Source organism: Lissotriton helveticus, chromosome 1_1, assembly GCF_964261635.1.
Source record: "Lissotriton helveticus chromosome 1_1, aLisHel1.1, whole genome shotgun sequence".
NCBI classification, from domain to species: domain Eukaryota; kingdom Metazoa; phylum Chordata; class Amphibia; order Caudata; family Salamandridae; genus Lissotriton; species Lissotriton helveticus.
Window position 1 is genome coordinate 1,512,915,459 of NC_136057.1, and position 144,179 is coordinate 1,513,059,637.

Below are 144,179 nucleotides of genomic sequence, written 5' to 3' on the forward strand. Positions count from 1 at the left end.
GCTCCAATTGGCGCAGCTCAAGGTGTTGTGACTTTAGCGTTGGGTTGAACCATTTATGAGATCTACTGTGGCGTGAGCGGGGGAAGCAAGATAGGGGAGCGAACTTGTCACTAGTGGTGGTAAGCCAATAGGCAAGTTTGGCGTCCAAGGCATTAACGCCTGAATTATTGCTAGGAGGGGGCTGAGTCTCTGCAAGAAAGGAGAGAAAAGCAGAGGAATCAAGTGCGTTCCACTTCCGAGCCATCCCACCCTCCCGCACTGGTGGCTTGACCAGACCCTCTACAGAGATGGACGAGTCGATCAAGAAGTGGTCGGACCAGACGCAAGGGGAGATATTCAGCCCAGTGAGCGATACCCCCTGCGTCCAGATGTGGTCAAGGATGTGGCCACCAGTGTGGGTGGGAGTGTCGACATGCTGGATCAAGTTTAGACTAGAAAGTGCCTGGAACAGTTCAGTAGCGTGGGGACCTGCGCCTTGTTGACAAGGTGTTGTGACTTTAGCGTTGGGTTGAACCATTTATGAGATCTACTGTGGCGTGAGCGGGGGAAGCAAGATAGGGGAGCGAACTTGTCACTAGCGGTGGTAAGCCAATAGGCAAGTTTGGTGTCCAAGGCATTAACGCCTGAATTATTGCTAGGAGGGGGCTGAGTCTCTGCAAGAAAGGAGAGAAAAGCAGAGGAATCAAGTGCGTTCCACTTCCGAGCCATCCCACCCTCCCGCACTGGTGGCTTGACCAGACCCTCTACAGAGATGGACGAGTCGATCAAGAAGTGGTCGGACCAGACGCAAGGGGAGATATTCAGCCCAGTGAGCGATACCCCCTGCGTCCAGATGTGGTCAAGGATGTGGCCACCAGTGTGGGTGGGAGTGTCGACATGCTGGATCAAGTTTAGACTAGAAAGTGCCTCGAACAGTTCAGTAGCGTGGGGACCTGCGTCAACATGGTTAAACCAATAATTAAAATCGCCCAACATGGCGAGACGAGCAGAGGAGGTCATCAGGGCGGCGAGCTGTTCACTGAGGGCAGCAGGGAACAGGGGCATGGAGATAGGAGGACGATATAGGACAATAAGAGTCAGAGCGCCCGCTTCCGTAGCCAAGCTGATGACTAAATTGTCAACCTCAGAAAGACATAGAGAAGAAGACGCGATGAATGTCAAATCCTTCCGTATAATTGCCGCTACCCCCCCTCCACGGCGGGCTGCAGGCCGGTTGGCATTCAGCATATAGTAGTTAGGGGGCAGAGCGGCCAAGATATCAGGAAGGGAAAAATCTGAAAGCCAAGTCTCCGTGAGCAGTAAGACATCAGGATTTTCAGCTGTCAACAGGAGAAAAATATCGGCGTGGTGTTGGGGAAGTGAGCGAGTATTAAGATAGAGTATACGAATAGAGGTTTCAGGCGGAGTAGAGGCCACCAAGGGTTTATAGATAAGTCTGGGGGAAGGTATATCCGCCGAGATACCCAGAGTAACAAGGCGGTCCCAGATTGTAGACTGGAGGGCGCAAGGGGGTGCTGCAGGCCCCGAAGTGTGATGGAAGAGTAAGTAATAGGAAGGGCAGCGCCTCGGGGCCCTGGGCCCGTCTGGCCGCGGACGGGCGCAGACGGGCTGGACTTTGGCGCGACTTCGGCACGCTGACGGCGTGCCCGCTGCGCCCGTCCGCTGCGCTCCCTGTAAGGGGGCGCCATTTTATAGGGCAGATGGTGTGAGGCTCCGAGCGCTAGACCGCTCGCCTAGTGAGCCTCCTCACCCAAGATGGCGGCCAACTGTGAGCCCCGGCAGGACTTTAATCTCCTGCAGGGCCGAGTGGTGAAGAAGGGGAGTGAGTGCAGCGCAGAAAACGCCCAGCGCACAACCCCAGAGGTACCTGCACAACAAAAAGTAATATTAGCAGCATAAACAGTAAAATTTCATTAAAATGCGCGAAGTGCGCAAATTGCCTCTAGCAGAGAGCGTAATTCCCATAGACACGCTCTGGTCAATTTCGAGCGTCCTAACAGTTGGAGGACCGAGATATTATGGCTTTTATAGGGCAGATGGTGTGAGGCTCCGAGCGCTAGACCGCTCGCCTAGTGAGCCTCCTCACCCAAGATGGCGGCCAACTGTGAGCCCCGGCAGGACTTTAATCTCCTGCAGGGCCGAGTGGTGAAGAAGGGGAGTGAGTGCAGCGCAGAAAACGCCCAGCGCGCAACCCCAGAGGTACCTGCACAACAAAAAGTAATATTAGCAGCATAAACAGTAAAATTTCATTAAAATGCGCGAAGTGCGCGAATTGCCTCTAGCAGATAGCGTAATTCCCATAGACACGCTCTGGTCAATTTCGAGCGTCCTAACAGTGAACAGATGTTACATGAACTTGCTGATGTCTGGGCACCTACCATCATGTGCTGATACTATGTGCTCGTTAAGAGTGCACTGTGTAGTGCACGTGCCATAATAGTGTTGGGTTCAGTGTAATTATGAGTGTCATGGGAGAGGACCCCACCCAAGTGCTGTGCAAATGTCGGAGTGGACTCCATTTGACCAGGCAGATTTTTGGCAACGTATGGATATGGCCACACCCACAGAAAACCAAGGGTATACAATTGTACAGTACTACATACCTTATTGAACATTGTAGGTCTTGGGGATGGATCCAGCAAAGATGTCTGTAGTCCTCCAGTGATTAGGGGGGTTTCTGTACTTTGGAAAGGTTTTATAGAATTTGGTGGAAAAGTTTGTGATAAAAGTTTAACGTCTTTGACTTGCACACTTGGGTCTTGTTAGGATTATGGAAGTGGTTATTGAAAAAATGGTGGGCCACTGTAAGGGTGGTGCACTTTGGTGGCTCGATTGCCGACCTGTTGGATAAGAGCCGTTGTTTGTTGGTTAAGTTCAGAAAACATTTTCATCCTTCAGTATCATCATAAATCATTCTTAAGGACTCCTGTGCCTTTCTTTGTTAGGAGTGTGTTTTTACATTCATACATCTTATTTTCAGTGGGGCACTGGAAGGTGGCCCCCAATAGGGGTGTCTACTTTTTTTAAGCAATGGGTGTTCATTTATTGGTCGCCTTTATTGTTACGGGTCATCCGTTCTCTCCCCTTGCCATTAAAGAAACAGATATATTTTGCTAAGGGGTGGTTTTCATGAACCTGTGGACAGTCTTTGGTTTTTAATTAACATTATGTGGGAATTGGTAGACTTCTAATATCCTACCTTCCCTAGCCCCTTCGATGCTCATGCGGGAATGGTTCCATCATGAGCATTGGTTCCCCTGTGCTCATGACGGAACCATTCGGTCATAAGGACAGGGGCAGGAAATCCATCTGCTGCAGACAGCAGAGGGATTTCATTTCCTTCTCTATCCCAAAGCCTCGGGAGCTGGGGAAGAGCTACCCCAGCTCCCCAGGCCCCCTCCCTGGTTTCTCTGCCATGACGATCAGCGCACACGTCGCGCTGTCGTCATTGCACAGAAATCAAAACTTAAATGATCCTTGGGGGCAGATGGGGCAGTAGCCCCCAATCTGCCCCCCGGGGGCAAAATACCCACTAAACGCTAGGGATTTTTTTGGGCAAATTTTAATTAAGTTGGGGGCATTGGCATGCCCATTTTGGGAAGCCCCCACCCTAATTAAAATTTGAACAAAATACTCCCTGCGTCTAGTGGACTTTCTTCCCCCCTGGGGGGCAGATGGGAACATTAGACCCCAATCTGCCCTGCCCGGGGTTGGGGCAAAAACCCCACTAGTCACCCGGGACTTTTTTTGGGCAAATCTGAATTAGGATGGGGGCTGCCCAAAATGGGCATGCCATGCCCCCACCCCCTCCCTGCAAAAATTACAGCCTTTCTGCCCTCCCCGGGGGGCAGACGGGGCAGTAGCCCCCAATCTGCCCCCCTGGGTGGGGGGGGCAAAAAGCCCACTAGATGGCAGGGATTTTTTGGGGTACATTTTAATTAGGGTGGGGCATTGCCATGCCCATTTTGGGTAGCCCCCACCCTAATTAAAATGTGCCCAAAAAACTCCCTGGCATCTAGTGGACTTTCTACCCTGGGCATCAGCCCCCAATCTGCCCTGCTGGGGGACCAAAAAGCCCACTAGATGCCAGGGATTTATATTGGGCAAATTTGAATTAGGGTGGGGGCTGCCCAAAATGGGTGTGCCCATGCCTCACCCCCTCCCTGCAAAAGTTACAGCCTTTGTTCCCCCCTGGGGGGCAGATGTGGCAATAGCCGCCAATCTTCTCCCCCTGGCAGGGGCTGCCCAGAATGGTTATACCAATGTCCCCACCCCCAGGACTGCAGAAATCCGACTAGACACAGAGTTGTTTTAAGCAATATGCCTACCTGTGGATTGTGGGCGCTAGCACAGCCGGCACATATGGAAACCTAGCGAACCTGTACATTTTTGAAAAGTAGACACCCAGGGGTATACGGGATGGGGTGACTTTACTGGCTCTCACCAGGTTCTGTTACCTAGATTCCCTTGCAAACCTAAAAATGTGTCCAAAAAAACATGTTTTCCTCACATGTCTGTGGTGGAAAGTTCTGGGATCTGCGTAGCTCCACAAAATTCCACCCACCCTGTGTTCCCCAAAGTCTTCAGAGAAAAATGGTACCTCACTTGCGTGGGTAGGCCTAGTGCCCGTGATAGGCAAGGGCCCAAAACCTATTGAGGTGGCATCAAAATTACCTATCACAACTCAACCTGGTTTCGCAAGGGGGGTACCATGAGTTTTTGGCCCCGGGATTGACGGCCATCTAGGGAAACCTACCAAACCCACACATGTCTTAAAACTAGACACCCGGGGGAGTCCAGAGAGGTATGGCTTGCATGGGTCCCCCAAAGTTTTCCTACCCACAATCCCTTGCAAACCTAAAATTTAGCTGAAAATGTAACTTTTTTTCTCAAAGTTCTGTGTGGGAAAGTTCTGGAATCTAAGAGGATCCACGAATTTTCTCACATCCAGCATTCCCCCCGGTCTCTCTATAAAAATTATACCTCACCCGTGTGGGTGGGTCAAGTACCTACGGCAGGCAAGGGTCGAAAACCTATTGAGGCGACATCAAAATGACCTATCACAAAACAACTTCATTTTGCAAGGGGGGTCCCATAAGTTTTTGTCCCCGGGCTCGGCTGCCAGCTTAGGAAACCTACCAAACCCACACTTTTATGAAAACTAGACACTTGGGGGAGTCCAGCAAGGTATGACTTGTGAGGGTCCCCCAACATTTTCCTACCCAGAATCAATTGCAAACCTCAAATGTAACTGAAAAAAACCCCTTTTTCTCAAATGTATGTGTGGGAAAGTTCTGGTATCTGCGTGGATCCAAAAATTTCCTCCCACGCAGCATTCTCCCAGGTCTCCCGATAAAAATGGTACCTCACTTGTGTAGGTAGGCAAAGTGGATGAAACAGGAAATGGCCCAAATCGTATTGTGGAGACTTCAAAATTACCTATAACAAAACTACCAGGTTTTGGGGGGGCACCAAGTTTATTGGCCCCGGGCTTGACACCATCTAGGGAAAACTACCAAACCCACATGTTTTTTTTTAAACTAGACACCCTGGGGAGTCCAAAGAGGTATGGCTTGCATGGAGCCCCTAAATTTTCCCTACCGAGAATCCCCTGTAAACCTCAAATTTAGCTGAAAAAAACATATACTCCACATATTTTTGTGTGGAATCACTGTGCTGGCACAAATGACCTACCACCCAGCGTTCCCCTTGTTCTCCAGAGTAAAATGATACTTCACTTGTGTGGGTGTCCAAAGTAGAACTGGCTAAAAACATATTTTTTAGAGGTCTTCAAACTTTTGGAAGGCGAGACCCCTGTCAACATTTTCTGGAGTAAGTACCCCCTCCTGGCTACTGGCATTACGAGGACTTAATTATGCATCAGGTTTGACTAAATTGTGTGGTAAGAAAATGTAAATATTGCTTTGTGATGCCGCATATTTTGGAATAGTATTGCTTCATTATTTTGACTTTTTTTTTTGGGGGGGGGCGTGGCTAAGGCGCCGATGGCGGAGGTCGCCTGAGCGCTCGGCTCCGCGATCGAGCCGCATTAATCCTGCTTCAACGGCTCCAGGGGCTCCCCGACCCTACATCGGGGGTCAGAGCAGGGGCGCTACGCGGAGAACCGCGACCGGAGAGCTGCGGTGACGCGAGAGGTGCAGGATCGGAGCCTGACCGAGCGGTCGCGGAGCGAGCGGCGCCGATTCCATCATGGCGCCCGCTCTGGCCCGAAGGTCTTAGAGTGCCCGGCAGCCCTCGTGGGTCGCGGATCCGGAGGATTCCTGCTCTCCGCCCCCTGTTCCTGGTGGGGCACAACGGGAGCCGGCCGCCTGAATTTCCGGTGGCCCCGAGCGCACTGAGGACATTACCGACTGCGGTGGCCGACCGGCGGGTCCCCCCGGGGCACTGCGGGACGGTGGAGCTGGGAAAACCTTCCTGCGCCTCCGCCGGGCCTGAGATGGCTCCGATTCCGCTGCCTGTTACTCCGTGCCCGTTGAAGACCTAAAGACCGGGCCTGGCCTGAAGAGTGGTGAGAGAGAGCGTGGTGGGCTCGAGCTGGTCACCAGGAGTGCGTGCACCGGCAGGGCTGGGAAAGGAGGCCTGCGCTCTAAGATGGTGGCGGAGGCGGCTTAAGGCGGAGGTGGAAACTAGCGGCGAAGGGAGTCCAGTGCGGAGCCCGTCTCCCCTCCACGTCTGCATATTACCTCGACGAGGGAGAGGTCCTGACCCTTGCAAGGCTGGAACTGGCGGAGATATTTATACATACGGACACAGAGAGCCCTGAACCACGTGACCATAGAGGAGGCTTCCTTCTTGGCGTTACTTGAGGTCGATTGCTGATGAGCCCCTTGCCCTGACTGATGGGACCCGACCAGGATGCCCACTGATTGCTTGACCTGAGCCAGGGAACGGCTGTGTTGCTCCTGGCCGCGCGTAGGGCGCTAGCTGGGGATTCGCGCCGGGGCTGATCCAGGGTCGTGAACCGGCAGGGAGCCATCGGCGTGCTGGGCGACGCCACTTCTTGAGATACCAGTCTGTCTCGAGGCTGGTGCTTGGGACCGTCATGGGTAAACCGAGGGGCGCTAAGGGGAATGCGCAGGCCACCTCAGACACGGAACTACCGGACAAGGGTGACCAGCTGGACCCGGAGATGCCAATTGACCCGAGTCTTCAGCGGCAATTGAACAAGATCTTGGCAGCCATAACAGACACGAGGTCGGCACTCCAGCAAGACATTGCCCAGGTGGTGACGGGCTTGGGCTTACTCAGGGCTGACCATGGCAAGCTCTCGGACAGGGTCAAGGAAGTAGAGGACTCGGTTAGAACCCTAGAACCGGCGCAAAAGACATTGGCAGTCGTCATGATGGATGCACTGACAAGAATCGATGCTCTGGAGAGGGGGGCGGAGGAGGCAGAGGGGCGCAACAGAAGGAACAACATCCGCGTGGTGGGCCTGCCGGAAAAAGTTGAAGATGGCGACATGGTGTCCTATTTAGAAAACTGGCTCAAGACGGAAGTGGCGCCCGGGGGGCTTTCCTCCTTCTACACTCTGGAGCGGGCGCACAGAGTTCCGTCCAGACCGCCTCAACAGGGACGCCCACCGCGCCCAGTGGTGGCGAGTTTGTTACATTTCCGCGATAGGGACCTGCTCCTCAATAACGCCAGGAAAAATGGGCCGTACCAGGTGGACAACAGCAAGGTGAATATTTTCCCGGACTACACCTATGAGACTCAGTGCCAGTGGACCTCCTTCTTGGCTATTAAACGCGAACTGCGCAACGAGGGTCTTCAGTATTCATTGCTCTTCCCGGCGAGGCTCTGCATCATCCTTGATGGCAAGACCAAATTCTTTGACACCCCTGATGAGGCGTGTAGCTGGCTGGAACTCTATAGGGCTGGCAAGGATGGACCTGGTTCTTCTTTCCAAGCTACTTCAGAGGTTGGACTGCAACGGATATCTAAGAGGGTCCGCAACCGTCGAGGTGGTTTTGGCCGTCCTTCAACTGTGGTAACCACGGCGGAACAGCATGGAGTGCTCGAGATGTTATCCAGCATATCGGGTTCCCAGGGAGAACCACTGACCGTGGAACCGGAGCATGGAGGTGGCGGAGAACGCTCAGACACGGAGGACTCTCAGGCTGATAGTGTGACCCTCCCTGAGGTCACCCCAAATACAGCGGAAGAACTGCTCGATGGCCGAGGGTGAGCCTGGGTGAGTCGTTCCTGGCGGAGCTGGGAGGGCTGTGCTGTATAGAGTTACACAACCCCTGCTGAGACTGTTGAATAACTGGTTGTAACATGGGTTGGGGATAAGCCCAGGACTTGTACCTATATCTTATGGCTCGATCGCCACTAGGTGGCCTGAGTGCGAGAGGGCCCTCCTATCGGTGCTCGGCCCCTCCTTTGCCCCTAAGGCATACCTGCGGTGGCTACCGTCAGGTTAGTTTTCTAGTTTTTGAACACGCTTTGGATGGGAACTGAGGGGCAATCTCTGGGTCCTGTGAGGGGGGGAAGTCATGGTTAGGGGTTCAATTGTTCTGGTTGCAGGGGAGGGACGCCATCGGTGCAGAGCGAATATTGTATCTTATCCTGTTCGAGGGAGTTGGGGGGGGACACACGGGAGCACAATGGGACAATGGCTGAACTATCCAACTTGAAATGCATTACTTGGAATGTACGCGGGCTGCACACTATGTCCAGACGTCACAAAGTGCATGCTTACCTGAAGCGTAGGGGTGTTCAGATTGCGCTGTTACAGGAAACGCACCTCACGAAGGTGGAGGGTTTAGCCCTACAGCGTAGATGGAGGGGACAGATCTATAACACCACATATTCGGCTTATGCTAGGGGGGGCGCTGATTTGGGTGGGAGCCGGGGTTCCCCTGCAGGTGACGAAACACATGATTGACCCTGAGGGGAGGTTTGTCGCTATTGCGGGTAAATTAGGGGGGAGAGAGCTGAACCTTTGTAGTGTCTATGCGCCCAATGTGGAACAACTGGCCTTCTTCACGTCGCTCTCGGGATCGCTGGCCCACTACATGACGGGGCCGCTTCTGATTGGGGGCGACTTCAATTCGGTGGTGGATGTAGATCTCGATAGATCTCATCCTCCCCTGGTGACTTCGCCACATACCGAGTAACTAAGGGTAGGTTGGACTGGCAGACTAAATGGGGACTGACAGACATATGGCGAGCCCAACACCCACACACCCGGGACTACTCTCATTTCTCTGGACTGCACAAGCTACATGTGCGGCTGGATGCTCTGTTGGGGTCGGTAGACTTGGTGTCCGCGGCTGTGAGGTGCGAGTACTTAACTAGGACTATCTCCGACCACAACCCTCTGCTGGCCGACCTTAGGTGGCTCCCGGGCGCCCCATGCGTCCCAACGTGGAGGTTACAGCCCGAGCTGTTAGAGGATCAGGTATTTCGGACTGAACTGGAGGACAGGATTGCTACCTACTTCGAAAATGAGGGTTCGTCGGCGGCCAGGGCCACCGAATGGGATGCCTTCTAGGTGGTTGTAAGAGGCTACTGCATAGCTAAGAAAGTGGGGATACGCCGAGTCCTATTAGAGGACCTAGACAAAGCAGTCCGGACTCTTCGAGAGCTGGAGCTAAGACGCCCCGGCAGGCCGGAACTCCGAGAGCGAGTGGCGGCCGCGAGAGAGGCGGTAGCAGTGGAGGTTGAAAGGCTGCGCAGTTTTGATTACAAGGCCTTCCTCACTAGATCACTAGCGGAGGGTGATAAATCGGGGGCGCTCTTGGCCTGGCTGTCTAACCCTACGAGGCGTACCTCTCCCACGGTGGCCATGCGCGACGCAGCGGGAGTGGAGGTCTACACCCAGCCGGAGATACTGGACTGCCTCACGAACTACTATGAGGTATTGTACCAGAGTAGGGCGGACGGGGATGCTGACCCCATTGGCACCTTCCTGCAAGATTTGCCTATCCCTACCCTGGAGCCTGAACACGCCAAGGCGTTGGGGAGAGAGGTGGAGCTGGGGGAAATCCGCAGCACCATCAAGCGGATGGCACGCAACAAAACCCCGGGTCTCGATGGACTCCCGGTTGAGTTTTATGCCACCTACATGGACCTCCTAGCCCCGCGCTTGCTGCTGATCTACAAAGAGGCAACGCACCTGGGATACCTCCCGGGATCGATGCGGGAAGCCCTAGTGGTACCCCTGCTCAAACCAGGTAGGGAGGCTAGTGATCCGGCGTCCTATAGGCCGCTGTCGATGCTCACGGTGGATTATAAGATACTGAGCAGCATCCTGGCGTCGAGATTGTTGGGGCACATGGGCTCCTTGGTACACAAAGACCAAGCGGGGTTTATCCCCAAGCGTAACACCACCATGAACATCCGCCGTCTGCTTCGCCTGCTTGAGGATAGCCATGAAGAGGCTTCCCAGCCCATGATTCTATCGATAGACCTGGAGAAGGCTTTTGATAGCCTAGAATGGGACTACCTCCATAGAGTGCTTGGTGCGTTTGGATTGGGGGAAGGTTTCTTGCGCTGGACCGCGGTGCTTTATGCCTCGGCGGTGGCGAGAGTGAAATCGGGCCCGTTGATCTCCCGGCAATACTCGGTAGAGCGCGGCACGAGACAGGGTTGTTCACTGTCTCCTCTGTTGTTCGCACTGGCAGTGGAGCCCCCGGCGCTATTGCTTCGCACCGATGCCCACTACAGAGGGCTGCGCACCATGGTGGGGCGGCAGTTCATTTCCCTCTATGCGGATGACCTGCTTTTATTTCTGGAAGATGCTGGGGAGGCACTGGCTGCTGCCGATGCAGTACTCACGTCTTTTGGTGCGTTGTCGGGCCTAAGGGTGAACTGGTCGAAAACTTGCTTGTTCCCGCTTCGTAACGGAGAACCCCGGCCTAACACAGCTAGGGTGATCCGATGGGCGGCCAACTGCTTTAAATACTTGGGAGTCCATATTTACCACTCCCCCGCCGATGTCCTAGAGGGAAACATATCTCGTTGCGTCCGGGCATTGAAGGGCAGCATGTCATTCTGGGCTACTCTGCCGCTGTCGGTAGCGGGGCAAATAGCGCTGCTCAAGATGGTGGCGCTTCCCCGTCTCCTTTATTATTTCAGAACGTTACCGATATGGATTCCACCAGCTGAATTCAGGCACTTGAAATCACTCATGGTTACATTCCTTTGGGGATCGGGCCGCCGCAGGGTGGCGCTTCAGACCCTTATGAGACCAAAAGCGGAGGGAGGCTGGCGGTCCCAGATTTTGAGACGTACTACCTAGCTGCCCAACTACAGATTTACACTCAGGAGGTGGCGAGGGAATTCCGAGGACCGGAGGAGGAGAGAGGCTTGGGTGTTCCCCGGCACGTTCTTTCTTATATCGCGCTACGGCAGAAGATAGCAGTGAGGGACCTCACGCAGGAGGAACGCACTATTAGAATGTGCTGGAATCGTGCTCAGCGCAAGCTGGGAATAGGCCACCCATACGCCCCGAGATCCCACTGAAAATGCTTACTGCGCTCCCCCATGGCGGCGATTGGTCCCAATTGCGTACCTGGGAGGAGGCGGGTATTCGGTCATGGGGGACCTGTATGAGGATGGGGTACTCCTACCCTTCCAGACACTATTGGATCGCTTCGACATCTCCAGAGGGGACTTCCTACTTCACGCGGCGGTCACGAGAGTGCTGCAAACACATTGGCGGACCGGCCTTGAGGAACCACCATTCTCCTTGACATGCCAATACGTGATGATGGCAGCCGTAACGGTTAAAGCCGTAACGTGCTTATACACTAGGATGACCCAGGAGCAGATTACTCCACTGGAGGCGCTTAAGGTCAAATGGGAGACGGACATAGGGAGACACATCCCGGAGACCACATGGGCTCAGCTGATGCGCCGGGCCTGGAAGAGCACGCGCAACGCTAGGTTCCAATTGGTCCACTTTTACATTCTGCACCGTGCCTATCTCACTCCGGAGAAAATACGGAAGTACTTTGCCTCTGACACTGCGGCTTGCCCGCGGTGTCGGACAGTCGGAGCGGACCTGGCCCACATGTTATGGTCTTGCTCTGCCTTGTCCTCTTATTGGACGATGGTTGGGGACACCCTTAAAGAAGTAACGGGGTGAACCCTCCAGTTTGACATTGCGGTGACGCTTCTGCACTGGTTCCCGCATACCCCCAAGACGCGGGTAACCAGCAAGTTTATAGACATGGGACTTATCCTGGCGAAACGGGAAATAACGCGGCGCTGGAAGGCACGAGTTGGTCCGACGGGCACTAAATGGCGCACTGAACTACTCAAATGGGCGGAGGGGGAGAGCACCCTGCGTTACCAACTGGTGAGGCGGCAGCAAAATGAAAAAGCGCTGGACTCTGCGCAGGCATGGGAAACATTGGTACAAGCCCTGCAAGATCACAATTCCCCTAGCGACACGGACAGTGACGCAGCTGAACTTCCTGAGTCCCTGTAATGCGATAGACTTTCAATATATTCCTACATACTCCAGTTAGTTTCCTCCTACACGCTCACAGTTGAACTGCTACTGCACTGATGGCGGGGGGAGGGGGGGGTTGATGTGCGGGCAACACATACTGATTATACCACGAACATTTGATCCTATGTCTATGCTGTCCTGCCTTCGACTTGTTGGGTGGGCTTTGCTACATTAGGGGAGGGGGGCCGTTTTGTTGGGTTGTTACATCTCAGGTTTTCCTTATTTACAACAAAAGTAAAAGCAGGACTGAACCACAGGGCGAAGACTATCCGCATCGGGCTTTTGTTGGGCCAGCATGTATATGTTGTATTTAATTTGCCGACCGACCTCCGGGTTGTGGGCTAAATGGCCGTGTATCAGTTCCGCAATAAAAATACTTTAAAAAAAATATATATATTTTGACATTTTTTACACACAGTAACACTGAGGAAAGATTTCACCTCGTCATTACCAGTTTATAACCAAAATACCGCAATAAACAACAGAAAGATGTCTAGTCAACCTTTGTGAAGGGCCTTCACTCCACAGGAATACATGTTGCCACATTAAAAGCTCACCTGGCCCTAGCCAGGAGCAGCAAGGGTCCTTTAAAACCCTGGCGGTCTTGTGCAGAGTTAAGCAGTTTACCCACGCCTCTTTCCTTCCACCCACTCCCTTCCATTCCTTTCTCCTCTCCCAACCACGGATCCCTTTCTCATTTTGCAGGCCATTTTCTTTCACCCCTGTTTGCAACTTCTGATCTCTCACTAATCAACCTCTCACTTCATGTTTAATCACCATTCTTTCTTTATACTGCCCTCATCTCCAGCAGTCTCTTGCATTTATCTCATGGCCTCTCTGGGCCCGTCACCTCTCTCGCCCCTCAGCACTTCTCATTCACATCAAGTTTCTCCCTTCAAATTTCTGTCCATTTGTATCTTACAGTGCTCCAATCCCCCATTCATCTTTCACATCTCCCCTTTGTTCTTTCACACCTTCTTGAAGCAATGTCCATCTCCCCTGTTACCTCAGCACCCATCCCAGTACTCCCTCTCTTCCCCTATCGCTGCTGTCCCTCACCCATGTCGCATCAAATTCTCTTTTTACGTCACAGATCATCTCTCAGCCATCTTCTCTCACATTTTAACAGTAACCCTCCTCTCTGCCCTCACCTTTCGCTCACACTCACCTCTACTCTTGCGTTTCTGCACATCCTTTGGCACTTCACATTTATCCTCATTCCTGACCTCTTAAATTGAATTCTCTTATTCCCTTGCTGTCCTCTATCATCCTGTCTCCTCTCACCCTCTCATCTCTCCTCACCAAGCATAAGGGTTGGTTTATAATATAAACCAACCTGTATGCTCCTCTCGGCCTGTGCCACTCTTCTTATTGTTCCTTAATTCAGGAAGGCAGGAAGTATCGGTCTCGCTGTTTTGGTGCAGGCCGCACAGTTTTGGAACTTGCATCCTCCTTTGCTTCATTCCACCAACAATCTATTATCCCTTAGGGAGCTATAAAAACCTTTCTCTACACCCTGTAAGTTACCCCATTTGGCTGGTTCTCCTTCCCCTTCTGTGTGTTTCTCATTTGCCATTTTAGGCAGCAGATGGTTATTAGCCCAAGGACACCTTTTGTTAACTGTAGCACACTACAAATAGAAATAATAATAGGCAAAAGTGTGACTGGGAAAGTGCGACCTCCTTTCTATCACTTCACGACCACCCTGGGGGACGCGCCACACAGTTTGAAGACCCCTGGTGTAGAGCCATTACAAAGATGGTCGCCCCTCGATTATTTAAAAAAACACTGGCGAAATTTCTCTTAAAATAGGAATTGTGTAAGTGCCCCACAACCCGTGGGTCACACTGCAGCCAATTTGTGCACCCAATATATAATCCCGATTTGTGCCTCAAGTGTTTTGTACTGGGGACACAATTTTCTTAAAGACATATATAAGTTTTAGAAGAATGTGCTAAAAATGCACTGTGTTGTCCTATTTTTTTCTACACTTCTTGGAAGAGACCCTTTTTTCCCCATTAATCACCTTGAGAATGTCAGGCTTGCTCACTAGGTTGACTTGCAGCAATTTGTAGCTAGTATCAAAACCACCTGGGCTGTTTTGGGTTTCCTGTCCATCACTGAGTACATTAGATCATACTGATGGATTAAGTTACATTTAATAAAGGTAATCGTTTTTAAACATGAACATTTATGAAGCCCATCATGCCTTCATGATTACGTCATTAGTTTAACAAGTAGAAAAGTCAATTTGACGGGCCCACATGACTAAATAAGCAGAATAGTTTTAGTATACGGTTGTAATATTGTCTAATAAATCTGGTTAGTACTCGCCCTCGGCTGAATGACTTAAAAATGCTCTCAAACGTGATGGCAGCCAAGTAAAGTGATTTGCCCAAAATCACACAATCTAATGAAGCAAGGAAGCTGAGATTTTTATCCCAACTTCCCAACTCAAAGATTGCACACATCAGCCATTGTGTGGATATCCCCCTCTTTAATATTAAACACCATAGACAAAGCTATGGGTGTATATTTTTGCGAGTAACTTTGCAGTGTTGTCAGTAAATTGCATGTTCCATCAATATGACGTAAACAAATCTTTCCTAAGAAAAGAACAAAGTTAAGGGTAATGGCAAACAAAAAGAACGATTTGGGAAGTGTCAACACCTCACTGAAAGCAACTATATACATTAGCATAACAAGGATGTTTAAGAGATCCCAGGGAGCTCTGACAAGCATTCACAGGGACAAGCAAAGCACCACCTGGCTGTATAAAAACTACCTCGGTTGCAGACAAACACGAAGTCAAGTCAAGTCAAGTCATAAAATTTGTATAGCGCACTACATACCCAGAGGGTTTCAAGGCGCTTAGGAAGGGGAGGAGGATTATTTGTCAAATATCCACGTTTTAAGCTGCTTTCTGAACGCTAGGTGGTTCTGGGTGAGGCGCAGGTAAGCGGGGAGTGAGTTCCATGTTTTAGCGGCCAGGTATGAAAAGGATCTGCCTCCCATGGTGGTCTTGTTGATGCGAGGTACAGTGGCGAGGGCTTGGCTGGAAGACCGTAGTTGGCGGGGGGGGGTGTAGAAGGACAGTCGAGAGTTGAGGCAATCTGGTCCGATGTCGTAGAGTGATTTGTGTGCGTGGGTAAGCAGTCGGAAAGTGATCCTCTTATTGACGGGTAGCCAGTGGAGGTCTTTAAGGTGGCCAGAAATGTGTTCGTTGCGTGGGATGTCTAATATGAGCCTGGCTGATGCGTTTTGGATTCGTTGGAGTTTCTTCTGGAGTTTTGCGGTGGTGCCCGCGTAGAGGGTGTTTCCGTAGTCCAGTCTGCTCGTGACCAGAGCGTGGGTGACTGTTTTCCTTGTTTCGGAGGGGATCCAGCGAAATGTTTTTCTGAGCATGCGAAGAATGTTGAAGCAGGAAGAGGATACGGCGCTGACTTGTCTGTTCATCGAAAGTGAGGAATCCAGGATGACGCCTAAGTTCCGTGCGTGGTCTGTCGGGATGGGTGCTTTTCCGAGGGCTTCCGGCCACCAGGAGTCGTCCCATGCAGAGGGGGAAGTACCTAAGATGAGGACTTCTGTTTTGTCTGAGTTCAGTTTCAGACGGCTTAGCTTCATCCATTCGGCAACTTCTTTCATTCCTTCGTGTAGGTTAGTTTTGGCGGTGCTGGGGTCATTGGTGAGAGAAAGGATTAGTTGAGTGTCGTCCGCGTAGGAGATGATGTTGAGGTTGTGTTGGCGTGCGATGGTCGCGAGGGGGCTCATGTATACGTTGAAGAGGGTGGGACTGAGTGAGGATCCTTGAGGTACGCCGCAGATGACTTCAGAGGCCTCGGACTTGAATGGAGGAAGGCGGACTCTCTGGGTTCTTCCGGTGAGGAACGAGGTGATCCATTCAAGTGCTTTTCCTTGGATTCCGATGTTATTGAGGCGTTGTAGAAGGGTGCTGTGGCAGACTGTGTCGAATGCTGCAGAGAGGTCGAGGAGGATGAGGGCGACTGTGTCTCCATTGTCCAGTAGAGTTCGAATGTCGTCTGTTGCTGCGATGAGGGCGGTCTCAGTGCTATGTTTTGCTCGGAAGCCAGATTGTGAGGGGTCGAGGGATTTGTTGGCTTCAAGGAAAGCGGCGAGCTGGTTGTTGACGGCTTTCTCGATGACTTTGGCCGGGAATGGAAGAAGCGAGATGGGGCGGTAATTTTTGAGTTCGGTGGGGTCCGCTGTTGGTTTTTTCAGAAGGGCGGTGAGTTCAGCGTGTTTCCAGTCTTCTGGGAAGGTGGCGGAGTTGAAGGAGCAGTTGATGACGTCTCGGAGGTGCGGTGCGATGACGGAGTCTGCTTTGTTGAAGATGTGGTGAGGGCATGGGTCTGTGGGGGATCCTGAGTGGATGGAATTCATCAGGCGGGTGGTGTCCTCAGTGGAGATTGGGTTCCAAGCGTTAAGGGTGTTCACGGGGGGAAGATGGTCAGCAGATGGTAGGGTGGGCTGGTTTCCGGGTTGGTTGTCAAAGCTGTTGTGGATGTCTGCAATCTTGTTGTGGAAAAAAGAGGCTAGGGAGTCGCAGAGGGTTTGAGAGGGTGTGATGTCGTTGGAGTTGGCTGAGGGATTGGAAAATTCCTTGACGATGTTGAAAAGTTCCTTGCTGTTGTGGGCGTTGTTGTCAAGTCGATCCTTGAATGCTGTTTTCTTGGCTTTTCGGATCAGTTGGTGGTGAGAGCGGGTGGCGCTTTTGAAGGCGTCCTTGGTGCTGATGGTTGTGTCTTTTTTCCAGGCCTTTTCAAGGGATCGGCAGAGTTTCTTGGACTTCTTGAGATCATCGTTGAACCATGAGGCTTTCTTGCTGCCAGGTTTGCTTTGACGTTTTTTCAGTGGAGCTAAGGTGTCGGCGGTGTTGGATAACCATAGGGTGAGGTTGGCGGCGGCTTCGTTGGCGTTGGAAGAGGGGGCTGGGGAGTTTCGAAGGAGCGATGCGGAGATTTGGTCCGTGGTGATTTTGTTCCAGTTTCTTTGCAGGGTAGGTTGGGAGTGGTTGATGGGTTTCGGCTTGTTGTAGATGAAGTGAACGCAGCTGTGGTCGGTCCAGAGGAGATCCGTGGTGTGGCTGAAGGAGACATGGTTGCTGGATGTGAAGATGGGGTCGAGTGTGTGACCTGCGATGTGGGTGGGGGAAGTGACTAGTTGTTTAAGTCCGAGGTTGGCGAGGTTGTCCAAGAGGGTGGTGGTGTTGCGGTCGTTGGTCTTTTCAAGGTGAAAGTTGAGGTCTCCCAGAAGGATGTAGTCTTTGGAGGGGAGCGCGTGTGGGGTGATGAAGTCCGTGATGTCTTCACTGAATTTTGCGCGGGGTCCTGGTGGTCTGTAGAGGAGAGTGCCTCTGAGTGTTGTTTTGGGATCGATGTGGATCTGGAAGTGAAGGTGTTCGGAGTTAGCGAGATTGACGTCAGAGCTGGTTGAGATGCGGATAGATTTCTTATGGACGATAGCGATTCCTCCTCCTGTGTGGCTGGTACGGTCTTTGCGGGTGATCTTATAGTCTTCAGGAATGGCAATTGTGATGTCTGGTGCGGAGGAAGCATTCATCCATGTTTCCGTGAGGAAGGCGATGTCCGGAGAAATGGTGTCTAGTAGATTCCATAGGTCAATGGCATGCCTGTGGATCGATCTGGTGTTGAGAAGGATGCATTGAAGTTGGTTGGGGTCGGGAATCTGAGGTGTGGTCGTAGCAGAGATGTTGTCGGTGCCGCTGAATTTGCAGGAGTAGCAGGAGAAAGGGCCATGGGTGTGTCCAGGAGCGGCTTGGACGCAGTTGGGGGCGCGACCGGGGTCGAGGGCTAGGAGGGTGGCGGCATCGTAGGTAATGCGGGAGGGCAGGGCAGCGCGTGGGGCAGGGGGTCTGGCGCTGGGCGCGGTCCAGGCGCGGACGGGCGTAGACGGGCTTACCTTTGGCGCACCTTCGGCGCGGATTGGGCGCGGACGCTGCGCGTAGACGCTGCGCGCGGAAACTCCTATCATATATGGATGGTGGAGGGGGAGGGGCGAGGGCGTCTCAGCTGGGAGGCGGGGCGGGCACACGAGGACAACAACACACAAAATGGAGGGGTCAGCACGGCAGGAGCGCCTGGGGGAAAACTTGAATGCAGCAGTGAGCAAACGCTAGCAATAATGAAAAGCTGATAAGCAGAGCGCTATACCCAAGCAGACAGCAGTCAACAAAAATGAGGTCAGTTTCGGTGAAAAATGCGCTGCAAACGATAACACAGACGGCAACAGAGTAGCGCTGGCAGATAAAAATATGTTAATGAGTGAGAAGACAGATCGGCAAATAAAGCGCACAGCAGTTAAATACAAGCAGTTTTCCAAGCCGTTTTCAAAGCGCTGCAAAACGATACAAGGGCCAGAGGGGAGCGACCACTCAGCACAGAAGCGGAGAGCGAGTCACGGCGCTACCAGGTATGGGAGCGCTGTTTCTACTTTGTGGGAGGGCGTCTCAGCTGGGAGGCGGGGCGGGCACACGAGGACAACAACACACAAAATGGAGGGGTCAGCACGGCAGGAGCGCCTGGGGGAAAACTTGAATGCAGCAGTGAGCAAACGCTAGCAATAATGAAAAGCTGATAAGCAGAGCGCTATACCCAAGCAGACAGCAGTCAACAAAAATGAGGTCAGTTTCGGTGAAAAATGCGCTGCAAACGATAACACAGACGGCAACAGAGTAGCGCTGGCAGATAAAAATATGTTAATGAGTGAGAAGACAGATCGGCAAATAAAGCGCACAGCAGTTAAATACAAGCAGTTTTCCAAGCCGTTTTCAAAGCGCTGCAAAACGATACCAGGGCCAGAGGGGAGCGACCACTCAGCACAGAAGCGGAGAGCGAGTCACGAAGGCACACTTTCTGCATTTTAACTCACGGAGCAAGTAACAGTAATAAACTACCCGTGCGGGGCAGAGAGGTGTTTGGCACTTACTGCAAAGGAACAGAACTGCAGGCCGTCAGAAATCTCTGCCACTGGTTTCAAGGGCCTGGTTTCCATGTGGCCACTCACTGCCTGTTGCCTCGAACTTCTGCTGGACTTTCGGCCTGATTTCTATGGTCTTTGACTTGGAGACTTGGGGCCTCGATTTAACCTATGCTATTCTCATGTATTTGACCCCTGTATTGATGCAGAAAGGAAGACACCACCTGCATTTGGTAGGAGCGGACCTTCGAGCATGAAGAAAACTGCTCTTCAGCAGAAAGGAAACAATATCTGTTGAGCTGAAAACATTTTGGAAAATGCAGAATTAAGCACAGCCTGCAAGTTTGTGTGCAATCTACAGGCCTCCATCATTACGTCATTCCCAATTTAATGAAACGTCATTCCAAATTTAATGAAATGTGCTCTGAAAAGAAACCCCTCTCAACTACCAAACCGCTAAAAAAAAAAGCAGCTTGATTCAAAGCTGAGAGTACAATAGTAAACAGCAACAATGTATACACTGGGTGCTTCATGGAACACGACCTCAGCAGCCTTGAGACACTTGACTTTTTATTTTCTGCAAAATCCTTCAGAGTTACCAGGAATGTGCGACCCCCTTTCTCTCACTCCAGGACCCCCCTGGGGTCGCGCCCCACAGTTTGAAGACCCCTGCACTAAATCCCTATGTTTTGGGTTCTTCCTAGTCACAGGCCTTAGGCCCACCCACAAAAGTGAGGTATCATTTTACTCGGGAGAAAAAGGGGAACGCTGGGTGGTGAGACATTTGTGCCGGCACGGTGAACCCACGCAAAAATGTATGGAAAAAATAGATTTTTTTCAGCTCTATTTGAGGTTTGCAGGGGATTCTGGGTAGGAAAATGTTAGGGGACCCACGCAAGCCATACCTAAGCATGGGCGTAAAATCCGCTCCGCTCGCGGATTTTTCGGATTTTCGGCAAATTCGCAATCCGCGAACTCTCGCGAATTTGTCGAAAATCCGTGAATCCGCTCGCGGCGGATTTTTCGCTTGGTTGCGGCGCGCGGCGTTGTGCACGGCGTTCACTTTCCGTCATTAAGCGTTTGCAGAGTTGTTTTTCTCGATCATATTTTGCGAGTGCTGCACCATTTTGGATCTTGCTGCGTGACAGAAGCTCTCCCTGGTGAGGGGAACTGGGGCTGCGAGCTGCTGAAGAGCTAGGACAATTCGCGATCTGAGGCGCATTGATTTTAGCCTTTTCTGCAAGATATTTGGAGCGTTTTTAAACGTTTTATAAAACCGCCGTATTTTAACTTTGGGGGCTGTTATATTAAGGGGAATTGAGAAGACAGGCACTCTGACACTCCTTACACCTTCTCTTCCTCTTCTTTCAGCCCAGCCGCTTTTAATTAACATCACTCGGCGGTGGGCGCCATCTTGAGTGAGGAAGGTGAGGGCAGCGCTCTAGTCGGGCCGTCCTCCCGCCCTCCCATTGTATTTAGGTGTGCCCTTCTCAGCGCTCCCTGCCTTACAGAAGCTCTCCCTGGTGAGGGGAACTGGGGCTGCGAGCCGCTGAAGAGCTAGGACAATTCGCGATCTGAGGCGCATTGATTTTAGCCTTTTCTGCAAGATATTTGGAGCGTTTTTAAACGTTTTATAAAACCGCCGTATTTTAACTTTGGGGGCTGTTATATTAAGGGGAATTGAGAAGACAGGCACTCTGACACTCCTTACACCTTCTCTTCCTCTTCTTTCAGCCCAGCCGCTTTTAATTAACATCACTCGGCGGTGGGCGCCATCTTGAGTGAGGAAGGTGAGGGCAGCGCTCTAGTCGGGCCGTCCTCCCACCCTCCCTCCTTCCTATATCATGTGTCATCCTCCCAGACGGCGCAGCGGGCGCGCCGGTTGCGCGCCGAAGCCGCGCCTAAGCCAAGCCCGTCTGCGCCCGTCCGCGCCAGGATCGCGCCGGGCGCGGCTCACGCTGCCCTAAACCTCCCTGTTCCTAGATATGACTCCAATGCGCTGCTTTCCATGCGCCCGAAAATAGCAAGCCTCACTTGTAAAGTTCACCCCCCCACAGACCTCTTCTGGGGCCCTTTTTCCTGCCGCTCATGCGGTTGGTCATCTCTGGGACCCGCACGCCCTACTCCTTCCATTCTTTCCCCTCCCCGTCATAAGTCGGTCTCCTTTAACTGCGGTCTTATTAATGCCAGATCTTTAGCTTGTCATGGACAAGACATCCATGACCTTATTCTGTCTAACGATCTTGACGCCTTATTCATCACTGAATCCTGGCTACACGATTTTTCTAACCCCGACCTGGCAACTGCCCTCCCTCTTGATTTTACCATCCTCAGGCGGGACAGGCCCAGCGGTCGAGGAGGCGGGCTGGCTATCATTATTAAGAAACTCTTCAGGTGCCACACATTCGATCTGGCCTCCCTTAAGGACTGTGAGAGCATGGGCTTCGTGATCCACATCAACCCCTCCTCCTCCCTATCAGGAGGACTTGTCTATCGTCCCCCTGGGAATGCCACATCATTCCTGGACTCCCTCGACGAGACTTTGGGATCACTCATGACCCACTATCCCACTTTCACCCTTCTCGGGGATTTTAATCTTCATTTGGAATCCTGCACAGACCCTTTCACCTTCAACTTCCTACATTCACTTGAGATCTTCGGCCTTTCCCAATTGGTCTCCCGCCCTACCCACCAGGCTGGACATACACTTGACGGCATCTGCACAAACCTGGCTTCCCTAGATGTCTTTTCCCCATTACCGCAAATATGGACAGACCACTGTTTCATTCCCTTCTCCATCATGACCAAACCCTCTTCGTCATTGCACATCAAACACTTTCCCACCCCCTTTCCCATCAATTGGAAGAAAGTAGCCGAGCGCATCAAGCTGAACCCGCAGCCCTCTGTCCCCCCCCCTCCTATCGAGGGAGAGGCATCACAAGATTCTATAAACTTTCATTTGTGGATGGATGGAGTGGTTTCCGCCAACTCCAATCCCACCATCCAAAAATTAGGTCAAGGCAAAAGGAAGCCCAATGCTCCCTGGTACACCCAGGCCCTCACTGATTGTCACCTAAAGTGTAGGGTCCTGGAAAGAGAGTGGAGGAGGACTTATGATCCCTCATCCAGATCCATATACATTCTTCAGAGGAAACAATACCTTTCTAACATAAAAAAGCAAAAAAGGTATTCTTCACTTCAGCCATAGACGCAGCCAAACAGAAACAACAAACCATCTTTGACATAGTAAAGTCCTTTACCCACCCAAAGGCACTGGCACTTGAAATTCCCCCATCACAAACCCTCTGCGACCAAATAGCAGATTTCTTCATTGATAAAATTAAGAACATTCATAAGGATTTCCCCCCTCCACCTACCCTCATACAAGACACTGACACAACTATTCCCTCTTTGAATAACTTTACTACAGTCTCTTTGGCACAAACACAAAAGGCCATTTTGACCTGTAGATCAGGAGCCCCCACGGATTCCTGTCCCCCGATTATCTTACAGCACCTCATCGAGGTTGTTACCCCATCAATCAATGCCATTATTAATGAATCCCTTAATTCTGGCACTGTCCCTGCTGAATGGAAGAAGGCCATAGTTAAGCCCCTCATGAAGAAACCAAATAAATCCCCAACTGATTTATCCAACATGCGCCCAATCTCCCTTCTCCCAGCACTTGGCAAAATCACCGAGCAGTTAGTCCACGAGGAACTAACAATTTTTGTGGAAAACAAACGCATTCTGCATCCACAGCAATCCGGCTTTCGCCCGGGCCACTCTACAGAAACTGCACTCATCGAATTGTCGGATACCATTAAGTTCTTGCAGGATGAGGGCAGACAAGCTGTGCTCATCCTGCTCGACTTAACCGCGGCCTTCGACACCATCTCTCATGCCATTCTCATTAACAGAATGCGTGAGATTGGTGTCGCGGGTCCCGCTCTGGCCTGGATAATTTCATTCTTATCCAATCGATCGCAAACTGTCTCCTTAGGCCCCTTTCTTTCTGGCGAAAGACCCACCACCTCAGGTGTGCCCCAGGGATCAATACTGAGCCCTCTCTTCTTTAATATATATATGGCTCCCCTTCTTACGTTGATTGAATCCCATGGGATCCTCGTGACTTCTTACGCTGACGACACTCAGCTTGTCGTCACTATTGACAAAAGACACCCTGACGCTGCCCTTAGATTTCAAAATTGCCTCTCCCAAGTTTTTTCCTGGCTCAACCTGAATCATCTTAAATGTAACAGTGCCAAAACTGAAATAATACCCCTAGGCAAAGGCATCCTCTTCTCCCCTAAAGACTGGTGGCCTCATAACTCCGAAGCACCCCCGAGTGCGGTCACCTCAGCCCGCAATCTTGGAGTCCAATTTGACTCGTCCCTTAGCTTCGACGAGCATGTGCACATTACTGCGGGGCGCTGTTTTAGCCTGATCAGGCAGCTAAAGAAATTTTTTGACTTTCTGCCCATCTCAGCCAGGAAATCAGTAGCGGTGGCTCTTATTCTCTCCCGGCTGGATTATTGTAATGGCCTCCTAGCAGGCATAAAGAAATCTTCCCTTAAGAAATTGCAAAGTGTTCAACACGCAGCGGCCAGGCTTGTTCTGAAACTCCCCCGCAGGTCCTCGGCCTCTGCAGCCCTTAACACTCTTCATTGGCTGCCCCTCCATAAGAGAATTCTTTTTAAGCTTCTTGTCACGGTGTTCAAATCTACTAGGAATACCGGCCCATCTTACCTGACCAAGCGCTTTCTGCGCTACATTCCAACTCGTTGCCTGAGGTCCTCAGGAGCTAATTTAATTACTGTACCCAGAATTAAACTAAAAACTAAAGGTGGAAAAACTTTTGCTTTTTTGGCTGCCAAGGCATGGAATTGTCTCCCCCCCAACCTTAGGCATGCCCCCTCAGAAAGCCTTTTTAGGAAACTCCTGAAGACCTGGATCTTCTCTCAGTCTGACTCATCGGTCCTCGCAGCTATCTGATCCTTACTCTCCATTGCTAGTTCTCTGTGGGCTCAGCGCCAAGATGCTCCTTCCGGAGCGATAGTCGCGCTATACAAATTTTAATAAATATCAAATATCAAATATCCCGCGGGAGTTTGGCACCCGCGAATACGTTATCGCGGCTTGCCACCTTGCACAGCACACCTCGCGAGGGTTCGCAATTGCGAACACGTAGTTGCGGCGGAAAGGAACAATCTCGCACTCGCGAAATAGAGATTTTGCAATTCTGCACAAGAAATCCACCAGCAAACAGGATAAACCTTCAGAAAATGATGATTTTTATCAGAATCACTCCTCAGGTTGACATTTGCATGGCCTTTTTTTTTGCAAGGAGTCCATTTTTGGGGGGGGGGGGGAGGGAAGGAAGTGCCCCACAGTCTCCAACTTCCTGTTCCTGTCCAGCAGGCTCCTCCCAGTGCTTTGTCCATCTCCTGGTCACTTTCATTTGGATCTGGAGCTGGAAGGATTACTTTTTGTGGGTGCTGCTGGATATTTGGATTTGAGGCCTTTTTGACTTTCTTTGGATCACTTTTGGATTAGAAATCAACTTTCACAAGTAAGTTTGTTTGGGGCATTACAGTTGCTGCAACTACAATTTTGGAACTTTTTCAGAACATTAAATAAATTATATTGTGGGTAGCCACAGTATCCAGTAGGACCAGGGTTGGTTATGGGTGCATGATACAACTGTTTTGTTGAATTTAAACACCATTGAGGCCATGGATGGGCTGGGATTGTGCTGATTTTTGTTGTTTTTGTCGTTTTTTGGGGGCTGCTGGTGGGGCCCTTTGCCCAGGGGTGGTGAGTGTTGCATGGGCCTAGTCTTTCTGTGAGGTGTCTTCGTGAATTTAAACATCATTGAGGCCATGGATGGGCTGGGATTGTGCTTATTTTATTGTTTTTTGTCGTTTTTTTGGGGCTGCTGGTGTGGCCTTTTGCCCAGGGGTGGTGGTGCATGGACTCAGTGTGCCTGTGGTGTGGTCTCACTCTCTTTAATGTAAACATCATGGATGGCATTGGATTGTGGTGATTTTTGGCTGTTTTTCATTTTTTTGGGGGTATACTGTTGATGTGGACTGGCCCTGTGGGTGGTGGTGGTGGCCATCTTGAGTGCTGGCTGGTACAGGCAACATGTGCTTGGGGTGCAAGGGGCCATTTTGAAGAGAGGCAGTGTCTGAGGCCTGCACTTATTTTGCCTACTTTTCATCCATTATGCCCAGGGGTAGTGAGTGTTGCATGGGCCTAGTCTTCCTGAGGGGTGTCTTCTTGAATGTAAACACCATTGAGGCCATGGATGGGCTGGGATTGTGCTGATTTTATTGTTTTTTTGTCGTTTTTTGGGGCTGCTGGTGGGGCCCTTTGCCCAGGAGTGGTGAGTGTTGCATGGGCCTAGTCTTTCTGTGGGATGTCCTCTTGAATTTAAACACCATTGAGGCCATGGATGGGCTGGGATTGTGCTGTTTTTTGTGGTTTTTGTTGTTTTTTTGGGGCTGCTGGTGTGGCCTTTTGCCCAGGGGTAGTGGTGCATGGACTGAGTGTGCCTGTAGTGTGGTCTCACTCTCTTTAATGTAAACATCCTGGATGGCATTGGATTGTGGTGATTTGTGGGTGTTTTTCTGTTTTTTTGGGGTGTACTGTTGATGTGGACTGGCTTGGGGTGTAAGGGGCCATTTTGAAGAGAGGCAGTGTCTGAGGCCTGCACTTATTTTGCCTACTTTTCATCCATTATGCCCAGGGGTAGTGAGTGTTGCATGGGCCTAGTCTTTCTGTGGGGTGTCTTCTTGAATTTAAACACCTTTGAGGCCATGGATGGGCTGGGATTGTGCTGATTTTATTGTTTTTTGTCGTTTTTTTGGGGCTGCTGGTGGGGCCCTTTGCCCAGGGGTGGTGAGTGTTGCATGGGCCTAGTCTTTCTGTGGGGTGTACTCTTGAATTTAAACACCATTGAGGCCATGGATGGGCTGGGATTGTGCTGTTTTTTGTGGTTTTTGTCGTTTTTTTGGGGCTGCTGGTCTGGCCTTTTGCCCAGGGGTAGTGGTGCATGGACTGAGTGTGCCTGTAGTGTGGTCTCACTCTCTTTAATGTAAACATCCTGGATGGCATTGGATTGTGGTGATTTGTGGGTGTTTTTCTGTTTTTTTGGGGTGTACTGTTGATGTGGACTGGCTTGGGGTGTAAGGGGCCATTTTGAAGAGAGGCAGTGTCTGAGGCCTGCACTTATTTTGCCTACTTTTCATCCATTATGCCCAGGGGTAGTGAGTGTTGCATGGGCCTAGTCTTCCTGAGGGGTGTCTTCTTGAATTTAAACACCATTGAGGCCATGGATGGGCTGGGATTGTGCTGTTTTTTGTGTTTTTTGTCTTTTTTTGGGGGCTGCTGGTGTGGCCTTTTGCCCAGGGGTAGTGGTGCATGGACTGAGTGTGCCTGTGGGGTCTCACTCTCTTTAATGTAAACATCCTGGATGGCATTGGATTGTGGTGATTTTTGGGTGTTTTTCTGTTTTTTTGGGGTGTACTGTTGATGTGGACTGGCCATGTGGGTGGTGGTGGTGGCCATCTTGAGTGCTGGCTGGTACAGGCAACATGTGCTTGGGGTGCAAGGGGCCATTTTGAAGAGAGGCAGTGTCTGAGGCCTGCACTTATTTAGCCTACTTTTCATCCATTATCCCCAGGGGTAGTGACTCAGTGTTGCATGGGCCTAGTCTTTCTGTGTGGTGTCTTGAATGTAAACATCATGGATGGCATGGGATTGTGCTTATTTTTCTGTGTTTTTCCATTGTTTGGGGTGTATAACTGAACTGATGTTCCTCTGTCTTCCATTGCTTTTAGGTGCACAAGACTCTAGAGAACCACCAGTGCCAGGAAGAAGTCCTGCAGCGGTGTGTGTGTGCAGCATAACGTCACGCGACGTCACATCTGGACACAGACAACTCTGCAACTGCTGCCTGCTGTTCTGAAGAAGATGGCCCCAAAAAAAGTTACCCGTAGCTCCTCTAGCAAGAAAGTTGCCAGTAAGGAGCCGAAGAAGCAAGTTACCAAGGAGACTGGTGTGCCGGCCGCCCCTTTTTTTGGGAGTAAAAAAAAAAGTATGCCTGCAGCAGCAGCTGGATCTGCTGGGGACCAAGCTGGGAGCAGCACCCCCGCTCCATTGGGCTCAGTGCCACCACCACCACCACGCCAACTTAAGTCCAAGCCCTTCAGTGCTGCAGAGGCACTTAGTCTAGTTGTTCAATCACCATCGACCAGTGATGTTGGCTCATCGCAAGAAAGTAGCAGCAATGTCCCTCAATCAACACAGGTTGTTGTAACTCATCTGACGAGTGTTGAACAACCACAGCCGCAACAAAAACCACATGCGCAAGTACAAGCCCAAGTACATGTGGAAGGAGAGGCAGCGCAAGGAGATGCGCAAGCAGAGGTGCATGGAGGGTCACAAGTGCCCACAATAGTTGTTCCTCCCGAAGTAGGGGCACATCAGAAAATCGACAATCAAGGCGAGGCATCATTTGAGGAAGACACTCCTCCTGATGATCATTCATTGTCTTCCACACCCCTAGCAAGGGAGAGATCAAGGGTGGTGTCTACATCTTCTTCAAGCACACCTCCTTCTGATGATACGGATCAAAATTGGGAACCAGCACCACTGCCGTCTGAGAGTGAGGCACATGATCTGACAAAGGTAGTTAAGCGTAAAAGGAAGCTCGTCCAAAGTCTCAGAGTTATGGAGTGTGATGATGAGGCTCAACAAGAAGTGGCGGATACTGCTGCTGATGAAGACTCTGACAACGACGACCCAGTCATCATAAAGGTCACTGCAGCCCCAGCGGGCATGCAGCAAACAGACATTTTGACCCTAGCCCGAAAAGCTGCTGAGCGTGATGATGATGATGTTGTCGACGAGGAGGCAGTGGAAACACCACAATCATTGGAGTTAAGTACACCAATTCGTACCGCTTCCATATTTCTTTCTCACAAGAAGGGATCTCCATCCACCTCGACCTTAATTAGTGGCGGTGAAAGTGCACAACGTACAAAAGTTGGGCAATCCATATCCTCCACTTCATCTGGCATTAGCAGCATGACCACCACCACCAGTATCGCCGCCTCCTCCAGGCCCCACAGACACTTCAAGTCCCCAGTTTGGGACTTCTTTACTGTTTGCCCAAAAAGGGAAAAGTTCGCCATTTGTACCCTTTGTAAGCTTGCAGTTAGTCGTGGTAAGTCAGGTACCAACTATGGTACCGGAGGCCAGAGAGGTCATCTTGAGAGACAGCACACTGTCCAATGGTTTGCGCACCTAGATGCGATCAAGGAAGCCCGAATTGGAAGTCAAGAAAACGTTGATGTTGCATCTGATGATGACGAGGAGGAAGAAGACGTGTCAAACACTTCACTTACACCCAGTACCCCTGTCAGCAGCACACCCCGTGTGAGGCACACTAAGAGTGTTGGAGCGAGTGAGACACCAACGCGCAAAAGTTCACCAGCGGGCATAAATGGGTCAACGAAGTCATTATCATCCCGTAAATGCTTGTTCCAGGGCAACATTAGAACCATGTTTTCTTCATACGCGCCATATGAACGCAACCACCCACTGACGCGTCTGTATAACACTAAGCTGGCTAAAATGCTAGCTGTGGACCTTCTCCCTTTTTCTTTTGTAGAAGCGGTAGGTTTTCTAGAATTAGTGGCAACGCTCTGCCCTAAATGGAAGGTTCCTAGCCGGTTCTATTTTGCCAGAGTTGCGGTTCCAGCACTACATGAAGATGTGCTGGAGGCGATTGGGGCAGCTTTGCAGAAGAGTGCTGTTCACACAATACATCTGACAACAGACATGTGGACCAGTGGCGCAGGCGCTGATTACATGTGCATCACTGCACACTGGGTCTCTTTTTCAGGTGTTAAAGCAAAGCTAAACGCAGGTGTTGACCCGGACCAAGTTTTTAAAGCTGCTCGGAAACATGCAACACTAGCCATGTTTGGCTTGCAGAAAAGTCACACAGCACAAAACATTTTGGACGAGTTTAACAAAAAGGTCTTCACTGGCTGTCCCCAAAAAAACGCCAGATTGGTTATGTTTCCACGGATAATGGCGCCAATGTAGTTAAGGCCATGGCGCTGGGTGGCTATTTCAGAGTGTCGTGTTTGGCGCACTGTATCAACCTGGTAGTTCAAAAATTCTTGAGTGATAAAGACAGTCCAGCGTTCGAGGTAATAGCCACCTGCCGCAAAATGTGCAACCATTTCAGCCATTCTTTTAAGGCCCGGAAGCATCTGAGGAGCCTGCTACTTGAACGTCGAATGCCAGTGAAAGCACTCATCCAGGAGGTGGCAACACGTTGGAACTCAACCTTCTACATGCTTGAGCGTCTGTATGAGCAGTATACGGTACTCGATCACTATTTCTTAAAAGAGGGTACAGCTCAGAAGGACCTGCGGATGGGTGCGGCGCAATGGGACATAGTTAAAAGCCTGACAGACATGCTTCGTCCTTTTGAGTTCTTCACGCGTGCAGTCAGCCAGGAGGACTGTAATTTGGGAAAAGCTATCCCATTGTTGTGCATGCTGGAGCACCAACTGAAGGCGGTGTCTTCTGAGTTAGAAAAAGATGAAAAAAAAAGACCCTTTTCTTTTGTCGGAGAAATTATTAGAGCGCCTACGTGGTGATGAACGTCTTAAAAAGATCAACTCAGAACAGCATTACATTTGTGCTACTATTCTGGATCCACGCTACAAAAAGGCGCTGGCAGGCCAAGCATTCTTTCCTTTTGCTGATGAAGATGTTAAAAAGTACAAACGTTGGCTAGCCTGGTCAGCCAAGAGGTTTGAAAAAGAACAGCAGGATATTGAAGGAGAAGGCAGTACATCAGCATCAGCAGGCCATCCCCCGTCAAAACAATCCACTTCTGCACCTGTGGCTGTGGCACAAGTGACCTCTCAGCCGTTAAAGACACCGGCAACCGGATCATCTGCACCACACACAAGAGTAACAGTGGCTGCTGAAGAGGATTGGCTAAGTTTGCTTGGGTATGGTTCTCGAAAAAAGGTCACAGGCACAGCAAAAAGTAAGCAAAGTGGAGGAACCGTTGAGGACTTTGAGTCGATGGTGTAGGACTATCTGAATGACTCAACAGAGGTCTTTCTTAATGATGAGCCATTGCAGTATTGGCATGGGAAAAAACAATTGTGGCCACAGCTCTCCAACCTGGCTATAAACTATTTGTCTTGCCCACTCGCAAGTGTGTCTTCTGAACGTGTTTTCAGTGCTGCTGGTGGCATTGTAACTCCCAAACGGAGCCGCCTCTCGCCCAAAAATGTGGAGTGGCTAACAATGATCAAGATGAATCAGCACCTCATACCACCAGATTACAAAGTACGAGAAAGCACGCCGCATGAAGACGAGGAGGACGGCAACGTAGATGAGGGGATTTGTTCTCTGTTCGGTGACGCTGACCTCATCCTGCCTGAATTCGCCGAGTATGATGACGAAATCTTCTTCTTATTCCCTGACACCGAGCCCTGAAAATGAGACAATGAATCAATAACTTTTTTTTTGTCCTTATTCACTTTTATTCCTGTGTGTCTTTTTTGTTTTTGTTTTGCACAGTTAATTTAATTCAAACTTTAATCACCTAATCCCAAAAACAAGCCCATCAGCAGAACTGTCTTCACTTGTTTGCTTATTGATTTGAAGGTGCCGCAGTCTACATTCCTCAGGTTCACAAGTTCAGAAGAACATGCTCCTCTATCCTCCTCCTCCTATTTCCCTCAAAGCAGAGGGCTGGATTACGCCCAATGAAGAAAGACTCAGCACTTGTGGGGGTGTTCTACTTCTTTGCGGGTGAGTTGACGGCTCTGGGCCCATTGCTGTGAAGCTCTAATAACGGATAAAAGTGTTTTGGACCAAATATGAGGCCGAAATTTCTTGCCGTTTTTGCTGACTTGCTTGCCTTTGAGGTGCTCTTTGGCGGGGTTCCGGGTGTTTGTGGGTGAGTTTTGGGGTCTGGGAGCACTGCTGCGACAGTCTAATGTTGATTGCATTTGCTTTTCAGGAAATCCATGGTGGAAAACAGGAGTTATGATGATGACCTAGCTGCACAGCGCGTTTGGACCGAAGGCCAAGAGATATTGTAAGTATGAGATTTTGCTTTTTGGCTGTTTGGGGGTGTTGTCGCGTGCTTTTTTGCGGGTGGGTTGGCGGGTCTCTTGGGGCATTCCTGTGAAGGTCTAATACCGGATAGAAGTGTTTAGGACAAAATCCATAAGGAAAAGCCTTTTTTTTGCTATTTCTTCTGACATCTTGCTCAATGTAGCGTTTTGGGGATCTTCCTGGTGTTTGTGGGTGGGTTGCGGGGTCTCTGTCGAAGCACTGCTGCGACAGTCTAATCTTGATCGCATTTGCTTTTCAGGAAACCCGTGGTGGAAAACAGGAGTTATGATGATGACCTAGCTGCACAGCGCGTTTGGACCAAAGGTCGAGAGATATTGTAAGTATGAGATTTTGCTTTTTGGCTGTTTGGGGGTGTTGTCGCATGCTTTTTTGCGGGTGGGTTGGCGGGTCTCTTGGGGCATTCCTGTGAAGGTCTAATACCGGATAGAAGTGTTTAGGACAAAATCCATAAGGAAAAACCTTTTGGCACTTTTTGTAACTTAGGGTTCGTTAGGGTTAGCCCTAGCAGCAGGATTGCATGTGTTTCGGGGTGTTCTATTGCAACTCAGTTCTGGGGTGTTAGAGCACTCTTGGAGCGATGCTGGCTATGGATACTTTTGCTTGCTTGCAAGTGGTTTGAATACAATCCACGGTGGGTAAGGGTGTATTTGGGCCTAATTTTACTTTCAAAGTACGTTTTGTCACCATTTTTCTGCTAGGCCTCGTTTTTTGAGATCTGATTGGGGGTCTTCTACATTTTTGCGACTGGCTTTAGTAAGGGTCTTGGTGGGAGCATTGCTGGGAAGGTCACATTTTGTTCTAAAACACAGTTTACAGTACACCTAGCTTGAGGGGAAAGATCCGCTAAATTATTTTGGCCATACTTATTTATCCTTAAAAAGGTGACTCAGACAGAGTACGCAATTTCAAAAATATTGTACTGTCTATTAGGGAAATCAAAGTGTGACTTTTTGCACCACACAGCGTACATACCTTATATTTATTTATCAGTGGTATTGTAATAGCACTTCCTGTTTTCCGTTCAATAATTACAGGCCGGGTTTCAGTCAACATCCGCCAGGCAGGCAGTGGACAGGGTGTCTTCTGTCAGTGGTCACCAACATTGATGGACGAAGCGTCAGCTGGAATGGAGGAGTGCCGCTAATAAGAGGAATTGTTTGCTGCATGCAACTTACTTACCAAATTCAACAGGACAACTCCAATAACATACAGAATACAGATACAGTATCCATTGTTTTCTTCTATGAGTGTGACTGCATGTGGTTAGCTTTAGTTTGTACCCAAAGATTTCTTTATCTTCAATTATTGTTTGTCCATGCTGTGCTTTTCTTTTCTTCTCTCAACAAAACCTACCCAAAAAGAAACCCCCATTCCCATCCATTTTCCAAACCCTAACCCTCTTCCCCCGGGCTGTGTGGTATTGCTTGATGTCTGACTAAATGACATCAATAATTCCACACACTTGCTGGGGAGGATAAGGTCATAGCAACAGGCTGGTGAAGGAATACGAGGATATATTCTAGACTTACTCAGCTTCAGTACTATTTCTTGTAGTAGTAGGAGCCAATGTCAAATAAATTCAACGCAAGTACTAGTTATACTTGCAATACTTTACCATTTGTTAGGCTACATTGGGGCACTGTTCTAGTGTACTGTCACCTGCTATATTCTCGATCGTACCGTAACCGTTGTAATGCTACAGTAAGGACAAACCAGGTTTCGTTTTCTTTTTTTCCATAGGCATGCAACTGCCACTGTGTCACACCACTAGTACCACCGCAATGAGGAAATTTCATCCGCCCAGGATTGCCAACCTTAATCCCCATTTCACGTGGAGCCAGCCCTGGGCCTAGCCCTAATTTCTAACACAAATTACAGGTAAGATAAGCGTTTGGTGGGAGGTAGTATAATGGAGTATTAGGACTAGACGAGAGATTGACGGTAGTACTACTAAAGTCCTAGGACTCTTCAGGAAAACAAACTTACTGTTACACCCCCACCCACCAGACTGAAAAGCAGTAAAAAACAGGTATGGTCAGATAAAGTTTAAAAAAGTATATTTATGTAGCCCTAACAAAATAATCTCCCTCAAGACCCTCCCTAACCCCAACGATTGTCTTTGAAAAGTCCCAAAAAGAACCCAACTCCCAAATCCCACCCCCCAAAAGTCTCTAAAAAAAGGGCAAGGGGCACTCCACTACTGGAGGGTGCTGGTGAATTTTGCGGCCAGGGCAACATACTCCTTGCGGAGGGTGGCAAGGTCGAAGCGGAGGCCCTCCACCAAGTTCTTGTACCTAAGGACCTCCTGCTCCAGGTAGGACATTCTGACTCCTAGGCGGCGCTGGCGTGCCTTGCAGCTCCTGTGGGGGGCAGCTGGTCTTTTTGCTGCTTGGCGGTGGCGGTTGGCTTTGTTAGCCCGACTCCGTACCGCTGGAGCACTGCGCTGGCTGTCAGCCCGTGGGGTCACGGAGGAGGATGCAGCTGTCCCAGTCGAGGATGTTGTGGTTGCACCGGTTGACTGCGTGTCCTCCTCCTCCTCCAGGGCCACCAGCCGCCGATATTCGGCTATAGTGGCATCCAGCCTCCGTTGCCGGGCCATTCGAGCCTGCTCCCTCCGTGATGTCGATTTGGAAGGAGCAACTATATGAAGAAAGAAAGACATAGTCTGTAACCAATGCTCCTTAACATTAATAACACAAAGTGATTGAGCCGAAAGTTGTGTCACAGTACAAGTAGCAAATTGAAAGCACAGTACATAACTATTGAGGACAGTATCTATCTAACCTCCCACTTCTGCATCCTTGCTCTAACATTAGTGGTAGTTTAATGAACAAATTCTATGACCACTATGGACTTCCATTACAGTCGACTATGACAGTACACCAGTCTTATTCTTCTTCTTCTCTCTTGTTTAGGAAAATTGGTACGTTATCTTATGCAAGCCGGCAGAATGCCAGCGCAGTGAACTTGCACCCGAGAAAAACAGACGCACACCATGATGAGTGAGACAGACTTGCGTTACTGTACCGGTCCAGTACATGCAGGTGGTGAAGCTATTACTTTTCTATTACGGGTGGCACTGAGAACACTCTGTTACAAGGGCTACTGCTTAATTAATTTACCTTTCACCCTACAGTGCAAATGAGTACTAGAAAAGGAAAATGAAGAAGCTAAATAATTAGATTATCTATCACTTCACATGGGATGTATTTGATGACATATGGGATGACTTTAGGTGCTTTGCTTATTATTGAGTGAACAGTGATACACCCACACATGAATGACGTACTACTACTAAACTAAAGTTATTAAGAGAGGTACGGAGTGTCCACCGTAATAACCGGATATATGCTGTGCTTGCAGTTGCAATACAAACTACTGCTACTATTCATGGTAGTATTGGACAAATTTACAATTTCTTTTCCTTGCCTTCCCTACACTGGAACGGACGTGCGGGTGCGGTGTTACATGCTCTTCAAGGTAACACTTAGTTCATCCAGCGACCATCTACTCTCTCTAGATACACATGTGCTATCTAAGAGTCAGATAATACCATGCTCCAGGCATCCATCCATTCAAAGTATATGCACACATACAGTTTCTGTTTCACCCACCCAGGCTGTTGTCCTTCCACCCATCCCTGCTTCATCATTGACCCAGCCATGCACCATACCATATTCTTTCCTTCCCAGCCACCTCGGGGGCCAAGCAAACACATATCATTCTTCTTTGCCAGCCATCATAAAATTTGTCGTCCTTCCACACTTACTTACACCCTTCTTTTGCTTTTCGTTCATCCTATCCATCAAGTTCATCTAAGATCTTATTGGGATTCTTCTCACCAAACACTTCACAGCTAAGTCGAAGTACATTTCGAGGAGGCTACTACCTGGTTGATTTGTAATACACCCGTGCAGAAAGCACACTATGCAGTCTTCAATCTCAATAAGTAAGGAATATATAGCTTACCTCTTCCCGCCACCACCGTGCGAACCCTCACAGGAACGTCCGCCGGCACTTCCACCGCATCCTCCCCAGAGTCCTCGCCCAACACCACCACCTTCGCCCTGGCCCCGCCACCAGATGTTACACCTTCAAAGTACATTTAAGAATGTTAGAAATACACCACTCACTACTATATAATATTTGGTCTAGGAGGAATAAAGAAATTTAAAAAAAACGACATACAATGTAATAATTTGTAACTGTATACTCTACAGTAAAAATGTCCCTTTTTCCAGGGAAGGCTGTTGTCTTGCTGCACTTTTTGGCACAACTGATGAATGCTTGCTTCTTATTTTTAACACACAACACTTTTTCTCCTAACAGAAGCTTGACTTCTAAGAACACGATCAGGGTCAAGCTCAAGTTCAAACCAGGTGAGAGCTCAGCTCGACCACAAGAAATGTGTCCAATTAATCGTTAGCACTAAGCACTTTTCCATTTGCAGTTAAACGTTTACTTTTATGACAAAGTTGATTTTAATAAATGTGTTTAGTTTTAATAAAGCTTTAAACTTAAATAGACTCTGTGGTTTTTGGTCCTCCAGACTAGAGTGGATGAGCTAAAGGTTTTGGAATTTTTGCAAGCATGAGTGCCTCTGACACTTCTTGACTGTGACTCCGTTCTCTTGTCCTGCGTAGGATAATCTAATGATCATTGTGGATCAATCATCGGTGACTTAGGGAGCTAAATGACTCTGCCACACTATCTAGTCAGTAAGGAGATTGGGGGTTCTTCAAAGTCTGATATCACTGAGGTATGCGGAAAGAAAGTCTACCTGCGCCTATTATAATTGATAAACAATGCACTATTTAGTGTTCATAGTTCGGTTTGTGCAGATTTGTCCCTGCAACAGTAGTAGAATGGATTGTCCTCCTATCCAAACCAAAAGTAAAGTAGTATCTTATTCTTTCTTGGTGGTCATTCACCTTTTTATTGTTGGCAATTGTCAAAGCATAAACATTTAGAAGACTTGAAAAGACATTATGGACAATCCCAGAGGACTGCACTCAGTGCATAGAGCTATTGCTGACTAGAATGGGAGTCCAATGGAATTGCCAAATGTGCAATCTTAGTTAGCTACACACACAGACTAATAAGAATAATCTAGTAATACCACAGGGAGTCATAGTGGAGGCAGGATAAGAATTTAGATCCAGTCTACAAGAAGATCAAAGACGATTTTGAAAACATCGAATGAGGAACGCTAGGAAAAAATAGGTACTCTTTATTAAAATTAAAACTTACTGGGGTCAGCAAAGGAGCCCTCGCCTGCCCGATCCTGGCCTGCATCCTCCTGAACAGCACCCTCCTCCTCCTCCTCCTGTGTCCTCTTGCCCTTGGGGGGAGCTGATGTACAACATGAAAGAAAGAAAGACCAGAAAACATGGATGAGATTTGTCAACCAAATCAAACATTTCAAAAGAACAATAACAAAATATTTTGGAGAAATAGCAAATAGATAGACAACTATTCCACGGGATATATTGACCTATCTCATGTGGTATACTACGTTATTCGTATTGCCTGATTTGCGGACCGTTGACTTTCAAAGTTCCTATGTAACTCAATAAACAGACTACTAAAAAGGTTTGCCTAGGCCTGGCAGGCAGCAGTCCGCAGCACGCGAAGTGACAGACAAAGTCCATCCTGCTTGCAGATCAGTGAATACTCAAACTATCAATCCACCGACCACTACCACTATTTCTTCTTATAGCCATGTGTCTAAAGGAAGGACTGGACTTCAGTCTGTTGGGGCTGATTTAGAAGTCCCTTGCGGCTCATTTTCCTCCATTGTTGCGTGACTTTTGTGACGCAGCGGCAGAACAAAAGAGTCGCCATGGTGCGGCGTATATATAAAAAAAAAACGCATATGGGAGATGCATCACGTTGTAAAGCCCTGCGCCATCAGGGGGCGTTCCGGCGCAAGGGAGGGCGTTCCTGCGCAGGAACGAATCCTAAAAGTGGCTGAGGGAAATCTACAAGATGTCAATCAGTCACTTTTAGGACAATGATGCGTGACTCAAACCCTGCGCCTGCTTGAAGCCGACATACAGCTTGATGCAGCATTGGGGAGATAGGGCACCCCAGAGCATTGCTGGAGCTGCGCCATCGTTGGCACGCAACTCCAGCAATGCGCCGCCTTTACAGCACAGATGCGTAAGACTTCTGTGACGTTTTGGGCCAATGGGTGGTGGTGGCATGGCGCACAATTACTGCCGCATCCCTGCTACTTTGCAGGGATGCGCCGGTAATTGAAAATATGACCCTTAGTGTCTAGCATTACGCAGTTCTTTACACTACACTCATACATAAGTTCTCAGGCCAATGAAATGAACACAAAATACAAAACAAATAAGCATAGCAGCAAGCAAGGCTACTGAGAAGGAGAGCAGTGCACCTGAAATGCATAGAAGATTTTGAAATATAATTTACCTACAATGTAATCGGCAGCATTATTGCTCTTGGTAAAGAACAAAGATTTGCAAATAACAGAGCCGGATAAAACAGATTAGTGATGAAATAGCTAGAAATAGCTACTACTACTCACCAAGCCCGGGGACCTCTACGCCGAGCGCGTCCAGCAAGTCCTGTTCCCGGTCCATGACATCCGTCCAGCGGTGGGTGGCCTGGTTATAGGTGCGCCGGACCCCAGAGAGCTTAAACATGGCCCGGCACACCTTCTCCCACCGCTTCCGGCGCTCCCGGATGCCATAGCCGGTTGCGATCTTGCCGCCTCCCAGGATCGTCTTGGGGAGGCGGCACTGGACGTGGAAGATGAGTGCGGCCACCTCCTCCGCGCTAAAGATCTCCCGTGGCATCACTTGCTCCCCCCTCAAACGCCCGCACGGGAGCCGGGCACGGGGTGCGGGACCCTTCCCCTTCTCAGGGTGCTTCCCGGCTCCCTATACCATGGTCTGGGCAGAAATGAGTTAAATAATAAAGAAGAAATAGAATAGGGAAGAATAAAAGAAAAGAGTTTAAAAAAGTAGTTTAAAATTAACAAAAAGTAGCAGAAAACACAAAAATATAGAGCTAGAAAAATAGAGGGATAGATAATAAGTAAAATAGATCAAATAAACTTCAAACAAGCAAAGAATGGCAGAGATTCAGAGAGGATACAGAAAGCATGCCCAGAACCATAGCAATGAATGAGAAACAAGATGGCCGCTCCCATTCACGACCGCGTGGGTAAGTTCGCGCGAGATTTTCCTCGCGATCACGCGCGAAATTGTACTAGCGAGCAGCACACTTTGCGAGATTACACATAGCGGCCGGAAACGGAATTACGTCACGCAAACAAGATGGCCGCGCCCGTGTACGACCGCTAGGGTAACTTCGCAAACGTATAGCTACAAGCGCCTTGCGAACACGCAAAAAATCACGCGAACATACACGCCGCAAAAAAAAAAATGTGTATTCGCACGCATTCGCGGCTTCCGAAATCGATCTCGCACGGATTTGCGCCCCGCAAATCGCGCGAAATTGCAGAAAAACGATTTTTGCTAAACTGAAAGCAATCAGCAGGTGCAAAAGTTCAAACTTAACATTAGTAACCATTCACTCTAGTGCTTCCTGAGGGGCCCCTCCAGAGTTCAGTTGCCTATTTGCAACTATTCCATGACCCTGCTATGACCCAAACAGCAGGCTCATAGAATAGCTACAAGTAGACCATAAAGGTCCAGTGAAAAAAAATTGCACTGCAACAGAAAGCAAATTACAGATAAGGAAGGAAGCAGGTGCCAGCCAGACTGGAAGTTTCAAAATTACTGACACATTAATCACCCCCAAAACAATTCATGGCAGTTGAAGAAGGGCAGGTGTGCTTGCTTTCACTGCAACAGAAAGCAAATTACAGATAAGGAAGGAAGCAGGTGCCAGCCAGACTGGAAGTTTCAAAATCACTGACACATTAATCAACCCCAAATTAATTCATGGCAGTTGAAGCAGGGCAGGTGTGCTTGCTTTTTTTCACCCCCATAATCTACAGTGATAAACAAACCTAATGGGTGGCAGTGAGGATGTACTAGAGGGTGGCATGGGTGTACCAGAGGGTGGCAGTGGTGAAACAGAGGGTGCTGTGAACCTGTGATGATAAACCAGACGTAGAAACAACATAGTCGCGGCCGTTGCGAGCCGAAAAGTAAGTTCGCAATTGCGAAATGGTCCACAAATCCTCGCGAACGCTCGCCAACACAAAAAACGTAAAAATCCGCAAATCCGCGAGAGTTCGCGGATTTTGCGTATTGGGAATCCGTAAATTCGCAAATTTGCATACGCGAGATCCGCTAGATCCGCCCATGCTTAGCCATACCTCGCTGGACTCCCCCAGGTGTCGAGTTTTCAGAAATGTGTGCTTTTGGTAGGTTTCCCTTGATGGCCGCCGTGCCCGGAGTAAAAACTCATGGGACACCCCTTGCAAAACCAGGTTGTTTTGTGATAGGTAATTTTGATGTTGCCTCAATAGGTTTTGGGGCCTTGCCTGTCGCGGGTACTTGACCCACCCACGTGAGTGAGGTATCATTTTTGTCAGGAGACATGGGGGAACGCTGGGTGGGAAGAAATTTGTGGATCCACTTAGATTACAGAACTTCCCACACAGAAATTCACCTCACCATACCTCGCTGGGCTCTGCAAACTTTCATTAAACAATGTCGAATAACGGCGACAATGACGCAACCGGTGGAGCTGCTGTAAATGCAAACCAACCAGATTTAGACATTACAGGGTTTAATGAAGACGACGATGATGCTATAATCATCCCGGAAAACTTAAGCAAAACCATAGCTATAAAGCTTATAGAAATTTGGCCTATCACCGAGAGGTGGTAGGGTAATATTTGTCATAGAGGCACATGAATATCGGCAGACAGAGGTATTCTATTCATGGATTATCTTTCCACAAGCATATCCAACAACACATGTGTTCCACTTCTATAAGATAGAGGAACATCCAGCGGAATACGTTCCTTTCAAGGACATTGAAATTCCACTAACTTACCAAGAGCATCAGCTCTGGTTTAAAGGTGCCCTACATCAGCTATACACCACAACCTGCCACTGAAAAAATGACAGGTCCAGAACTGTTAGCTCAGCTAAAACAAATAATAAAAGACATAGACAATTGGTACAATATGTCATGCGGACTCTTACAGTCCAACCTGCTATAAGAATTTCACAGCACACCCCTCGTCAGGGGAACACAAACAAAATCACACCACAGACTATACAATCAGTCATTGGTAAATTACCTGCAAAAAGGAACAAATTCCAGTCTGGTTAGCTAAAAAATTACTCAAATAGAGGCAGTATTTCCCGATAGTACACCTCATGAGAAACGCAGGATTCTAACAATCTGTTTACCAATGGGGATAGCACCACATAGTGTTCCGTCTATGGCGGTAATACCAGACATCCTGAAACAGATTCAAAATGAATACTGACCAGAACCTGCCTTGAATCTTGGTATGAAATTACTAAAGGATTCCAAACAGGTCTCGGCTATATTATTAGCTAACATTAAAGGTGAAGCAGCGTCCGTGGCAATCCGACAAAAATTAAAAGAACTTGATGTAACTGAGCAACCATATGAACTTGCCATGAAATAGAAAAATCCTATGAAGAACTAGGTAGAGACAGTTTGGGAGGGAAACCAGTAAAACCCGAACTAACAGAAAATCCTGAAAAAGTTTTTATCAAAAACAATTTACCTACTCCTGAAAAGAAGTGGGAAAATACTAGACAGTCACTTCCTAAAGGGACGCGTTCCCAATCAATAGGTAGGTCTCCCCAAAGGGAGCCCTCTGAAAAGAGATATAACCTCAGAAATAGGGATCATTTGAGAAAACCTGATGGGTATCAAGATACTGATACACGTTCCTCTCATACCTTTCAGACTTCCTCACAGAAATCCGAAAGAAGAGGACGATCAGAACACAAAGAAGAGCACGTGAAGTCCAAAGACGATCAGTACGTTCCAAAAAATAAGAAACAACAATTCACCAAGAAAAAAGTAGTAGGTCTAAAAATGCAGAGGATCTTGAGGACACAACTCAAGAACGGGGAGTGGGCCCAGACAATGCTGGACAGCGCAGCAGAAGTTACCATAGTTCGCAGGATCCTGAAGGTTCATCTAGAGACAGTGGACTTGAATGAATGCATTCAAGTTGAAACTGCTGACACCAGGGTTAGTGTACCCCATAAGTTATATGAAGTAACGCTCCGGATAGAGGGGGACATAACTAGGAAAATAAAAGCACTCTTTTGGGAGAAGTTCTCTAAGGTTTATGACATTCTCCTAGCGAAAAAGATTGGCCACCTCAATTTATCAGGGAGTGCCCAAATGGCGAAGACATCATCATGCCAGCCTTCTTGAATCATATTCCAATTCATAAAAAATACACCTATGCCAGAAAATGGGCTGTAGCCCAGGCTCCAGTATTTATAAAAGTCATGTGGGATGGAATGAGGATTCTCCTCACCATAAAATCCAGTTGAAAAATCAACCTACTGCTCAGAGGCAGTATCCAGTTAAGTAGGAAGCTATACAAAAAGTCAGGGAGATCTTAGATCAATTTGAATACCAAGGGGTGATTGAAACATGCACCTCATCCATGAACAATCCTTTGTTTCCTGTCTCCAATCCAGACAATACGTACCATCTAGTTTTGGACTACAGACACTTAAACTCTTGTTGCAAAACTTTTGCAGTACACAATGCACACAGTGCAGCACTGATGAATAACATTGTGTGCAAAAAACATAAAACTACATTAGATATTTCAAACTGTTTCTTTTGTCAAAACATTGCACCTGAAAGCAGGTATTTGACCGCTTATTCAATCATGGGGACACAGCGTAATTTTTGCCGTCTCCCTCAAGGATTCAAGAATAGTCCAGGGTTATTTACAGCCAGAGTAACAGAGTTACTACAAACGTATGATGATGAGGCATTATCTTATGTCGATGACATCTATCTTACAGACGATGACTTGGATGTGCACTTGAAAAGAGTGAGCACCATAGTACTTGGGTTTGCTTCTGAAGGATACAAATTCAAATTTAGGAAATCACGAATTGCCCACCTCAACGTCCTATTCTTAGGATACAAACTTTCAAGTGAAGGCAAAAGCCTAGCAGCCAACTTTTTAGAAAAGTGTGCGCTGCTTCAACCTCCAAAAATGCTGAAAAACTTACAGTCAATTCTAGATTTCCTGAATTTCCGAAGAACTTACATTCTAAACTACACAGAAAGGGTTAAACCTCTCTACGAATTGATAAAACCTGATTTCAAACAAACTAATTGGACTGAATTTCAATTTCAATTTCAAAAAGCTTTATTCGAATTGTAAAAACAAGTTCATAAAAGCATACAATTAAAAATTCACATTTAAAATTTTTACAATTCCAAAATTAATTAAAATGCCACATTATCATTTCATCATTAAAATCCAAGAATTAAAAACAAGAAGTTTCATGCTTTGTTATCATGACCATATAAAATGATTTAGATTGAGCCAGTAAAAGCCCACAAAATAAAACATATTCGGGCACCATTTTAGGCCTGCATCGTGTTTCTGTACCTGATAACAGCTCTCAATAGGGAGGATACAACAAAGATAGTACGTTCATTATCTAATGATCTTAGTTTGTCGTAAGCCCCTCTACATGACCTCAAACCACAGAATACAAGTAGAGGTTTCAAGATTTTTTGCCTCGGAGCACTATAAAAGGCACAAAAGAAGGTGCAGTGAATATTAGATTGGTAGGAGACGTTGTCACAAGGGCAAAGTCGCTTTTCTTTACACCAATCATTACATTGTGGGAAGGTTATTAACCTATAAAAGGTTTCCAGCCTAAAACGAGTCAAAAGCATACGAGAGAAGGGGGGTTGTTCTATCAGGAGGTACAACTGAACGCCCTTGTTAGGAGTGACCAAATCGTGAGCCATGACCGTCTTCTTATACCTCTCTTCCCGCCATCTTTTGCTTTCCAAATGTGCCAGTAGGTGTTTTTTGAGAGCAGATCTTGAGATGTTTACCATGCTTTCTGGGTTAGTAAAAAATTTGGAGAGACTGGTTTCTTCCAGCAAGGCTTTAACATATGAGAGCCATTTAATATTAGTGGCTCCGTCGATTGCTAGGCAGTCCATTAAGATCTTTCTATTCAGAGGGGTCTCTTGGTTTACCCATACAATGTGCCATAGCAATACTGGTGGTAGCTTGATAATATCAGTGACATATGGCATGGCTACTTCCATGTGTATCACATATGTTGCCGTGCTCTTGGGGGTTGCCAGTAAATAGCGTAAGAAACTATTCTCAATGCGTTGGATGGTTTCCACCTGCTCAATCCCCCAGAGCCCAGCCCCATATGTCCCTGTAGAAATGCATTTAGCCTTAAAAATCTGGAGTAGTTCTTTGACTGGCCTCCCACCTAATCTCTTAGCAAAGTTCACCAGAGCTCCGGTGGCTTTTGTGAAAGCTAGAGCCCGAGCAGCCACAGCAGGTTGCCAAGAACCCTTCCTCTCAAAGTGGACTCCAAGGTAACAGAATCTATCAGTGAGTTCGACCGTTCTGCCATCCAAGGTTATTGGACAGGGTAATCTTCGGGTCCTAGGTCCACACGGCATGGTATAAGTTTTAGAAACATTCATGTGTAGGCCCTTACTTTTCATATAGTCTGAGAATTTGGACATCGCCTTTTGTAGGCCTACCCTCGTCTGGGACATGATCGCCGCGTCATCCGCGTAAAGCAGAATATGGATGTGAGTTCAGTTTGCTGCTGGATAGTCATAATAAACCTCGCTCAAAATTGTGCCAACCGTGTTAATATAGTGCGTAAAGAGCAGGGGAGCAAGAATGCACCCCTGTCTAACTCCTCTATGGATTTTAAACATATCGGAACACTCGCCCTTTCTACCAAATCTCACACAGGCACCAGCCCCATGGTACAGTTCCTTGATGAAAGTAAGTATTTGGTTGTCCAGGCCGATGTCCGCTAATGTCTGCTAAAGCGTTCCATGGTCGACGCAATCAAATGCGGAACTAAGATCCACATAAGTAACGAACAGGTTTCTCCTTTTCGCATGGATGTACTTGGCTGTAATTATAGCCAGGTTAAGTCCCTGCTCGATAGTCCCTTTACCTGTCCTGAACCCATATTGCAGGTCGGACACGATTTCGTTTTCCTCCAGCCACTCCTGCATGCGGTTAAGAATGATCCTGCCTGCGATCTTCATTAAGCCATCAAGTAATGAAATTGGCCGATAGCATGCAGGATCATTCCTATCACACTTTTTATAAATCGGGACTACTATGGCTTCCGCCCAGGTAGGGATAAACCCAATGTTATTTGCGGAATTAAGCACGCGGGTCAAAAGAGGTGCCCAAAGATCTGGAACGCTTTTGAAAACGTCCACAGGAACACAGTCCGGCCCTGGGGCCTTCCCTGCCGGGCTTTCTCTGATTGCCTTACTCACTTCATCCAAGTGAAATTGAATGCCCAATGGGAAGGAGGTACTATCTGTATCTGTCGAGAGTGCCCCACGATTATCGGGAGACAGTCTAGAGGGTTCAGCTCCATTGTAGAGGCCTTCAAAGTGTTTGACCCAGCTTTGAGTTGTAATAGCTTGGTCTATTTGGGGACCCTGGTGATCTTGGAGAAACGGAGCGTTAACAGCCTTCCAGAAGGCAATATTGTCATTCCGGTCGGCTGCTGCGCGAAGATCAGACCACGCCTGCATTTTTAATTGGACTCAAAAACACACATAAATTTTGCGTTCAGTGCAAAGAGACTTGTTAGCAACAAAACATTTACAAACTCACGACAATGTACGCAACCTTGTAATCCGAATCATCCCAGGGAGATGCGGATTCACATACCTAACCTTTAATGAAGGTGAAAAGGTACCAATAGCATACAAATCACACTTGTACACACAAGCTGAAATGAAATTCACTTCTACAGAAAAAAATCTGACAGCGGTTCAAACTGCAGTAGCAAAAGAGAGAACACTAGCCCAGGGTAAGCGCATAATGGTCATTACGCCTGTACCTGCCTTAGAGGCAGTGACAAAAGCAAGTATTCCAAATGCAAAAGCTTTACATCCGAGATGGATACAATGGGTTAACTCTCTTGCTACAACAGACGTTGAATACGTTTTTGACCCCTACTTAAAAATACAATAATTTCTACAATATAAACAAGAATGTCCTCTGCCCATTGAGATTCTGCCTCTAGAACATTACGGATGTATAATCTATACAGACGGATCATCACAGCCTTCAATTGGTGGCAAACAAGCTAATAGTGCTGTGTGCGTGATTGTTAAAGGTCGCTGGCGCGATGGTAAATTCAGAACTATGGTCACAAAAAGTCAGTCCATAGAAGATTGCACAGCTCAGCAAGCTGAACTCCAGGCTTTCAAGATGGTGCTTGAGAATACCGATCGCGAATGCCCCACACTCATAGTGTGCAATTCTTATTACTGCGTCCAGTCCTACAATGAATACTTGCAGAATTGGGTACAAAACGGTTTCAAAGACGCAAAAGGTGGCACAATCAAGCATAACTTGCTTTGGTAACAAGTATTTCTATTACAGAAAGAACTACAAAAGACTCATGTGATACATACACTGAGTCATCAGCGTGATGGCGTTCACGCTGCAGGGAATTCATTGGCTGATGAAGTCGCGAAGGAAGCTGTGAAAACGGCTTCCGTAGCTGCAATCACTCATTCAAAAACTAAAATAGACAGCGAAATAATGCAAGCTGTCACTGCCTCAGTAAAAGGCAGTGGTAAAACACTTCCAAGAGGCTTTCCACTCAAGTACTCATATATAACTAATGCAAATAATGTTCTTTTTGCTCAAATCCCTGGAGTGGGGGATAGAGTAATTCCAAACATGGAACACAGATTAGGACTAATTTTAGCGGCCCATGAAGGGCTTGCTTCTGCACACGCAGGTGTTTCCGCCACAGTGTCATTATTAAAGCAGAGATACTGGTCGCTGCGCATCAGGAAACAAATGTGAAACTATGTTTTGGAATGTGAAATCTGCCAGAAAATGAAAGTTTCAACAGTGAAACGCCCGGCACAGACGCCTCTTCTAATTTCGGATAAACCATTAGCGTGCGTTTACCTGGACCACTGTGGTCCCATACAGAGGGATGGCAACTATAAATATATCATAGTGGCAGTGGTTTCCTGCTCAAGATTCATTTGGATGTGGCCTCAGCGCTCGGCTGACGCCCGAACTGTTATAAAAGATTTGCGAATCTTTAACGGCACATATGCAATCGGCACGCTACATTCTGGCGAGGGTCCTGCGTTTAGCTCCAAAGCTTACAAAGAGGCCATGGCCAGCTTGGCCGTTGCATTGCGGTACTCAAGTCCATTCCATCCTGAGGGAATCGGTAGTGGAAAGAAAAAACCGAGACCTAAAGCAATCCATAACAGCTAGGGTATTAGGTTTGGGTGACAGGTAGGTCAACCATCTAAGTGTCCAACGTAGTCTTAACAATAAGCCAAGAAATTCTCTGGGTGGAAACACTCCATATGAAATACTTTTTGGTACTAGAATACTTAACCAGGACCTTGATCGTCACACTTCAATGGTAGAACAAAAACCCTTTGATATCAAAGAGCGTTTGGCTGTTTTGCAGGACTTAAATGAAACACGAAGAAGTCTGAGCAACACAACACAGAAGCCAATGACCAGTGAAGAAAAACCACCTGTCCCAGCAAGACCTGTATGGATTCCAAAGATTGGGGATCTAGTCAGAGAAAAGAATGCGGTGAAGAAGGAATTTGGGCCTTCTTACAGAAAACCTGTACCTGTTTTAGCAATCCACGGAACAAGATCAGTGTTCCTGCCGCCCCTTGCTGGAAGAAAGGAGAACCGAGTTGTGTCCATCGACCTGTTCAAACTATACCATGTGGCCGATAATAAGTAGTAGGCCCAGTGGACTCCAAATATGTAGCAGAAAACCAAATCTTGCTACTATACAAGAGGTTCAAACTGAAAGACTCATCTGGTTTGAAGAATCTACATTGGGAAAAGAAGGACTATGCAACAAAGCCATGAAACTTATGCCTCTTGAAACCCAAATAACAGTTCATCAAGACACCCCTGTCTGCAATGATGTAGCATCTGACTATACCAATATGTCAAGGGAACAAGCAGTTCCAGCGATTTCAAATAATCCGGATGCCATACGAACAATTGACAGAACTGCCTCTGGCTATTTCATCAACTTTGATAACTTTTCTGAGGATCCCAGTGAGCCCGAAATAACGCCAGCAAATAAAACATTCAAGGAACAAGTAATTGACCTTTGTCACCAGCTTGCAAATACATATCTGGTTTTACCATGGGCTGAATTTTGGATTGTGTAAGGTGTACTTTTTCTCCTACTATGGCTGATTCTCGTTTTAAGTTTGGGAAAGCTGATAGATGGAAAATACAGTAAAATGGACACAGCAGGTAAGAACATCAACTTGCTCCTGAAGCCACACAAATCATCTCATCGTGAACAAAGAGACCTGTCATCAGTGAACATCACAGCCGTTCCCCTACCTGGTGGTATAGCATGGGAAAGAACTGATTATGACATTTATGGTCCTGTTGAGCTGTTGAAGATTCCACACCAATTTAAGGTTTCCTTGAGTGATTTTGTTTAACCCAGCATATTTTATGATGATTGGGACTTTGAGACTGTTAATAACATGATGGCAGACATAGAGATTTTAGCAAAATTTGGAAAACATGAATACTTAGACTATAAACAATGTATTGTTTTAATCATTTTGGTCATCATTATTATCACAAATCAGCAAATCCTAGAAATGTTTTAACTTATAATCAATGGGAACATTATCCAACGCCATGAAAGGGTAGCACTAGAATATTTTATAAAAAATGTCCATACTTTTCAGGTTTTAACACCACAAATGCAGAAACATTTTACTTTAGAAATGTTAATAAGACAGGCATTAAAAGTATGTTGACTAATACTAAGCAAATTTATTCCGCTGCCTTTTATGCTCAGTTGTTCACATTGGGGTTTGACTTTTGGAAAGACAACATTGAGACAAAAACTGTCTGGGGCACAAAAGACTGGCAGGTGCACTGTTAGGACCATTATTTAGAGCCTGCATCATCCCAGAACAAATACTGTTCTTAAATGAAACTGTTCAACAGACATCTTGTCTTGGCCTGGCTAAGATAAAGGATTTAAACAAACCGTCCATACCAAAGCCCACATCTGATAGTAATACCACTACAGATGAGGAGGTAGACGTAAACTACATTTTAAAACATAACAGAACTAATCCTGATTGGAAAAAATGGTTAATCTGGCCCACAGACTTGAATAACTGTCAAGATAGATTCCTGAACAAGACACAAGTGTTTACAGTAAGCAGCCCAGATCCAAGATATGTCCAGAGAACACATCCAGGGATTAAAACAACTTACAGTGTAGGAAAACTGTGCCTTGAGTGGCTACAAAACTCCACACTCCCAGAAATAAAATAACACTTAACTTTACTTCTGGGGGCATGGTTGTGAGGAACATGGCGGCAGGTTAGCGGCCGCGGCACTCCGAGCTCCATGTCCCGAGCCCCAGCAGAGAGTGTTTGGTAGATATGGCTGAAACGGTTGTGGTCAACGATTTATTGTAGAATTCGCTCGTTGAGTTTGCTGAGCCTCGCTAAATGTCGAAATCTCTCTCCCCTTTCACGCCGAATCCTACCGCTTTTCTAACTCATCCTGCGGCACGCCCGGTCTGATGTGTTACGCTTCTGGGGGCGTGGCACAGGCTGATCCGGCAGCTCTTCGTACCAGGGACCCGGTAGCTTCACAGAGTGAGACGCCGGGAGGCGTGTGGTTGTGGCTTCGAGCCGCCCTGGAGCTCCGCCGTGGAAGGCGCCTGCGGAGTCTCCGGAGAGACTCTCATGTTGGAGAATTTATTGCTGTCGCTCATAGCAGCGACATAGTGCCATCGGCGGAGGCTGCTGTGGTGATAACAGGGGCAGAAGAGGCGGCAGATGTAACGACGGTGATTGCAGCATCTACAACCCCAGGGGAGACTTTTGGTGTAACCGCTACTGCGCTGGAAAACGAGGTGAAGGGGAGTGAGGAAGGGGGGCAATCAGTGGGATTTCAAGTTCAAGCAACAGTTTTGACCCCCTTTGCCGCAGCAATCTCTACACCTAAAGGAGCACAGTGCAAGGGAGTCAGTAGAGTCAGTAGAGCAAAATATAATCACAAAAAGAAGGGGGGGAAGGGTCAATCAGCAACTCAGTCCACAAAGCCTTTCTGTGAGCAGGAACAGGAGCAGGGGGGTTTCGTGCAGCGTGCTTCTACAACACCAGGGGGCCAAGCATTTACTAAACCATCCTTATATCTAATAACTGAGGTTAAGGCCAAGCGCTCATACAGGGGGAGTAGGGCAACTAAACCAGCACCTATTCCTAGTTCTAAGATTACGCCCTCGTTACGCTCTTTTTTTAAAGTAGTTCCCCAGGTGTTGGACTTAGTCCAAGATAGTCTTCCACCTGTATGTGACTTCTCCCCCTCTATCTTGGGTAATTTTGGCCCTTTCAGCACTCCGAAGCAGTTACGCTCTCTAGAAGCTTTTAGCTTTGTACCCCCGCTAGTCGCCGGGCCAACTCCTCAATTTCTTCCTGTGGTAGACTTATTGGCTTCTGAACCAGCTATCCTTCTATCTTTAAATATGGAGGGGGCCTAGTTATCCCCCCAGGTCTTGGAGGAGAGTGTAGCATCATGCCATAATGAACAAGACAACCATATTATGTCTCCTTCAGTATTGACTGAGCGAGGAGCCCATAATGGAGAAGTTGAGGAGGTCAGCTGTACTCCCCTTAGCAGAAGTAAACAGGGTCCTTCTAATCTATTAGCGGTTGATTCTTCTCTATCCTCAATTTCTAGTAAGAACACAGAAGGAGACCAGGCAGGTCACAAGGGGGAGATTTCTGTGGAGCACCTAAACTCAGACTGCTCGCTGCAACCAACTCTCGATGTGCTCCCGACCACAGAAGATATGCCAATAGCCAGCGGCCACACTGTACCAATCTCGGATCCTTCCCCCAGCATTTCAATGGCTTCCCTACAGTTCATGTTTTCAACCTTGTCAGCTGACATTAAGAGAGGTTTTGAAGAGTCCGCATCAATCCAGAGAGAGATCAGAAATTACTGTGAGTTACTTGATAGTAAGATTGATGGTCTCACCGCAAGAACGGAGGCTCTGGAAGAGACAGTGGGCGGGTTATCTTTGCATCTAGAAGACAATAAGGACGACATATCAAAACTCAAGAGAGAGGACCTGTCACTAGCGGAGAGGATGGAAACATTGGAGAATATTGCTAGGCGCTGTAACATCAGAATCCTGAATGTGCCAGAGGGAAGTGAGGGTTCGGATGTTAAAGGCTTTATTATCCCGCTCTTAAAACAGTCCCTCAACCTTGACATGCCGGAAGAAGAGCTCCTTAAGGATATCCAAAGGATTCATAAAGACCCCTTTAGGCGGAACCCCCAAAGAACTAAGCCTAGAAAGATTTTGGTGAATGTTCACACTTATACTTTAAAAGAGCAGATCCTCAATCTAGCGCTAAGGCAAAAATCTTTAGCAGGCAAAGGGTTCACCTTCCAAATACGATCAGATCTAAGAAGGATCACCCTGGAAAAACAGTGGGAACTGGGGAGGAGGATGGAGGCATTCCGAAATCTGGGCGCAACTGTTCAAATGGGCTTTCCTGCAGCTCTAAAGATCATGTTTAATAACAAGATGTTTAAGGTTCATTCTGTTCAGGTGGCAGATGAGCTGTTGTCTTTCGGGGGGAAAAAGTGGGCCTCTGGTTAAATTAAGAGTAATCTTATCTCGTACTAATAACATCAGGTCCGGTAATACTGGCTGCTTCTCTTTGCGGCATTCCTCCAATCTTTCCTTAGCGCCTCAGCTTTAGGGGTTATTGTCAATATTAGGTTCTCAACATCTTATCTCTCTAGTATGAATGCTTATGTTAGGTTGAAAGTGGAGCTAAGGAAAAAAAATATTGGGCAATAGGAACAATCAATTTAGAGCCCTTGTCCATATAAATAGTGGAAAACAAAGCTATTTAATTATAGCAGCAGTCTGTGGATAAAAAGGGAAAAAGGGAAGAAAAAAAAATATGGGGGAATAATTGGAAAAGAAGGAAAAAAAATAAAACAAGGAAAAGTGAAAATAAACAAATAAATAAAAAAAAAACACATCACTCTGCAGGGGCTTGGGTAGGGGAGGGGGTGCCATCTGCCGGACTTGCTCTGGTTAGATAGCACAAGGGTTCCTCAGGGGAGGAGGGGTAGGTTGGGGAACTGGGGGGGTTAGGGGGTGGGCAATAAACATAACATTTCCTCATTTACGCTTAGGTTTTTGGCTATTCTTTTCTTATCTTAAAATATGGGTAGTGAATCTAAAAATGGCAGGAGTGCGTGTTGACTCTTGTTTCATTAAATCCAGTGGATTTACAGCTATGATAGGGTCTTTGAGCCATGAGTAATCTCAGGAGTCTCTCCTGGAATGTTAATGGCCTGCGCACCAAGCCAAGAGCGAATAAGATCATGCAATACTTGCGCGATATAGATGCGCAGGTCATTATACTCCAGGAAACACACCTAATTGAGGCTGAGATGCTTGAAGTGGTTAAGGAAAATAGGTGGATTGACATCTCAGTACAGTTTTCTAAAACCTTGAATACAAGGGGGGTGACTATTCTCTTTAAAAAAACCCTAAATGTAAGATTCATCTCACAGAATGTTGATTCCGGTGGGAGATGGGCTATTACGTCTATAGATATAGGTGGAGTTTGTTTGACTCTTGCAGGCTACTACGGCCTAACCGGGATGATTCTTCAGCTCTTGAATTATTATTTTCTCACCTTTTAAATTTTTCAGAGCCTATTATTATAGCAGGGGACTTTAACATCGTGTTGGATCCCTTGCTCGATAAATCCCCAAGTAGTAGGCAGCAAACTTTATCAAAAACTAGAGCTTTTCTTCTCAACTGCATGAGCCAATACGGTCTCACGGACATTTGGAGGGTAAGAGCAGGGTTGGAACCTGGATTTTCATTTAGAAATTCCAAATATCGACATCAATCCAGAATCGATTTTTTTTTAATTAGCCGTAACTTTGTCGATTCAGTGAAAAACGTAAGATACCTGCCCTCGCATCTGTCTGACCATTCCTCAGTATCATTGACTTTGTATGGAATAACTACATCACCTCCTAGATCTTGGTCATTTGATTGTTCTCTCCTTTCATCTTCAGATGATATCTTATCTTTTAAAACTGAAACCCGAGAGTTCATGCAAGCAAACATTGGCTCAGCGGACCATTGTACAGTATGGGATGCATATAAAGCCTTTCTTCGAGGGGTAATTAAAAATAAGGTTGTGTTCCGAAAGAAGCAATACATTCAAGAAACAGTATCCATCGAAACCGACTTTCTTGGAGTACAAGCCGAAATAGAAGCCATTCATAGCGCCCCTAACCAGGACCCTGCCTTACTACAGAATAACCTGCTTGCCCTGAAAGAGAAAATGGCCACGGTTTTGAATCAACGTATCCTCCAAAGATGGGAGAGTAGCAAATTATCCCATTTTGAATATGGGGAGGGAGCCGGTAAATTATTGGCCTGGAAGACCAAAACTGACCCGGCACGTAACATCATAGCCTCGGTAATTACGAGCAATGGCACCCTCTCTTCGGACACAGAAATCAGAACAGCTTTTAAGGATTTCTTTAAAAAAATATACCAGGAGGACAGGAACATCACCTTAGATAATGTAGTCAGATGGTTAGATGATGTCTTCCTTCCATCATTATCTTCAGAACAAAGTGCTTTTTTGGATGGGGAGATTACCGAGGAAGAAGTTACATTAGCAATCCAGGAAAGCAAGAGCAACAAGGCAGCAGGCCCAGATGGCCTGCCAGCTGAAATTTACAAAAACCTGGTGGCTGAAATATCGCCCTTCCTTGTTATACTCTTTAACCACATACTACAGGAGGGGGCCTTACCACCTACATCATGGAATGGTGCGTCTATCACGCTTATTTTGAAACCTGGCAAACCTGCTAACAACTGTGGTTCGTACACACCCATATCAATCCTGAATACGGACTATAAAATCTTCGCATCTCTTTTAGCAAACAGGCTGGGCCAGGTGGCCCCTGATATCTTACATCTTAATCAGAAGGGTTTTGTGAGGGGTCATCAATTGCACAAACTCACGTACGATCTTATAGGCGCCATAGACATAGCGATTAAGGACTCCATGCCTTTGTCTATCCTCACGTTGGACGCCACCAAGGAGTTCGACAGGGTTAATTGGACTTTCCTGTCGGGGGCCTTGACAAAATTCAACGTAGAGCTGTGAAATTGCTGTATAATTGTCCATCAGCCTCCGTGCTGGTAAATGGGGCTTTGTCTGAACCCTTTGCAGTAACTAGAGGTACACGGCAGGGCTGCCCTCTATCCCCTCTCCTATTTGATCTCTATATAGAGCCCTTCGCGCAGAGATTAAGAGAGGATAATACCATCAAACCCTTCATATACGGAGAGTGGGAAAAGAGGGTGGCCCTTTATGCGGACGATGTCATGATAATGACCTCTGATATCAGTACCGCATTCCCTGCAGCAATTAAATTAGCCCTGGAATTCGGGGAAGTGTCAGGTTATGAGGTAAATGCCTCAAAGACTGAGGTTATGACTTGGAACGACGATGCGAGTGGCTTTAATCAACATTTCAGTGAAAGTCTGCGTTATTTAGGGCTGAATATCGTTAAGGACATCAGTCAGATTGCCCCCTTGAATTTTGCAGTAATTGCAAAAGAGTGTCGTAAGCTAATGAGATCTTGGCAACACCTCCCCCTGTCCTTGTTGGGAAGAGCGAATATCGTAAAGATGTCAATCCTACCAAAGGTTTCTTTTCTATTTAACACAATCCCACTTTTTATTACCCTTCTTTGCTGGCTAAGTTACAGGGAGAAATCTCTTCCTTTCTTTGGAAAAACAAAAATCCTAGGATAGCCTGGAAAAAGATCAGGCGCCGCAGGGAGAATGGTGGACTGGCGGGCCCCGACATTCAGATATATGCGTGGGCGTTTCAGCTCTCGCACTCACGCATGCTTCTTAAAACACCAATAGAAGCGGGAATAGGCAACATGTTCTCGGCTCTCCTACGTTGTGAAGGAGTCGGTCTATCAGGTTACCTCTTCAAGTTTGGAGATTCCAAATTTTTAAAAAGGTAAAATTGAAGGTGCTTTATGGCCTGGCGAGAACTTGGGCAAAGATTAGATCTACAATTAATTTGGGATATTATTCTAGTAGATCTCCAATTTGGGATCTACCCCTGGCTCCAAGCTGGGCGTGTGATGCACTAGCACTCCCATTAAGAGAGGCTGGAATATCTACCTGGGGAGATTTGTTTGGTGAAGGGACCTTGCTTCCTTGGGAATATCTAGTAAACAAGGCGGGGCCCAACATGTCGAGATTTAAATACCTACAAATATCGACTTGGGCTCAAGCAGTTACCACCCAATCTGCACGTCGAACAAATTTGCCACTAGGAGGAGGCTGTGAACTTGAAACTCTTCTAGCAGATAAAACACCAGCAAAGAAAGAGATCTCTGTGTGGTCCAATTTAATATTAGAGGAGATCGATGGCAACTTCCGTCTCCCAGAGTTACTGTGGGGAGAATCAATGCCAGGCGTGAATGTGAAAGATCTCTGGCCAATCTCTTGTAGGGTTCTCTGGGATTTAGTTAAACCAGCTTGACTGCGTTGAAATCATCTTTTTACTCTACATAGGGCATATTACTCCCCACATAGGTGGTCAAAGTTTTCTCTGGGAGGCCCTGTGTCTTGTGCAAGGTGTGGTTTAAAAGAGGCCCCTGATACTCATATGTTCTTTGACTGCCCCCAGCAGGCGATCTTTTGGGACTCAATTAGCAGTATACTTTCATCTTCTTTGGGCTCAAATGTAGTGATTAATCTCTGTATGGTTATTTTGGGAGTTGTGGATCAGACTCGCAGTCCAGCAAAGAACTTATTATTTTACTCCATTCTGGCGGCTCGAAGAGAAATCTGTAAACATTGGAAGGATGCTTCCCCCCCCACGTTCCACGACTGGTGTAACTCAATTTTACAGATCTCGAAATTAGACCTCGCCAGGGCTGGGAAGAGAGATAGAAGAGCTTTTTGGCATCTGTTGGACTGGGCACATTGAACCTGTTTTTTTTTTTTGTTTTCCCCAGGTCCGATGATTACACAGCCATGGTTTAATCACTTTGCTATGCCCAACTATCTGCCGGCATCAGCTATGATAGCAACTGGCTTAATGGTGTCATCTGCCATTTGTGCAACATAGTTGGTTTGTCGGGTATGAGCCAGTTGTTGCTGATGGGAATTGTTACCACCATCCGCTTGTCTTCCCTGCCAGTTTCGACTGAGGCAGCACCACTGTACTCTATGTGCCCCACTACATTCTTTTGATATTACCAGCTAGCTAGAAACCATGAACGTGGATGAGGATAAACAAAAAAAACAAAAAAAAAAAACACTTAACTTTACTTAAAGAAGGCATTGATTTGAGAGACTTCTTACTAGGACCTCGCAAACCACTTCAAAAATGTTTCATCTACGCTGCTTATAATGAAGCATGGAAAGTCAGGCAATTGGAAACTGCAGAACGAATACGAGAAATTGATCGTATTAATTGAGAGAAAGCACTCTCTGTACTTGACAACGGGTTAACAACTCTGTCATCCAGAATTTATTCTGTGGACAGCATTGTATCCTCTGCCATAGACATAATGGAACAGGATTTGCTAATGTTACAACATGGCCAGTCTCAATTGCGTTCTAGAATACTGCTAGGCTGGACGTTGCAAAACCTTCGTTCAGGCTATGTGCCTTGGCGTCTAATCAACACCATGTCATTGTTTACTGGATTCAATCTTACAGATAAACAAATCTCTTTGGCACAAAGGAGAGCAGACTACACGGTGCTGAGCATAGAAAAACTGGAAAGATTACCATTAACCGTTTCTGAGAAGCCAGCCGTTGAATGGATAATACATGGCACCATCACGATACCTATGATGGTTTTCGAATTTCAGCATTGCTTAAAACATATACCAGCAGGCCTGTATGAAAGGTTGGGTAAAGAGTACATAAAGTCGACCTGGGACTTAAAATACACACACAAATGTTGGAGTGGGGGAAAGGAGGTGTTTCTTAGTGGTAAAAACTGCAAAACCACATTGAGCGGAACTCTTCTATGTCAAGGCATTAATTTGCATGGAGCCTGCGATGGTTCTTTAAACAACTTATCATGCCACCTGCAGGGTTCCCCGGCAGCCGTGATAGATACAATTTTTAGGCAGCTTTCCAATGGAAGCTACATAATGCTGAATGATCACGGCTGTTGTGGAATGATGACAGGAATAGCTTATCTCGTTAGTGTGTCAGCCAGGGTCACTTGTTGTATGCAAGTATTGTTTCATAAAAGCAAGACAGACGGGGAGTCGCCGCTATGGCCTTCACTGAACATCTCTTCTATACTAATTGATACTTTAAGCAGAATGAAAGCCATTCTTTTACAAAAAACTGTGCCACTGACCTCGTCCAGAGAGACGTATGATCTGCAAGTTGCAAGGACTTCTGCAGAGATACATGCCCTATTATCAACAAACTGCCCAATACATTTCGCAGAAATGTTAGGTCGTATCTTAAACATGTCTGATACCAGTGGTATAGTACATGTATTTAAGACAATTTTTTCGGGACTGTTAGCACCGTTTGAAGCAGTCATGGGCATTTTTCCTAACTTCGTGCACTCTGTGTTCGGTGGCCTGCCTATCATCTTGGGACTCGTAGCAGGAATACTAATTTTGTTCCTTTTGCTCCGATATGGCAAGTCCAGTCACCAGCGATACCCAGATTACCATGGAAAATGCTCTTCTGGCGATGCAGTATCGTGACCGAATAACGCAGATTCTTGGCTTGGCTCGTTTGAGAGACCTGAATATCACGTGGTTCCTATCGTTCAGACCAATCTGGCAAGATTGCATCTTACCTGTTGTACGATGCTTGCTTTGAGGAGGGGAATGCGTGTTAGATATCTGTCTGACACTTCCATCAGCGCTGCCAACGGATGTTGACGCTTTGCTTGGTTCGGAAACGGCTCATGCTTTGTGTTGCCCCCAACAGCTACCAATCCTGATGACAGCATTCATTGAGGTCTCACCAGCAATTCCAGCTGAGGGTGAGATACGTGGACCAATAGACACACAGGTACCATCTACTGCGAACATTGGTAATGTGACTGACGCTGACGGCGATGCTTCTCATCTGTGTACAATTGATCTACTTAATGAAGTGGTTTAGCTTTCATCTACTGCGGTAGATGATTTCTTTGCCAGCCTTGATGACTTATTGTTTTCACCTGACACCGAGAATAACTTTTAAAATTAGCACACTACGTTATATGAACTCTGATTCGACCTTCATTTTTTCTAAACAAGACTTCTAACTTTGGAACTCTATTTTTCCACAATTTTATTTGACTTTTTTTCAAAACTGAACTTTGGCACAAAGTAATCTGCTTAAAGTAGTACTATTCTTAGAGAACAAAAATTCCTTGAATACTTCCTAGAAACAACATTGGCCTTATCTACAAACTAAAACAGTTGATATATTCTGCTATGGGATGGTCTCGAAATTATTTTTTTTTCTGTACCTATGAGCCATTTCATAAATGTAATTTTCGTGATTCATTCAGTTAGCATTGTCGATGTCACACTATATGCTTACAATGAAGTCATTGCTTTTAAATGCGTACTATACAAATGCTCATTTTATGTGTGCGACCATTTTTAAAATGCAACTTTTGTATTTTGGGGTGGAATTGTAAAACACATGCTTTAGATATGTTTTAGTGCTTATAATTTAGTAATGTCAAACATAATAAAGTGGAGTGGTGTTGTATAGGATTTTAGGACCCTAGTGTAATTTTCCTGATTCATGCCCTTATATAGGTATAAATCACCCTATCCTTATATAGGCATAGAAATCATAACCATATTTAGACATAGCTCATGCAGTCCAAATACAGCATGGCTACTTTCACTAGTTCCGAAAATCCACAACGATTTCTTGGAAAAATCGCCTTCAGCAGTCTGGGACTTCCCCTTGCTCGAATATTGATTTGTCCAAGAACTCATGGAGTTTTCAAAGAACTGAGACTCTTTTATGACGTTATTATGCCCAACCTTACGTCAAACTCGGCACCTTCAAGGTATAAATATGCCCACACTTGCCATAACAATCACACAGTGGTTTGGAGCAGTTCGACTATCTACTTGCCCGACGCAGCTCGCTACAGCAAGTGCCGAAGGAAGCCGACCCTCCAGCAGACGCACTGAGAAAGACGCTGCCTTTTCACTCACCGAGAAATTCAGCTCCAGTGTTTCCAAGCTCCCCTTGCGGGGTGTTGGGAAATCGAGTCCTGAGACAGCGAGATACCAGACCTCCTTCATTCTAAACCAAGGTATGGAGCTAATCAGACCCTAAGAGATATCTTGGATAGATTCTTGGCAAAAGACTACTAGATTTATGCTACACCTCACTTACTACTTCCCTCGTACTAGACTTAGGTTAGGTGCACCAGGGTAGGTGTATTTTAGAAGCACCAGTTGAGTACTTTTAGTCTTTATTTATTCATATATGTATTCTATGTATTTTATGGCTTAGAAACCATACCATGCTTTTACAGTATTATTTCATAATGCTCTTTTTACTGTACGCATTATACTTTGCAGCCAGTATTATGATTGTAGCAGTTAATTTCTTCTGCATGAGAAAGAAGACTGTTCAATAAATACCTTTTATTGAAAACATCCGTCTATCTAGTTCTCTGCACCTCTGGTGAAACGAAGCATGCACGATTGACTGAGTAAAATATCTATCTATTGTTTCCATGACTCTGAAGATCAGTTTCATCTTGGGGAAACAAAGTTGTCATGTTTATGCGGTTGTCAAAACACTAATCCCTTCTTGCTTATTCGAGAAAGTTTCTAGTGCCTCTGAGCTAGCTGGCACTCCCAATTAAGTTTATTATATTCGATAGAGACCTAGTAGGCACCAGTCCTACGTCAAATCTATAGGATATATTATTCCAATGCGCAGAGCCTATTGGGAATATAGGAACTACACTACAGTAATGGTAAAGGACTCAGATGCTCTAGGTTTCCTAAGAAGAGGCTAAAGGCACTAGCATTGGCAAAGCTACCATATGAAAGGGACGAGTCCCAGAAGCTAAAAGTAACTGTAAAGACCTATCACTTGATCCCGCAAGTGAAAGAAGGTGAATACTCCTATTTGGATTCGGTAAGGAACCTGCGGCATAGATGTATTTTTGTAAGGTTCCATCTAAATCTAATTCCCCGAAAGCTGGGTTTTCCTCAAAATAAGTATGCTTATATTGATCTGACAACCTGCCCTTGTGACAAACTATCAGCTCAGTCTGATCTTCACCTCTTCTTTTTTTGCCATTCTTATAAGGATCAGAGACTAGATATAATAAACCTCTTTTAATACGCCATGATTTTAAGCAGTGCCGCAATGCCATGTTCTATCTGAAGAAGCTCTATGATACCTTTGTATGTTTCTTTGTAGGCTCATTTTTATGGGCTTGTAAGAGCAGGAGATATTGTTTAGAACTGGAGACTTATTTTTCTGCTACCTCGAATATAGGATGATGGGCTCTGTCATATTAATTATTTACTGATGGGGTAACTGGGAATACGCAGTGTAGCATATAGTCATTTCAGTATATTTATTGTATAAATAACAGCCATTGGATTGCGAACTTGCACAGATCATTTTTATATTCTACTGCTGTGGGGTTGAATTTGTGTTGCACTGAGAAGAATGTCACAGTTTTTATTATCTTTTTTAAAATGTATACTTTGATGATCTATGTTTTAAATTAGATCGATTAAAGTTATGAAATGAAATGAATGAATGACTAATTGTTCTGGTGAGCATCCCTGCAGAATCAGCACTGTACAGTGTTTTTTGCGATCGGTCGGAGTCTTATGGATGTGCGAAGGACATTATGGAATCTTCATCATCCCCAATGTTCGAGAAACCTGGATCCTGACACTGGAACATTGCTTAGTTTTGGAATTAAGAAGGGGCATCCATTGGCCTTTAGGCTGTTGCCTGCAGTTGGAACCACATGCCATGAGGGAATTTTGGTCACGATCTGGACGCCCAAGAATGTTGTCCTTTCGATCTAGTAATCGAGACCCATCCCAAATGAACTTGGGAGAGGGGACATGGGTGCTTGCTTTTATGCACTGAATGGGGAGTCTCCCTGCCTCCTCGTCATAATGCCCTCTCTGATGCATGGCCAGCCAACCCCACCCTGTGGGATGAGCAGCAGAGTGGGGCTTACGCTTCTACAGGCACCCATATGGCAGACTCTAGTACGGATTCTTAATCAACAGGACGTACAGCAGCCCTGGGTTTCCCAAACGCAAGTAAAGACTTGGAATGCCTAATCTTGTCTTACAATTCTTTATTTTGAAATGTGTTTTGAGGTGTACATGAAGTGTATGTTCTGCATTGAGGGTTTGAACTTACTGCGCAGGTGGGTTTTGTGTTTCTGTAAAGGCATTTCCTCCCCAGACAGTTACCCCTCCCTGCTGCGATCCTTGCTCGGGTCCCTGTCTGTTCTTGCTGTTGCCACATATTTGACCAACCACCTCGATCTCTGCTCATAATATGCTTCTAAGAGCCATTGGCTGACTGTGCGGCCCAGTCTGTGGCAGTAATAACATTCTCTGAGGTCCGGCTGCTGCCAACCTCCCTGACCTCTGCTTTTATAACTGGGTTGAAACCCTCTATGGTTTTACAGTGGAGCCTCCTTCAAGGCTGATGCCATTTATAATTTAATGGACAACACGGCCCCCTTGAGGACAGTCTTTTTCAATTCGTATTAGGCCAACTTGGCGGTGTCTCTCTGGGCTTACTCCTGTTTTTCCCTGCCCTTTTCCTGTTTCTTTCTGTAATGCTTTAATATTTGAGTCTGTATTTCCCACCGGGTTTTGTGTCTAACCCTAATACGCAATCCAATCCACTTTTTATTTTGGTAAGTAGCCCCTTTTGAAGATGGTATAGAAGAATGCCACCTGGGGGGCCATATCTGCCCATTCCTGTTCTGTTTCTTCTCCCCATTGTTCCCTCATTCTGTCTAGAAAGTCCGTTATGGTCTCCCCAGGCTTCATACTTTCTGCCATCAATCCTTCCACAACTGGGCGATCAGGGAATATTTTCCTCAGGGCCATCCATATTAGGTGCCTGTACAAATTGAATGCAGCCAGTCATGCTCAGTGTTTTTCTTTGTGACTGATAGGAGGCGGGGTAGAGTGAACACAGTGTTAGTCTACTGTCTGATGAAAATGCTTAGCAGACTTTTGACATTGTCTATTGCTAGGTTCATCACCATGGTGTTCTTTTCAAAAAGTGAGATTTATTTCCCTGCCCATCCATCAATGTTAGCAGTTTGGTTATGAGCCCTTCCTATCCATCTGGGCCCATTGCACACAGATGGTCCCTGGCGTGCCATGCAGCAAACGCAGGCTCATTTCGGCATGGGACAGAGACGCTGGTTTCTCTCTAAAGTAGCACTCCCATTTTCTTATGCAATCCTGAATTTGGGGAAAGTTTCACTTGGGATCTCCTCCTCTGTGTCAAATACAGTCCTCTGAAATGGCCATGTCCTCTGATTTGAAGAATCCTTCTTTCAGCCAGGGTTTATCATACTGGTCCTCCCATTCATTCAAGGGGGCTAACAGGTGGCAAAATGGTTGAGCATAAGTCTCACCTTCCCTTGTAGTCAGTTTGTCTATACTGCACGTTTGGGGGGAGCAGCAGGCATCTTTATAAAGGTGTGATTTTGCTTTTCCTGAATCATAATTCAGTCTGTACCAGGCTACCTTTATCCCTTATAACCTGGTCGGCCCCTCTCCTACACTGATGATCTGGTGAAGCTCAGGCCCCAGGCAGAAGCCCCCTTATAGGTCTTTCTCTGACAAGTGGCGGCTGGTAAAATTTAAAAGTGGTAGGCATAAAGGTTGTGCTGCAAATGAGTGAAAGAAGTGAGCCCAAACATGAAAATGGGTCACAAGGTCGACCCCCCCCAATACATTTTTTTAAAAGGACTGGGTAAATGGTGTCTTTGCACACGCATGTCCAAGCTGAAACTTTTATATTTTAATTTAATCGCTGACAACTGCCCCCATTCGGCCAGGACATGCAAGTTGATGCAACATAGAAGGAAAACCTGTCAGTGGCTACTGGCTAGGGGAGGCAATGATTGTAATAGCAAACTGTGCTGAGCAATAGCAGTGAATGAAAGCATGAGAGGATCAGAAACATACTCTCTCCATGGCATTCTTTTTCTTTTTAAATGGAAATAATTTGTTTCAATAATGGCATTTTCTGAGCCCAGCTGAAAATATATAATTGTAAATCTCTTTGTGACATACAAGAGGGTGCCACAGTAATTGGTGTACATTGGATTTAGACACTCGCAGGGCATTGGAAAAGCTCCAGGGATGTCGCAAAATTAACCATGTCAGCCAGCCACATTCTACACATATAGCAATCACACACAGTCTGATTAGTCTTATGAGTCACAGAAATCTTGCTACGTATGACATGTATGCACTGTAGGCTTAAAAGTGGGGCACACAGACATTATAAATGAAACTATCACAAATAAGATGGAGGTAGTCCTGGGTCAGCACTAAGTGCATACTATTGCACAGGCGGTCAGCCAGCAGCATTCAAATTATTTCAAGAGCAGATCATTTAATAAATAACTTGTGCTTTGTGAGAGTCATATTTTTGATTATCTTGACAAATATGTGACCACATCATTTTACCTTAATGTTTTTTCTATACACCATGGGCTGGCATCTCTGACTCTTGAGCCTGCCTTCCGCTTTCAGCCTGCAAGCAAGGGGGAACTTCCGAATTTAAAAGGAACAAGTCTCATCTCCAATGTCATGCACAATGCCTTAGAGAGGCTGCACAGGGAGAAGGAAGAGCAGAAGGGAGAGAAATAGCCAATCACTGTATGGCAGATTAAGATAGTCAAGCAGTGAATGGCCATTTTTCTGACCACTAGATTAGAGGCCTATGGTGTGCCCTGAGCCAGGATTGGCCTAGGCAGGCTAACATAGCACTCATTAGGAGTCCGGGAGTCTGCAACTGTAATGCCCCTTGCTCACTAATTGCACAGATGGGGAGAGGCATATAATGTGCATGAAGGGTTGGTCAGTGAAAGGCAGCCGTGCAACCAGACAGGCGCAACAGGGAGTGTTGAACCAATTAAACCTGTTTAAATCTTTAATCTTAGCCAGGCCAAGACAAGATGTCTGTTGTACAGTCTCATTTAAGAACAGCATGTGTTCTGGGATGATGCAGGCTCTGATCAATGCTTCTAAACCTTATACCTGCCAGTCTTTTGTTCCCCAAACAGTTTTTGTCTCAATGTTGTCTTTCCAAAAGTTAAAGCCTAATGTGGACAATTGAGCATAAAAGGCCGCAGAATAAATCTGTTTAGTATTTGTCAACATACTTTTCACACCTTATTAACATTTTTAAAGTAAAATGTTTCTGGATTTGTGGTATTAAAACGAGAAACGTATGGAAATTTTTCATAAAATGTTTTAGAGCTACCCTTTGGTGGGTGGCGTTGGACAATGTTCCCATTGATTATAAGTTAAAACATTTCTAGGTTTTACGGATTTGTGCAAATAATGATGACCAAAATGATTAACAATACATTTTCTCATAATTTGATGAACCTTCTAAGTATTCATGTTTTGCAAATTTTGCTGACATTTCTAAGTCTGCCATCATGTTATTAACAGTCTCAAAGTCCCAATCATCAGAAAATGTACTAGGTGAAACAAAGTCACTCAAGGAAACCTTAAATTGGTGTGGAATCTTCAGCAGCTCGACAGGGCCATAAATGTCGTAATCAGTTCTATCCCATGCTATTCCAGCAGGTAGAGGAACGGCTGTGACTGTGGCCCCTGACCCTGCTTGTAGGCCAGGTCACACCCCCTACTCCGGTGCAGCACCACCTGTCTGCCCTGGCCGCACTGCTGCCGCTTCTGCTTGGGTTCTAGACTTCTGTGCCCCAAGACCGTTGTGCCGATTTGGTTTGCCTTTCAGTTTGGGATTTTTTGTGTATTTGTAATTTGTGCCTCCATTGCTGTTTTTTCTCCCACTGTAGCCCGGTACAGTCTCCCCCCCACCCCCCCATTTTTGTTTCTGTGCCCGCTCTCTTCCTGCTGCTTACCCTGCGGCTACGCCCCCTCACTGCCCAGCTCCCACCTCCCAGCTGCTCCTCCCTCCCTTCTGCCTTAAAAGCCGGTCGCTGCCCGACAGAGGAGGTGGCCCCTGACCCTGCTTGCAGGCCAGATCGCACCCCCTACTGCCGAGCCGCACCACCTGTGTGCGCTCGCCCCGCTACTGCCACTTCTGCATGGGTTCCAGACACATCCTGGGCGAGGTGCTAGGTCTCCTCCCCAAGGGGTTGTATGATGGACCAACTACCACTGGAACAACTACAGTCTAAACAACTACTCCTTAACCACTACTTAGTCTAAACCACTACAGTTTTAACAACAACTATCTTTTACAACTACTATGCCTTTACCTCGCTTGCCTTTATTCCATTAATGTATCTATTTTACTGGTAAGTATAAACGTGTGTGTGTGTATATGTATATATGTTTATTGTCCTTGGTCTACTTTCTACAAAGGGGTCTTTCTCTTCATATATATATATATATATATTCACTGAAAAAACCATTGGTTATAGACCATATATAGTTAGGAATTAGCATTTACAAAACCTTGAAAATTCACTGAAAAAACCATAGGTTATAGACCATATATCGTTAGGAATTAGCATTTAAAAAACCTTATTTTACTCACACAAAACCATTGAAATTCCATATATAGTTAGTTGCACTAACTATATATCGCGCACCCGCAATCCACTGCTGATGATGTCACATATTACATCATTCATGACATGGTCAGTGACATCACTGATGACATCACTGATGACATCTCAAATGACATCACTGATGACATCACTGATGACAACATCCAGTGACTGTATGTTTCTGTAAAGTTAAAATGTGTCTTACATATTGAAGAATGAGTGGAAGTATAAGTGTCTGGACAAAGGATTTAGTAGGTGCATGACTGAATGTATGAGTGAGTGATTAAATATGTCTCACTGAGTGCATGGGTTAGTGACTAAAGTGTCTTAATTTGTGCATCATTATGTCTGTTGTTCTGTAAACTGCTGCATGTGTTGATCAGTAGCTATATGATTAACTATATGGGTTACTGATTGATTGTCCAAGTATTTGTATGGGAGACTGAGTGTGTGTGTGGCTGGCTGGGAGGTGTGTGACTCTGTGCAGATCAATGTGTACTTGTATCAATGATTGTATAACAAGGTCAGTATGTGTTAGTATATGTTTGAAAATGTAAGGTGCTCTATGTTTAACTGTATAGACAAGAAAATGGAAGTGTCATTGATTCTTTACAGGACTGACTAGGTGTGTGAGTAACTCCATGGATGAGTGGCAGACTGTGAGTGTCTGTATAGGTGTATGAGTGCATATGATAGTGTTGTAAAGATGAGTGATTGTATGTATGAATGATTGTATGGGTGAATGAGTGAAGGTGTGTGTAGACGTAGGAATCAGTGAGTGCGTATGTAGTAACTAATATTGGTGTGTCAATGGTTTCAAAAATTATATTCTGTATTTAACACTGGGTGAAACAGAGGTTATATTAAAATGTGAGGAGATGCATTGTATTGTCACATGAATGATATCATCAGTGATGTGGTCATTGATGTCAAATGAGATGTCATCAGTGATGTCATCAGTGATGTCATTTGAGATGTCATCAGTGATGTCATCAGTGATGTCACTGACCATGTCATGAATGATGTAATATGTGACATCATCAGCAGTGGATTGCGGGTGCGCGATATATAGTTAGTGCAACTAACTATATATGGAATTTCAATGGTTTTGTGTGAGTAAAATAAGGTTTTTTAAATGCTAATTCCTAACGATATATGGTCTATAACCTATGGTTTTTTCAGTGAATTTTCAAGGTTTTGTAAATGCTAATTCCTAACTATATATGGTCTATAACCTATGGTTTTTTCAGTGAATTTTCAAGGTTTTGTAAATGCTAATTCCTAACTATATATGGTCTATAACCTATGGTTTTTTCTGTGAATTTCATTGGTTTTTTAACAGCTAATATCTGTAGCTGTAAAATGTATTCTTCTTTAAATCCCAAAATATATTTTATATGTTTATGAATAATTTTTTTTTTTAATATTTTTTTTTCTTCGTTCCCGCTTCGCGAATCGGGAAGCTTCCCGTTAGCTGACCTTGATGCCGCGAAATAGACCGCGAGCCGGTAAACGTTTCTTTACCGCAAGTGCCGCGTTAGAAAACAACATCGTGACGCCTCCCGTCCGCATGACGTTTCACGTTGTCGCGTGATACGTCATATGACGTGCAACGTTAGCGAACTGGTACGCGAAGCGAGTCGCAAAGCGCAGGTTTCTGGAAGCAAACCGGGAGGCCCTGCAAAGCGCTTAACGTAAACACAGCAAGTCATGTGACTTGGTAATAACACTTTTCATTGGTTCATTTCACTTTTGGTTTCCTAATGATGTAAGACTAGGTCATATAATCTAAAATGAACACTTTTGATTGGTTGAGAACTCTTGTTTTTCCCAAATGATGAAAATCCCTCCTTCTTTCCTCACTCTGACTTTCATCATTGTGAGAGAAAGACCCTTTGTGATCACTGAGCAATGGCTTCTTTAGTAGCTTCAGCTGGTGCTTCCCCACCACCTCCACCACCTCCAAGGAAGAGTGGACCACCTGCTCAAGTTATACTTCAACAAGAAGAGGAAGAAGAGGAACAGAACGACGAGCACGAAGAGAGGCAGTTTTTGCCTGAGCAGCCCAGGACGTCTCACCGGAAAGAAAACTTCATTTGGCAATTTTTTAAAATTCCCAAAGGTCAGAAAAAAGTAAATGCAAGATACGTAACTTGCCTTATATGTCAAGATAGACTGTCCAGAGGAACCGAGAAAAAATACAGTTTCGGAAACTACACAATGCATCGCCATATGACTAGGTGGCATCCTAACAACTACAGTGCTGCACAGTTTCGGAACGACCTAGATAATCTCCCTATTATGGCCAGAAGATCTGTTGTACCGGAAGTAACGGGACCAGAGGGCAGGGAGATGGTGCCAAATATACAAATGAGATTTGGTGAAGTAAAACACATCTGCGTATATTGCGATGGATTCATTTGCTACGGAGAAAGAAGCATCACTCTGATCAACAGAGCTATTGACTATCATATGCAAGTTTGTACAAAACGCCCAAAATAATAAATACTTCTTTTTTTGTTTTGTTGCTCCTGTTGAGCCCTTTACAATGAATCGTTTTCATTGCCCCCTCCAAGAAAAACCCAAAAAAATATAAAACTGTTCAGAAAAATTCAAAAAAAGTAAAAAAATGTTCCGAAAAATAATAAAAAAAATATAAAACAACAAAAACAATAAAAAAAAAAGTTCTTTTCAGAACTACCTCCCCGTTATTAAAAAATTGGTACAATATTTGGAACTGTGCCAACCTCTATTTCTCTTAGTTCGCTTCCCAGTTCGCTCGCCGGTACGCGAACCGGATGCGAACCAAAAACAGTAAGTATAAGGGAAGGAAACACACACTTATGTTAAAAGAAAGACAGCTATAGGGGAGTAAACTAGAGATACTATTACCCGTAATCCACTGCTGATGATGTCACATATTACATCATTCATGACATGCTCAGTGACATCATCAGCAGAGGATTGCGGGTTTTTTGGCAACGTGCCTTATCCACGGTTTAATAACGCTGCCTTTTGCTTTATATAAGTTTTCAAATTGTATGAAATATATACCAATAGGTCGTTATGAACCTTTAGGTAGTGCTTTTCTTCATGAGGTCTGGTCGCTTCCATACACATACAGATGTTTCAAAGATGATCAAGAAGTTTATCTGAATGGAGAGGAATGCACTGAGACGCCAGATCATTCACTAATGTGTAGGCACATACAGTTACACGGTTCATGCAACAAACACCGACCAAATATGGCTTACGTGTTGCAAGGCACGCCAGTTCCTGCTATCATCCCCACGTTCAAGTTGTTGGAAAATGGTAGTTATTTGATGCTCAATAATGAAGATTGTTCTGAGTTAATTAAAAGTATTCCTTTTATCGTAACAGTAAGTGAACGGGTTATTTGCTGCAGAAATGTTCTATTTCCTCCCACACATGAACATAGGGAGTTTTCAATCTGGCCACAAATACCAACCTTGGGACAGATTTCAACGGCATGGCAAGAATAAGAGCTCTTTTGTCTCAGAGAGAGGTGGCCTTGAGTTCGGCCCGTGAAACTTTCGTGCTTCACATAGCGAACACCCGTACAGAGGTGCAGACCCTTTTCAATTCAGATTTGCCTTTCAATTTCAGCAAGATGGTTCCGACTATCTTTAACGCATCCTCCACAAAGGCCCTGGCGCACTTTTTTAAAGTTGTTACCAGTGGTCTCGTGACTTCATTTGAGAAAATCTTTGGAGTCATCCCTGCTTCCTTTCATTCTATTTTCTCCACTCTGGTTCGTGGATTGGCATTTTTACTTGCATTACCAGCGGACGCTCTTGTGCTTTTTTAAATTTTTAAATATGGATGTCCCTCCTATGCAACCTCCCACCCTGCAGCTGCTGACACTGTTCCGCAATCGCATGCTAGAATATTATGGCACAATGCCGTTGGCGATATTAAGCACGGCATATGGATTATCTTTTCGATTCTCCTACTTCACCTGTGTCCAGCCTGTATTTCACTGCCTGACCTGTGATTTCGATTGGGCCATTGATTTGTGTCTCTGCGGACCGGTTTCTCCTGACGTCGACTTTAATCAGCTGATGACTCCTATCATTACTCACGAGTTGGTTTGTCCTGGCGAAAGGATTATGGCTGTGGCATTGATGCATGGACTACTTGGTCCCTGGAATTTACTGGCGGCAGCACAGTCTTTCTTGGAACAGAGCTTTCTTGAAAACCCACCGAGCTGTCCTCTGATGGTGATAGCGGATCCGGTGCTGGGAGAGCACGTATGTTCTTTTCCGCTTTTAAATTGGATGGCTGAACTGTTTTCGGATGAAGACGGTGACTTCCTATTGGAGGCTGTTGCAGCTTATTTTGCATACACAGTTATGTCATAGACCTTTTTCATGTTTGATATGCTGTGAGTACTAGCATTTCATTGACAATTCATTGACTTATTTGTCAAGTTTTTATTATTTACCTTGCCTATTGGCTTAAGACTCGATAAAGTACTTGGCTGTTTTATTTTTCTTTAGCATTAAATTTTCCTAGTTTTTAATGCTTTACCTTGCGGACCGTCCACATATAAACTTGCAATCTGCTCTCATGAGATGGCACTTCTATTATCTTATTCAGTTCGTTTCCGGATCATGGGGAGGTGTCATCTAGGTCCTAGATATCTTTACACCGTGTTAAGTTAGCATGGGCTCATTACCGGTTTAAACGCCATTTTTCCTTTTTTGCAACTTCTGCACACGACACTTAGTTGTTGCTTTAGCTTTCCACCTAGTAGTTCATCGTGGTTTACATGAGAATAATATGTTATTGCTCTACTATCTGCTTTGCTTGTTAAACTATATCTGTACAGCGAGTGCTAAAGTTTCAAGAACAACACGATACAGAATTGTTATGAGGTCTGATCTCCACGACTTCATACTCATAACATAAGTGCAACTTCTGCCAATTCTGGGCATGAGGCGGGTTTTATATTGCTTTGCCGAACACACATACACAACAGTTGATGCGGTTCACATGAAGAGAGAGCTGGTGTATGCTGATGTGATTCCTTCAAATCTAAGACACTAAAGTATGGGCACGCCCTAAACCAACACAAAGAGACCTTCTTAGCAAATAATATAATATGTGTATTAGGGAGGGTGAGATAGAAGCAGCCGCGGGCCGTGGAGGGAGTTACGGTGAGGCAGGGAGGCGGGGAGGGGGAGAAGCAGGGTGGAGCCCTCTCCACCTTGCCCCTCCCCCTCCCCGCCTCCCTGCCCCACCGTAACTCCCTCCACGGCCCGCGGCTGCTTATAAGTGTTGCTAACTCTTATTCATTTACAGCATGTTAACATACTATCACCATTCGCTTTTTATGTACTAGTAACTATGCTGGTAATTTTGCTACTGATAATATGTGTACTTCTATTATCTAAGATACTACGCCTGAGAAGACGGCATTAGTAAATAAACATTTCAAATACACATGTGTTCTTCTTAACTCCATGTTCTGGTTTCTAAGAAATATATAACGACCGACTGTTCATGAGTTCCACGTATCCTGAGGTACTATAAGTTCATATTCTGGATTGTCTAAACATTGAGAGTTTGTTATATCCAATGTGACACTGTACCTAGCTTGCTAAGGAGTTTTTGATTACTAACGTGAGTTTTGGGACACCCTAATTCGCCGAGGTTCCAATCCTCTGTCCACAGTTCTGTGTGAGAACAGAAACCCTGCGACAGGGGCACCCCCGACCCTTGCTGGAGCTTCATCACACTTGCGATACAACTCCAGCAATGCGCCACCTTTACGGCACAGATACATCACGCATCTGTGCTGTTTTTGCCCCATGATGCGCCGCATTGTAAATGCAGCACACCATAGGTGACGGAACAGCGGCACAGAATGACTAACACATCCCTGGTGATGCGCCAGTCATCATAAATCTATCTCTATGCTTCTTATCTTGTTAGAGATGAACCTCCATATGTATCATCAAAGTTTTTTGCATTTCCTAAATAGCGAACTTTAAGGAATAAATAGCGATTCTTTACCATTCCTAGTTTGCGATGAGCTATTTGCTAATTACAAATTACCCATTCATTTCCTTCATTTCCATAGGGCGGTTGGACTCACTTTTAGCTCGGACGGCTGAATGGATTTCCACGAAACTTGGCAAAATTGTAGGGACTGGTAGCCCGATGTGCCTTTGCTATGTCTCAAGATATATGCTCCAGTGGTTTTTACGAAAATTAACTTTGAAAAATATATATTGGGCTACATTGGCCTATATATATGTTGGAGCCCAAATGTAGCCCAATGTAGCCCAATGAAGCCCAATGTAGCCCAATGTAGCCCAAAGATGGCCGCCAGACACACAAAAAAACAAATGTAGCCCAAATATCAGCCAGATGTAGCCCAACTATAGCCCAGTGACAGAATGACCAATCAGCTTCGCAAACCTCCGTTACGCGAAGCGGAGCGCTGTTACAGATATATATCTTTTTTTTTAACGTTAATTTCTCAAAATCCACTGGAGCACATATATTGAGACCTAGCAAAGGCACATCGGGCTACCAGTCCCTAATATTTTGCCAAGTTTCGTGCAAATCCATTCAGCCGTTCGATTATTATTATTATTATTTTTTTTTGCCCCGCGGGGCCCTTTTAAAACCTTCACATCAAACCTAGGGGGTCAGCGAGGATCTACTATGCCCCCTTATAGTTATTTCCCCCTTTGTTTTGACCTCCTCTTGTCTCTCGATCCTACCGAGAGACAAGATGGCGGCCGCTACGGACTGTTTGGAATGTTGACAGACGCCGGAGAACCAATCAGCTTCGCTTCACAAAGCTCCGTTGCGCGAAAAGTACGCGTCCTGGGCCGCTGCCCAGTCCGCTGTTACAGATATATATCTTTTTTTAAACGTTAATTTCTCAAAATCCACTGGAGCACATATATTGAGACCTACAAAAGGCACATCGGGCTACCAGTCCCTACAATTTTGCCAAGTTTCGTGCAAATCCATTCAGCCGTTCGGGCTAAAAGTGAGGCCAACCGCCCTATGGAAATTAACATGGGAAAAACGCGTTTTGGGACCCCCCTTTTTTCTCGGCCCCCCCTTGACCAACCCCCCCAAAATTTTCAGGGGCTGCTCAGAAACAAAATGTGCCATTTTCCTGAAAATTTCAGCCAATTCCGTCCACAAACGCCAAAGTTATTAGACATAGAATTTTCAAAAATCCCATAGGAAAAAAATCCTAACTATATATACCTACTGGCGACCGCCAGTAGGTAATGTATGTATGTATGTGGAATGGGTTTGTATGTACCTGTAAAACACTTGCATTTCATGGTAAAGTCATGTATGCTAAAGACATATGCGTTGTAAAGTTAATATTGGTGAATATATATATATATATATACACACACATATATATTACCTACTGGCGGTCGCCAGTAGGTATATATAGTTAGGATTTTTTCTCTATGGGTTTTTTGAAAATTCTATGTCTAATAACTTTGGCGTTTGTGGACGGAATTGGCTGAAATTTTCAGGAAAATGGCACATTTTGTTTCTGAGCAGCCCTTGAAAATTTGGGGGGGGTTCGTCCGGTGGGGGCCGAGAAAAAAGGGGGGTCCCAAAACGTGTTTTTAACATTGAGTTTTCCATAGGGCGGTTGGCCTCACTTTTAGCCCGAACGGCTGAATGGATTTGCACGAAACTTGGCAAAATTGTAGGGACTGGTAGCCCGATGTGCCTTTTGTAGGTCTCAATATATGTGCTCCAGTGGATTTTGAGAAATTAACGTTTAAAAAAAGATATATATCTGTAACAGCGGACCAGTTAGCGCACTGGTTCGCGGACTTTTCGCGCAACGGAGCTTTGTGAAGCGAAGCTGATTGGTTCTCTGGCGTCTGTCAACATTCCAAAAAGTCCGTAGCGGCCGCCATCTTGTCTCTCGGTAGGATCGAGAGACAAGAGGAGGCCAAAGCGAAGGGGCAAATGACCATAAGGGGGAATAGTAGATCCTCGCTGACCCCCTAGGTTTGATGTGGAGGTTTTAAAAGGGCCCCGCGGGGCAAAAAAAAAAAATTATAATAATAATCTTACGGCTGAATGGATTTGCACGAAACTTGGCAAAATTGTAGGGACTGGTAGCCCGATGTGCCTTTGCTAGGTCTCAATATATGTGCTTCAGTGGATTTTGAGAAATTAACGTTCAAAAAAAGATATATATCTGTAACAGCGGACCGCTTCGCGTACTTTTCGCGTTACGGAGCTTTGCGAAGCGAAGCTGATTGGCTCTCCGGTGTCTGTAAACATTCCAAACAGTCCGTAGCGGCCGCCATCTTGTCTCTCGGTAGGATCGAGAGACAAGAGGAGGCCAAAGCGAAGGGGCAAATGACCATAAGGGGGCATAGTAGATCCTCGCTGATGCCCTAGGTTTGATGTGGAGGTTTTAAAAGGGCCCCGCGGGGCAAAAAAAATAAATAATAATAATAATCGAACGGCTGAATGGATTTGCACGAAACTTGGTAAAATATTAGGGACTGGTAGCCCGATGTGCCTTTGCTAGGTCTCAATATATGTGCTTCAGTGCATTTTGAGAAATTAACGTTCAAAAACAAGATATATATCTGTAACAGCGCTGCGCTTCGCGGAGATAAAATTATATCTGTATTACCTAGCTGTTGCTAACACCAGTTAGCGACGGCTAGTAGGAGATAGCGACCATCTTGGGCCCCACTTTGCATGTGAGTGATATTTATCACTAATGACATGCAAAGTGGGCATGCCAAGATGTTAGCGACTGGAAACAGTCGCTAACATCGCTATCTCCTATTATCAACTTTTGGAAATATTCGAGATAAGCGCGAATATCTCCAAAAAGTAACAGCTGCCCTGAGCAGTTCTTAGCCATGTTATCCTATGGGAGGTGGATAACATGGCTAAGAGGATTAGCTCGGTAATGCATGAATATCGCTGAGTTTTCAGCGATATTAATGCATTGCGGTCGGTTTTTATCGTATTTGCGATAAACTTTGATAATAGCAACGTTTATCTGCGATAATTTCTGACGGTAAAAAAATCTTTGCAATGCATCGTTAGGGATAAATATCGCTTAACTTTGGTAATATGCCCCAACGTCTGTTAACGTTCGATTCGAAGGAAATCAGGAAGTGTTGAAAAACATTGTCTGCGCCATCTTGTCTTTTTTCAAATGCCACACTTTTGTCGTGCACGGCAGCCATTTTAGATGCCTTGACCAGACCCACTCTGTGCACGCTGTCGATCCTTAGCATGGCTCCCCACCCTCGCAAGCATCTCCCCCAGGCAGTGGTCACCCCCGCTCTCTGTCTTATGCATGGGTAATAAACCTCCCCCCATCTGCGCTGCTCTTTCCTGAGAATCACACCCTGTGCCCGCCCGACACCTCCCTTTCGCCCTATTCACTACTGCACCCTCTGACACTCCTTTTCCTCTGTGTCCGATTGTCCAGGCTGGTCCTAGGGTATCAGCTAGCCCTGCAGATGTAGTTTATGGCCACAGCTGTAAAGATTCACCCCTCTTCAAAGGAGTTATAGTAGATCAAGGCCCACACTCGATGAGATCCGTCACAGCAGAAGCGTTGCTATTATCTGAAAACCATCCTGTATTGTGATTGGGGAGGGGACCGAGCGTGAAGCGGAAGATTCCAGGGATGACTCTTTGTACATCAAAGTTTTTACAATTATGTGTCACATTAAAAATATATAGCACTCCGACAAAGTAGTAAGATTATAAAACTTTAATAATTTATAAATATATACAAGAAAACAAAAATAGTAATAACATATAAACATTTTTAGGGAAAAACAACGAAGTAGCGGTCGGCTGTGCGAATAGTCCCAACGCAGCACAACGTCCAGATTTCCGGCGTGGGGCGGGTCATCAGTAGCAAACTGTTGTGCGAATAGTTCCAAGGCAGCAGAACGCGCTGAAATCTACATGACACGAAAGTGATGTCTAGTAAGTTGCCACCCAGCAAATAACGGCGTGGGGCGTCGCGGGGGGTGGGTCTTCAGTAGCAAACTGTTGTGCGAATAGTTCCAAGGCAGCAGAACGATGGCACCAAGGTGATGTCCAGTAAGTTGCCGCACTGGTTTTGGTATCCTACAATGCTGCTCCGAATAACGGCGTGGAGCGCCCCGGGGGAGGCGGCGTGAACGGGCCTCTCCAGGTGGAGTGTCATCTGTTGTAGTGGGGCGCCCCTTTACCGTTTCAGTTGCCATTCCGTCCGTTTTTGGTCCACTGTGTCAAAAGCCGCAATTCAGCTGAGTTGCGCCCACTCTTGCGGTGCAGCGATAGTCGGCTGCCACAGGACTCTCAAAATGGCGGCAGGCTCTTTCCTTTTTGGGCCTGGTCCACTGAAATGGCCCTGGGATACCTTGGAAATCGGACGCTTGTCTGCTAGGTCTTGGACCCCATTCTCGAAAGCGTCCCCTCCGCTTTGAGAATTCATCAAAAGTTTTGGGGGCCCCGACTCCTGCAGGCTTCTGGTGGGGAGCGGCTGCCATGATTGCTCGCGGAATGACCACGACTGAGCTACGAGATGGTGGTGCTTTCATGCTGACGCCAGCTTCAGTCTGAAACATCCAGAAACAAGGTGGGGCTTTCATCGTTTGGAAAAAAAAAAAAGTTTTCATCCAATGAAAAGTGTTGTTTTTAGGTCATATGATCAAGCCTTCCATCATTAGGAAACCAAAAGTAAAATGAACCAATGAAAAGTTTTATAAACAAGTCACATGACCTGTTATGCGGCATAGGGTATAAAATGCGGAGAAAATACGTTGGCACGTGAGGCGGCGTCAGTAGCGGACCGATGTGCGAATAGGCCGAAGGCAACACAGCGCGCCAAGATCCGGATGGCACCGAGGTGGTGTCCAGCAAGTTGCAGCACTGGTGTGGCCATCCTACAATGTTGAAAGTCGGCGTGGGGCGCCCCGTTGGCCTGTGAGTTTGCGTCAGTAGCGGACCGATGTGCGAATAGGCCGAAGGCAGCACAACGCGCCAAGATCCGGATGGCACCGAGGTGGTGTCTAGTAAGTTGCCGCACTGGTGTGGCCATCCTACAATGCTGAAAGTCGGCGTGGGGCGCCCTGTTGGCCTGTGAGATGGTGTCAGTAGCGGACTGATGTGCGAATGGGGCCAAAGGCAGCGCAACAATATTTTCTGACGAGAAGACACCACAAGGCGCTGAGATGCCAAGATCCGGATGGCACCGAGGTGATGTCTAAGTTGCGGACTGATGTGCGAATGGGGCCAAAGGTAGCGTAACAATATTTTCTGTATGGAAGATACCACTAGGCGTTGAGATGCCAAGATTCGGATGGCACCGAGGTGATGTCTAGCAAGTTGCTGCACTGGTGTGGTCATCCTACAATGCTGAAACTCGGCGTGGGTCGCCCCATTAGCCTGTGAGATGGCGTCAGTAGCGGACCGATGTGCGAATAGGCCGAAGGCAGCACAACGCGCCAAGATCTGGATGTCACAGTGGTGGTTTCATAGTTGAGAGGCACTTCATCTGCAGTGGGGCGCCGAGATCCGGATGGCACCGAGGTGATGTCTAGCAAGTTGCTGTACTGGTGTGGTCATCCTACAATGCTGAAAGTCGGCGTGGGGCGCCCCATTAGCCTGTGAGATGGCGTCAGTAGCGGACTGATGTGCGAATGGGGCCAAAGGCAGCACAACGCGCCAAGATCCGGATGGCACCGAGGTGGTGTCCAGCAACTTGCCGCACTGGTGTGGCCATCCTACAATGCTGCGCCGAAAGTCGGCGTGGGGCGCCCCGTTGGCCTGTGAGTTCGCGTCAGTCAGTGGGGGCTGTTTGAGGATCTGACTGCATTGGAAAGCAATGTGATGCTGTGCGTCGCCCCCAAGATGGAGGTTCCTCGGCTGCAGTGGGGCGCCCCTTGGTGTTTCACTCGCTATGCAGCTGAGTTGCGTGCGCACTTGTGGCGAATAGGCCGAAGGCAGCACAACGCGCCGAGATCTGGATGGCACCGAGGTGGTGTCCAGCAATTTGCCGCACTGGTGTGGCCATCCTACAATGCTGCGCCGAAAGTCGGCGTGGGGTGCCCCGTTGGCCTGTGAGGTGGCGTCAGTAGCGGACCGATGTGTGAATAGGCCGGAACCAGCACAAGGCGCCAAGATCCGGATGGCACCGAGGTGGTGTCATAGTTGAGAGTTCTGAGCAGCGCTTGTAACACTGTCTGAAGCTTATTTGCACCTGCTGCAGCTTCACTATTGCCCTGGTGTGGCCTAAGATCGCCCATGACATAGGCGGCCACCTCCCGGGGTCCGGCGGAACTTTTTTCCTTTTCCTTTCTGCATCTTGTCCCAAATTCGTTTGACCTGAAGACACGACCAGGTCCCTGAATGTGTGCAGGGGGACGCTATTGATTGAATCAAAATGGCGGCTTCACACAAAGCTGACTCAAGCGTTTTCTGGTGGTTTCATAGTTGAGAGGCACTTCATCTGCAGTGGGGCGCCGAGATCCGGATGGCACCGAGGTGATGTCTAGCAAGTTGCTGTACTTGTGTGGTCATCCTACAATGCTGAAACTCGGCGTGGGTCGCCCCATTAGCCTGTGAGATAGCTGTTCTTTGGATTTGGGCCTGGTCCACTAAAATGGCCCTGGGACACCTAAGAACTCGAACGCTCGATTTTTTTTTCCTTTCCTGTACATGCAAAAAAAGGTAAATGCCCGGTATGTTACACGCTTCATCTGCCACGATGAACTCTCCAGAGGAACCGAAAAAATATATAGTTGTGGTAACTATACCATGCATCGTCATATGGAGAGGTGGTACCAATTAATTATAGTGCTGCATAAAAGAGAGATTTGGAGGAGAACCCCTGACCTGCTAGTACATTCATCAAAGAAGTGGCACTGAGAGCTTCAGAGGCAAGGGAAACGGTCCCAAATATTTAGAAGAACTTTGGAAAGATTAAAATGACATGTTTAGATTGTGGTAAATTAATTTCATGTGGGCAGATGAGTGTTACTCTAATAAATACAGCATATGAACATCATCATAGTCGATGGTTGGTAGAGACATTTTGACTATATCCTGGACCTGCCCGTCCTCGCCCAAAATGGCGCCGGAATAAATGGGACTCGTAACTCCTTGTTGTGTACTGGTTGCAGAACCTTGAAATCACGAGATACGTATGCAGTTTTGAAGCACATGGCGGGCGGGGACGAGAATTGATTGAATATTTCGACATCCCTATTGATATTAAGTTCTGATGTGTTATTGATTACTGTACTGTTGAAAGTTCGAATTAACGTCACCCATGGTACTTGCCCGCAAATGTATATCTAGATAATTTTATTGTAACTGGCCCTGTCGTATTTTAATTATAAAATGTACGTCCACCGATTCCGTAACTGTTAGACACCTTAGTTCTTGCAACCTAATGGCCCGCCCGTTACGTTCCTCTACAGTGTAAATGTCTACTCATCACATACGATTACAGTTTGCTCCGTGGCCGGCCCACGTGGTTATAGGCTCGTATTTGTATAATGAAATTTTCACAATAAAGGTTTTTAAAAGAAAACATGGTAGTAGTATATACATTGGTAAAGTTTGTAATAATAGTCACTGTTTTAGAATCATTAAAAGGCAAGTGAAATAAAGCAGACCAATTACATGAAGGGTAAAAGGTATAATACGAAGGAACGCAGTAAAGATAAATGGTCAAGGGCTGTTGTGTTTTCTATTCCTGCAACATAAAGTGATCGATAAGAATCTCATATTCAGGCGTATCGGCGACTAAGACAGCAGGTCGACCCTCTTTTGCTCAACGGCTCCATCATGGGACGAAGAAACGCTCTTTTTCTCGAAAAAAGAATATATTTTACTTGCAGGACAGTTGTAAAATTTCCGGGAAAGTACATTAGCCTGGAACATTATAACATATATTTAAGAAAAAATAATGTTCGGAAGTAATGAAAAGCGTAATTTTTAGGTCATATGAGCAAGCCTTTCATCATTACAATAAGAAAAGTAAAATGAACCAATGAAAAGTTTTATTAACAAGTCACATGACTTGTTATGCTTACGTTACGCGCTGCGCGCCCCGGATGCGCTAACGCGGCGCGTCATATGACGCATTACGCGACAACGCAGGTCCAGAATATAGTCAAAATGTCTCCACCAACCAGCGGTCGGAACACAACCCCTTTCAGCAGGCTAAATAGTTCTGTTAAATGAGAACAGAAGGGACAGGCAACAAGAACCATCAGTGAAAGAGGGGAGGGCTAGTTCTTCTCTACCGGGTTACATTGGGGCGCTACCGGAACTGATCGAATTGGTAGTCTACAGTGTTTCTGGATGTTTCAGACTGAAGCTGGGGTTAGCATGAGAGCAGCATCATTTCGTAGCTCCGTCGTGGCCATTCCGCAACCAATCATGGCAGCCGCTCTTTATCGTTATTTTGGGCGGGGTGGGTGGCGGAGCCGAGCTGTTTTGCAGCCATCATTGTGTGGAGTTCAGTTCATCTCACTAGTTTTGTATTTGTCATGAGGGGTTGTTCCTAATGTTTCTATTTTAGCGAGGTCAAAAAGAGATCCCATTAGTGGCCTACTGATTTTGCTCGATTCCTTTTCTTTTTTTTTACACGATTTTTCGTTATCTGCAAAGACTAAACAGAGTATTGCGACTCTGTGTTTGTTTGTAAATAGAGAATGAACCAAAGAGAACTAATTCTAAAACAGTAAATACTTGGATAACAATCAATCAAATGGAGAGAGAAGCAGGCACGACGGATTACAACGGGGGCAAAGGCCTGCGTTAACTACCTTTCACTATCTGCAAAGAGAGAGTACTCCTAATAGAAATGAGGGGGGGGGGGGCACCATTCAAAGCAGATCAGTGTGCATAAACACGAAAATGTTTTCACTTACCACGTACTTGACATTCGACAGCTTATGATATTTGCTATTAAAAAACCATTGAAATTCACTGAAAAAACCATAGGTTATAGACCATATATAGTTAGGAATTAGCATTTACAAAACCTTGAAAATTCACTGAAAAAACCATAGGTTATAGACCATATATAGTTAGGAATTAGCATTTAAAAAACCTTATTTTACTCACACAAAACCATTGAAATTCCATATATAGTTAGTTGCACTAACTATATATCGCGCACCTGCAATCCACTGCTGATCATGTCACATATTACATCATTCATGACATGGTCAGTGACATCACTGATGACATCACTGATGACATCTCAAATGACATCACTGATGACATCACTGATGACAACATCCAGTGACTGTATGTTTCTGTAAAGTTAAAATATATCTTACATATTGAAGAATGAGTGGATGTATAAGTGTCTGAATGAAGGATTTAGTAGGTGCGTGACTGACTGTATGAGTGAGTGATTAAATGTGTCTCACTGAATGCATGGGTTAGTGACTAAACTGTCTTAATTTGTGCATCATTATGTCTGTTGTTCTGTAAACTGCTGCATGTGTTGATCATTAGCTATACGAGAGGCTATATGTGTTATTAATTGCTTGCCCAAGTATTTCTATGGGAGATTGAGTTTGTGTGGGGGTGGCTGGAAGGTGTGTGACTCTATGCATAGATGTGTGAACAGTTTATTCACTAGGTGTATGAGTTCAAGAGTGCATGTGGAAACAGCTACATGGGCAGTTGACTGTGTGCATGAGTGTATTGATGAGTGAATGGATATCTCAATGCTACATGTCATAGTAAGTACATATGTAAAACACAGTACATGTGAGAGTTGGCATATATAAATAACTGTGCATGAGAGCCACCGAATGAGTGAGTGGTTGTATCGATCATTGTGAACTTGTATCAGGGATTGTATAAGAGAGTAAATATGTGTTAGTATATGTTTCAATAAGTAAGGTGTGTTTAACTGTATAGTTGAAGAAATGGAGATGAGATTGTTTCTTTGCATGACTGACTGGGTGTGTGAGTAACTCCATGGATGAGTGGAAGTGTGTGTGTCTGTATACACTGAGTGTATCTAAGGTTATATTAGAGTCTGAAGAGGTTTATCGTATTAGCACAAGAATGATGTCAAATGAGATGTCATCAGTGATGTCATCAGTGATGTCATTTGAGATGTCATCAGTGATGTCATCAGTGATGTCACTGACCATGTCATGAATGATGTAATATGTGACATGATCAGCAGTGGATTGCAGGTGCGCGATATATAGTTAGTGCAACTAACTATATATGGAATTTCAATGGTTTTGTGTGAGTAAAATAAGGTTTTTTAAATGCTAATTCCTAACTATATATGGTCTATAACCTATGGTTTTTTCAGTGAATATATATATATATATATATATATATATATATATATATATATATACTTATCTACACACACACATGCACCCCTTTACTCCCTATTAATGTTATAAAATCCCTTTCCAACCAAAAAACCTACATCCACCCCATACCTTTAAAATCCCCTTTCCATCCAAAAACATATATACCCACCCTAAACCCTACAAATTCCCTATCCACCCAAAAACCCACACCCACCCTAAACTCTAAAAATACTCTAGCAATCCCAAAAACCCACACCAACGTGAAAATTACCCTTGCCACCCAAAAACCCATACCACCTTAATATTACCCTTGTCACCCAAAAACCCATACCCACTCTTAACCCTAAAAATATACTTACCGCCCAGAAAACCCATACCCACTTCTGAAATTACCCTTACCACCCAAAAACCTATACCCACCCAAAACCCTAAAATGACCCTTGTACCCCAAAACCCCACACCCACCCTAATTCCTAAGGGTGGGTATGTGTTTTCCACCCAAAAACCCATCCATACCCTAAACCTTAAAAATGCCTTTGAAATCTCAAAAACACATACCCACCCTAAATCCTAAAATTTCCCTTGCAATCCCAAAAACCCATACCTACCCCACCCAAAAACCCATACCCACCTTAAATCCCCAAATTTCCTGTGCCACCCAAAAACTCATACTCCTCCGAAACCATTAAAATACCCTTGCAACCATATAGATATATAAACATATATATATGTATATATATTACCTACTGGCGATAGCCAGTAGGTATATATAGTTAGGACCTAGCTACCATAGGAAATCCGCATCATTCTATTGGGAATAACTTTGGCGCTGGTTGAGGAATTTGCATGTAATTTTCCAAAACTTTGGCCAGCTCCACTGCGTTCCTTCCCTGACAGTTTCGGGGAGATTCGTGAAGTGGGGGCTGAGAAAAAGGGGGGGGTCCAAAACGTGTTTTCCCCATGTTAATTTCCATAGGACGTTCTGACAAGGCTACAGCCCGAACCGCTGAACGGAATTACACCAAACTAGGCAAAATTGTAGGGACTGGTACGCAGAAGTGCCTTTGCTATATTTGGTGAAAATTTCTCCAGTGGTTTTTATGAAAATTAACTTCAAAAACACATATATATCTGGGCGGAGCCTAACCACACATCTCATCGTGAGATCTGATTGGCTGTCAGCACTTCATCCAAGAAGTGTTGGCAGCCATCTTGGGACCAATATACATGATAGCACCTCATTAAAAAGCATTGTAGTTAAAAGAGGGTTTTAGGACTTTAGTTACATTATAAATCATTTGTTGATGGTACCATACTCATTTTAGGAATTGTGGTGTGTTCTAAGGTGATTTTACCATGTGAAAAAGCCTTCTGCTGGGATATCATGAATCATGTTTGAAAGAAAACTATTATCTCATGCTTTTCCCACAGTGGTTTGGAAGGGGATCTATAAGATAAACTGAAAGTATATTTTCTGTAAATTCACATTATCTTTCTCAGTCATGTGAGAATGAAGTCTGACATTCTCAGTAAAACATGTACATCCAACAAGGACAGAGACTGTCAGTTGATTCCTTTGTGTTCTACTGCAGCCTCCTAGAGTGTTCTAAAGAACAACTAGAGCGCTAACAGTCCTACTTATTACAAAGGTATGGCACACCTGAAGCCATCTTGATTGGAATAAAGTGGTAACTCTTAAAACATTTAATTTAAAAAGGAACAAAATGAGGGGGTATATTTTGCCATAGAAAGTATGATTAGTGCTGCAGAAAGAAAAATTAGGGCACATTTTGAGTGACTTCCCAAATCCTCTTCTATTTCATTGAAAAATTATGACATGCAGTCTCCCAAGATGGCCACCAGAGACAAAAGAGCCCAAATGTAGCCCAAATATCACCCAGATGTAGCCCAAGTATAGCCCAATGACAGAATGTCCCAGAGTGTTCTAAAGAACAACTAGAGCGCTAACAGTCTTACTTATGACAAAAGTATGGCACACCAGTAGCCATCTTGATTGAAATGAAGTGGTAAGTCTGAAAACATTTAATTTAAAAAGGAACTAAATGAGGGGGTTCATTTTGCCATAGAAAGTATGATTAGCAGCAGACCTCCCTGGTGAGCAGTAGCTTTACTACAGTGATCTAATGAGCAACTAGAGTGCTAACATTCAGAATTTATGGCAAATGTGTGACACATCTGAATGCCTTCTTGATGGAACCAAAGTAAACAAGCATTGAAAATGCAATAGATCTCGCCCTCGTTTAAGTTAAAGCTATTCTGTTTGTAATGAGGTGGCTTTTTAGCTTTGCTTTTATTAGTGTTTTTAAAACTTTCATGTAAATAACATGCATATGTATGCATATATGTATATGTGTGCATGCATTTATATTTCTATTTATATAGATATGCAGATTATATATGTTTATATATGTATGTATTTATATATATACACATACATAAATGCATATGCATATATATGCATATATATATATATGTATATGTGTGCGTGTAGAGAGAGGTAGAGAGGTAGAGGTGTAGAGGTAGAGAGGTAGAGGTAGAGAGGTAGAGGTAGAGAGGTAGAGAGGTAGAGACTAGTAGAGAAAGAAGTAGAGAGAGGTAGAGAGGTAGAGAGAAGAGAGTGAGTAATAGAGTAGAGAGTGAGTAGTAGAGAGTAGTAGAGAGCAGTAGAGAGAGTATCAGAGAGTGAGTAGTAGAGAGTAGTAGAGAGTAGTAGAGAGAGAGTAGTAGAGAGTGAGTAGTAGAGAGTAGTAGAGAGTGGTAGAGAGAGAGTAGTAGAGAGTGAGTAGTAGAGAGTAGTAGAGAGTGAGAAGTAGAGAGTGAGTAGTAGAGAGTAGTAGATAGTGAGTAGTAAAGAGTGAGTAGTAGAGAGTGAGTAGTAGAGAGTAGTAGATAGTGAGTAGTAGGGGGTGAGTAGTAGAGAGAGAGTAGTAGAGAGTAGTAGAGTAGTAGAGAATGAGTAGTAGAGAGTGAGTATTAGAGAGTAGTGGAGTAGTAGAGAGTAAGTAGTAGAGAGTAGTGGAGAATATTCCAAAGTTTGGCACAGCACCACTTGCACAATAAGTCCAATCAAATCATATCACTTAGAGTCCTTATTGAAGCGCTGAATCTTGGTGTATATTCAAATGCTTTTATTTTCCTTAAGTTTATGTACCACAGACAGCTGACGCGTTTCGTTCTGTACAACAGAACTTCTTTAGGGCGTTCTTATTTCCTTCAAGTTATGTCGGTATCCTGTTGTCATATAACTAGATATTTCTTCCAAATGTTAGACGAGAAATAAGTACATTCGTATTCAAAGTGACTAGGTATCAATTTTACCCACACAATTCGGGCAGACTTGAGTAATTTATAGCATCCTCAAAGTCAGTCTTTCAAAAATTCTAAAGTATAGGACATGATAATCTAAATCCAAATGTTTCTCAAGAAAAGTCATTTTCAATCGTTCGGAATTTCGGCGTTTGGGCAGATATGACCCAGGGACCCCCAGTATGCAAGGGGAATTAGTCCCCCCTCTGCAAACGCGCCAGTGGCCTGCGTTGCAGAGAGGTGTAAAAAGAGGCATAGCCTCATTACACCTCTGCAATGCAGCCCCCTGGCGCATACTGGAGGTTCAAGTTGGGCTAGTTGGCCCCCATGGGCCCCCAGTATGCAAGGGGAATTAGTTTCCCCTCTTCAAACATGCACGGGGCTGCGTTGCAGAGAGGTGTAAAGGGGGGAGTGGCTTCATTACACCTCTCTGCAATGCAGTCCTCTGGCGCATACTGGAGATTCCTGGTGGTCTTTCAGGTCTTATATAGTTAGGAATTAGCATTAAAAAAACCTTTGAAATTCAATGAAAAAAACATAGGTTTCAGGCCTTATATAGTTAGGAATTAGCATTTAAAAAACCTTGCAAATTCACTGAAAAAACCATAGGTTTCAGGGCTTATATAGTTAAGAATTAGCATTTAAAAAACCTTTGAAATTCACTAAAAAACCATAGGTTTCAGGCCTTATTTAGTTAGGAATTAGCATTTAAAAAACCTTTAAAATTCACTCAAAAAACTATAAGTTTTAGGGGTGTTATAGTTAGTTGGACATTTCACTCATACAAAACCATTGAAATTGCTCCTATATAGTTAGTTGTACTAACTATATTTCGCGCACCCGCAATCCACTGCTGATGATGTCACATATTACATCATTAATGACATGGTCAGTGACATCACTGATGACATCTCAAATGACAACACTGATGACATCACTGATGACATCATCCACGTGACAATCACATACACCTTTTCATACACTAGTAAAATCTTTCATCACTCTTTGTAAAATACAGAGAATCATATTTGAATTCACTGTTACAGCAATACAAGTATCTAAAAACCCACTCAGTGATTCATAGATGTATACACACATCTAATCACTTACCTGTAGATTCACTCATACATGCTGTCAATGAACAATAGAACACTATCAAAAATACTTATACACCTAAATCGACATTACACACCAGCACACATCCTATTCACATATGAAGTCATCCTACTCACTTATGCAAACAATGGATCATACTTACATATTTACTTAGCTACACACTTATACAAACACAACTTCATCTATTAATTTAGATAGTAAGTCATACTTAGTGAATTATAAAATCATTATTACAAGTATAAAGTTATCCATACAGTCACGCAATCATTGAGTCTTATGTATATTTATTAATATACAACAACTGACACATACACTGCCTTTTATTTTTCTAGTTTGTTGGACATGTACCATTGAGAAATATATTTGCTCATCACCACACCCATAACGATATTCACACCCCCAAACAACTGTTAGAACATGTAGTTTTAACTTCATATATCTAGTGAATAAACTATTCACACATCTTTGGGCAGTCACCCCCCCCCCACCAAACCACACACACATTCACTCTCCCATGCAAATACTCAGTTAACTAATCAATAACTAATACAGACTTTCACATTGCTAGTAACCAACTGGAGAACCAGTTTACACAACAACTGACAAAGTGATACAGATATTCAAACAGTTTATTCACTATCCACTATATTTAGTGAGACACTATAAATTGGTCAAGTAAACAGTGAATTACACTGCTACTAAATCCTCCATCCAAATATTTATTTTTATATATCCACTCATTCTTCAATGCAAATTCCTATATATATAATGCATATTTAAATAACGAAGCAAACCACATTCACTGGATGATGTCATATGGGGGCGGTGCGGGGGATTTGCACAATAAAAGACTAAAGCACTGAAGATTTGGTTCCGCTGTCGTCCTTACGATGTGGTAGTGTCGACTTCCTTGCTATATATATATATATATATATATATATATATATATATATATATATATATATATATTACCTACTGGCGGTCGCCAGTAGGTATATATAGTTAGGATTTTTTTCCTATGGGATTTTTGAAAATTCTATGTCGAATAACTTTGGCGTTTGAGGACGGAATTGGCTGAAATTTTCAGGAAAATGGCACATTGTGTTTCTGAGCAGCCCCTAAAAATTTGGGGGGGTTTCGTCAAGGGGGGGCCAAGAAAAAAGGGGGGTCCCAAAACACATTTTTCCCATGCAATTTTCCATAGGGCGGTTGGACTCACTTTTAGCTCGAACGGCTGAATGGATTTCCACGAAACGTGGCAAAATTGTAGATATTGTTTGCCCGATGTGCCTTTGCTAGGTCTCAATATATGTGCTCCAGTGGATTTTGATAAATTAACGTTCAAAAAAATATATATATCTGTAAGCGCGCCCCGATTAGCGCCCCGGTTCGCGTACCTGACGCGTAACGGAACTTCGCGAAGCGAAGCTGATTGGCTCTCCGGTGTCTGTTAACATTCTAAACAGTCCGGAGCGGCCGCCATCTTGTCTCTCGGTAGGATCGAGAGACAAGAGGAGGCCAAAACAAAGGGGGAAATGACCATAAGGGGGCATAGTAGATCCTCCCTGACCCCCTAGGTTTGATGTGGAGGCTTTAAAAGGGCCCCGCGGGGCAAAAAAAAAATATATTTTTTTGTTTTGTTTGCGTGGGGAGCGCCCGGTACGCGCACCGGGAAGCGGTCCGGGGAGCGTACTATGAGGAAAAAAGAATGATAGACTTTTCAAATATTGTATGCTTATTGATTGTTCGTTTTGTTGTTTTTTTTGTGTTTTTTTTATTTTTGTGATTGTTTTTCAAAATTTAATAGAACGTCTAACATTTGACTGTCCGAAATGTCGTCATTTTCAGTGAACATAACTTCCATCATTTGAGTGTCCGAAATGTCCTTATTTTGAGTGAACATAACTTGCAACATTTGAGTGTCTGCAATGTCCTCATTTTGAAGGAGGAAATCTACAGATTGTACACATTGTAGTAGTTCATGGTCCCGTGATTCATCCATTAATTCAATGTCATTTGGTTCAATGTTTTCTTGATTGGTCTCTTCAAGGACAATTTCAAATGACACTTTTTGTTCTCCTTCCATTTTGCCTGAAATTTGCATAAAATAATATATATATCAGTAGAGATAGGGCACTGTTGGGATTAATTTAACAGTGAATTTATCTTTGGGCAGTGTATGGTATCAGACTGGTAGTAGAAATATAAAAATGTGTATGTGATGAAACCTTAGTAAATTCATAATTATACAAGACAAGCCTAAATCCATCCATAACTATAACAGAAAAGTCTATCTAAATCTATAACTATTACAGAGGGATAGTATATAACTATCAGAAAAAGTTTTCCATATTAACTTAAAGTGCACAATATACTTTAGTTTTCAAAATAACATCTTACCTTTTAAAAACAAGTTTAAGTTGTCAGTGAAAATGCTCTTGCAGTGTACTTCAAGAAGTAGTAGTCAAAATGGCTGTGTTTCTCTCTCTTTCTTTATATATATTCAGGTACATAACCAATCAAATGTCAGGTAAAAAAAGTAGAAAATGAAAGTAACATTTTAATTGGTTGTCAATTCCAACACTTCAGATGTGTTTTGTGAAGTAATTTACCTCAGGGTATTTAGAGAGGTCTACAGGCTAAATGGCTAAATGGAATTCCAATCAAATTTGTGAAAATGGTAGGGATTGGTATGTAGTATGAGCTAATCTATATTTGGTGAAAGTGTCTCCAGTGGTTTTTCTGTGAATTACTTTCCCACCTTTTTTCAGCGAGCGCTTCCCAGTGCGCGCCCCGGTACGCGAACCGGCAGCGTTACGGGAGTCCTCCATTTTGTGTTTCGGTAGAATTGAGATACAAGATGGAGGGTAAATAATGTTCAGAATGGGTAGAAGGGGGCACGGTAGATGTATCCTGACCCCCTAGGTTTTCTGAGGGTGGCTGAGGAGGCCCATATGTGCAAAAAAACCAATTTTTTTAAAAATTTTCGCGCGGTTAGCGTCCGGTGCGCGTACCGGGTAGCGCTCCGGAAAGCGTAAATTGTGAAAATTAGTAAAAAAAAAAGTTACATTTAAAATTTGTTTATAGTGATCATAGTTAGGGTAGCTCTGAGAAGAGCTTTTGGGTCTGTGGTAGATTTAGGTACTTATAAGTAGGTACCAATACATAGTCTTAAATTCAGGATGAAAACTCTGTTCCCCTCATCTGAGAAGTGAACTCCATCTTCTCTGTAGATATCTTGCATGTAGTAACGCAAGTTATTGTTGTAGATGGAGCCCATTCCATGGTCTCTCATGTAAGCTGAAACAGACTTATTTACATGCTTCCTCGATTTCTCAATTTGTGGACAAAATTCGTTTGACCACCTCCATTTCTGTCTTTGGCATATATTTGAATATACAAAGGCAGTTTGAGGAAATAGTGCCATCAATTGCTCAAAGGTGTCCTTTAAAAGCATTTCCAGACCTACCCCAGTCAAAGTGCCCAAGTCATTTCCTCCACAGTGCACAATTAACAGGTCAGGTTTTGGCAAATGCAAAAAGGTTTTCATCAATGGTATCAATTGGTGACATCTTAATCCTCTGTGGCCAATCCAGTTGATTTCCACATTTTGTAAATTGAGGTTGTGTACATTTCTGTTATCAGCATACCTTTGAGCCCAATGGATGTAACTATGTCCAACAATCCAGACAGAAAACATAGTGAGAGGAGGTTCTGCTGCAGTCAGATGAAGTGTGGTAATGAAATGGCAGTTGAAACAGTAGGATTATGTAATGAAAAAAACTGTGGATTTTCTGTGCTAATGAATCAGTAGCAGTGATTGGTGGATTTTGATTGCTGGAAACAGAAAGTTAGGGTGCATGGATGAGTTCTTTGAAAGATGTAATTTGAATGGTCAAGAAAAAATCATTTTATGAAAGATTGCACTGGATACGCAGGTGTACTGAGAGTTCAGAGTTCAATTGAAACATTGTTGTGTGAGCTTGCAAACATGAGAGGTCTTTCAGGAGGTGGTTGCTATGGAAAAAAGGCAGAAAGGGCAGAGGGGGGAAGGGTGTTGATTTGAAAAAAGACAGGGAAGAGTTTTGATTGGGTGACATGAGAGATATGTGTGATGAATTACAGCATTTCTGTGCCATTGTTGGTTGCAGCCTCTGGAGTGCATACCCTTTGCTGTGCTACAGAAAAATTGGTGTGTGTCTGAGACTGTTTTGAAACTCAAAAAGTATTTGCTAAGGTGAGAAAAGATTCATTTAATTTAGATAGAGAATAGTATGCTTTAGGGATAAATTTATGAAGAAAGTTGTGTATTTAAAATGTTGCTTTGTGTCAAGTGTTTTAAAAATAGATTTAGTTTCTTTGAGTTTCATAGCCATGTTAAAAGTGACGCAAAAGTGGTGGAAGGGCCTTAAAAATACGCTTTCATGTGTGTTAGCACATTTTAAGTCACTTCCCCATGAATGTGGGTAAATAAGTGATTTACTTGATGTGTTTAAAAAAGTTTTTTGAAATCAATTAGGTTTCTTGATATGTACTGCTAGAGTTTCATAGGCTGCTTGAGGCATATTTACAAGGCCTTTGAGTCACTTTGATGCTATTTTCCACATTTTAATTTAAGACATTTCCCCGTGGTGCAAAGTCCTTGTAAATACGCCCCCATGTGTGCTTGGCAAATTTAGACTTTGTTTCTTTGAGTTACATAGCCATGTTAAAAGTGAGGCAAAAATGGTGCAAGGGCCTTAAAAATATGCTTTCATGTGTGTTAGGGCATTTTAAGTCACTTCCCCATGAATGTGGGTGAATAAATAGTTTACTTCATGTGTTTAAAAACGTTTCTTGAAGTCAATTAGGTTTCTTGAAATGTACTGCTAGAGTTTCATAGGCTGCTTGGGGCATATTTACAAGGCCTTTGAGTCACTTTGGCGTTATCTTCCCCATTTTAATTTAAGTCATTTTCCCGTGGTGCAAGGTCCTTGTAAATACGCCCCCATGTGTGCTTGGCAAATTTAGACTTTGTTTCTTTGAGTTACATAGCCATGTTAAAAGTGAGGCAAAAATGGTGCAAGGGCCTTAAAAATATGCTTTCATGTGTGTTAGGGCATTTTAAGTCACTTCCCCATGAATGTGGGTGAATAAATAGTTTACTTCATGTGTTTAAAAACGTTTCTTGAAGTCAATTAGGTTTCTTGAAATGTACTGCTAGAGTTTCATAGGCTGCTTGGGGCATATTTACAAGGCATTTGAGTCACTTTGACGTTATCTTCCCCATTTTAATTTAAGTCATTTTCCCGTGGTGCAAGGTCCTTATAAATACGCCCCCATGTGTGCTTGGCAAATTTAGACTTTGTTTCTTTGAGTTACATAGCGATGTTAAAAGTGACGCAAAAATGGTGCAAGGGCCTTAAAAATACGCTTTCATGTGTGTTAGGGCATTTTAAGTCACTTCCCCATGAATGTGGGTGAATAAATAGTTTACTTCATGTGTTTAAAAACGTTTCTTGAAGTCAATTAGGTTTCTTGAAATGTACTGCTAGAGTTTCATAGGCTGCTTGGGGCATATTTACAAGGCCTTTGAGTCACTTTGACGTTATTTTCCCCATTTTAATTTAAGTCATTTTCCCGTGGTGCAAGGTCCTTGTAAATACGCCCCCATGTGTGCTTGGCAAATTTAAGTACTGACAGGGTGTGCTTCTACATAGGACCTGTGTTGTGTTTTCAAATTATGACCAGAAAATCGTTTTTTAAAAAAAAGAAATGCTTTATTGTGAGTAATGTACATTGCTCTGTTGCATACAGTCCTCTTCTTCTGCGTACTCTTGGATATGCTAGACTACATCTGCACAATGAGATACCTAAGCTGAGGAAACACAGGTGATGTGATTGTGAATTGAGCATAAATATTTGCACGTTTTTCAATTACATCACCTGTGTTTTCTAACATTACGAATCACATTGTGCAGATGAGGTTTAGGTCTGTCCAGGGAGACAGAGGAGGTCTGGCCTTTGTTCAAGAGTGCAGTGGACATGACTCACTTCATTGGTAGGCCTGCACATGTATTATCTCCTCTGTACTCTTCAACAAGCCTAAATTTCATCTGCAACCCTGAGTAGGCCTCACCTCAAACAAACCTCTGGATAGGCCACACCTTATCGTCATCCTGAATCAATCATTTAAAATGTTAGGGGCAAATTTAAGATGGCCGTGCGCCTCTTTTGCGCCGCTGTTGCGTCATTTTTGTGACGCAGCAGTGGTGCAAAAGATGCACCATGTTGCAAGATAGGCCTTACTTCATCTGCAACAAGATACCGTCACTTTAAACTGTATACATTTAGGACTGTGTAGTGGGCATGGAGAAGCTGAATCTTCTGTAAGTGTCAAAATTGTTGCATACAGTGCTCACCTTCTGCGTACTCTTTGATATGCTAGACTACATCTGCACAATGAGATACCTAAGCTGAGGAAACACAGGTGATGTGATTGTGAATTGAGCATAAATATTTGCACGTTTTTCAATTACATCACCTGTGTTTTCTAACATTACGAATCACATTGTGCAGATGAGGTTTAGGTCTGTCCAGGGAGACAGAGGAGGTCTGGCCTTTGTTCAAGAGTGCAGTGGACATGACTCACTTCATTGGTAGGCCTGCACATGTGTTATCTCCTCTGTACTCTTCAACAAGCCTAAATTTCATCTGCAACCCTGAGTAGGCCTCACCTCAAACAAACCTCTGGATAGGCCACACCTTATCGTCATCCTGAATCAATCATTTAAAATGTTAGGGGCAAATTTATGATGGCCGTGCGCCTCTTTTGCGCCGCTGTTGCGTCACTTTTGTGACGCAGCAGTGGTGCAAAAGATGCACCATGTTGCAAGATAGGCCTCACTTCATCTGCAACAAAATACAGTCACTTTATACTGTATACATTTAGGACTGTGTAGGGGGCATGGAGAAGCTGAATCTTCTGTAAGTGTCAAAATTGTTGCATACAGTGCTCACCTTCTGCGTACTCTTTGATATGCTAGACTACATCTGCACAATGAGATACCTAGGTACATGTAGAAGTGGTCGGAGTCTAATATTTACAGAGTACTAAATATCTCAAAAAATAAAGATTATTTCAAAGGTAACTTCACTTGCATATAGTCCATGAATGTCACTCAGAATAAGGACGGTTAGGACATCCAGTGCATGTTAGTTTATTGCACTTCTTGAAACGATTCAATGACTTGAACAAATACATATGTAAAACATTAGAATTGAAAACATTCCAATTACTTCATTGGTAGAAAGATTCAATTGGCATAAACATAGTGAAATTAAGTAAATACATTCAAGTATATCAACGCGCTCACAGTGCACAGAGAGGAAAGTATTTAGAGGGGATGGGTGTGTTGGAGTAGAAGTGGGGACCGGGTAAAGGTGGTGTGACTACGTAATAATCACAGTGAGAGTCAAAAAGTAGCCTCTACAGTCTATAGGTAGATCAATAGGTTCCGAATAACTCTTAAGCACAGGATCCGTAATCATCCATTATTTAATCCTATGCTCAGAGAGATACAGAATGTTGGTTGTCAACGTTTCGACCCCTGAAGAGAAGGGTTGTTCATAACCTCAGGCTGGGGTCTTCATCAGGACACGTAGAAAAGCGGGAGCGCCTATAAGTATTATAGTAACAATGAATGGATCTGTCACTAGTGGAAAAAATTCGTGCACTAGGAAGAAGGTAACAAATTTGTACATACTTAGTGAAGGACCCGGTGTGGGCCTTCAGATTGGGACCTTCCAGGGTTCCTATGTTGTTTACTGTGGCCTGTGAACGTTTAAAGGAATTGTGGTTACATTGGGCTGTCCCAATTGCGGACAGGTCACCAGTGTACAGCTATGCATTTATGGTAAGCAGGGGAGCACTTACTGGGAGGTTGGCAGTTTCCGATTCAGTATATTTCAGTCTGATTTGGTGTACTTCAAGTCTGTGGCCAGCTGGAGGTGCCGGTCCGTGGAAGAATCCGTTACTTACTGGAAATAAAATGGATTACAAATATCAGTCTAAAGTCAGGAGAGAATTAATTGAATTGCCTGGAGCACTCTGGGTGCTGGGCAAGTACGTGGCCAAGGGCACGGGTACGGAAAAGTGGACCGGGGACACTGGTGTAGAGCCCCCGTCCTTGGGTCGATAGCATGCAGTGCTGCGCGGGGCTAAGAATGGGCCAGAGCGCGGTAGCATTAAGGCAAAAAGTGCAATTCTTCAAAGATAACCAAGGTGGCAAAAAATTGGGCTGGCACAATCGAAGTCGCGATCAATTTAAAGGATGGAGAGTGACAAAGTCTCCGTAGTGCTTAAGATAGTAAACGAAGGGTAAGGGCATCATGTGTCATACCGAGTTCCCACGTTCACTTAGGCGGCATCGTAAAGTTAGTGCGTGGCTTACCTAATCGCCGGCAGGGCCGCCGGTATGTAAAGCCCAAGTTGAATAAACGGGCCAAGGCTGCAATTACAGCTCATTTGCTCGAAAAAGGGGTGACAAAGTCCCCGAAGTAATTCAATTGGAAAAGGGAAAGACGCTGCTTAAAAGCGATCGTGCGTCAAGGTATCTGTCTCGTGTAACCAGACACGCGGTAGTGCAATAGCGTGATGTCTTACCTTTTGGATGGCAGGGCAAGTCTACGGCACCTCACTCCTCCGGCTGTCAGCAACAGTCTGACTTGCCTCGAGGTGCCGGCGCTAAGTGCTGCTCGGGGGCTCGACTGTAACTAGCCAATCGGAGCGCGGCCGGCTCAGGGAGCAAAAGGAAAGATCGCTCCCTTGACGTGTGTAGGGGAGAGGGGAAAAGAGTCAAAATTGGGATAATTGTGAATAGACCAGATTGTAGCCCGTTGGGAGATACTTCCACCATAAGATGTGGGCAATAACATTCTATGCTGTTGTGGCGCAATTTATGATGGAATTCTACTGTAGGCTCGCCAAATTCTGATGTTCTGCTAAAGACCCACATTATTGCAACAATGACCCAGCAGTACAACTGTTGACCAATATACCTTGACCCCAGGTTAAATCAATGAGAGGACGATAACGTTTCTAAAATAAATAATTACACACAACCCATGTTCACAAAATAATGTGAGAGATATCATAAGTAAAAGCAGCTAATGAACACAGTTAGTTATGCACTTGAACCCTAATCGTGCATAATTGCACCTAACATTTTACTTCTAAGGGTTGGGTGGAACTACAGATAAATAACATTATGCATTGCTCCCCGTTAGATTGAGACCGGGGCATGATCCGGTAAGCTGTTCAATCAGGATCTAGAAGTGCCATCTGGGAAAATGTGGCTTCCAGTTCATTCAAGCCATGCTGAACCGAATTAAAAGATTGCATCCATTTACACTCCCTCACATTGAGGATGGAATTCAGATTCCCCCCTCGTGGGCCCAGTGTGATTTTTTCAATGACCACCCACTTAAAGGATTCTGGTGTGTGTGTATGTTCTTGAAAATGATCTACCAGGGGGGCCCCTGGTGTCTTGCATCTTATCCTGCTGCAGTGCTGCAGAACCCGGTTCTTGATTTTCTGTTTGGTTTGGCCGATATAGACCATTCCGCAGGGACAGAAGATTGCGTAGATGACTCCATGGGTGTTACAGTTCGTGAAAGATTTCAAAGTTACAGTCAAATTGTTGTGTGTCACCGTTTTTGTTTCCAGGCATAGTGAGCAGGCTTTACAGTTGCCGCATTTGTGGTTTCCCAGGGTGGTTGGTAGGTTCCACATTGCTTGAATGGTCGGGGCTACTGGGCTGTCCAACAGAGAGCAAACTACAATGTCTCGAATACTCTTGGCTTTTTTAAAGGCATGCATGGGTGGATGCTGCATTTCGAGGGTATCTGACACGATGTCCCAGTGTTTGTTCACAATCTTGCGTATTGCATTACTTTTGCTGCAATATGTGGTCACACAGATCGTCCTGTCCTCCAAGGGTTGACGATCCTTCGGTACCAGCAAGGAGTCTCTGTTGCTGAACCATGCCCTCTTCCGGGCTTTTTTGACCAATCTTCTCGGATATCCTCTCTCTACTAGTCGGTGGATGAGTTCATCTGATTCGTGGAAGTAGTCCTCTTTCTGGGTACAATTCCTCCGTATCCTGAGGAACTGTCCGAACGGTAGGTTGTCGCGTAGGGCCCGTGTGTGGTGGCTGGAGTACTGTAGCAACGTATTTCTTTCGGATGGTTTCCTATATAGAGTGGTATATAGCAACCCTTCTCTGACTTTGATGGTGATGTCTAGAAAGTCGATGGTTTCGTTATTGCAGGTACTGGTAAACTGAATGTCACAAGATTGAGTATTGAGCCAGTGTGTGAAAGCCTCCAATTCTTGTTTATCACCTGCCCATATGATCAGTATGTCGTCGATGTAGCGACGGTATTCCAGGATCTTGTCATGATATGGGTTGATAGGAGCGAGAATTAGATGTTGTTCATACTCACTCATATAAAGGATGGCCAGGTCTGGGGCAAAGGCCGCCCCCATGGCTACGCCTTTCATCTGCATGAAAAAGTTGTCTTGAAAAATGAAAAAGTTTTTGGTCATCGCGATCTCCAAAAGGTCAATGAGGAATTCCGTTGGGACGTCTGCAGGTTGTGGTCTTGAATCCAATGCTCTTCGTATTGTTCCCAGAGCCGGTTCTTGAGGGATGCTCGTGTACAAGGACACGATGTCCATGGTTACCAGTAGTTGTTTGTCTTTGTCAAATGGACGAGATACCTAAGCAAAGGAAACACAAGTGATGTGATTGTGAAATGAGCAAAAAAAATTGCACGTTTTTCAATTACATCATCCTTTGTTTCCTAACATTACGAATCACATTGTGGAGATCAGGTTTAGGCCTGTCCAGGGAGACAGAGGAGGTCTGGCCTTTGTTAAAGAATGCAGTAGACATGACTCACTTCATTGGTAGGCATGCACATGTATTATCTCCTCTGTACTCTTCAACAAACATAAATTTCATCTGTAACCCTGAGTAGGCCTCAAGTCAAACAAACCCCTGGATAGGCCACACCTTATCGGCATCCTGAACCAATCATTTAAAATGTTAGGGGCAGATTTATGATGGCCGTGTGCCTGTTTTGCGCCGCTGTTGCATCATTTTTGTGACGCAGCGGCGGCGCAAAAGATGCGCTATGTTGAGACATATTTACAACTTGATGCATCTAGGCAGATGTGTCACGGTGTAAAGTCCTGTGCCACATGAAACCTGCGTCAGGTTTCATGTGGGCGTTTTGTTGCAGGGTGGGCATTCATTTGTATGAAAGCCCTGTAAAACTAACACGGTGAAATTTAGAAGAATTCACTGAGTCAGCTTTATGGCGTTGCTGAATCAAATCCTTACGCCTGTTTGAAACAGGCATAAGGAGTGATGCACCATGCAATGTGTGGCTTGCCTCTGTGCATTGTAGTAGACATGTCGCGCTTACAACGTGATTCCTGCAATGTGCCGCTTTTGCGGCACAGATGCGTGACGCATCTGTGCTATTTTTGCTCAATGGTGCTCCACATTGTAAATGCGGCACATCATGGGTGGCAGAGCAGCAGCGCACGTTAACTGTTGCATCCCTGGGGATGCGCCAGTTAACATAAATCTGCCCCTTTACATTTAAGTATGAGCAGGGGACACAGAGTTGGTGAGGCTTATCCAAGGTTAAGAAGAGATGAGTCCTGTTCACTGAAAACTTGGACATAGGCCTCACCTCCTCAGCATCGCTGGACATGGTTAAATAATATCTGCAAAATGTTACTCTTGTTAATCAATTTTACTATTATAGTCTCTGAGATTTGTCTCTTACTCTGCAACATCTCATTGTTGTTCTCTTTTTTTAAAGATAACGACAACATCAAGCATGAGTGATAATGAGCAAACTGTTGATCTCGATATTATCATTGAACTTGTCATTGAAACATCAGTGGAAGTAGATCCCTTGGATGATTTAAATCCTGAGGATGATGAAGAACATGATGAGGATGCCGATTTGTCAGAATTGTATGACATAGGGTGGGAAGCTGACCTGCTCGAGCCTATGGAACTATAAAGAGTTATTTTTAAAAGTTACTGGAAATGAAAAGTAACCATGTTAACCATTTCATTTAAAATTAAACACAACTTTAAAAACAGCTTGTGTGAAGTGTGTTTAATAAAATAGTGAAATATGCTAATAAAATTAGTTCAGATTCACATATAAAAGAGCACAGGTCAAATGTAGAAGCATTCTATTTCTTTGCTACTATTTGTGATTTTTAAATTTGCCAATGCACTAAAAATTATTGTATGTAGAATTGACAAGTAGTGTGTTAATTTTTTGACGACTGTTAGTGATTTACTGTTTGGTAATAGTGGTTAATAACATTTTTTATTATATTTTACCACAGATTCAACTGCAGATCATTTCAAAACAACACTATGCCATCGAAGCAAAGAAGCCGAAAAGCTACAAAACGTCAAAGACAGCAGCTTACTACATGCTTGCAGCAGTCCTCTACAATAAAAACTCGTCAAGTCACCAAGAAACCTCCGGGTAAGACAACGAAATCATTCCTAAGAAACATTTGCAGAAAAAAAAGTATCACTGCAGAACATGTTTTAGTCCAGAAAAAGAGAGCCAATTTAAACGGAAAGGAAAGGCCAATCAAAAATGTTACTGCTAGAGCAGGAGATAACTCTGTGCATGGTAGTAGAAGGAAAAATCAGTTTAGGGACATTCGTAGACGAATGTTCCGCAAAAGGATAATTGGCAATTTGTTAAAAAATGTTAAGAAACGTCAACAGAAAGTGGCTTTTTATAAGAGAAAGAGAAACATTGAGAAAACTATTGATCAGGCATTCGAAATTAAGCGAAAGTTATTTATTTTGATAATCAATAGAATTAGGAAACTAAACAAGGTAATTTATGATTTCAAAACAAATAGTAGATGGAAGAGAACAGTTAATCGTAGTAATTTTTGTGAAGTTTTTTCAGGAGAATGGATGCATAGTTCAAGTTGTGAGGCATTTTTTAATGAGGAGAGTTATTTCCAGGATAATGATTTGGTGCATGCAGTTGACACCAGCGGTCGAGCATATGAGGTGAAAGATGGTTGTCCGGTTGAAAAATAAAAACTTGTGTCAACAGAGGCAGAAGAGGTGTTAAGTAATGAGGTTTTAGGAAGACGTCCTAAGGGACCAGTGTACACCTGAAAGTGTAGTAGTATTTGCAGTGTGCGACAGGATTCCATCAATTTGCTTTGTGATTTTGTACGGACATTTAATAAGAAAACTTTAAAACAGAAAATGAAGTTGTTGCAAGAATTAGATCCTTGCAGAGTGAGAGAAATGACAGGTTTGCATGGTCATTCACTGGCTTGTCTTTCCAGGAGAGTATGCCAGAGTGTTTTTCATCATTTCAGGATGCTAGCAGTGCATCATAATAAAGTGAGGAAATTAGTTAGAATGTTGTATTATGCTAAGAGTCCAGCAATTATGCTTAAACAATTATGCACTGCTCTTTTGCATGGTTCTGAAGTAGATGTGAAGAATATTTGTGAAGAAATTGGGTTTTGTTACTTTGCAAGTAAAGAGAAGAATGTTGAAATTGACCCAGAAGAAGAAGGTAATGTGGAAGAGAGTGTACAGGTTTCCAGTACAGATAATTTTCAGAAGGAAATTGCCACGTTTCAGGTGAAATCAAGTGAGAGGCCTAATTTCACTTGTGTGTGTTGTCGACGCACTTATGATAAGAATCAGACTAAGTTAGTGGATTTATATGCAAAAAGTGAAAGGGAAAATAATAGTGAATGGAAGGATTTCGCAACATACTTGATGGTAGAAAATTGTTTTGATTTGGCATCGGATCAACGTGTGTGTACTTATTGTTGTAACAAATTAAATCAAAACCAGATGCCTGCTAGAGCGGTTCATAATAATCTGGAATTGGTTGAGATTCCTTCTGAATTGAAGGATTTAAATACATATGAATCTATTTTGATTCAAAGTGTCCATCCCTTTCAGGCTATTGTACGAATGGAGCCAAAGACAGGGAAATTGCCTCCATCAGATTTACAGAGAGGATTAAAGGGAGGAGTTGTTTATTTGCCTCTAGATTTGAAGAAAAACATTAATACAATTGGAGTAGAGAAAGTGGAAGAGGAACCTCTGGTTATCCTAGTTAATGGGGTTCCGACAAAGAGTAAGAAAATCTGGCAAGATTCAGTGGATGTTAGGAAAGTCAAAAAGGCAACATTGTATTTGAAGAAAAACAATAAGTACTACAGGAATGTATATGTTGCAGAAGAGGAAGTAAGTGAAGAAGAGGACAGCGATTTGTGTGCTGGACAAATTGAGAAAGTAGAAGCCTCTAAAAATGAAGAAATATATGAACATTATAGTGTTCATCCTTTGCATTCCAAGGAAGTCATGGGAAATGCTATTGAGTTGTTTCAAATGAAAGAAGCCAAAGGGAGTCCCATTAGTGTTTGGGAGGAAAGTTTGGAAGCTCGGTGTTTCCCACAACTATTTCCAACAGGTCAAGGAGGAAGATATGATGAGCGACCTGATCAAATTCCTGCTTCTGAATACCGGACTTTACGATTGTATGCAGAAGATCCTTGGTTTCGTCAATGCATTCCCTATTTGTTTCATCTACTGTTTGAAAGCGATCTGTCTGGACTGTCATATGCAGTGAATCACATCTTGAAAAGTGGTATACAGATGCAAAATATCTCAGCAAGGGACTTTATGGATAAAGTCGATGTGCAAGACAGTATTTTGGATTCTCACCTGATTAATCTCATGGCATGTCAGCGTGGTACTAATGAGTACTGGTACCGTCGACATGGAGATTTAAAATGTATGCTGAGGAACTTAGGAACTCCCACATGGTTCCTCACTCTCAGCTGTGCCGAGTATGGCTGGAAAGACTTACTTGAATTTCTACGAGAGGCAAATGGAAACATTGAAAATATCGAATTCAAGACACCCGGAGAACTGTGCTCTTTGGATCCAGTGAATGTATGCAGGTACTTCAATCATAGATTTGAAGCTATGATGTCTTTCATCATGAACAAGAAAAATCCACCTCTTGGAGAGGTGTTGGATTTCTTCTGGAGAAAGGAGTACCAAGCAAGAGGTGCTCCTCATATACATATGCTGCTATGGATCAAAGATGCACCCAAATTTGGAACAGATCCGGATGACTTAGTGATGAGTTTCATAGAACAGTATTCTACATGTGCTGTTCCAAACACAAAGGAAGACAAAAGCCTAAGAGAACAAGTGTTACGCTTCCAAAGCCATCGTTGTGGAAAGTACTGTCGTCGTAAATTCAGAAACAAGGACAAGTTCTACACAAAATGTTGTTTCGCCTTTCCACGACCGGTGATTTCTAAAGGAAGAGTGAACAGTTTGATGTCTTCGCTGCGACATAATGTGACGAGGAAATCACCCAAAAATACATACAATTTGAAAAGGAACGAAGAGTCCAAGTACATCAACGACTACAACCCATGATTTTGTCAATGTGGAATGCTAACATGGATATACAGTTTGTGGCTGATAACTGTATGGCTGTGGCTCGGTATGTGACATCTTACATCACCAAAAAAGAAAAGACAGAATTGAAGGATATGTGGGAGGACATTTCCCATGAAAAGAGCCTCAGTAACAAGTTGTACAGTTTCAGTCTGAAGATGTTGTCGCATCGAGAAATCGGAGCTTACGAATGTTCTGACCGGTTGTCTTCAGCAAGTCTCTATGCCAAATCTAGGAGTATCATTTGGGCGAGTCTTGGTCTTGCTGCAACGCGTAATCGAGTTCTGAAACCTGTGCGGGAAATTGAGTATTTGGCGGAAAAGGAGCCAAACAGTACCGATATTTTAAAGACCAACATGTTGGATACATATTATCCAAATCGAAGCAGACACCTCAAGAATGTTTGTCTGTATGAGGTTCTACAAAATTACATATTCAAGAGGAACATCAAAGAAGATATTGATAAAGGAGTGTATGCTGTAATTGGAAGTGAGGGATGTCTGGTCAAGCAAAGAAAATGCCACTTGGTAAACCATCGAAAATTGAGTGGCGAATCTCCTGAAAGAAAAGAGTTTTTCTATTTAGCACTTTTGCAACTTTTCAAGCCTTGGCGTGCAGAAGAGGAACTGCTTGGAGATTTCCTCTGTTACGAAGACTCTTTCAATGCCGCCAAGGAGACCATAGAATGTCCTGTTTTTCTAAAATATCTAGAAATGTTGAATGCGGAAATCGAGCAGGAAGCAACAATTGCAGCCGAGATTGCTAGAGACAGTTCTCAGGACAGTCAGAGTTCTGTTTCATTGAGTCAGGATCCACTAGGAGGACCAGTTATCGAAAATGAAGCTGCCACTGCCATGATTGAAGTGGAAAGAGCCATGGCACATGCTCAGGAGGATGCGGTTAACTTAGAAGATTTGGAAAGACAACTCAACGTTGAGCAGAGGAAAATATATGACGAAGTTACCAACCAAATTGATCATTGATTAAGTCATGAGAAGAAAGAGTGCTCATGTACGTCGTTGAAGCCTGTCAGACTGTACGTGAGTGGAGAAGCAGGAACTGGAAAAAGTTTCCTCATTAAAGCAATTTCATGTTATTTGCAGAAAAGGACTGAGTCATCGCTGTCTTGTGTTGTCACCGCTCCAACTGGACTGGCAGCACATAACATTAAAGGTATTACTTTGCATCGTCTACTGATGCTGACAGTGGAGCATGTTAACAAATTACAATACCACAAGTTATCTGGAGATGCTTGTTGTGAAGTTTCAAGAGTCTTGAGGAAAATGAAACTTCTTATCATTGATGAAGTAAGCATGGTTTCCAATGTCATGCTTGCCTTTGTGCATTTGAGAATGCAAGAAGTTCTCAAAACAGAGTATGATGTGTTATTTGGTGGCAAACACATCATTGTTTTCGGTGATCTTCTGCAGCTGACACCAGTGAAAGGACAACCTGTGTTCAAAATGCTCACGCATGAAGATACCAGGAAGTGCCTAGGGAGCATTGGCAATGTCAATATATGGTTAAACTTCAATTATGCTGAACTGCGTGAAAATATGCGTCAAGCGAAGGATGAAGATTATAAGAATATTCTACAAGATGTTAGAATCGGAAAAGTGACCGAGCATGGGAAAGAAGCTTTACATGCACGATTACTGTCAAATTTGTATCCAGAAGAAGACGTTCTGCCAGAGAATATTTTTCGGAAAATTACTGAGAAGAAATCTGGAATATGTTTGATGCCAACTCTTGCAGAATGTGCCATCTTCAACAATAAAATGTTGAATTTAGAAAACCAAGAGATTGTGAAAGTGGAAGCTATTGACAGAATAGAGCATATGGGAGCAACAATTATTTTGTCTGAGAATTTGAAATCTAAATTGGATTCATTAGAGAAGACTATATCTAAAACTGCTGGTTTTGAAAAGACTCTGAATGTGTGCTTAAATTGCCGTATAGTTTTAAGAAGGAATTTACATGTTGAAAGAGGTCTGGTAAATGGATCAATGGGTAATGTTGTTGATTTTGAGAAATACAGAAATAGAGATGGAATTGAATTTTTAAAAATTAAATTTGATGGCATTGAGGAAGTACAGCTAATTGGTCGTTGCTCTGCTAGGTTTTTGCTTGTAAAAGACTTATATGTTCGCCGTAAGCAGTTTCCTGTTTGCTTGGCATATGCGGTGACAATCCATAAATCGCAAGGTTTAAGTGTAGACAGTGCATTGGTGAATATTGGCAGTTCTGTGTTCAAGGAGGGTATGGCATATGTGGCATTGTCACGAGTCAGAACTTTATCGGGATTGTACTTGATTGAGTGTGATGTCACAAACATTTGTGCGGATCTAGATTGTGTTAAGGAATACAATAGGTTAAGAAGAGAGTATACGCCACATTTGCCTCAATATCCTTTGTTTGAGAAACGTGTTGTAGGCCGGAAATGAAGAAATGTGACCAATAGTAGGGAGGTTGTAGCAAAAAGACGAAAAGTCGATGAACTCAAAATTATAAGCAGAAAGAAAATGGATTCTGTTGAAGATGTTGTTGGTTTTCAATTTGAAAATAGTTCTGGTGTCAACTGCTATGCTAATGTAGTGGTTAATGTTGTCTTTTCTCTAGAAACTTTAAAACAACAGATTGTGATCAATCCGGATAAAAGTTTTTGCTGTTTACTGAACTCTGTGTTAGAGAAATGTAGCACTGATAGAACAAAAATAGAAAGTGTGTCTGAAATTCAAAATCTGTTAGACAAATGTTCAGGTGAAACGCAATTCTCTCAAAATATTCAGCAAGATTGTCAGGAGTTTTTAATGTATATTCTTGATGTATTGCAAGATGAAGGTGTAGATGTAGATCATCTGTTTGGCCTTTCTTATCAATGGCAGCATGACTGCGAGAACTGTAGGGTATAAAGCACTACTAGTGTAGAGTCTGAAAGATTTATATATCTAACTTTGCCAGACAGTAAATCAGTGTCCTTTAGTAAGCTAGTAAAAGCAGCTGATCACAACATGGAGTGTAGACAATGTAAGTCTGCAATGTTGTCCACATTATTTATACGAACATATGGCCAGTATGTCATTTTAATGTTCCAACGATGTAGGCCTGATGGAACAAAATTGACAACTTTAATAAAAAATTTTGTGGCTTCGCAGTTGTCAATATCAGGAAGGACTTTTGTAACTGCAGCAATTATATATCATGACGGTCCTTCAACAACATCAGGACATTACACAGCTTATTTGAAGTCTAGAAACGGCTCGTCATTCTGCAATGATTCTGTTTTAACTTTCAAAAAAAAATTGCCTTTTGACCTTAAAAATTCTTACCTGGTGTTTTTACAACCAAAATTTTAGAGAAAGAATCTCGGGATTTGCTCTGAGGAATTTCAAAAGGTTCTAATGGCTCCTACACTATTTGGCCTTGAGGATAAGTGTAGTACAGAGTAAAAAGTTATTTTTGAGTTTTAAGTAGAAAAAAAGAAGGTTTTCTTACAGAAAGTGGTGGGCACGGATTAGTTAAAGGACAACAGAGTATTTCCCAAAGCAAACGGTATTCTTACCATAACACTTGACGTCATGCAAAAATAACTGCACTTTGAATGAGTTCAGAAAAACTGTTTCTTTTAATAAGCTAATTCAAGCAGGCAATCAAAACATGGAGTAGAGGTAATGTAAGTCTGCAACGCTGTCTACATTTTTTGAACAAACTTTTGGTTATAATGTCATTTAAAAATTCCAACTATATAAACCTGATGAAAGTAAGTTTTCAACTTTAATTACAAATGTTAAGCCTACACAGTCGTTGATTTTAGGAAGAACATTTCTAACTACAGCTATTATATGACATGATGGTCCTTTGACAACATCCACTTATTGAAAGGAATACCATTTTTTTCACCTTTTTTATTCCCCTTAAGCATCTAGAATACATCTTCTACCTAGAATCTATTTGGACATCAATCATACTTCCTATCGACTTGTTATGTAAATTTTCAACATCACTTGTGAGTACCACATATCTACATGATATTTATTCCAGGCCTAGAAAATTAAGTTAGAAATAATGTACAAAAATAGGAAGAAATGTGTGTCCCTCATTATCAGAACAATAATTCATGCGAAGAAGCCTACTCACGATTATAATATCATGTGTTAGAAAATCATTCTCTGGCAAATAAAACTCTGTTCCTTTAAGAAAAATTTGAAATTAAACAACAGACTCACGTGAAGAGTGATTTCCTATCTAAATATCTGATCCTCATAATGATTTTTTGGATAAATGCAAGGAAATGAAAAGAAAAGGATATGTAAATAATTATGAACCAATGATAGGACAAATTGGCTACAATGTTAGGATATAGGATGTTAGATGGTTTCTTTGTATTTTAAAGGATGTACAATTAATGCACCTTTTTACATGTATCTCTTTTTTTAGAGCTTGTGTGGCTACTCCAGAAGAAGGCGCTGGTTCGCCGAAACGCGCGTAGAGACCCAATTTTGCCACTTTTAGTCTTTTTACTTGCTTAATATGTGTTTATAATAAATGTTACAAATGTATGAATTCTCTATTGACATTGTGTGATATATAATTTTACCTGTGCTCACTGCTTTCTTTGTAATTATGTTATATGTCGTGTTCTCATAGAATTTATAATAAAACATATATTTTCTTAATATTTTGTAGCCATTAGTCCTTGTGTATATTACACTGCTTAAGATGAGTTGCCTAGGTTGTTTTTTGTCATAAACCTCAATTTCCCTGGCCTTGGAACTACTGTATCCGTACCTTCAGGGGGTCCTTGTTAAATACACGCGAACATCCACTTATTACACAGCTTATTGAAAATGTAAAAAAAGCTGATGTTTCGGAAATGATTCTCATTTGACTATTAAGCAATGTTGCCTTTTGACTTAAAAATATTATTACTTTCTGTTTTCAGAAGAAAGAATTTCGGGTAGGTAACGGGCCTATAATGATTCTAGGAGTTGATATAATTTTATGTACTGTTTTAAATTGCTTTGTGATTAAAAGTGATGTAGAGAATTAAATAATTGTAGTAGTCATAGAGGTAGTGTAAGTGTGCCTCATAGTAAGCAGTATCAGTGTCATAGGAAATGTGGAACATGAGTGAGCAAGAAGGGTAAAATATTACTAGTACAGGATTGTGAAAGTGATCTTGAACGTTTTCTTTCTGAAAGTTACGGAAAAAGAAAATGACGGGATTTGCTTAGAAGAATTCCAAGAGTTATAAATGGCTCTTACACGATTTGGCCTTGAGGAGAAGTGCGGTAGAGAGCGAGAAATCATTTATTGTATGTAACATATTTGTCAAAACGATGGAGCTTTTCTTTCAGAAAGTGGCGGGCTGAAAATAATAACAGCACAACAGAGTATAAGCTGTTCATAGGACATCCTTCGACGTCATGGAAAGTAAGTTACTTTTAAGGAGTTCTGATTTCTGATTGGTTATGTTATATGGGTTTTTTAAACACAATCATTTTGATTGTGTTTTTTTTCCCCCGCTGTTATATGATGAATACCTTCAAGTCACTGTTTTAAGTGAAATTTGATATATTCTGAGAAAGGCCAAAATAAACCATTTAATATGTATAATTAATTCTGTACTTTTTGTATTTATGATATACATTTAGAACTGTGTAGGAGGCATGGAGAAACTGAGGCTTCTGTAAGTGTCAAGGGAGGTGAGTAATGTACATTGCTCTGTTGCATACAGTCCTCACCTTCTGCGTACTCTTGGATATGCTAGACTACATCTGTACAATGAGATACCTAAGCTGAGGAAATACAGGTGATGTGATTGTTAAATGAGCAAAAATATTTGCACGTTTTTCAATTATATTACCTGTGTTTCCTAACATTACGAATCACATTGTGCAGATTAGGTTTAGGCCTGTCCAGGGAGACAGAGGAGGTCTGGCCTTTGTTCAAGAGTGCAGTGGACATGACTCACTTCGTTGGTAGGCCTGCACATGTATTATCTCCTCTGTACTCTTCAACAAGCCTAAATTTAATCTGTAACTCTGAGTAGGCCTCACCTCAAACAAATCTCTGGATAGGCCACACCTTATCCGCATCCTGAAACAATCATTTAAAATGTTAGGGGCAGATTTATGATGGCCGTGCGCCTCTTTTGCGCCGCCGTTGCGTCACTTTTGTGACGCAGCAGCAGTGCAAAAGATACACCATGTTGCAAGATACGCCTCACTTCATCTGCAACAAGATACCGTCAGTTTAAACTGTATATATTTGGGACTGTGTAGGGGCATGGAGAAGCTGAGGCTTCTGTAAGTGTCAAAGTTGTTGCATACAGTGCTCACCTTCTGCGTACTCTTTCATATGCTAGACTACTTCTGCACAATGAGATACCTAAGCAAAGGAAACACAAGTGATGTGATTGTGGAATGAGCAAAAAAAATTGCACGTTTTTCAATTACATTACCTGTGTTTCCTAACATTACGAATCACATTGTGTAGATGCCTCACTCAGTCTGTATCCAACACTCTTTCCTTCACTTCCTCTGTCTCCTCTCTCCCTCACTCTGTTTTCCTTATTCACCCTTTCCTTATATAGTTTACCTTACTCACTTTCTTTTACTAGCTTACACAACTTCAATTTAGTTTTCTCCTCTATCCTTCTTTTCTGTCACTGAAAGTATCTTCCTTTTTTTCCTCTTAGTAATTTACTCTATTTCAATTTCTTTTTGTCTCTGACTGTCTATCACCGTTTCTTTCTCTTTTTTTTCTGCATGTTTATCTCTAACTTTATTTCTTTGTAAAATTGGCTGATTGTCAATCTTTTCCCTTGTCTTTTTTAATTTTTAAATACATGTTTTAATATTTTTCAAATTTTTGTTGTTTCTTTCACAGATTGAAAGTATAGAAATAACAAGTGACTAAGTTAACGACAATTATAAGGTAAGTGTTTTGTACTCTTTTCGTTACATTTCTATCACATTTAACTTCTATTAGTTCCACTGCTTCATTTCTTTAACCGTCAGTTTCCTGCCTCTGCTACTTGAATTTGAATTTAATTTGAATTTAAAATATTTATATAGCGCTACATACACCATGCGGTTTCTTGGCGCTGTGGAGACTAAATTAGCAGTAGGAAAGCAAATACTGGTAAAGAAACAGGAAATGAGATCAGTTTACATTGGAAAAGGCTTGGGTAAACAAAAAAGTCCTAAGATCTTTACGGAAAAGGGAGTAATGTCTGGCCAGACGTAGATGATCGGGAAGGGAGTTCCAGAAGGATGGTGCCAAGAATGAAAAATTGGCTCCACCCCATTTCTTACGTCTGTAACGGGGTACCTGAAGAAGCGATTGAGTAGATGAGCGAAGCTCACGGACAGGGGTGTACTCTTTTAACAAGGAGGAAATGAAGGCAGGGGCTGTGCCCTGGCGCGCCTGAAAGACCATACAACCTGTTTTGAAAAGGGATCGCTCCCTGACAGGTAACCAGTGCAATCCCTTCAGTAAGGGGGTAGAATGATGAGAGCGGGGGAGACCATGGACCAGTCTGGCCGCCTGGTTTTGAACCAGCTGGAGCTTCCGCAAACTATACGCTGGAATGCCGTTGTATAGAGCGTTAGCGTAGTCCATCCGGGAAATCACCAGAGCGAACAAGATAAGTTTAAGTGCGAGAGGGGAGAAAAAGCGAGAAACAGAGCGAATAGTTCGAAGAACCAGAAAGCAAGAAGAGACAACAGAGGTTATTTGTGAGTGAAGAGTGAGATGATTATTGATTTTAATGCCCAGGGTCTTAACTGAGGGAGAAGACGTGGGAGGGGGTCCTAAAGAAGAAGGCCAGAATGAAGAGTTCCAAGGACTGGAAGAACCACCCGTGAGAACCAATTCCGTTTTATCGGGGTTCAGCTTCAGATGATTGTGGTTCATCCAGTCCCTGATGAAAATCATAGTAGTCTGAAAATTAGAAATAGAATGAGAGGAGGAAGAAAGATTAAAGATAAGCTGGAGGTCATCCGCATAATTATAAACGGTGACCTCCAGTTGCTGAAGTGCAAAGATCAAAGGATAGATATAAAGGTTAAACAAAAGAGGGGAAAGAGAAGAACCCTGAGGAACACCACATGTGACCTTGAGTTGGGTGGCCGAGAAATCCCCCAGCCGGACTGCCTGGGTGCGGTCCCTCAGAAAGGACGATAGCCAAACCAGGGCTGAGCCCTCGATCCCCGCCGCTCCGACACGGGAAAGTAAGATGGAATGATCCACCGTGTTGAAGGCGGCGGAAAGATCGAGGAGCACCAGGGCCTGGTAATTGTTCTGGTCCATGCCCTCCCTGAGGTTGTTCAGGACCGACACCACGACGGACTCGGTGGAGTGCCTAGGCCGGAAGCCTGCCTGCCGGGACGCTAGGCCCCCATTCGCTTCTACATGGGCACTGAGGACCGATGTTACATGTTGCTCCAGCACCTTGCCCAAATAAGGTAGAAGCGAAATGGGGTGATAGTTAGCTGGAGCAGAGGGGTCCACGCCTGGCTTCTTCAGGATGGGCACTATAGTGGCAGATTTAAGTGCTGGGATTACCACCCCCTGGGCCAGAGAGCTGTTGAGAAAAGAGATTGGCGGTTTAGGGCAAACAGAATAGATCTGTTGCAGGATATGGGCTGGACAGATGTCCGCCGGGGAACCAGACTTTACTTTGGGGAGTATTGCAAGAAACACTTCTTCGGTAAGAGGAGGGATAGATGAGAGACAACAGTGAACAGTCGGGGGAAGGGGCTCAACAAATGAAGGGGAAGGGAGTGGAATATTAGCTTTGATATTGCTGATTTTATCCAAAAAATAAAAATTCAAGGAATCACAGAGGGACTGGGTAGGGGGAGGCTTAAGTGAAGCCCTGTCAGAATAGGCCAGGTCATGTACGATGGAGAAAATCTCCCTAGATTTGTTCTCCGCCACCAAAATTTTGGCTGAGAAATACGCAGTCTTAGCGCCTAGTATAGCCCTTTTGTAGTCGCCCAGCAGAGTCACATAATGGGTTTTTAATAGAGGACAGTAATCCTTTCTCCATTGCCTCTCGGCCCGCCGGAGGGTCAGCTTTTTTATCTTCAGGTCATCGCCGAACCACCGATTTGACTCCTTAGGTCGTCGGGTTGATATCCGACGTAAAGGGGCTACTGTATCGCAGCCTCCAGCAAGCCAGGTATCGATGGCAGCGGCTTGAGAAAGAGAAGATAGACCCTCTAGGTTAGGTGCAAGATTCAAAAGGGAGGATGATAGTGCAGAAAGGTCTACCCTATTCCAATTCCGCGCCCAGGTGTTTTTGGCAAACGGAATCTTTACTGCCGGCTTAAGGCGAAGGAGGAAGGAGATCAAGGCATGATCTGACCAGGGGCATGGGGTCACGGACATGGAGGAGACCGAGATATTAAGAGACCAAACCTGGTCTAGTACATGACCTTGAATGTGCGTAGGAATTTGCAGGTGGGAAACAAAATTTAGGGATGCAAGTGACTCAGAGAACTGCTTAGAAGCAGTACATTCATAGGGATCGGTGGGCCAATAATTAAAGTCCCCTAATACTAGTACTGAAGCGTAGTTAATCGCTAAAGTGGCTAGTACATCCTGAAATGCTGGCAGAAACAGGTGAGAGGACTGGGGAGGACGATACATTAGTAAACAGGTGAGCGGGGGAGAAAAGGCAAGAGAACGAGCCACAAGATGCTCGGTAGAACTAATAAAAGGGGAGGGAAGGAGTTGAAAGTTATGCTCAGATCGGGCAATAAGAGCCACGCCACCCCCTGCCTTGCCCGCCGATCGATCAGCGCGGAGGTCCACATAAGAGGGAGGAAGGTCAGCCAGGAGAGAGGGCAGGGAGGACTCACAGAACCAGGTTTCAGTTAAAAGTAACATATCAGGCTGATGGGTGTCAAGTAGCACAAATAGCTCCTGGTGATGCCTTACTGCCGACCTAGTGTTGAGCAAAATTATGGACAAAGGAGGGGAGAGGGATGAAGGGCCAGAATCGGGAGTGAGGGGCAGCGGAGGGATCGAGTGGGTAGGGAGGGTATAATGAGAAATAGGATCAAGACCAAGAGCTGAGATGTGCCTAATAATAGGCACAGGCAGGGACCAAGGACCCTGAATAGCAAATAGGTCCTCGGATGAATACGAAAGGACATGAGGACGCGCCCCTAGCCCCGTCCGGCTGCGGACGGGCGCAGACGGGCTTGACTTAGGCGCCACTTCGGCGCGCCTTCGTCGCGCCCGCTGCGCTCGTCCGCTGCGCTTCCTCATTAGGTACGTTTATATAGGGGCGGAGCGCGGGGGGTGTGGCGCCGAGCTAGGTCGCCTGACCAGCCCAAAGGAAGATGGCGCCCACACACCACCGAGCCCTGAAGAGGTGAGTTTTAAAAGTTAGTCTCCTGTTGACTTGGAGATGGTTAAAACAATGATGAAGTCAAGCGCCGCTGCTCTCCTTCAGCAGGGCGTAGCAGTCGCATTCAGTAAAAACACAGTCTCGTTCCTGACTGCAGGCGCGAACCCTCTGCCACCGGGGTCGCCTGCCTCCAATAGCGAGCGATGGAAAGCCACTCCTAAATAGGGGCGGAGCGCGGGGGTGTGGCGCCGAGCTAGGTCGCCTGACCAGCCCAAAGGAAGATGGCGCCCACACACCACCGAGCCCTGAAGAGGTGAGTTTTAAAAGTTAGTCTCCTGTTGACTTGGAGATGGTTAAAACAATGATGAAGTCAAGCGCCGCTGCTCTCCTTCAGCAGGGCGTAGCAGTCGCATTCAGTAAAAACACAGTCTCGTTCCTGACTGCAGGCGCGAACCCTCTGCCACCGGGGTCGCCTGCCTCCAATAGCGAGCGATGGAAAGCCACTCCTAAATAGGGGCGGAGCGCGGGGGTGTGGCGCCGAGCTAGGTCGCCTGACCAGCCCAAAGGAAGATGGCGCCCACACACCACCGAGCCCTGAAGAGGTGAGTTTTAAAAGTTAGTCTCCTCTTGACTTGGAGATGGTTAAAACAATGATGAAGTCAAGCGCCGCTGCTCTCCTTCAGCAGGGCGTAGCAGTCGCATTCAGTAAAAACACAGTCTCGTTCCTGACTGCAGGCGCGAACCCTCTGCCACCGGGGTCGCCTGCCTCCAATAGCGAGCGATGGAAAGCCACTCCTAAATAGGGGTGGAGCGCGGGGGGTGTGGCGCCGAGCTAGGTCGCCTGACCAGCCCAAAGGAAGATGGCGCCCACACACCACCGAGCCCTGAAGAGGTGAGTTTTAAAAGTTAGTCTCCTGTTGACTTGGAGATGGTTAAAACAATGATGAAGTCAAGCGCCGCTGCTCTCCTTCAGCAGGGCGTAGCAGTCGCATTCAGTAAAAACACAGTCTCGTTCCTGACTGCAGGCGCGAACCCTCTGCCACCGGGGTCGCCTGCCTCCAATAGCGAGCGATGGAAAGCCACTCCTAAATAGGGGCGTGCGCGGGGGTGTGGCGCCGAGCTAGGTCGCCTGACCAGCCCAAAGGAAGATGGCGCCCACACACCACCGAGCCCTGAAGAGGTGAGTTTTAAAAGTTAGTCTCCTGTTGACTTGGACATGGTTAAAACAATGATGAAGTCAAGCGCCGCTGCTCTCCTTCAGCAGGGCGTAGCAGTCGCATTCAGTAAAAACACAGTCTCGTTCCTGACTGCAGGCGCGAACCCTCTGCCACCGGGGTCGCCTGCCTCCAATAGCGAGCGATGGAAAGCCACTCCTAAATTTGGGCGGAGCGCGGGGGGTGTGGCGCCGAGCTAGGTCGCCTGACCAGCCCAAAGGAAGATGGCGCCCACACACCACCGAGCCCTGAAGAGGTGAGTTTTAAAAGTTAGTCTCCTGTTGACTTGGAGATGGTTAAAACAATGATGAAGTCAAGCGCCGCTGCTCTCCTTCAGCAGGGCGTAGCAGTCGCATTCAGTAAAAACACAGTCTCGTTCCTGACTGCAGGCGCGAACCCTCTGCCACCGGGGTCGCCTGCCTCCAATAGCGAGCGATGGAAAGCCACTCCTAAATAGGGGCGGAGCGCGGGGGTGTGGCGCCGAGCTAGGTCGCCTGACCAGCCCAAAGGAAGATGGCGCCCACACACCACCGAGCCCTGAAGAGGTGAGTTTTAAAAGTTAGTCTCCTGTTGACTTGGAGATGGTTAAAACAATGATGAAGTCAAGCGCCGCTGCTCTCCTTCAGCAGGGCGTAGCAGTCGCATTCAGTAAAAACACAGTCTCGTTCCTGACTGCAGGCGGGAACCCTCTGCCACCGGGGTCGCCTGCCTCCAATAGCGAGCGATGGAAAGCCACTCCTAAATAGGGGCGGAGCGCGGGGGTGTGGCGCCGAGCTAGGTCGCCTGACCAGCCCAAAGGAAGATGGCGCCCACACACCACCGAGCCCTGAAGAGGTGAGTTCCTTTTTCTTTTTCTATTACTTACTTACTCTACTCCTTCCACTCCTTTTCTCAGTCCCTCTGTTCTCATAGTTCCTCACTCCTGTTCACTCACTCCGTCTCTATTACTCTCACTATCTCTGACTCATCACTCTTTCATTACTTGTTCATTATGCTTTCTCCCTGTAGTTCAAACACACTAAGGGGCATATTATCAACACAGGCGATAAAATTATCACTGCTTTTATCGGCAAAAAACTGCCGCAAAAGCGGTTTTAGCGGCAGTTTTCTTCCGCAAAAGCGGCTTTAGCGGCAGTTTTCTGCCGATAAAAGCAGCGATAATTTTATCGCCTGTGTTGATAATATGCCCCTATGTTATTTACATTTCTTTGCTGTTTCAATCATTCCTTTTATGTCACTTCTTCTTTTCTGCTTTCTGTTTTTTCTTTCTGTTATTCCACATGTTTTAACCTTAGTCACTGTCATACATCTTGTTTTATTCCTATTTACTTTTGCTCACTGTTTTCTTAACACTTTCCCTCAGGGTTGTTCTTTTAGTCCGGTTCTATGCCTACCTCTCATTCCACATCCTTTACTGTTTTTCTTCTTAATTTAAACATTCACTCACATTCTCTAAGAAACTCTTGTTTATTATTCTTCTACTCTCCTTTTTTTTTTCACTTCCTTATCTATTTTGTTTTTCACAATTATACCCTCTTACATCTTTTCTTCGGTAAATAGATCTATTAAACAGTATCTCTGTGTTACTCCCTCTAGCTGTCTTTCTTTTAATATTACTCTCTGTTTCCTTCCCTTATACTTTCTTTTTTAAATTTTTTTTCTGGTTTGCTTCCGGTTCGCGTACTGGCGCGCGAACTGGGAAGCGAACCAAAAGAAATAGAGGTTGCCAGAGTGCTAAACATTCTAGCAATTTTTTAAAAAGGGGAGGTAGTTCTGATAAGAACTTTTTTTATTGTTTTTGTTCTTCTATATTTTTTTTATTTTTTTTCTGAACATTTTTTTACTTTTTTTGTATTTTTTGAACGGTTTTATATATTTTTTGTTTTTTTGGGGGGGGGAAACAAAAATGATTCATTATAAAGGGCTCAACAGGAGCAACAAAAAAAAAGATAATTTATTTTCTGGGGCGTTTTGGACATTTGTGATTGTCAATAGCAGCATTGATTAAATTTATGCTACTCTCCCTGTAGCAAATCAATTGTCCGCAATAAATGCATACATGTTTCACTTCCCCAAACTTCAGCTGAATATTTGGGACCGTCTCCCTCGCCTCTGGTCCCGTCACTGCCTCTTGATATGATGTACTGGCCACAGGACGGGGGTTATCCTGCAGGTCACGTACCTGTGCAGCACTATAATTGATAGGGTGCCACCTGTCCATATGGCGATGCATGGTATAATTGCCATAACTTTATTTTTTATCTGTCCCTCTGGACAGATCTTTTTTGCAGATAAGGCAAGGTACATAGCGGGCATTCACTTTTTTTTGGCCCCGGGGATATTTAAAAAATTGCCAAATGAAACTCTCTTTGACACGGGACCTCCTAGGCTCTTCAGGCAAAAACTGCCTCTCTTCCTCCTCTTCCTCTTCTTCCTCTTCTTCCTCCTCTTGCTGAACGATAACCTGAGGAGGTGGTCCTCTCTTCCTAGGAGGTGGTGGTGGTGGTGGGGGTGCACCAGCTGCAGCTACAACACTTGCCATTGCTAAGTAATGAAAAAAGGTCTTCCTCTCACAAAGATGAAAGTCAGAGTGAGGAAACAAGGAGGGGTTTTCATCATTTGGGAAAGAAAATAGTTCTAAACCAATGAAAAGTGTTATTTTTAGGTCACATGACCTAGCCTTACATCATTAAGAAACCAAAAGTGAAATGAACCAATGAAAAGTGTTATTAACAAGTCACATGACCTGTTATGCTTACGTTACGCGCTCCGCGCCGCGCCCCGGATCGCTTCTGGGAAGCTGCGCTTCGCGCCTCGCTTCGCGTACCGGAGCACTTCCGGGTGCGCTAACGCGGCGTGTCATATGACGCATTACGCAACAACGCGATACGTCGCGCTTACGCGACGCGTCACGATGTTGTTTTCTAACGCAGCAGTTGCGCAAACGGAACGTTTACCGGTTCGCGGACCGAGTCGCGGCAACAAATTGAGCTAACGGGAAGCTACCCGGTTCGCGGACCGGGAGCGAAACAAAAAAAATAATTAAAAAAAAAATACATAAAAAAATTGTATTAAAAACATATAAAATATCTTTTTCGATTTAATGAAGAATATTTTTTTTAAATCTTTTTATATTTGCTATTAAAAAACCATTGAAATTCACTGAAAAAAAACATAGGTTATAGACCATATATAGTTAGGAATTAGCATTTACAAAACCTTGAAAATTCACTGAAAAAACCATAGGTTATAGACCATATATAGTTAGGAATTAGCATTTACAAAACCTTGAAAATTCACTGAAAAAACCATAGGTTATACACCATATATAGTTAGGAATTAGCATTTACAAAACCTTATTTTACTAACACAAAACCATTGAAATTCGCATATATAGTTAGCTGCACTAACTATATATCGCGCACCCGCAATCCACTGCTGATCATGTCACATATTACATCATTCATGACATGGTCAGTGACATCACTGATGACATCACTGATGACATCTCAAATGACATCACTGATGACAACTCAAATGACATCACTGATGACATCACTGATGACATCTCATTTGACATTACTGATCACATCACTGATGACATCATTCATGTGATAATACGATGAACCTCTTCAGACTCTAATATAACCTTAGATATACTCAGTGTAAACACAGACTCACAGATTGTCACTCATCCATGAAGTTACACACACACCTAGTCAGTCATGCAAACAATCAATCACACCTCCATTTTCTCAACTATACAGTTATACACACCTTACTTATTCAAACATATACTAAAACATATTTATTCTCTTATACAATCCTGGATACAAGTTCACAATGATCCATACAGCCACTCACACATTCACTGGCTCTTATGCACAGTTATTTATATATGTCAACTCTCACATGTACTGTGTTTTACATATGTACTTACTTTGACATGTAGCACTGAGATATCCATTCACTCACCAATACACTCATGCACACAGTCAACCGCCCATACAGCTGTTTCCACATGCACTTTTGAACCCATACATATAGTCAATCAACTGCTCACACATCTATGCACAGAGTCATACACCTCCCAGCCACCCACACACACACTCAGTCTCCCATACAAATACTTGGGCAATCAATCAATAACCCATATAGTTACTCATATAGCTACTGATCAACACATGCAGCAGTTTACAGAACAACAGACATAATGATGCACAAATTAAGACAGTTTAGTCACTAACCCATGCACTCGGTGAGACACATTTAATCACTCACTCATACAGTCAGTCATGCACCTACTAAATCCTTCATCCAGACACTTATACATCCACTCATATTTCAATATGTAAGACATATTTTAATTTTACAGAAAAATACAGTCACTGGATGTAGTCATCAGTGATGTCATCAGTGATGTCATTTGAGATGTCATCAGTGATGTCATCAGTGATGTCATTTGAGTTGTCATCAGTGATGTCATAAGTGATGTCATTTGAGATGTCATCAGTGATGTCATCAGTGATGTCACTGACCATGTCATGAATGATGTAATATGTGACATGATCAGCAGTGGATTGCGGGTGCGCGATATATAATTAGTGCAGCTAACTATATATGCGAATTTCAATGGTTTTGTGTGAGTAAAATAAGGTTTTGTAAATGCTAATTCCTAACTATATATGGTGTATAACCTATGGTTTTTTCAGTGAATTTTCAAGGTTTTGTAAATGCTAATTCCTAACTATATATGGTCTATAACCTATGGTTTTTTCAGTGAATATATATATATATATATATATATATGTATATATATATATATATATATATATATATATATATATATATATATATATATATATATATATATATATATATATATATATATATATATATTCACTGAAAAAACCATAGGTTATAGACCATATATAGTTAGGAATTAGCATTTAAAAAACCTTATTTTACTCACACAAAACCATTGAAATTCCATATATAGTTGGTTGCACTAACTATATATCGTGCACCCGCAATCCACTGCTGATGATGTCACATATTACATCATTCATGACATGGTCAGTGACATCACTGATGACATCACTGATGACATCTCAAATGACATCACTGATGACATCACTGATGACATCTCATTTGACATCAATGACCACATCACTGATGATATCATTCATGTGACAATACAATGCATCTCCTCACATTTTAATATAACCTCTGTTTCACCCAGTGTTAAATACAGAGTATAATTTTTGAAACCATTGACACACCAATACTAGTTACTACATACGCACTCACTGATTCCTACGTCTACACACACATTCACTCATTCACCCATACAATCATTCATACATACAATCACTCATCTTTACAACACTATCATATGCACTCATACACCTATACAGACACTCACACTCTGCCACTCATCCATGGAGTTACTCACACACCTAGTCAGTCCTGTAAAGAATCAATCACACTTCCATTTTCTATTTTTTCCATTTTCCATTTAAACATAGAGTACCTTACATTTTCAACCATATACTAACACATAATTACTCTCTTATACAATCATTGATACAAGTACACATTGATCTGCACAGAGTCACACACCTCCCAGCCAGCCACACACACACTCAGTCTCCCATGCAAATACTTGGGCAATCAATCAATAACCCATATAGTTACTCATATAGCTACTGATCAACACATGCAGCAGTTTACACAACAACAGACATAATGATGCACAAATTAAGACAGTTTAGTCACTAACCCATGCACTCAGTGAGACACATTTAATCACTCACTCATACAGTCAGTCAGGCACCTACTAAATCCTTCATCCAGACACTTATACATCCACTCATTCTTCAATATGTAAGACATATTTTAACTTTACAGAAACATAGTCACTGGATGTTGTCATCAGTGATGTCATCAGTGATGTCATCAGCGATGTCATTTGAGATGTCATCAGTGATGTCATCAGTGATGTCACTGACCATGTCATGAATGATGTAATATGTGACATCATCAGCAGTGGATTGCGGGTGCGCGATATATAGTTAGTGCAACTAACTATATATGGAATTTCAATGGTTTTGTGTGAGTAAAATAAGGTTTTTTAAATGCTAATTCCTAACTATATATGGTGTATAACCTATGGTTTTTTCAGTGAATTTTCAAGGTTTTGTAAATGCTAATTCCTAACTATATATGGTCTATAACCTATGGTTTTTTCAGTGAATTTCATTGGTTTTTTAAAAGCTAATATCTATAGCTGTAAAATGTATTTTTCTTTAAATCAAAAAATTTATTTTATATGTTTATTAATATTTTTTTTTATTATTATGCTTTGTTTCGCTCCCGGTTCGCTCACCGGGAAGCTTCCCGTTAGCTTAATTTGGTGCCGCGACCCGGTCCGCGAACCAGTAAACGTTCCGTTTGCGCAACTGCCGCGTTAGAAATCAACATCGTGACGCGTCGCGGAAGCGCGACGTATCACGTTGTCGCGTAATGCGTCTTATGACGTGCCGCGTTAGCGCACCCGGAAGTGCTCCGGTACGCGAACTGAGACGCGGGGCGCGTCGCGAAAGCGCGACGTATCGCGTTGCCGCATAATGCGTCTTATGACGCGCCGCGTTAGCGCACCCGGAAGTGCTCCGGAGCGCGAACCGAGGCGCGAAGCGCAGCTCCCCGGAAGCGATCCGGGGCGAGTTCCGCAGCGCGTAACATCAGCGTAACAGGTCATGTGACTTGTTAATAAAACTTTTCATTGGTTCATTTCACTTTTGGTTTCCTAATGATGTAAGGCTAGGTCATGTGATCTAAAAATAACACTTTTCATTGGTTTAGACCTATTTTTTTTCCAAAATGATGAAAACCCCTCCTTCTTTCCTCACTCTGACTTTCATCTTTGTGAGAGGAAGACCCTTTGTGATCACTGAGCAATGGCTTCATTGGTATCTTCAGCTGGTGCACCCCCACCACCACCACCACCTCCTCATAGGAAGAGAGGACCACTCCACAGTTCATTACCAACACAGAGGAGGAAGAGGATGAACAAGAGGAAGAGGAGATACAGGCACCACAGTTTTTACAAGAGGAGCCCCGGGTTTCTCATCATAAAACTAGTTTCATTTGGCAGTTTTTTTCAATTCCTGAAGGGCAGAAAAAAGCTAATGCTCGATATGTGACGTGCCTGATATGTAAAGAGGACTTATCTAGAGGCACCTTAAAGAAGTATAGCTTCGGCAACTACACCATGCACCGTCACATGCAGAGGTGGCATCCACTAAACTACAGCCGGGCAGAGATGCGTGACCTTCAGGACAATCCACGAACTCCTGTGGCCAGGACATCGGCACAGGTATCTTTGTCAGGGCCAGAAACACGGGAAACCGTGCCAAACATTCAGGACAACTTTGTCCATATGAAGATTACCTGTTTATATTGCGGTACATTACTCTCATGTGCCAATATGAGCATTAACTTAATCAACAGAGCATTTGAAAACCACAAGTGCTCTAAACGCCCCAGAAAGTAAATTTTTTTTTTGCTCCTGTTGGGCCCTTTCCAATGCCTGTTTTTTGTTGTTTCCCCTCCAAAAAAACCAAAAAAAACATAAAACTGTTCAAAAAATACAAAAAAAACAAAAAATGTTCAGAAAAATTAAAAAAAAATATAAAACAACAAAAACATTAAAAAAAAGTTCTTTTCAGAACTACCTCCCCTTTCAAAAAAAATTGCTAGAATGTTTAGCAGTCTGGCAAGCTGTATTTCTTTTGGTTCGCTTCCTGGTTCGCTCGCCGGTACGCGAACCGGGAGCGAACCAAAACATTTAAAAAAAAAAAAAAGAAGAGTAAGTATAAGGGAAGTAAACAGAGAGTAATGTTAAAACAAAGACAGCTATAGGGTCTAAACCAGAGATACTGTTTAATAGATTTATTTACCAAAGAAAAGAGGGAAGAGGATATAATTGTGAAAAACAAAATAGATAAGGAAGTGAAAGAAAAAAAGGAGAGTAGAAGAATAACAAACAAGAGTTTCTTAGAGAATATGAGTGAATGCTCAAAATAAGATTAAAACATGAGAAATAACAGAGAGAAAAAACAGAAAGCAGAAAAGAAGAAGTAACAGAAAAAGAATAATTGAAACAGCAAAGAAATGTAAATAACATAGGGCCATATTATCAACATAGGCAATAAAAGTTTTGCAGCTTTTATCGACAGAAATGTGTCGCTAAAGCCGCTTTAGCGGCAGAAAACTGCCGCTAAAACCACTTTTGCAGCAGTTTTCTGCCGATAAAAACAGCAATAATTTTATTGGCTGTGTTCATAATATGCACCTTAGTGTGCTTCAACTACACAGAAAAAGCATAATGAACAAGTAGTGAAAGAGTGATCAGTCAAAGACACTAAGAGTAATAGAGATGGAGTGAGTGAACAAGAGTGAGGAACTATGAGAAGAGAGGGACTGAGAAAAGGAGTGGAAGGAGTAGAGTAAGTAGGTAATAGAGAAAGTAATGAGGGAAGTAGCAAAGGCAGGAAACTGAGGGTTAAAGAAATGAAGCTGTGGAACTAATAGTAGGTGAATGTGATAGAAATGTAACGAAAAGAGTACAAAACATTTACCTTATAATTGTCGTTAACTTACTCACTTGTTATTTTTATACTTTCAATCTGTGAAAGAGATAACAAACATTTGAAAAATATTAAAACATGTATTTAAAAATTAGAAAAGACAAGGGAAAAGATTGAAGGGCAAACAGTTTTTCAACAACTTTGACACTTACAGAAGCTTCTGCTTCTCCAGGCCCCCTACACAGTCCTAAAGATATACATTTTAAACTAACAGTATCTTGATGCAGATGAAGTGAGGCCTATCTTGGAACATGGTGCATCTTTTGCACTGCTGTTGTCTCACAAAAGTGACGCAATGGCAGCGCAAAAGAGGTGCACAATCATCATAAAACTGTTCCTAACATTTTAAATGATTGTTTCATGATGGCAATAAGGTGTGTCCTATCCAGACGTTTGTTTCAGGTGAGGCCTACTCAGGGTTGCAGAACAAATTTAGCCTTGTTGAAGAGTACAGAGGAGATAATACATGTGCAGGCCAACCAGTAAAGTTCAGACTTCCTCTGTTTCCCTGGACAGGCCTAAACTTCATCTGCACAATGTGATTCGTAATGTTAGGAAACACAGGAAATGTATTTGAAAAACGTGCAATTTCTTTTGCTCATTTCACAATCACATCACTTGTGTTTCCTTTGGTTAGGTATCTCATTGTGCAGATGTAGTCCAGCATATGAAAGAGTACGCACTGCATGCAACAACTTTGACACTTACTGAAGCCTCAGCTTCTCCATACCCCCTACACAGTCCTAATTATATACATTTTAAACTGACGGTATCTTGCTGGAAATGAACTGAGGCCTATCTTGCAACATGGTGCATCTTTTACACAAAAGTGACCCACAGCGGCGCAAAAGAGGCGCACGGCCATCATAAATCTGACCCTAACATTTTAAATGATTGTTTCAAGATGCCGATAAGGTGTAACCTATCCACAGATTTGTTTCAGGTAAGTCCTACTCAGGGTTGCAGATGAAATTTAGGTTTGTTGAAGAATACAGAGGAGATAATACATGTGCAGGCCTACCAACGAAGTGAGTCATGTCCACTGCACTCTTGAACAAATGTCAGACCTCCTCTGTCTCCTGGAACAGGCCTAAACCTCATCTACACAATGTGATGTGTAATGTTAGGAAACACAGGTAATATAATTGAAAAACGTGCAATTTTTTTTGCTCATTCCACAATCATATCACCTGTGTTTCCTTTGCTTAGGTATCTCATTGTGGAAATGTAGTCTATCATATGAAAGACTACGTAGAATGTGAGCACTGTATGCAACAACTTTGACACTTACAGAAGCCTCTCCTTCTCCATGCCTCCTACACAGTTCTAAATGTACATCATAAATACAAACAGTACAGAATTAATTATACATGTTAAATGGTTTATTTTTGCTGTTCTCAGAATGTATCAAATTTCACTAAAAACAGTGACTTGAAGGTATTCATCATATAACAGCGGGGAAAAAAAAACACAATCAAAATGATTGTGTTTAAAAAACCCATACAACATAACAAATCAGAATTCAGAACTCCTTAAAATTAACTTACTTTCCATGACGTCGAAGGATGTCCTATGAACAGCTTACACTCTGTTGTGCTGTTATTACTTTCAGCCCGCCACTTTCTGAAAGAAAACCTCCATCGTTTTGAAAAATATGTTACATACAATAAATGACTTCTCGCTCTCTACCACACGTTTCCACAAGGCCAAATCATGTAAGAGCCATTTATAACTCTTGGAATTCTTGTAAGCCAATCCCGTCATTTTGTATTTCCGCAACTTTCAGAATTAAAATGTTGAAGATCATTTTCACAATCCTGGACTAGTAATATCTTACCCTTCTTGCTCACTCATGTTCTACATTTCCTATGACACTGATACTGCTTACTATGAAGCAGACTTACACTACCTCTATGACTACTACAATTATTTAATTCTCTACATCACTTTTAATCACAAAGCAATATAAAACAGTAGACAGCATTGCAGACTTACATTCCCTCTACTCCATGTTTTGATTGGCTGCTTCAATTAGCTTATAAAAAGAAACAGTTTTTCTGAACTCATTCAAAGTGCAGTTATTTTTCCATGACGTCAAGTGTTATGGTAAGAAGTTATGTCTCTGTACTACACTTATCCTCAAGGCCAAATCGTGTAGGAGTCATTAGAACCTCTTGAAATTCCTCAGAGCACATCCCGAGATTCTTTCCCTAAAATTTTGGTATTAAAAACACCAGGTAAGAATTTTTAAGGTCATACGGCAATTTTTTTTTGAAAATTAAAACAGAATCGTTGCAGAATGACCAGCCATTTCTAGACTTTAAATAAGCTGTGTAATGTCCTGATGTTATTGAAGGACCGTCATGATATATAATTGCTGCAGTTACAAAAGTCCTTCCTGATATTGACAACTGTGAAGCCACAACATTTTTAATTAAAGTTGTCAATTTTGTTCCATCAGGCCTACATCGTTGGAACATTAAAATGACATACTGGCCATATGTTCGTATAAATAATGTTGACATCATTTCAGATTTACATTGGCTACATTCCATGTTGTGATCAGCTGCTTTTACTAACTTATTAAAGGAGACTGATTTACTGTCTGGCAAAGTTAAATATATAAATCTTTCTGAGTCTACACTAGTAGTACTTGATACCCTACAGTTCTCGCAGTCATGCTGCCATTGATAAGAAAGCCCAAACAGGTGATCTACATCTACACCTTCAGCATGCAATACATCAAGCATATACATTAAAAACTCCTGACAATCTTGCTGAATATTTTGAGAGAATTGTGTTTGACCTGAACATCTGTCTAACAGATTTCGAATTTCAGACACACTTTCTATTTTTGTTCTATCAGTGCTACATTTCTCTAACACAGAATTTAACAAACTGCAAAATCTTTGATCAGAATTGACCACAATCTCTTCTTTTACATTTTCTAGAGAAAACAAAACATTAACCACTACATTAGCATAGCAGTTGACACCAGAACTGTTTTCAAATTGAAAACCAACAACATCTTCAACAGAATCCTTTTTGTTTCTGCTTATAATTTCAGGTTCATCGACTTTTCGTCTTTTTGCTACAACCTCCCTAGTATTGGTCACATTTCTTCGTTTCCGGCCTACCACACGTTTCTCAAACAAAGGATATTGAGGCAAATGTGGCGCATACTCTCTTCTTAACCTATTGTATTCCTTAACACAATCTAGATCCGCACAAATGTTTGTGACATCACACTCAATCAAGTACAATCCCGATAAAGTTCTAACTCGTGACAATGCCACATATGCCATACCCTCCTTGAACACAGAACTGCCAATATTCACCAATGCACTGTCTACACTTAAACCTTGCGATTTATGGATTCTCACCGCATATGCCAAGCAAACAGGAAACTGCTTATGGCGAACATATAAGTCTTTTACAAGCACAAATCTAGCAGAACAACGACCAATTAGCTGTACTTCCTCAATGCCATCAAATTTAATTTTTTTAAATTCAATTCCATCTCTATTTCTGTATTTCACAAAATCAACAACATTACCCATTGATCCATTTACCAGACCTCTTTCAACATGTAAATTCCTTCTTAAAATTATACGGCAGTTTAAGCACACATTCAGAGTCTTTTCAAAACCTGCAGTTTTAGATATAATCTTCTCTAATGAATCCAATTTTGTTTTCAAATTCTCAGACAAAATAATTGTTGATCCCATATGCTCTACTCTGTCAATAGCTTCCAGTTTCACAATCTCTTGGTTTTCTAAATGCAACATTTTGTTGTTGAAGATGGCACATTCTGCAAGAGTTGGCATCAAACATATTCCAGATTTCTTCTCAGTAATTTTCTGAAAAATATTCTCAGGCACAACATCTTGTTCTGGATATAAATTTGACAGTAATCGTGCATGTAAAGCTTCTTTCCCATGCTCGGTCACTTTTCCAATTCTAACATCTTGTAGAATATTCTTGTAAACTTCATCCTTCGCCTGACGCATATTTTCATGCAGTTCAGCATAATTGAAGTTTAACCAAATATTGACGTTGCCAATGCTCCCTAGGCACTTCCTGGTATCTTCATGCGTGAGCATTTTGAACACAGGTTGTCCTTTCACTGGTGTCAGCTGCAGAAGATCTCCGAAAACAATGATGTGTTTGCCACCAAATAACACATCATACTCTGTTTTGAGAACTTCTTGCATTCTCAAATGCACAAAGGCAAGCATGACATTGGAAACCATGCTTACTTCGTCAATGATAAGAAGTTTCATTTTCCTCAAGACTCTTGAAACTTCACAACAAGCATCTCCAGATAGCTTGTGATATTGTAATTTGTTGTCATGCTCCACTGGCAGCATCAGTAAACGATGTAAAGTAATCCCTTTAATGTTATGTGCTGCCAGCTCAGTTGGAGCGGTAACAACACAAGACAGCGGTGATTCAGTCCTTTTCTGCAGATAAGATGCAATTGCTTTAATCAGAAAACTTTTTCCAGTTCCCGCTTCTCCACTCACGTACAGTCGGACAGGCTTCAACGACGTACATGAGCACTCTTTCTTCTCATGACTTAATCCATGATCAATTTGCTTGGTAACTTCGTCATATATTTTCCTCTGCTCAACGTTGAGTTGTCTTTCCAAGTCTTCTAAGTTAACCGCATCCTCCTGAGCATGTGCCATGGCTCTTTCCACTTCATTCATGGCAGTGGCAGCTTCATTTTCGATAACAGGTCCTCCTAGTGGATCCTGACTCAATGAAACAGAACTCTGACTGTCCTGAGAACTGTCTCTGGCAATCTCGGCTGCAATCGTTGCTTCCTGCTCGATTTCCGCATTCAACATTTCTACATATTTGGGAAAAGCAGGACATTCTATGGTCTCCTTGGCGGCAGTGAAAGAGTCTTCGTAACAGAGGAAATCTCCAAGCAGTTCCTCTTCTGCACGCCAAGGCTTGAAAAGTTGCAAAAGTGCTAAATAGAAAAACTCCTTTTTTTCAGGAGATTCGCCACTCAATTTTCGATGGTTTACCAATTGGCATTTTCTTTGCTTGACCAGACATCCCTCACTTCCAATTACAGCATACACTCCTTTCTCAGTATCTTCTTTGATGTTCCTCTTGAATATGTAATTTTGTAGAACCTCATACAGACAAACATTCTCGAGGTGACTGCTTCGATTTGGATAATATGTATCCAACATGTTGGTCTTCAAAATGTCGGTACTGTTTGGCTCCTTTTCCGCCAAATACTCGATTTGCCGCACAGGTTTCAGAACTCGATTACGCGTTGCAGCAAGACCAAGACTCGCCCAAACGATACTCCTAGATTTGGTATAGAGACTTGCTGAAGACAACCGGTCAGAACATTCGTAAGCTCCGATTTCTCGATGCGACAACATCTTCAGACTGAAACTGTACAACTTCTTACTGAGGCTCTTTTCATGGGAAATGTCCTCCCACATATCCTTCAATTCTGTCTTTTCTTTTTTGGTGATGTAAGATGTCACATACCGAGCCACAGCCATACAGTTATCAGCCACAAACTGTATATCCATGTTAGCATTCCACATGGACAAAATCACTGGGTTGTAGTCGTTGATGTACTTGGACTCTTCATTCCTCTTCAAATTGTATGTGTTTTTAGGTGATTTCTTCATCACATTATGTCGCAGCGAAGACATCAAACTGTTTACTCTTCCTTTAGAAATCACCGGTCGTGGAAATCCGAAACGACATTTGGTGTAGAACTTGTCCTTGTTTCGGAATTTACGACGACAGTACTTTCCACAACGATGGCTTTGGAAACGTAGAACTTTTTCTCTTAGGCTTTTCTTCTCCTTTGCGTTTGGAACAGCACATGTAGAATACTGTTGTATGAAACTCATCACTGAGTCTTCTGGATCTGTTCCAAATTTAGGTGCATCCTTGATCCACAGCAGCATATGTATATGAGGAGCACCTCTTGCTTGGTACTCCTTTCTCCAGAATAAATCCAACACCTCTCCAAGAGGTGGATTCTTCTTATTCATGATGAAAGACATCATAGCTTCAAATCTATGATTGAAGTACCTGCATACATTGACTGGATCCAAAGAGCACAGTTCTCCGGGTGTCTTGAATTCGATGTTTTCAATGTTTCCATTGGCCTCTCGTAGAATTTCAAGTAAGTCTTCCCAGCCATACTCGGCACAGCTCAGAGTGAGGAACCATGTGGGAGTTCCTAAGTTCCTCAGCATACATTTTAAATCACCATGACGACGGTACCAGTACTCATTAGTACCACGCTGACACGCCATGAGATTAATCAGGTGACAATCCAAAATACTGTCTTGGACATTGACTTTATCCATAAAGTCACTTGCCGAGATGTTTTGCATGTGTATATCACTTTTCAAGATGTGGTTCACTGCATATGACAGTCCAGACAGATCGCTTTCAAACAGGAGATGAAACAAATAGGGAATACATTGTCGAAACCTAGCATCTCCTGCATACAATCGCAAAGTCCGGTATTCAGAAGCAGGAATTTGATGAGGTCGCTCATCATATCTTCCTCCCTGACCTGTTGGAAAAAGCTGTGGGAAACACCGAGCTTCCAAACTTTCCTCCCAAACACTAATGGGACTCCCTTTGGCTTGTTTCATTTGAAACAACTCAATAGCATTCCCCATGACTTCCTTGGAATGCAAAGGATGAACACCATAATGTTCATATATTTCTTCACTAGTAGAGGGTTCTACTTTCTCAATTTGACCAGCACACAAATCGCTATCCTCTTCCTCACTTACTTCCTCTTCTGCAACATATACATTCTTATAGTACTTTTTATTTTTTTTCAAATACAATGTTGCCTTTTTGACTTTCCTAACATCCACTAAATCTTGCCATATTTTCTTATTCTTTGTCGGAACCCCATTAACTAAGATAACCAGAGGTTCCTCTTCCACTTTTTCTACTCCAATTGTGTTAATGTTTTTCTTCAAATCTAGAGGCAAATAAACAACTCTTCCCTTTAATCCTCTCTGTAAATCTGATGGAGGCAATTTCCCTGTCTTTGGCTCCATTCTTACAATAGCCTGAAAGGGATGGATACTTTGAATCAAAATAGATTCATAAGTATTTAAATCCTTCAATTCAGAAGGAATCTCAACCAATTCCAGATTATTATGAACTGCTCTAGCAGGCATCTGGTTTTGATTTAATTTGTTACAACAATAAGTACACACACGTTGATCCGATCCCAAATCAAAACAATTTTCTACCATCAAGTATGTTGTGAAATCCTTCCATTCACTATTATTTTCCCTTTCACTTTTTGCATATAAATCCACTAACTTAGTCTGATTCTTATAATAAGTGCGTCGACAACACACACAAGTGAAATTAGGCCTCTCACTTGATTTCACCTGAAACGTCGCAATTTCCCTCTGAAAATTATCTGTACTGGAAACCTGTACACTATCTTCCACATTACCCTCTTCTTCTTGGTCAATTTCAACATTCTCCTCTTTACTTCCAAAGTAACAAAACTCAATTTCTTCACAAATATTCTTCACATCTATTTCAGAACCATGCAAAAGAGCAGCGCATAATTGTTTAAGCATAATTGCTGGACTCTTAGCATAATACAACATTCTAACTAATTTCCTCACTTTATTATGATGCACTGCTAGCATCCTGAAATGATGAAAAACACTCTGGCATACTCTCCTGGAAAGACAAGCCTCTGCAAGGATCTAATTCTTGCAACAACTTCATTTTCTGCTTCAAACTTTTCTTATTAAATGTCCGTACAAAATCACAAAGCAAATTGATGGAATCCTGTCGCACACTGCAAATACTACTACACTTCCAGGTGTACACAGGACCCTTAGGACGTCTTCCTAAAACCTCATTACCTAACACCTCTTCTGTCTCTGTTGTCACAAGTTTTTCTTTTTCAACTGGACAACCATCTTTCACTTCATAAGCTCGACCACTGGTGTCAACTGCATGCACCAAATCATTATCCTGGAAATAACTCTCCTCATTAAAAAATGCCTCACAACTTGAACTATGCATCCATTCTCCGGAAAAAACTTCACAAAAATTACTACGATTAACTATTCTCTTCCATCTAATATTTCTTTTGAAATCATAAATTGCCTTGTTTAGCTTCCTAATTCTATTGATTATCAAAATAAATAACTTACGTTTAATTTCAAATGCCTGATCAATAACTTTCTCAACTTTTTTTTTCTCTTATAAAAAACCACTTTCTGTTGACCTTTCTTAATATTTTTTAACAAATTACCAATTATCCTGTTGCGGAACATTCGTTTACGAATGTCCCTAAACTGTTGTTTCCTTCTACTATCATGCACGGAGTTATCTCTTGCTCTAGCAGTAACATTTTTCATTGGCCTTTCCTTTCCGTTTAAATTGCTTCTCTTTTTCTGGACTGAAACATTTTCTGTAGTAATACTTTTTTTACTACAAATATTACTTATGAATGATTTCGTGGTCTTACCCGGTGCTTTCTTGGTGACTTGACAACTTTTTTTTGTAGAGGACTGCTGCAGTATTTGATACACCTGCTGTCTTTGACGTTTTGTAGCCTTTCTAATTCGAGCCTTAGTTGGCATTTTCAAATTTTGAAATGGTCTGCAGTTGAATCTGTGGTAAAATATAATAAAAAATGTTAATAACCACTATTACCAAACAGTAAATCCATAACAGTCATCAAAAACTTAACACACTACTTGACATTTTTACATAGAACATTTTTTAGTGCTTTAGCAAATTTAGAATACACAAATAGCAGAAAAGAAATAGAATTCTTCTTCATTTTACCTGTGCTGTTTTATATGTGAATCTGATCAAATTTTATGAGCATATTTTAATATTTTATTGAAGACACTAGACATAACCTGTTTTTGAAGGTGTGTTTAATTTTAAATGAAACGGTTTACATTTTTACTTTTCATTTATTATACATTTTAAAAATAAATGTTTATAGTTCCATAGGCTCAAGCACGTCAGCTTCCCACCCTATGTCATACAATTCTGACAAATCGGCATCCTCATCATGTTCTTCATCATCCTCAGAATTTAAATCATCCCAGGGATCTACTTCCACTGACGTTTCAATTACAAGTTCAATGATAATGTCATAATCAACTGATTGCTGATTGTCACTCATGGTTGATGTTGTCGTTATCTTTAAAGAAAGAGAACAACAATGAGATGTTGCAGAGTAAGAGACAAATCTCAGAGATTATAATAGTAAAATTGTTTAACAAGAGTAACATTTTGCAGCTATTATTTAGCCATGTCCAGCGATGCTGAGGAGGTGAAGCCTATGTCCAAGTTTTCAGTGAACAGGACTCATCTCTTCTTAACCTTGGATAAGCCTCACCGACTCTGTGTCCCCTGCTCATACTTAAATGTACAGGGGCAGATTTATGCTAAGTGGCGCATCCCCACGGATGCACCAGTTAATGTGCACCGCTGCTCTGCCAGCCATAGTGTGCCGAATTTACAATGTGGAGCACCATTGAGCAAAAACAGCACAGATGCGTCACACATCTGTGCCGCAAAAGCAGCACATTGCAGGAATCACGTCATAAGCGCGACATGTCTACTGCAATGCATAGGAGGAACCCTCACATTGCATGGTGCATCACTTCTTATGCCTGTTTCAAACAGGCGTAAGGATTTGATTCAGCAATGCTATAAAGCTGACTCAGTCAAATCTTCTAAATTTCACTGTGTTAGTTTTACAGGGCTTTCTTGCAAATTAATGCATACCTTGCAACAAAACACCTATATGAAAACTGATGCAGGTTTCATGTGGCACAGGACTTTACAGCATGACACATCTGCCTAGATGCATCAATTTTTAAATATGTCGCCACATAGCAAATCTTTTGCACCACCGCTGCGTCACAAAAGTGACGCAAAGCGGCGCAAAAGAGGCACACGGCTATCATAAATCTGTCCCTAACATGTTAAATGATTGATTCAGGATGACGATAAGGTGTGGCCTATCCAGAGGTTTGTTTAAGGTGAGGCCTACTCAGGGTTGCAGATTAAATTTACGCTTGTTGAAGAGTATAGAGGAGATAATACATGTGAAGGCCTACCAATGAAGTAAGTTATGTCCACTTCACTCTTGAACAAAGGCCACACCTCTTCTGTGTCCATGGACAGACCTAAACCTCATCTGCACAATGTCATTCGTAAACTTAGCAAACACAGGTGATGTAATTGAAAAATGTGGAGTTTCTTTTCCTCATTTCACAATCACATCACCTGTGTTTCCTTTGCTTAGGTATCTCATAGTACAGATGGACTGTAGCATATGAAAGAGTACACAGAAGTTGAGCAGTGTATACAACAATTTTGACATTTACAGAAGATTCAGCTTCTTATCTTGTTGGAGATGAAATGAGGCCTGTCTTGGAACATGGTGCATCTTTTCCATCACTGCTGCATCGGTTTCATGTGGCACGGGACTTTACAGCATGACACATCTGCCTAGATGCATCAATTTTTAAATATGTCGCCACATAGCAAATCTTTTGCACCGCCGCTGCGTCACAAAAGTGACGCACAGCGGCGCAAAAGAGGCACACACCTATCATAAATCTGTCCCTAACATGTTAAATGATTGATTCAGGATAACGATAAGGTGTGGCCTATCCAGAGGTTTGTTTAAGGTGAGGCCTACTCAGGGTTGCAGATTAAATTTACGCTTGTTGAAGACTATAGAGGAGATAATACATGTGAAGACCTACCAATGAAGTAAGTCATGTCCACTTCACTCTTGAACAAAGGCCAGACCTCTTCTGTGTCCGTGGACAGACCTAAACCTCATCTGCACAATGTCATTCGTAAACTTAGCAAACACAGGTGATGTAATTGAAAAATGTGGAGTTTCTTTTCCTCATTTCACAATCACATCACCTGTGTTTCCTTTGCTTAGGTATCTCATAGTGCAGATGGACTCTAGCATATGAAAGAGTACACAGAAGTTGAGCAGTGTATACAACAATTTTGACATTTACAGAAGATTCAGCTTCTTATCTTGTTGGAGATGAAATGAGGCCTGTCTTGCAACATGGTGCATCTTTTCCATCACTGCTGCATCGGTTTCATGTGGCACGGGTTTTTTACAGCATGACACATCTGCCTAGATGCATCAATTTTTAAATATGTCGCCACATAGCAAATCTTTTGCACCGCCACTGCGTCACAAAAGTGACGCACAGTGGCGCAAAAGAGGCATACACCTATCATAAATCTGTCCCTAACATTTTAAATGATTAATTCAGGATGACGATAAGGTGTGGCCTCTCCAGAGGTTTGTTTAAGGTGAGGCCTACTCAGAGTTGCAGATCAAATTTACGCTTGTTGAAGAATACAAAGGAGATAATACATGTGAAAGCCTACAAATGAAGTAAGTCATGTCCACTTCACTCTTGAACAAAGGCCAGACCTCTTTTGTGTCCGTGGACAGAGCTAAACTTCCTCTGCACAATGTCATTCGTAAACTTAAGAAACACAGGTGATGTAATTGAAAAATGTGGAGTTTCTTTTCCTCATTTTACAATTACATCACCTGTGTTTCCTTTGCTTAGGTATCTCATAGTGTAGATGGAGTCTAACATATCAAAGAGTACACAGAAGTTGAGCAGTGTATACAACAATTTTCACATTTACAGAAGACTCAGCTTCTTATCTTGTTGGAGATGAAGTGAGGCCTGTCTTGCAACATGGTGCATCTTTTGCATCACTGCTGCATCGGTTTCATGTGGCACGGGTTTTTTACAGCATGACACATCTGCCTAGATGCATCAATTTGTAATTTTGTCGCCACATAGCAAATCTTTTGCACCGCCACTGCGTCACAAAAGTGACGCACAGTGGCGCAAAAGAGGCATACACCTATCATAAATCTGTCCCTAGCATTTTAAATGATTAATTCAGGATGACGATAAGGTGTGGCCTATCCAGAGGTTTGTTTAAGGTGAGGCCTACTCAGGGTTGCAGATGAGATTTACGCTTGTTGAAGAGTACAGAGGAGATAATATATGTGAAGGCCTACCAATGAAGTAAGTCATGTCCACTTCACTCTTGAACAAAGGCCAGACCTCTTTTGTGTCCGTGGACAGACCTAAACTTCATCTGCACAATGTCATTCGTAAACTTAGGAAACACAGGTGATGAAAGTGTTTTTTTAAAGCCTTTGCACCATTTTTGGGTCACTTTTAACATGGCTATGTAACTCAAAGAATCAAAATCTAAATTTGCCAAGCACAGGTGCGAGCATATTTACAAGGAATTTGCACCACGGGGAAAGGTCTTAAATTAAAATGGGAAAAATAACATCAGAGACACTCAAATGCCTTATAAATATGCCCCAAACAACCTATGAAGCTCTAGCAGTACATATCCAGAAATGTAATTGATTTCAAAAAACGTTTTTAAACACAACATATAAATCAATTGTATACCTACATTCATGGGGAAATGACTTAAAATGTCCTTAAGACACATGAAAGCGTTTTTTGATTGCCCTTGCACCATTTTTGGGTCACTTTTAACATGGCTATGTAACTCAAAGAATCAAAATCTAAATTTGCCAAGCACAGGTGGGAGCATATTTACAAGGAACTTTCCCCACGGAGAAAGGTCTTTTAATTTAAAATGGGAAAAATAACATCAGAGACACTCAAATGCCTTATAAATATGCCCCAAACAACCTATGAAGCTCTAGCAGTACATATCCAGAAATGTAATTGATTTCAAAAAACGTTTTTAAACACAACATATCAATCAATTGTATACCTACATTCATGGGAAAATGACTTAAAATGTCCTTAAGACACATGAAAGCGTTTTTTGATTGCCCTTGCACCATTTTTGGGTCACTTTTAACATGGCTATGTAACTCAAAGAATCAAAGTCTAAATTTGCCAAGCACAGGTGGGAGTATATTTACAAGGAACTTGCCCCACGGAGAAAGGTCTTAAATTAAAATGGGAAAAATAACATCAGAGACACTCAAATGCCTTATAAAGAAGCAGACAGCATTATTTCCTTGTCATAAATTTTAAAAGCATTACTTTTCCTCAAAAACGATTTTCAAGTCATAATTTGAAAACACTGCACAGCTCCTATGTACAAAAACACCCTGTCAGTACTAATACTTCACATTATCTCCAATTACAATTTCTCAAAGAAACAAAATCTATTTGTAAAACACTTGAGACAAAGCAACATTGTAAAAACACAACTTTCTTCATAATTTTCTCCTTAAAGCATACTATTCTCTATCTAAATTAAATAAATCTTTTCTCACCTTAGCAAATACTTTATGAGTTTCAAAACAGTCTCAGAAATACACCAATTTGTCTTCAGCAGAACAAAGGGTATGCACTCCAGAGGCGCAGCTATAGAAAGCACAGAAATGCTGTAATTCATCACACATATCTCTCATGTCACCCAATCAAAACTCTTCCCTCACTTTTTTCAAATCAAAACCCTTCCCCCCTCTGCCCTCTCTGCCTTTTTTGCATAGCAACCACCTCCTGGAAGACCTCTGGTGTTTGCAAGTTCACACAACAATGTTTCAATTGAACTCTGAACTCTCAGTGCACCTGCGTATCCAGTGCAATCTTTCATTAAATGATTTTTTCTTGACTATTCAAATTACATCTTTCAAAGAACTCATCCATGCACCCTAACTTTCTGTTTTCAGCAATCAAAATCCACCAATCACTGTTTCTGCTTCATTAACACAGAAACTCCAGTTTTTTTCATTTTAAACTCTTATTTTTTCAACTGCCATTTCATTACCACACTTCATCTGACTGCAGCAGAACCTTCTCTCACCATGTTTTCTGTCTGGATTGTTGGACATAGTTACATCTACTGGGCTCAAAGGTATGCTGAGAACAAAAATTTACCTAACCTCAATTTACAAGATGTGGAAATTAAGTGGTTTGGCCACAGAGGATTAAAATGTCACCAATTGATACCATTGGTGAAAACCTTTATGCATTTGCCAAAACCTGACCTGTTAATTGTGCACTGTGGAGGTAATGATTTGGGCACTTTGACTGGAGTAGGTCTGGAAATGCTTTTAAAGGACACCTTTGAGCAATTAATGGCACTTTTTCCTCAAACTGCCTTGGTATATTCAAATATATGCCAAAGACAGAAATGGAGGTGGTCGAACCAATTTTGCCCACAAATTGAGAAGTCGAGGAAGCATGTAAACAAATCTGTTTCAGCTTACATGAGAGACCATGGAATGGGCTCCGTGTACAACAATAACTTGCGTTACTGCATGCAAGATATCTACAGAGGAGATGGAGTTCACTTCTCAGATGAGGGCAACAGAATTTTCATTTTGAATTTAAGACTATGCATTGGTACCTACTTATAAGTACCTAAATGTACCATAAACCCAAAAGCTCTTCTCAGAGCTACCCTACATCTGATCACTCACAATTATTATTTTACTCTAACTTTTTTCACTAATTTTCAACAAAGTACGCTCCCCGGAGCGCTACCCGGTACGCGAACCGGAAGCTAACCGCGCGAAATTTCTTAAAATTTTTTTTTTTTCCCGCACATATGGGCCTCCTCCGCCACCCTCAGAAAACCTAGGGGGTCAAGATACGTCTACCGTACCCCCTTCTACCCATTCTGAACATTATTTGCCCTCCATCTTGTATCTTAATTCGACTGAAACACAAAATGGTGGACTCCCGTAACGCTGCTGGTTCGCGTACCGGGGCGCTCGCCAGTTCGCCAGTTCGCGTACCGGGGCGCTCCCCGGGAAGCGCTCCATTAAAAAAGGTGAGAAAGTAATTTACAGAAGAAACCCTTGAGACACTTTCACCAAATTATAGATTTGCTCATACTACATACCAATCCCTACCATTTTCACAAATTTGGTTGAAATTCCATTTAGCCATTTAGCCTGTAGACCTCTCTAAAAACCCTGAGGTAAATTACTTCACAAAACCCATCTGAAGTGTTGGAATTGACAACCAATTAAAATGTTACTTTCATTTTCTATTTTTTTTTTACCTGACATTTGATTGGTTATGTACCTGAATATATATAAAGGAAGAGAAGGAAACACAGCCATTTTGACTACTACTTCCTGGTGTACATTTCAATAGGATTTTCACTAATCACTTCAACTTCTTTGTAAAGGTAAGTTGTTATTTTAAAAACTGAAGTATATTGTGCACTATAAGTTAATATGGTAAACTTTTTCTGATAGTTATATACTATCCCTCTGTAGTAGTTATAGATTTAGATAGACTTCTCTGTTATAGTTATGGATGGAGTTAGGTTTCTCTTGTATAATTATGAATTTACTTACGTTAAATCACATACACTTTTTTATATTCCTACTTCCACTCTGATACTATACACTGCCCAAAGATAAATTCACTGTTAAAAACTGCCTATCTAAAATTAATCCCAACAGTGCCCTATCTCTACTAATATATTTTTTATGCAAATTTCAGACAAAATGGAAGGCGAACAGAAAGTTTCATTTGAAATTGTCCTGCAAGAGACCAACCAAGAAATAATTGATCCAAATTATATAGAATTTATGGATGAAACTTGGGACCAAGAACTACTGCAATGTGTGCAAGCAGTAGATGTCCTCCTTGAAAATGAGGACATTTTACACACTCAAACATTACAAGCTATGTTCAATGAAAATAACGACATTTCAGACAGTGAAATGTTAGACATTTTATTAAATTTTGAAACACAATCACAATAATAAATAATTGCTTAAAAAATAAAGAAATAAAAAAATAATCAACAAAACCAACAATCAATTAACATACAGTATTTGAAAAGTCTATCATTCTTTTTTCCTTATAGTACGCTCCCCGGGCCGCTTTTTTTTGTTGCGGGGCCCTTTTAAAGCCTCCACATCAAACCTAGGGGGTCAGGGAGGATCTACTATGCCCCCTTATGGTCATTTTCGCCTTTGTTTTGGCCTCCTCTTGTCTCTCGATCCTACCGAGAGACAAGATGGCGGCCGCTCCGGACTGTTTAGAATGTTGACAGACACCGAAGAGCCAATCAGCTTCGCTTCGCGAAGTTCCGTTACGCGTCAAGTACGCGAACCGGGGCGCTGCCCGGAGCGCGCTTACAGATATATATCTTTTTTTGAACGTTAATTTCTCAAAATCCACTGGAGCACATATATTGAGACCTAGCAAAGGCACATCGGGCTAACAGTCCCTACAATTTTGCCAAGTTTCGTGCAAATCCTTTTAGCCGTTCGGGCTAAAAGTGAGGCCAACCGCCCTATAAAGTCCACATTTGTAAAGCGCACAATCACCCGTAAGGGTCTCTAGGCGCTGGGGGCCGTCGGGGAGATTAAGCGAGCTATTGCCCAGAGTCACATGGTGCTGGGCTAACCTGCCGCCGGAGCCGGCGCCACACCTCTCCCTATGGAAATTAACATGGGAAAAACGCGTTTTGGGACCCCCCTTTTTTCTCAGCCCCCCCTTGACGAACACCCCCCCAAATTTTCAGGGCCTGCCCAGAAACAAAATGTTCCATTTTCCTGAAAATTTCAGCCAATTCCGTCCACAAACGCCAAAGTTATTAGACATAGAATTTTCAAAAATCCCATAGAGAAAAAATCCTAACTATATATACCTACTGGCGACCGCCAGTAGGTAATATATATATATATATATACACACATATATGTATACATATACATATGTATATATATACATATTCACTGAAAAAACCATAGGTTATAGACCATATATAGTTAGGAATTAGCATTTAGAAAACCTTATTTTACTCACACAAAACCATTGAAATTCCATATATAGTTAGTTGCACTAACTATATATCGCGCACCCGCAATCCACTGCTGATGATGTCACATATTACATCATTCATGACATGGTCAGTGACATCACTGATGACATCACTGATGACAACATCCAGTGATTATGTGTTTCTGTAAAGTTTAAATATGTTTTACATATTGAAGAATGAGTGGATGTATAAGTGTCTGAATGAAGGTTTTAGTAGGTGCGTGATTGACTGTATGAGTGAGTGATTAAATGCGTCTTACTGAATGCACGGGTTAGTGACTAAACTGTCTTAATTTGTGCATCATTATGTCTGTTGTGATGTAAACTGCTGCATGTGTTGATCATTAGCTATACGAGAGGCTATATGTGTTATTAATTGGTTGCCCAAGTATTTCTATGGGAGATTGAGTTTGTGTGGGGGTGGCTGGAAGGTGTGTGACTCTGTGCATAGATGTGTGAGCAGTTTATTCACTAGGTGTATGAGTTCAAGAGTGCATGTGGAAACAGCTACATGGGCAGTTGACTGTGTGCATGAGTGTATTGATGAGTGAATGGATATCTCAATGCTACATGTCATAGTAAGTACATATGTAAAACACAGTACATGTGAGAGTTGGCATATATAAATAACTGTGCATGAGAGCCACTGAGTGAGTGGTTGTATCGATCATTGTGAACTTGTATCAGGGATTGTATAAGAGAGTAAATATGTGTTAGTATATGTTTCAATAAGTAAGGTGTGTATAACTGTATAGTTGAAGAAATGGAGGTGAGATTGTTTCTTTGCATGACTGACTGGGTGTGTGAGTAACTCCATGGATGAGTGGCAGTGTGTGAGTGTCTGTATACACTGAGTGTATCTAAGGTTATATTAGAGTCTGAAGAAGTTTATCGTATTAGCACAAGAATGATGCCAAATGAGACGTCATCAGTGATGTCATCAGTGATGTCATTTGAGATGTCATCAGTGATGTCATCAGTGATGTCACTGACCATGTCATGAATGATGTAATATGTGACATCATCAGCAGTGGATTGCGGGTGCGCGATATATAGTTAGTGCAACTAACTATATATGGAATTTCAATGGTTTTGTGTGAGTAAAATAAGGTTTTCTAAATGCTAATTCCTAACTATATATGGTCTATAACCCATGGTTTTTTCAGTGAATTTTCAAGGTTTTGTAAATGCTAATTCCTAACTATATATGGTCTATAACCTATGGTTTTTTCTGTGAATTTCATTGGTTTTTTAACAGCTAATATCTGTAGCTGTAAAATGTATTCTTCTTTAAATCCAAAAATATATTTTATATGTTTATGAATAATTTTTTTTTAAAATATTTTTTTTTCTTCGTTCCCGCTTCGCGAATCGGGAAGCTTCCCGTTAGCTGACCTTGATGCCGCGAAATAGACCGCGAGCCGGTAAACGTTTCTTTACCGCAAGTGCCGCGTTAGAAAACAACATCGTGACGCCTCCCGTCCGCATGACGTTTCACGTTGTCGCGTGATACGTCATATGACGTGCTACGTTAGCGAACTGGTACGCGAAGCGAGTCGCAAAGCGCAGGTTTCTGGAAGCAAACCGGGAGGCCCTGCAAAGCGCTTAACGTAAACACAGCAAGTCATGTGACTTGGTAATAACACTTTTCATTGGTTCATTTCACTTTTGGTTTCCTAATGATGTAAGACTAGGTCATATAATCTAAAATGAACACTTTTGATTGGTTGAGAACTCTTGTTTTTCCCAAATGATGAAAATCCCTCCTTCTTTCCTCACTCTGACTTTCATCATTGTGAGAGAAAGACCCTTTGTGATCACTGAGCAATGGCTTCTTTAGTAGCTTCAGCTGGTGCTTCCCCACCACCTCCACCACATCCAAGGAAGAGTGGACCACCTGCTCAAGTTCTAATTCAACAAGAAGAAGAAGAAGAGGAACAGGAGGACGAGCACGAAGAGAGGCAGTTTTTGCCTGAGCAGCCCAGGACGTCTCACCGGAAAGAAAACTTCATTTGGCAATTTTTTAAAATTCCCAAAGGTCAGAAAAAAGTAAATGCAAGATACGTAACTTGCCTTATATGTCAAGATAGACTGTCCAGAGGGACCGACAAAAAATACAGTTTCGGAAACTACACAATGCATCGCCATATGACTAGGTGGCATCCTAACAACTACAGTGCTGCACAGTTTCGGAACGACCTAGATAATCTCCCTATTATGGCCAGAAGATCTGTTGTACCGGAAGTAACGGGACCAGAGGGCAGGGAGATGGTGCCAAATATACAAATGAGATTTGGTGATGTAAAACACATCTGCGCATTTTGCGATGGATTCATTTCCTACGGAGAAAAAAGCATCACTCTGATCAACAGAGCTATTGACTATCATATGCAAGTTTGTCCGAAACGCCCAAAATAATAAATACTTCTTTTTTTTGTTTTGTTGCTCCTGTTGAGCCCTTTACAATGAATCGTTTTCATTGCCCCCTCCAAGAAAAACCCAAAAAAATATAAAACTGTTCCGAAAAATTCAAAAACAGTAAAAAAATGTTCAGAAAAATAAAAAAAAAAGTTCTTTTCAGAACTACCTCCCCGTTATTAAAAAATTGGTACAATATTTGGAATTGTGCCAACCTCTATTTCTCTTAGTTCGCTTCCTAGTTCGCTCGCTGGTACGCGAACCGGAAGCGAACCAAAAACAGTAAGTATAAGGGAAGGAAACAGACACTTATGTTAAAAGAAACACAGCTATAAGGGAGTAAACTAGAGATACCATTACCCGTAATCCACTGCTGATGATGTCACATATTACATCATTCATGACATGCTCAGTGACATCATCAGCAGAGGATTGCGGGTTTTTTGGCAACATGCCTTATCCACGGTTTAATAACGCTGCCTTTTGCTTTATATAAGTTTTCAAATTGTATGAAATATATACCAATAGGTCGTTATGAACCTTTAGGTAGTGCTTTTCTTCATGAGGTCTGGTCGCTTCCATACACATACAGATGTTTCAAAGATGATCAAGAAGTTTATCTGAATGGAGAGGAATGCACTGAGACGCCAGATCATTCACTAATGTGTAGGCACATACAGTTACACGGTTCATGCAACAAACACCGACCAAATATGGCTTGCGTGTTGCAAGGCACGCCAGTTCCTGCTATCATCCCCACGTTCAAGTTGTTGGAAAATGGTAGTTATTTGATGCTCAATAATGAAGATTGTTCTGAGTTAATTAAAAGTATTCCTTTTATCGTAACAGTAAGTGAACGGGTTATTTGCTGCAGAAATGTTCTATTTCCTCCCACACATGAACATAGGGAGTTTTCAATCTGGCCACAAATACCAACCTTGGGACACGTTTCAACGGCATGGCAAGAATAAGAGCTCTTTTGTCTCAGAGAGAGGTGGCCTTGAGTTCGGCCCGTGAAACTTTCGTACTTCACATAGCGAACACCCATACAGAGGTGCACACCCTTTTCAATTAAGATTTGCCTTTCAATTTCAGCAACATGTTTCCGACTATCTTTAACGCATCCTCCACAAAGTCCCTGGCACACTTTTTTAAAGTTGTTACCAGTGGTCTCGTGACTTCATTTGAGAAAATCTTTGGAGTCATCCCTGCTTCCTTTCATTGTATTTTCTGCACTCTGGTTCGTAGATTGGCATTTTTACTTGCATTACCAGCGGACGCTCTTGTGCTTTTTTACATTTTTAAATATGGATGTCCCTCCTATGCAACCTCCGACCCTGCAGCTGCTGACACTGTTCCGCAATCGCATGCTAGAATATTATGGCACAATGCCGTTGGCGATATTAAGCACGGCATATGGATTATCTTTTCGGTTCTCCTACTTCACCTGTGTCCAGCCTGTATTTCACTGCCTGACCTGTGATTTCGATTGGGCCATTGATTTGTGTCTCTGCGGACCGGTTTCTCCTGACGTCGACTTTAATCAGCTGATGACTCCTATCATTACTCACGAGTTGGTTTGTCCTGACGAAAGGATTATGGCTGTGGCATTGATGCATGGACTACTTGGTCCCTGGAATTTACTGGCGGCAGCACAGTCTTTCTTGGAACAGAGCTTTCTTGAAAACCCACCGAGCTGTCCTCTGATGGTGATAGAGGATCCGGTGCTGGGAGAGCACGTATGTTCTTTTCCGCTTTTAAATTGGATGGCTGAACTGTTTTCGGATGAAGACGGTGACTTCCTATTGGAGGCTGTTGCAGCTTATTTTGCATACACAGTTATGTCATAGACCTTTTTCATGTTTGATATGCTGAGTACTAGCATTTCATTGACAATTCATTGACTTATTTGTCAAGTTTTTATTATTTACCTTGCCTATTGGCTTAAGACTCGATAAAGTACTTGGCTGTTTTATTTTTCTTTAGCATTAAATTTTCCTAGTTTTTAATGCTTTACCTTGCGGACCGTCCACATATAAACTTGCAATCTGCTCTCATGAGATGGCACTTCTATTATCTTATTCAGTTCGTTTCCGGATCATGAGGAGGTGTCATCTAGGTCCTGGATATCTTTACACCGTGTTAAGTTAGCATGGGCTCATTACCGGTTTAAACGCCATTTTTCCTTTTTTGCAACTTCTGCACACGACACTTAGTTGTTGCTTTAGCTTTCCACCTAGTAGTTCATCGTGGTTTACATGAGAATAATATGTTATTGGTCTACTATCTGCTTTACTTGTTAAACTATATCTGTACAGCGAGTGCTAAAGTTTCAAGAACAACACGATACAGAATTGTTATGAGGTCTGATCTCCACGACTTCATACTCATAACATAAGTGCAACTTCTGCCAATTCTGGGCATGAGGCGGGTTTTATATTGCTTTGCCGAACACACATACACAACAGTTGATGCGGTTCACATGAAGAGAGAGCTGGTGTATGCTGATGTGATTCCTTCAAATCTAAGACACTAAAGTATGGGCACGCCCTAAACCAACACAA